The sequence below is a fragment of the Carassius auratus genome, chromosome 22 (assembly GCF_003368295.1).
Source record: "Carassius auratus strain Wakin chromosome 22, ASM336829v1, whole genome shotgun sequence".
In the NCBI taxonomy this organism is placed as follows: domain Eukaryota; kingdom Metazoa; phylum Chordata; class Actinopteri; order Cypriniformes; family Cyprinidae; genus Carassius; species Carassius auratus.
This window is the reverse complement of record NC_039264.1, coordinates 3,187,221-3,306,283: the sequence shown is the minus strand read 5'-3', so window position 1 is coordinate 3,306,283 and position 119,063 is coordinate 3,187,221. Positions and strand designations below refer to the sequence as shown.

General features: G+C 37.0%; 8 protein-coding genes and 1 long non-coding RNA gene across 14 annotated transcripts in view; 3 read left to right on the top strand and 6 right to left on the bottom strand.

The window, feature by feature from the left end:
• LOC113039397 (keratin, type II cytoskeletal 8-like) overlaps positions 1-2,563 on the top strand; it is a 4,418-nt gene extending 1,855 nt beyond the window's left edge. The window contains exons 3-9 of the mRNA XM_026197292.1: positions 1-42; positions 551-646; positions 865-1,029; positions 1,379-1,504; positions 1,585-1,805; positions 1,917-1,963; positions 2,429-2,563. The exon at positions 1-42 is cut by the window's left edge and continues 19 nt beyond it. Of these exons, the coding sequence (XP_026053077.1) occupies positions 1-42; positions 551-646; positions 865-1,029; positions 1,379-1,504; positions 1,585-1,805; positions 1,917-1,963; positions 2,429-2,532 (801 nt within the window). The 3' untranslated portion in view covers positions 2,533-2,563. The remainder of the gene's footprint in view (positions 43-550; positions 647-864; positions 1,030-1,378; positions 1,505-1,584; positions 1,806-1,916; positions 1,964-2,428) is intronic.
• Positions 2,564-3,023: 460 nt separating this feature from the next.
• LOC113039398 (uncharacterized) lies at positions 3,024-6,686 on the bottom strand. The gene is made up of 2 exons (XR_003274983.1): positions 5,879-6,686; positions 3,024-3,267 (listed from the first exon to the last, which is right to left on the bottom strand). It is a non-coding gene; the product is annotated as an uncharacterized LOC113039398 (long non-coding RNA).
• Positions 6,687-10,307: 3,621 nt separating this feature from the next.
• On the bottom strand, positions 10,308-15,024 carry LOC113039396 (uncharacterized). 5 transcript variants are annotated; one of them, XM_026197287.1, is made up of 12 exons: positions 14,869-15,023; positions 13,489-13,677; positions 12,700-13,011; positions 12,548-12,607; positions 12,401-12,451; positions 12,225-12,296; positions 12,044-12,121; positions 11,822-11,941; positions 11,655-11,738; positions 11,293-11,513; positions 10,966-11,125; positions 10,308-10,861 (listed from the first exon to the last, which is right to left on the bottom strand). In XM_026197287.1, exons 2-12 carry the CDS (start codon positions 13,580-13,582, stop codon positions 10,716-10,718), a joined length of 1,398 nt encoding a protein of 465 aa, XP_026053072.1. In that variant the 5' UTR covers positions 13,583-13,677; positions 14,869-15,023; the 3' UTR covers positions 10,308-10,715. The 5 variants fall into 5 exon arrangements, with proteins under 5 accessions (XP_026053072.1, XP_026053075.1, XP_026053073.1 ...); XM_026197290.1 differs by having other exon boundaries at positions 10,641-10,861; positions 12,700-13,008; positions 13,604-13,677; XM_026197288.1 differs by lacking the exon at positions 12,044-12,121 and having other exon boundaries at positions 10,641-10,861; positions 14,869-15,024.
• Positions 15,025-22,846: 7,822 nt separating this feature from the next.
• LOC113040629 (pre-miRNA 5'-monophosphate methyltransferase-like) lies at positions 22,847-25,726 on the bottom strand. Its single transcript, XM_026198919.1, has 2 exons — positions 25,460-25,726; positions 22,847-23,446 (listed from the first exon to the last, which is right to left on the bottom strand). The coding sequence occupies exons 1-2, from the start codon at positions 25,652-25,654 to the stop codon at positions 22,886-22,888; spliced, it is 756 nt and encodes a 251-aa protein (XP_026054704.1). The 5' UTR covers positions 25,655-25,726; the 3' UTR covers positions 22,847-22,885.
• LOC113040630 (cytochrome c oxidase assembly protein COX14 homolog) lies at positions 25,515-27,289 on the top strand. 2 transcript variants are annotated; one of them, XM_026198921.1, is made up of 2 exons: positions 25,515-25,642; positions 27,040-27,289. In XM_026198921.1, the coding sequence occupies exon 2, from the start codon at positions 27,047-27,049 to the stop codon at positions 27,221-27,223; it is 177 nt and encodes a 58-aa protein (XP_026054706.1). In that variant the 5' UTR covers positions 25,515-25,642; positions 27,040-27,046; the 3' UTR covers positions 27,224-27,289. The 2 variants fall into 2 exon arrangements, with proteins under 2 accessions (XP_026054706.1, XP_026054705.1); XM_026198920.1 differs by lacking the exon at positions 25,515-25,642 and adding an exon at positions 25,765-25,963.
• Positions 27,290-27,945: 656 nt separating this feature from the next.
• Positions 27,946-50,867, bottom strand: LOC113039395 (ceramide synthase 5-like). The gene is made up of 10 exons (XM_026197285.1): positions 50,565-50,867; positions 36,521-36,626; positions 34,939-35,069; positions 34,269-34,326; positions 34,120-34,170; positions 33,270-33,362; positions 32,669-32,797; positions 31,746-31,852; positions 29,821-29,977; positions 27,946-28,576 (listed from the first exon to the last, which is right to left on the bottom strand). The coding sequence occupies exons 1-10, from the start codon at positions 50,735-50,737 to the stop codon at positions 28,418-28,420; spliced, it is 1,164 nt and encodes a 387-aa protein (XP_026053070.1). The 5' UTR covers positions 50,738-50,867; the 3' UTR covers positions 27,946-28,417.
• Positions 50,868-52,424: 1,557 nt separating this feature from the next.
• Positions 52,425-57,020, bottom strand: LOC113040628 (uncharacterized). Its single transcript, XM_026198918.1, has 5 exons — positions 56,945-57,020; positions 54,831-55,160; positions 54,366-54,707; positions 54,010-54,117; positions 52,425-52,694 (listed from the first exon to the last, which is right to left on the bottom strand). The coding sequence occupies exons 1-5, from the start codon at positions 57,015-57,017 to the stop codon at positions 52,633-52,635; spliced, it is 915 nt and encodes a 304-aa protein (XP_026054703.1). The 5' UTR covers positions 57,018-57,020; the 3' UTR covers positions 52,425-52,632.
• Positions 57,021-65,124: 8,104 nt separating this feature from the next.
• LOC113040756 (SLAM family member 9-like) lies at positions 65,125-69,937 on the top strand. Its single transcript, XM_026199013.1, has 4 exons — positions 65,125-65,152; positions 68,861-69,193; positions 69,297-69,596; positions 69,797-69,937. Exons 1-4 carry the CDS (start codon positions 65,125-65,127, stop codon positions 69,934-69,936), a joined length of 801 nt encoding a protein of 266 aa, XP_026054798.1. The 3' UTR covers position 69,937.
• A 5,668-nt stretch (positions 69,938-75,605) lies between these two features.
• On the bottom strand, positions 75,606-79,669 carry LOC113040755 (uncharacterized). The gene is made up of 5 exons (XM_026199012.1): positions 79,588-79,669; positions 78,044-78,376; positions 76,870-77,199; positions 76,636-76,749; positions 75,606-76,507 (listed from the first exon to the last, which is right to left on the bottom strand). Exons 1-5 carry the CDS (start codon positions 79,667-79,669, stop codon positions 76,428-76,430), a joined length of 939 nt encoding a protein of 312 aa, XP_026054797.1. The 3' UTR covers positions 75,606-76,427.
• Positions 79,670-119,063: the final 39,394 nt, after the last annotated feature.

Here is a 119,063-nt window from a genome sequence, read left to right as displayed (position 1 = left end):
AAACGGAACAACCTGGAGAACGACTTTGTGATCCTGAAAAAGGTGGGATAGCTGGATGACTATGCGTCAGAGGTCAAAAATAGTGTTTTTACTCATTATGAAACACAAACCAATAGGTATGACCTCACTGTAATGTGGGGTTAGGACAGGCTACACAGTGAAAAGCTGGACTTTTTTCAGGACCAGGGAAAGTTAAACTTTCACAACACGTTGAATAAAAGCAGCCCAGGAGAGGGAACAATGAAATGTTTGGGATGGGTAAAGAGCTCTGAGCCTGAAGGGATCAGATCACCATTGACAAAAGCCAGGGTGGGGACGCGGCATTATTTATACACCAGAGGAGATCGGTTTTCAATGGCGTTCCTATCGGGAGCAGCAAGAAGTCAAAGCTGCATACTAAAGATCTACAAGAGATGTAGGTTTTGATATAGCAATAGAAGTCTTTTCTGGTGCATGGGGTGGGGGCTGTTGTTCAATGCCCAAGAAAGATACACAAGTTATTCAAAGTTGCAATTGAGAAGAGGAAAATGGAGTTCTGTGTGTCCCGCAGGATGTAGACTCTGCATACTTGGTGAAAGCTGATTTGGAGGACAAAGTTGGTGCCCTGACTGATGAGATCAACTTCCTGAGGACCATCTACGATGAGGTAATGCATATACGATAAACCAGCCATAAAACTATATCCAAACATAGGACACTGTTTGTCTTTAAATATTTACCTATGATTTGCCATCTAAGGAAACAGTGGTTGGACCAAAACAAACATTTCAACTAATATGACTTGCAAAAAAATATACAGTAGTGTATATAGTGGTTTCCATACAGCTGAACTACACATAAACTTGCTTCATCTCTATGGATCAGGAATTGCGTGAGCTGCAGGCCAGCATTAAAGACACGTCGGTCATTGTGCAAATGGACAACTCCCGAAACCTCAACATGGATCATATTGTGGCCGAAGTCAAGGCTCAATATGAGGAGATCGCAGCTAAGAGCCGCGAAGAGGCTGAATCCTGGTACAAGTCCAAGGTAGACACAAAACACACACTGTTTCCTTTTATAAATTGGTTGCCAAGTCAACATGAAACGCGATTTCCGAACTGTATTTCAAAGCACATTCAGTGACATAAAATCTAGGATGGGACCAATACATTGGGAATTCATTGGGTAGGGAAGCCATATCTTAACATTTTAATGAAATATTTTAAAGACATTTTTCCTTTGGAATGAGTAATCATTCACAATAAGACCCAGAAGACTGATTAAGAAAGTAAATAGGGTCAATTCTTTTCTTTAGAACTTCATAAACAGCTTTCATTTTAGAATAGACATCAAACAATCCAGTGAACTGTTCGTTTTTCCATCCCGTGCTGCTCAGTTCGATCAGATGTCCTCTCAAGCCATTCAGTACAACGACGAACTGCGAAACACTAAAGGAGAGATTGCAGAGATCAACCGCATGATCAGCCGTCTGCAGAGCGAGATCGAGGCCATTAAATCCCAGGTGAGAAATGTGCTGCATTAGCCTTTGCATTAACTTAAACCCATGATAGTCGCTAACTCTCAAACCTACGATCGATTTAGCGCGCTAACCTGGAGAACCAGATAGCGGAGGCCGAGGATCGTGGCGAGATGACTGTGAAGGAGGCCAAAGGTCGTATTAAGGACTTGGAGGAGGCGCTTCAGAGAGCCAAGCAGGACATGGCTCGCCAGCTCCGCGAGTACCAGGAGCTCATGAATGTCAAGTTGGCTCTGGACATAGAGATCGCCACCTACAGGAAGCTGCTGGAAGGCGAGGAGGACAGGTAATGTAATGAGTCCCGTTGAAGTGAAGTTTATTCTTCCTAAGAAGGGTGGAACTGAAATGTCAGCATTAAAAAATATTGACCGTCTTGATTTTTTCTTACCTCTTACAGGATTGGACAGCAGCCAGTTGTGAACATTCAGTCTGTTCCCAACTACAGTAAGTGTAAAATGGACTAATGGGACATTATTCATCACAACAATGACCACATAATACACACACTTCTATATGGCATTGCCCATGGCATTGTGCAGCTTGTAATGTAGTGTCTTTTTCCTCTAGAGATAAAAAAAAAAGCATTATTACCACTGGGATATGTTGAGATGCTCTTGAATTTTTTACATATCTTGGTCAAAAGGCCTCTTTAAAAAATATTTGCCGCTGGTCCATTCCTTTATGAAACAGGCACTTCCAAGCACTCGTCCATGTAGAAATTCAAACCTGTCTCACAATATGCCTGAAAGTGAAAGAGGACATTCAACATCACATTAAAAAAAAGTTAAATTGGTCCTAAATCCCATTTCATCTTGAGTTCATTACCAGCACACATTGTGACCATAATACAAAATCTGAAAACGTACCATTTCTTCTATTGTTTAACTGAATTATTGTTTTTCTTCACAGGTTCCAAAGGGATGAACGGGTTTCAGCAGAACAGCTCTCCATCACCTAAGATCCTGATCAAGACTACTGAAACCAGAAACAACACCAGATTCAGCACTCACTGATGTGTTAACCATTACCAGAAATGCTAAACTATACCTACACTGTTAATTATTTGACTGTAAATTTACAATAAATTGCAGGTTAATAATTGCATGACTTTCACAGTAAGTTACGGTAACATTTTTACAGTAAATTATTGTGAAATGACAGCTGTATACTGTGACTTCACAGTAATTCTGACATCGCATTACTGTGATTTAGCGGTAAGCTGCTGTAGAATTAATGTATTTAACTGTGAAATTACAGTTGGTGTCTATGTATTACTGTAATTTAACAGTAAGCAGCTGTAGAATTCATGTATTTAACTGTGAAATTAGTGTCTATTATTGTAATTTAGCAGCAAGCAGATGTAGAATTAATGTATTTAACTGTGAAATTAGTCTATCTATTACTGTAATTTAGCAGTAAGCAGCTGTAGAATTACTGTACATAACTGTGAATGTCTATCTATTACTGTGATTTAACATAAATGATGGACCAAACAAAACTGATAAAAACAGTGACATAACTTTTATTTTTTAGAAGTAAAATACAATTTAATTACATGAATAAAACACTGGGCAACAGGGATTGACACTGGGTAACAGGAATGTGTGTCAAAAGAGAAAGAAGGAGACAGAGAAGAGAGAGTGAGGGAGAGAGATGTAAGAAAAGACAAAAAGGTGGGAATAGAGAGGGTCGCAGGTGTCTCTCTCCTTCCCTCGCAGCTGGCACCTGCATAGTGTGGGTTCTATCCACTATATACAAAAGATAAGAAAGACAAAAAGTTTAAGTTACTCTGTGGTGGACTGACTCCCTGTAAGTATGGTGCTCGCATTGTAACACTAATCCTAAAATGTCTACAATTTAAGTAATTTCAACTATTAAAAAAAATGTGAATAGTACTCTCAATTAATATTAAATCAACAAACCAGGACTCTAATCACTCCTGTTACTTTTACCCAGTCCTATTATTTTTCACGTGAGTAACAGGACTGAAAGTAACATGATTGAGGTTAAAAGGTTAGTTCACCCAAAAATGAAAATTCTGTCAGTAATTACAGAGCACAAATTAAGATATTTTTGATGAAATCTGAGAGCTGGATCACTCCTCCATCGGCTTCTAAGGGTTTGAAACTTGCTGGCCCAGAAAAATGTATTAGAGACATCTTTAATATAGTCCAAGTGACTCCAGTAGCTCAATCTTAAGTTTATAAAGCGACGAGAATACTTTGTGCGTAAAAAAAAAAACAAAAAACAACTTTATTCCACAATTCATTTCCTTCTCTGTGGGCCTTGAGTTTTTTCATGTAGTAAAACAGCGTAGCGCTTCTGTGTTATACGTCACACGTAGGCTCACTATTGGCCGACGCTGGTCATGTGTGTGATGCATGTGACGTATAACACAGAAGCGCTACGCTGTTATACTACATGAATTCACCCGAGGCCCAGAGAGAAGGAAATGAATAGTGGAATAAAGTCATTATTTTTGGGGGGGTTTTGCGCACAAAAAGTATTCTCGTTGCTTGGTAAACGTAAGATTGAGCCACTGTAGTCACTTGGACTATATTAATGATGTTTTTAATACATTTTCTGGGCCAGCAAGTTTCAATCCCTTAGAAGCCTATGGAGGAGTGAGACAGCTCTCAGATTTAATCAAAAATATTTTAATTTGTGTTCCGAAGATGAGAGAAGGTCTTACGGGGTTGGAACAACATGAGGGTGAGTAATTACTGACAGAATTTTCATTTTTGGGTGAACTAACCCTTTAAGCAAAAATTGCATGCTAAATTGCATAGTAATTCAACACAGTAGCAAGTAATGTAAATTTACACTTAAAACTATTGTAAAGTACTGTAAATTTTACGTTTTTTAGACGTCAAGGCATGTTAAAATCAAATAAACGTAAAAACAATTAATTTTACACATTTATTTTGCAGTCTGTCTAAACTCTACATTGAATCAGGAGACACTATAGAACACATTAAAGGGATAGTTCACCCCAAAAATCTTTGGAACACAAATTAAGATATTTTAAGGAATCCGAGAGCTTTCTGTATCCTCCATGGACAGCAATTATTTTACTTTCAAGGCCCGGAAAGATTGTTAAAATAGTCCATATGTATACAGTGGTTAAACCTTAATGTTATGAAGCGACGAGAATACTTTTACTGCGCAGAAACAAAACAAAACAAAATAGAATACCGACTTTATTCAACATTTTTCCTTTCTGTGCCAGTATCCGATGCTGTTCACGTGATGTGTTCTTGATCATGCATGTGATTGCATTGGGCACAAAAAGTATTCTCGTCACATCATAACATTGAGGTTGAACCACTGTAGTCACATGGACTATTTTAACGATGGTTTTACTACCTTTCTCGGACTTGAAAATGGTTATAACATAGTAGTCTATAGGTGGGATCAGAAAGCTCTCATATTGCTTAAAATTTTCTTAATTTGAGTAGAACAAAATTCTTGTGTTTGGAACATCGTGAGGGGATGTAATTAATGACAGATTTTTAAATTTTGGGTGAACTAACCCTTTAATAGCTTCAGTAAACTTCTTACTGCATAACTACATCTAGCTTAAAGGAACACGCCGACTTTTTGGGACTTTAGCTTATTCACCGTATCCCCCAGAGTTAGATAAGTCCATACATACCCTTCTCATCTCCTTGAGTGCCTCTGTTTGACGCACCCACCGCTAGCCTAGCTTAGCACAAAGACTGGAGGTAAACAGCTCCAGCTAGCATACTGCTCTCAATAAGTGACAAAATAACGCCAACATTTTCCTATTTACATGTTGTGATTTGTATAGTCACAGTGTGTACAAATAACAAGGTCATATGAGACACAACCATCTTCTAACTGTATACATACTGGGAACTATATTCTCAGAAGGCGAAGCACTGCTACTTCTTTGGAGTGATTTACTCCAATTCTGAGCAAACTCTCTGCTCCTCACCACAGGGCTTCTCAGGTGCTGTGAGAAAATCACTCCCCAAGTAGCAGTGCTTCGCCTTCTGAGAATATAGTTCCCAGTATGTATACGGTTAGAAGATGGTTAGAGTCACTGTGACTATACAAATCACAACATGTAAATAGGAAAATGTTGGCGTTATTTTGTCACTTATTGGGAGCAGTATGCTAGCTGGAGCCGTTTACCTCCAGTCTTTGTGCTAAGCTAGGCTAGCGGTGGGTGCCTCAGACAGACTTACGGCAAGCACGGAGATGAGAAGGGTATGTATAGACTTATCTAACTCTGGGGGATACGGGGAATAAGATAAAGTCACAAAAAGTCAGCATGTTCCTTTAACACAGATACTGTGTTTCATTAGTCCGTTCTTAAATTGGAACACAGCTTACATTAGATTGACATCCATTCGAAGTCAATGAGCTTCCTGATAAGAGTGCAGACTTGCTGGTTCATGTGACCTCTCTGCCTCTTAGATTTTGTTCCCGTCTCTGGGTTGATGCCCAAGAAGCACCTACAAACAAAAAGACAGAAGAAACCTGTTAGTTTAATTCGTGTGATGAAAAAGGTGTCAGTTCCCAGTCACCAGCTTCAGTGGGTCACTGCTTTTGCAGTACAGAGTCAAACTAAAGTTAGCTCAGTTTAAACAAAGGTGTAATTCAGGTGTAAGTACTGTAATTCAGAAAAAAAAATGCATGGAACTGAACTGAAAAACATTTCCATCACAAACACAGTCAAGAATAGACCTTCACCAAAGTAGAGGTGTGTGATTTACCTAGGCAAAGCATTCGCACACAACAATTTACATAATTTACATGTTCCGTTTGCAGAGGATGGAGTAAGAGCCTGTTGCCTGTCCATCTCCCTATGGCTGTTTCTACTTGTACTCTTCCTCCTAGAATTATTACCCGTTCACAGATGATGTGATAAACATTTCATTTCTTATATCTTTTTCACAATAAAGCACCCAGTTTTCTAGTTGTTTCTGACGTTTTTAAGCTTTGTCTCTGGTCTAATCTGGTCTGGTCTCCAGCACAGACACACAAATTAAGGCCCCGTCCACACTACTGCGTTTTCGTTTAGAAACGGAGAATTAAAACGAATATCTCCGTCCACACCAGCGTTTTAGCTGCGTATAATGCTGTGTTCACACCAAACGCGAATAGAGCGTCTGGCGCGAATGATTTCAACGTTAAGTCAATGCAAAGGCGCGTTTACGCGCGTCTGGAGGTCTCGCGGCGCGAATGGGGCGTTAAGCGCGGCGCGGAAGACGCGAATTGACGCGCGAATAGAGGGCTTCGCGCGAAACGCGCGTTAAGCGCGAATGGTGCTTTTTGTGCATTTAGCGTTTGACGCGAATTCGCGTCTGCCGCCCGAGTTGAAAAATTTGAACTTTGGCGTCAATTCGCGCCGCGTTAACCAATCAGGAGCCTGCTAGGAGTCACTCATTCAACAGTATGTTCCTGCAGCCTCCGGTTGTGCAGGAATAACGTTACCCTTCTCCACTCATTCAACAAGGAGGAACGACAGATGTTGTCAGTGAGCAGTCAACCGGAGCTATATGACAAAAGTTCATATTTCTATAGAGACAGGGATAAAAATGACCTATATATATATATATATATATATATATATATATATATATATATATATATATATATATATATAAAACATATTAATAGATAAATTGAATATAGGCCAAAGATAAGAAACGTTTCATTTTACCCCAAACGAATTATATTTTATCTTGAACCACTAAAGACACATCAGAGCCAGCGGCAAATGTCAGAAGATCTAGCCGAGGTAAGGCTACTCTCGGCGGATACATGATGACGGAGCTCCCGCTGATCGCATGGAGCTCATCTCCGAGATCGGCGAAACACATTTTTTAAATAGACGCTGTCATTATAAATAAACCGCATATTTGAGTTTAAAACAACTACATTCTCGCCTGAAATACTTTTAAAACTACATTTCATGACACAATAACAGTAATATTTTGAAAATTATCCGAATAAAAATGGCGGTTGAAAATGCTGCGTGAACTCAGCTGGATGAAGCCCCCCATTCATTTTTCTGTTGACGAGAAAGACAACGGTTGCTCCGTTTCACACACACAGCAGGGAAGAAAATTATAAAGTTACTAATTTGAGATGAATTTAATCCACCTTTGCCCAAATCCACAAACACCATAATTTATCTAGTTGATAATAACTGTCATAATACCCACATTAAGGCCACATCTTACCTTATACCTTTATTTATCGTCGGTCAATGTAGAAAATCCTGTGATAAAAGAGAGAACGCTGTTAGAGTAACTAAGATAAGCTTTAAGTAAAGCTAAAGTTAAATGTTCGACGGTGTATCTAATCAGACATCTCACAGTTAACTTAATACGGTATAATTAACACTACAACCAACGTCTTTTCATTCAAATTTGGCGCTTAAACATCCATGCGAGTCTGCTCCAGCTAAGTTACAAAAACATGACAACAGAACCTACAACTAACGCTAATTTGGTTCATACTTTTAAATTACATGCACTATCATATAAAAAACATCAAATTGATAAAGTTTGACATTTAAACACTTACCGCTGTCTGAATCCACCGAATGAGACCACGTAGATCAGAGAGCTCTGATGACGCTCTGATGATGCTGCCGCAGTTGCCACTCAAAAAAGACGGCATTCACAGTAGTTTCTTGTAAAAGACCCGCGCCTGCATTATTTTCACAGTAAAAGTCTAAATACGGTATTATATTGTGAATTATCACAGTTAAAGCCTGTGAAGTGGTAATAATGTAATTAACTGTGAAATATTACAGTTATATCTTGTGAAATCCTGGAAAATTTTTACAGTGTATGACAGTTCACATGAAATATAGAAGTAGTTTTCTTTTGACTTTCTATGGATCAATGGGAAGAATCTGAAATTAATTTTCCGAAACAACAAGGACTTTTATTGAAATACTTTATATATTCAATATAAATACTCACAAATTAAATGACTATATAAAATGAAAATATAGAATGATTTATTCTAAAAATTATAAAGCCTGCACATGATTGCAATACTAACGCTTTAAAATGCATTTCTTTTTTTTTCTTCAGTCTGAATTTGATTAGATTATTGGATTTGCTTATTTACTAGAACACAATTTGTATGCAACAGCAGTATATCTTGTAAACCTGCAACATGAATCATGATACACCATTTCATCAAACAGATCTGATTTCAACAGTTGAAAAAATGACCTGAAGACTTATTGTAATGTGTGATGTGAACAAAGTAAGATTAGTCAATGTCTGTAAGAGCAGAAACCATGCAGAAGAAATAAACTCACCTTCTTCAACAAGACAGAAATGAGAAGGCCTGAAAAATAACACCAAAATGAACATATTCTCAATGGTGCATTTTGAGTATTTCTTCCTGTAAAACCTGTTCAAATATGGATACAGGCAAATACACATAGGACAGTGAGTTATGCCTCTGTGACAGTAAAACATGATATGATGACATTCTTCATATTGTCCTTGTTCTCAATAGCTTGAAGCTTCATAACTCACAAAAACACCAACAACAGCCTTGGGAATAGTTTCTGTTTAAGCAATATTTCAACAGAAACGGTTTCAGCTCTATTGTTATCCCATCTATGAGAATTAAAGTAATTCTTGAGGAAGACGGGATCCGTTTACTATGTCTGAAGGGGATTTATACAGCGCATCGCGATTAGTGAGGGTATAACATTACCTTGAATCAGACAAAGCCCAAATTTAATCAAAATTACATCCTGAAGACCTTTAAGTGATGAAAAGCATAATGGTGGAGACACAATGTCCACGATGACGACCAGAATACACCTACTTTCATTAAATAAATTGCTCCAAATTACGTAACGTTCACAAACGCGATTAAGCTTAACTATGATAATAAAAGGATATTATTTCTTACCACAAATTTGGACGAGCTCTCCTCGTCCAAGACATCTTCGTTTCATGTTTTGTGGTACTTTCACTTTATTTGTTAAAATGGAAGTGCCCAAAACGTTATATGAAAATAATCACACATAAGAAAGCGAACAGCCGCCAAGTTCGACCGTTAATGTTTGAATTCTGACGGAGAGCGCGGGAAGAGTTCTGTGACATCCCAGATAGCAATGAGTCGGCGGACCGCCGGCGGCGCTCCGGCGGCAGTAGAAGCGTCAGAATAGCGTAATCGCAAACACGTTTGACGGTGCACCGCCGGCGGCAGCCGCTTTTTAGAAGCGGCAGCCGCCTTCCTACCGCCTTCGTTCCGCGGCCGGCCCGCGGGCCAACCGCCGTCCCGCCGCCGTTATATCAAAGGCGACCCTTCCGCGGCCCGTCGGAGGCAAACGCTATTTTCGAGCGATCGGTCGCCGCTTGCTTATTTATTTATTTATATATATATTATATATTATATATATAATGCAGTTTATCAAGAATAATGATTGATCAAACCAGACAAATTTCCATTTGACGTTTTAATTCCACATTTCAAAGTACAGTAACTGTCATTGAAACATGATGTCAGATCCCTGAAATATAAATAACAGAAAAAAAGAGAAAAAAATAAAATAAATACACACACACACACACACACACACACACACACATGCAGGTTTCCAATTAAATTGTAAAAAAAAAAAAAAAACAGCCTTAGCTTACAAGCAAATTATAACACTTACAATAATTGTTAATAATATAAAGAGGTCAGCTCTGGCATGAAAAGAATTACCAGAAAACATAAGTAATGAGTATATCTGGTACCAAAGAATGTGCAGGACACCAAAAAAAATTCAGGTATAACATCACATTTACAAGCCATTTCTAACAATAAGATAAGTGGTAATAATTTAGAATAAAGCTCTGGAGTAGAATAGACCATTATAATGGCATTGCTGACCTGGGGTACAAGATGTCTCTTGTATCTGTGATAAACATCTTCAAATATATATAAAAAATACTGAGGTAAAAAAAGTAGTAGAACAGATATAACTGCAATGCTGACCTGTGGCACAAGGATTTACAAGCTATATTTAACAATATAATAAGTTAAGCACTATGATAATATCCACAGTGAACAGTGTGGATTGGGGAGTGCAGTCTGACACTTCTGGCTTCTTTAGGGGTCTTGATGTTACTGACTGCAGGATAAAGAAAGGGTTCCAGTTGTCAGTGATGCTGGGATGTCAGTAGTCAGCCTAGGTTTAAGGGGTCGGCTGTGGGTCCCTCTCAGCTGTGCGGCGCCTTTTTCCGCCTTCACGGTCAGATGCTCCTTTCAGGTAACGCGTAACGTTAACCTGGATGGCTTCATCAGTGGCATCCTGTGTTGCCGGGTTCTTCCGGATGGCTCCTGTAGAAAATACAGATCTGTCATTCCATTTGAATGGCATAATGCCATACACATCTACTAAACATATTTTTTTTTTTTTTTTTTTTTTTTTACATCCAACTTACTTTGAACAATGGTCTTCAGGAACATGTCTCTAAAACATGCTTTATCCCCAACTCCAGTCCAGGTTGTATTGATGGAAAGGTGATTAGAGAAGATACTTTGAAGCATCCGCCAGACGGTTGTCTTTAGGTCCCTCCCACATTTGATTGCCAAAAACCGAAGCTGAAAATCCAAAAAAAGTGTTACAAATTACATTTCTCTGAAGCTTATCATACATAAATATAAAATGTGACAGGCTATGGATTCAGACTGTAGAATATGCAGTGTACAATCTTAATTCTACTTTTTAGATTACCCTATGGAGTTATAAACGAAATCAGCACACTTACAAATCGTTCCTGGAGCTCTTTATCCTGCCTCAAACTGTTGTCAAGCAACACCAAATCTTCCTGGGTGTCTAGGGGGAGTAACAGATCCCCTGGCAGGGATAACTCTCCAACAGACACATTGGCACTGAAATGTTGCAGCATAGTGTCCATTTTGTTGTCCATGCTACGCACAACATCGCCAAACTCTCCAAGACGTCGCAGCATTAAGGTCTGATCTGCACCTACAGGGGTTAAATAAAATAATAGTCAGTCCTGGTCCCTCAACTACTAAACTATGACATTTATATCTAGGTCTACTACATGTATAGGTGGCCCCAGTGGGAATTAAACCAACAACCACAGGTGTTGTTTGCAAGTTGTACCTGATTGCCCAGTGCGAGCAAACGTCTTCAACATTGTCCCAACTTGCTTCACCTGCTCTTGAAGTGAGCCGCTGTCATCCGAAGCTACAAAATGAAAGGCATATGGTAATTTTGTACATACATCACATACTCTTTCCTAAGTTTGACTTTTTTGTGCATGTTCTTACCTGCTCGTGCAGTGCTTTCCCTCAGAGCTTGGTTCTCCTCCCTCAGAGCTTGGTTCTCCTCCCTAAGGGCTTGGTTCTCCTCCATCACGGCTTGTTTTTCATTCTGGAGTCTCTGGAAATCTACATTAAAAAACAAAACAACAACAAAAAAAAAAACACCTAAAGGCACTATTTTCAATACTTTTAAAACACTGGACACTAAGACATGGGCCTAAAATATACCTTCATAGCTGAAAACTTCATGCTGTACACGAGATGCCAGGGGAGTCCAAGGGCCAATTACAGAGCGATGACTTTCTCCTATTGATAATCATTGACGTAAAAATATGTTTGAAGTTATTGCATACATTTAATGAATTGGACTTAAAATGGAACACTTAGTTTAGCGCAACATATTACATACCTCCAGCGTTTTCACCCATATGCTGCCAGGGTAAATTTGCTGCTGGGGGTGTAAAGCTTAGTACTTGACGAGCTGGAAGAGCAAACATAACAGCTTTAACTTCAGTGCAGAGTATTGCATATTCAGTAATGAAACTATAATTGAACTGTGCAATGCTAATGGAATGTACAACACACCTCGACACCTTTCATCCAGAAACTGCTGCGGCGAGTAACCAGTCAAGTGTCCTAATGAAAAACAGATTATGTTTAAAGGATTCGTTATCTTAAATAGAAGCAATAGTTTCCAAGACAAAAAAAAACGTCACAAATAACATCACTTACTTGTACTCAAACTCTTGGCTCTGTGAAGTGGAGTCTGAATTTCTGGGGAGAAACCTGGTTCTGAGAAAGAGGAAACAGAAATTTGAAAATCTAACAAAGGGTATAGTTTAGTGGCAGGATCACAAATCAAGCATCACAGCAATTTTACATACCACCTCTGAAGTCTACAGATGGCACAACATTTTCCTGGTTTTCTGGAATCGATGCAACTTCTGGAGCATCGGGCAGCACTGAAACCTTGTTACCAGGAACAATGTTTTCAAAGCTCAAAAGAGGTTGCCCAAACGACAGCACTGCTGGTGCATCTGGAAGACTAGACTCCTCTTCATCAGAAGAGGCCTGGGGTCTGTACTTGGAATTTGAGATTCTCTTTCTCTTTCTCTTCTTGTCATCGTCCGTCGTTTCAACGCTAGAACCTGTTTGGAAGCGCACCAAATATCTCATCGCCTCTTGCCAACATTCTAGAGCAGGGAATAATGAATGAAAGTCAGTTATCCACCATAAACAGACAAAGAAAATACACAGATGAAATGCAGGAAAATCAAATGCATAAGTCAGAACCATTTACCTGCTCCCTTCATAAACTTAAAATGATGTTTCTCCCAGGTGCTGTGTGGAGGCGTGCAGCGGATGGCTAAATTGTTGCCTTTGTCTTTTTTGCGGAGGTTAAATGGGGGCCAATAACAAAATGGTTAAAAGCTTACCCAGTGCCACATGGGGGATCATGTTGTCAATAGCCCACCCTGCCAATTGTGTCCTTAGGCAATCCTCTTCCTCCTCACTATCTTCTGTGCTTGAGGAAAAAATTTCACTAGGTTCATACACCTCATCAACAGTTATTTCCTGTGCTTCAGGGGTTACAGTTTGTCCATGGCTTGTTGAAGCCATTCCATGTTGATGTTCATTAACAGGAGGATTTACTTGGTCAAAGTCAGGAATAACAGCAAGTAGAGCATCGTTTGCAGCTGCAATTTCCTGTTTGTCCCTCTCAACTCCTTTCAATATTCGTCTCCTTTTGGCCCAGTAACTAGACATTGTAACTAACAATGCATTTACCTTTAAAGCCAAAACGATTGTCCAACAGTAGGTCTCTTGTGTGAAGTTAACCAGTTATGCTCCGGTCAAGGTATCTGCAAGAAAATGTGAACAAAACCACATTGTTAACGTTAGGAATATACAGTAGCTATGCTGTAGAAAAAAAAAAAAAAAAAAAGATCAGCCAAACGTGGAACAGTGAAATTGTTAAAAAATAAAATGTACTCATTCAGTGTAGTGATTCAAGTGAACAGCACTGTCCTCAAACATAAAAAGTACAGCACTTCAGATAAATAACTCATCATAATCCCCTTAAATCCTAGAAGTACAGTAGCAACAGCACGTGCTAGCTAACACTTGCTAGTCACTGTAGCTACATTGTGAACTGAACTAGCAGCATACTTTGATCTGACAAACAAAATAATTTAAACAACCATCATTCTGCTTTGTTAGAAAACACCAAATAATTTAAGTTATACTGAAGTCTTTCTAGATGTAAAGCTTTGGATACCTACTGTAGCTAGTTACATTTCTACATGTAATGTAACTAGCAACATTGCTTAACCTCAGTGTGTAAGTTACTGTAACAAAGGCACAACAGCATGTGTTAGCTAACATTTGCTAGCCACTCTAGCTACTGGACTAGCAGCTACTTGTTCAGACAAACAAAATCATTTAAACAACCTATATACAACGTTAGTTTTGTAAGAAAACACTAGATGTAAAGCTTTTGCTACGTACTGAAGCTATACACATTTCAACATGCTTGAACAGTGTAAAAAAGGCGAAACAGCATGTGTTAGCTAACACTCTGAACTAGACTAGCAGCGTGCGTGTCGGAACAAACAAATGAAAACAACCTAACGTTACTGGTATCATCATTCGGTTTAGTTAGAAAACAACACAAGTTATACTGATCAGTCTTGTCGTAGATTTTGCTACCTACTGCTGGAACCACATTACCACATGGGCGGCGGCATAATTGTCCATACAAGTAACTGTAGTTAATTCGACTGACCAAAACTAACTTAAAACACATACGTACTCACACTCGTATAAACATACGTATCTTAGAAGAAAAGAAAAACTCAACGCCTGGAAGAAACAAAGTAGCTATTACAGAAAGTTAATTGTAACATGGCGGCAACTTTGTAAACAAGGCTAACTTACTTTAGCCTTACTTTAGCTTGACTAGTAAGGCATGAACAAAGATGACTACAGATTTTACAAAGATAAACTAAAAACAATGTAAACATAATATTGCGTTTAAGGAAACATGTACTTACTTAAACGATGGTAGTCCACAGAAACTCGCGATTGAACGGCGAACTGACGCGAATGTGTGCTCTAGTTATGTTGTTTGGGGAGGGGCCAGGAGCTCAGTGGCTCCAGTGCGTCATCGAGCCACCGTTTTAGCTCCGCCCAAAAAAAAATCCTGAACACAGCAATGGTGAAAACGTCTCCGGTTACTATCGTAACCTCGGTTCCCTGAGAGGCGGGAACGAGACATTACGTCAGCTAAGACGTATATGGGAACTCTTCCCTTCTCCACTTTCACTGAAATCTTATTGGCTAACGCCAGCTGGGGACAGCTGGCCAATTGACGCGAAGCATGCAAATACTGGCGGGTAAGCGTGCAGTATAAAATGCATGGGCGCGAAAATTACGTCAGAATCACGACTGAACGCTAGCACAGCTGATCAAACAGCGACCACGGCGGCTAACGTAATGTCTCGTTCCCGCCTCTCAGGGAACCGAGGTTACGATAGTAACCGGAGACGTTCCCTCTCGAGGCGGTAACTCAACATTACGTCAGCTAAGACGTATATGGGAACTGTATAAAATCCCGCCGTGAGAGCAGTGAAGATAAGCCCTGAACGGAGTCAATCACCCTCACACAAGCAGTACAGTTCTAGCCAATGGCCGTGTCGCTAAGAGTGCTTGCATCTGATAGGCGGAACTAGGCCAATGAGACATCTGCTCCGACCCTAACAAAATATGCATAACTTCAAGCAATATATCGAAATCTGCACTAACCAGGGCAGACACAAAGCAATAAGCACTAAGCATGAGAGTTAAACAGAGTCGACGGCGTTTGCGGTGACTGCTGCATAAACCATTTAAACCATAACACAGAGTTAGCAGCCATGGTAACTACTGTATAGCTGGTTATAACAGCTTTAATGAATAAAACTTAACTCACCGAAAAACATGTGACGCTACAGAGGGTACATCCAGCTTGTAAAACCTGGCGATTGTGTTCTGGGAAGACCAGCCAGCAGCAAAACATAAATACTGGACAGACATACCTCTAGACCAGGCCCATCAGGAAGCATTTATAATGTCCTCGCAGAATGAGCTCTGATGTTGAGGGGGTAATCCTTCCCCTGGCATTTGATAGCGTCCACGATCCAGTGAGAAAGTCTCTGTTTAGAAACAGCACGTCCCTTATTACTTCCACCAAGCACACGAACAGCTGGTCCGACTGACGAAAGGCGGCCGAGCAATTCATATACATCCGTAAAACCCTAACAGGGTCCCGGCGCTCTGAGTATCAGCGTCGCGCGAGGCTGACGGCTCAACAGATAAGGCGGGCAGGGAAACAAAACGGTGTATTGAGTGACTAAGAAACGAAACTCGGTCTCGGCCGGAGAGTGACATTACAGTCGCCAGGCCCGAAACCAATGCAATATCGTTCACCAAACACTCTCGAAATTCTCCAAGGCACTTCGCTGAGGCGAGAGCAAGAGGCAAGGCAGTCTTCAGGGAAGCTCCTTAACCGCAATCGAAGCGAATGGCTCGAACGGTAATAAGAGATAGAGCCCTCAAAACTAGAGCGAAATCCCACGGCGGCACGGAGGGCGGCCATGAAGTACACAATCTACTTGCTCCCCTGAGAAAACTGAATACCAGAGCGTGCTTACCGATCGTTTACCCGTAACCGGGGAACGAAAGCGGCAATAGCGGTCACATACACCTTCAGCGTGGATGGTTTCAAACTCCCGCTATCCAACTGTGCTGTAGAAAGCGCAAAACATCCGACACGGAACAGGTCCCCGGGTCAATATAAATGTTCTCGCACCATTTTGTGAAAACTCACCACTTCTGCGCGTAGCAGCGAATGTTTGATGATGCTCGCGTCTCAGTAAGTGTGTTTAGCACTCGTCAGTGCAGAGTGTCCCGCTCATTAGGGTCCCCGCAGCGGCCACACATGAAGGTTCCACAGCTCGGGGCTGGGGTGCTATATTGTGCCATTCGCCTGAGACAGCAGGTCCTGCTTGAGGGGGATTCGCCATGGGGGAGCCATCAGTAACTCTCTCAGGTCCGCGAACCAGGGCTGATTCGGCCAGTTCGGGGCCACGAGTATAACTGATGCTTTCTCCTCCCTGATTTTGCACAACACAGGCAGAATCTTCACAGGAGGGAACGTGTAAGCCTGGCTTCCGGCCAGCGCGATGTCAGAGCATCTCCCAGCAGGGGGGAGTGAGATAGCAAACGTGTTCTCGCTCGTGGCAAACAATCCACTTCCTCCCTCCCAAATCATTAGATCTGATCTTGGGTGAAGCCAACATCTCCTTAAGGAATCCCGTTCCTCAAAAGCATGCTCACTCCACGGTTCAAAGTACCGGGGATGTGCGACGCTCCTATGGAGATTAAGTGTCGGTCCGCCCACAACAGGAAACTCGCTGCCTGTTTGAATAGAGCTCTGGAGCGCACGCCGCCCTGGCGATTTATGTACGAGACCACAGACGTGTTGTCGGTTTGAATCAGTACATGTTTCCGCTCCAATTTCGACCAGAAGGCTTGCAGGGATATTAGGACACCGCTTCCATTATTCCAAACGGTTTTGTGTCACCTTCTCTGTGACTCCGACCACAGGCCCAGACGGACTGCTCCCCGGCCTAGATCGCGTTCGTTGAGAAAAGAACTCCTGGGCTGAACATAACCGGGCTGTTCCACGGTCTCAGAGTGCTGACGCAACTGTGAATGACCGTAAGTGCTTGTGGACCGAAGACCACGCCCTCGGCGGAACTCGAGTTACAGCCAAAACTGTAGCGGCCGCAATGTAGCAGACCCAGATGGCACACTGAAGAAGCCGCCGCCATCATTCCCAGAAGCCTCTGAAATTCCCTCAGTGCAAACGACCTGCCCAGTCAGAAACAGCGCAGAGTCGATGAAATGCTCTAGAGAGAGATGGGCTCGCATCGCCATCGAGTCCAAACATATTCCCAGATATGTTACAGTCCGACTCGTAAAAACACGCTCTTCTGCATATTCACACGCAGTCCCAGCGTATCCAAACGGCGAAACATTGTTTCCACGTGACTGATAGCACATCTCTTGAGTGGGCTAAAATCAGCCAATCGTCCAGATAATTCAACATGCGCATTCCGCTCGATCTGAGGGGAAATTTCGCTCTATCGCTCTCTCTCGAGCAGACTGAGAACTTCCTGTCGCAGAACAGGACGGTTTTGGGGCAAAGTCAGTGACGGGACCACGCCATTGAAGCGGGGAGGTCTGCGTTTGAATTGGAGAGAATATCCGTCGTGAATTATTCCCAGTATCCACGGTGAAACGCCCGGGATAGCCCTCTTACCGTCCATGAGATGACACGGCCGACGCGTTAGGTCTACAGCCACTGACGGCTTATATTAATTAGGGCCCCGCCCCCGCGAGGCTGGAAGCACTGGCGGGAGGGCGGGCGCGTCGCTAAATGGTGTGACACTCTTGCGCCATCATGAGGCCATTATAATCATGGACTGTGGCTCTGCGCTGTTAGAGACAGGGCGAGTGACACAACGTTGGGTGCAAGAATTTGTATATATGTTTCTTAAGTACAATTTATACTCACAAAAACATCAATTAAACACATATAGCAATCGTCACCCATAGTGATGTGGGGGACATGATGCATGTGTCTTTGTGGTGTTGGCACTCTCGCTCCTTCGCGAGGCCATTATAATAATAGGTTGTGGCTCTGCACTGTTCTGAGACAGGGCGAGTGACACAGAGATGAGTGTAAGAGGAAGTAAAGCTCTTTAGTTGATTGTAACATGCCATTATTGTGGAACTCACACAAACAGCATTCAAACATAGCAATCGTCGCCCGAAGAAACATGGGGGACATGATGCATCTGAACATTGAGGGTGACACCGTGTTCATGTGGTGTTGGCACTCTCGCGAGGCCAGTATAATCATGGGTTGTGGCTCTGCACTGTTCTGAGACAGGGCGAGTGACACAGTGATGAGTGTAAGAGGCAGTAAAGTTCTTTCGCTGATTGTATACCTGCTTTTATTGTGGAACTCACACAAACAGCATTCAAACAGACATAGCAATCGTCGCCCGAAGAAACATGGGGGACATGATGCATCTGAACATTGAGGGTGACACCGTGTTTATGTGGTGTTGGCACTCTCGCGAGGCCAGTATAATCATGGGTTGTGGCTCTGCACTGATCTGAGACAGGGCGAGTGACACAGAGATGAGTGTAAGAGGCAGTAAAGCTCTTTCGCTGATTGTATACCTGCTTTTATTGTGGAACTCACACAAACAGCATTCAAACAGACATAGCAATCGTCGCCCGAAGGAAATGGGGGACATGATGCATATGAACATGGCGCTTGGGGGCGGGGCCTCCCGCTCACTCACTCTTTCACCGTCAGGGAGACGGCTCGTATGGCGCGCTGGCTCTCTCGCGGCGCGGGGTCCTCAACTGACCCTGACGTTACCTTCCAGGCTCTTACCACTGCTGGTTTCGGCAGAAACGAGCGTCCGGTTCAGAGCGGGGTGCCACTGCGGGTTATTTTAGCTGGTTTCAGAGCCTGGCCCGGTGCATAAGAATCTCGCTGAAGAAGACTGGGGTGAGCGACGGGGTATCACATGGCTCATACTTTGGCGCGCTTTCTGCGTCTCTGAGAATAGCTCCATGACGTCACCAAAGAGGCCAGAGGGAGCAACTGGAACGTTTAGGAGCGCCCTACGGTCCGCGTCTTTCAGGACAGCTAGGGAAGCCATAGGTGCCTGTAAAGATGACCATGAGCTCCGTGAAACAGCTGAGCAGAGCGCTTAATAGCAATCAGCGCGAGATCAGTTGCCGCGATCCTGATGACGTCAGCGCTACTGTGCCGCCGTTTGCCCGAAACACCTTGAGTATTGCCCTGGCAAAGAGCAGAAGCTGCACTCGCTCTTTCTAGACTGTGGTCCGGACCAAAAGCAGAGGGAGACGAGCACAGGTGTGTGGTAACAGTCTCCTAGACGGGGGGGGAGGGTTTCCGTCCCGTCCACGTGCGTGATATGGCCTTCGTAGCAGAGTGGGTGCGCGCCGATTGGGGTGCAGCCCACGATTTCACCACGAGCTCTTGCATGCCTAAATGCCATCTGGTAGCAGCTCGACTGGAGGAGCCACGAGTCTAGTTACCTATCACAGGCTCGTCATGTGCGTTGCAAGCGAGACTCAGCTCCGAGACGACCTTTCCGAAGACCCTGACGAGCTTCTCCTGGAGGTCTCAGGGCCCTCTTGGTCGGGGCGGTCCCACTGAGAGGCCCAAACCTTTTTCGACGTCGAAGCGACATGGAGTCGTTTTCTTCGCCAGCACCGAAGAGGACGAAGTTCGCGGAAGCTATAGTCCACCACGCCGACGTCAAACTAGTCTTCGGGCGGGGGAGGGCCCACCAGCGGCTCGCTGGCGGCAGTGGGCCTCATTCCCGCCGTCCTCCGAGCCACTCTGGCTCTGAGGGCGCGCACTGGCAGTCTCGGTACAGTGGGCGCAAGTGTTGTCCGTGTGAGAATCCCAAGCAGGTCACACAGAACTGTTGAAGGTCCGAATCTAGCATTAGCAGCCATCGGATGCGGAGAGGAAAAACAGGGTGAGTAGTCCTCTATTGCAACTTCCACGATGACTTAGATAAGACTTCTAGCGTGAAGAAAGAGATTCTGACGTAATTTTCGCGCCCATGCATTTTATACTGCACGCTTACCCGCCAGTATTTGCATGCTTCGCGTCAATTGGCCAGCTGTCCCCAGCTGGCGTTAGCCAATAAGATTTCAGTGAAAGTGGAGAAGGGAAGAGTTCCCATATACGTCTTAGCTGACGTAATGTTGAGTTACCGCCTCGAGAGGGAACCTATACTTTCTAACATTTATAATGTGTTTACATTTTTTTAAGTGTTTTACTGTCTTAAACATTTGTACAGGTCGCAATTGCAAATTAATCCCTTATACATGTAAAAAGTAAAAAAAAAAAAAAAAAAAAAAAAATCGAGGTTGGAAAAAAATGAAAGACATAAAATGACATTTCCTGGAATGGCAGAAAGACGAAATATTTCTAAATATTTCATAAATCTGCCAGTGCAGCTGTGAAACCAGAGGAGCTTTTAGATTTTAGTTTATCCTTCTGATCAGGTCAAAACAGAGATTTTCCTGTTTATGATAGGCTATTACCATGGTTGCAAATTAATAAAAAATTATAAAGTATAGACCTACCCAAGATTTTGGCCATGTTGCAGATGTCTTTCACTGTTCACTGATGTAGCCAGGCATTAGTGAAAAGTCTAACTTCATCAATTTATTCAGCTAAATTGTTCATACCATGAATTAAATATCTATTTTAAAACCTAATCAGAATCAGAAAGATATTTATTGCCAAGTAAGTTTTACAAAAGGAATTATTTTTGGTTTATGCATGTCTCAATTGTGCATAAATCAAAGAAATGTAAACAATTTTCACCTAAGTGCATAAAATAATTTTACATATAGCCTATTAGGCTACTCTATCGCTTCAGAGTTTCAAAGTAATTTAAATGTAATTTCCTAAACCGTACCTTATCATGGAATCAAGAGTCAAGAATAAACCCTAATGGCTTAAAAAAAAATAAAAAAAAAAATAATAATAATAATAATATGGGATTTAATTCACATATAGGCTATTATGATTTTATAATCGCTTCAGATGTGAAAAGTAGTTAAAATGCTGTCAGTTCCACTTCCATTCTAACTCCCAACATGCTAAACATAGCCTTGGCTGCTGGTCGATTTTAGTAGAAATCCTTGTATTTCAAAGCGGCTTGCCGCCAGCCGGCCGCTGTCCATTAGACGGAGGCAACCGCCAAAGAAAATGAAGCAGTCGGCCCGCCGGCTTTTCGCCGGCGGCATCTCGCAAGAAATGGGAGTGACGTATTCGGCGGCAAACGTTTCATCCCCGCCAGCGGGACGCACCTATAGCCGACAGCTTTGGGCCGGCGGCAAAAAGAAGCCGTGCGGATATTTTTTGCTAGCTGGGATTTAATCTGGAAATGCGCCAGATTTTACTATTTTGTACACATATACATACGGGGTTAGATGCTTGAAATTGATCAAAAGTGATGACATATACATTTATAATGTTTCAAAAGATTTATATTTCAGATAAATGCTATTCTTCTGAACTTTCTATACAAAAAATAAAATAAAAAAAATAAAAAAATAAAACTGAACAAATTTTAGGCTGCTCAGCTGTTTTCAATAATAATAATAATATTTTCTTTGAAAAACCAGAATATTAGAATGATTTCTGAATTATCACGTGACTAGAGTGATGATGCAAGAAATTCAGCTTTGAAATCACTGCAATAAATTACATTACATTATACATATATTATTTTAAAATATATTCAAAGAGAAAAGTTATTTTAAAGTAATTAAATAATTTTGTATTCTTGTCTCCTTCGGATCAAATAAATGTAGACTTGACTTCTCAAAAACATTAAAAAAAAACTTTTGACTGTCAGTGTATTTACAATATTTTCATTTATCGCTCATTTGCAAAATGAGCAGTTAAAATACGGTGTATATATATATATATATATATAAAAATATTCTCTTTATATACACTGCTCTCAAAAATAAAAAAACACTAAATACAATAGACATTAGAAACATTATAGTGGAGTATAGCGTTTATTAAAGTGAAACGTTTACAGCATGTGCTTAAAAAAAAAAAAAGACTATATCCATCAGTTTGCAATAGTTAATTAAGAAAGATAAAAAATAATCCAGATGACAAACATATTCTTCTATTTTTTTATAATAACAACAACGATAAACTAAAAATGTCTTCTTTGTATCTGTCAATTAGATATTCTGTTACTTAAAAACATGCAAAAAAATATATATATAATAATAATAATTAATGGCAAAGTATACATCACTAGGTCCCCCTTGTGGTTTATAGAAATAGCTACAGTGTACCACACTAGGGTTACAGTTCATTGTCAATCCCTAATCATGACTGATTAAACTTCTGTCCCAGTGTTTTGCTCCTAATCATCGTCTTTTGAAGAGCAGAAGACTTCTGTCCCATGAGGTATTCCCGAAACTCTGCACCATATCCATGCTGCACTGCTTTTCCAAGTGCTCTCTAGCATGTGCCGCCATGTCCCCTCGAATCTCAAGGGTCTTGAAGTGGTCAAAGTCACTGCGGCCCAGTTTGCGTAACCGGCGCGCAGCAGAGCGATAACACTTCCACGGCTGCGCCTCCAGCAGCAGAAACTCACAGAGAGACGCCAGTCTGGAGAGGAGAGACAGAAACGCCTCGTCTCCGTGATTCAGATGCACCCACATAGTCACCGCAAAACAGGTGCACAGGTGGAAACGGGGGCAGCCAAACCTGCCCAGGTGCGACTCTAGCACTGCCTGGCTCTTTGCACCATCTGTGATATCCAGGGGGATAAACTGGATATTTTGGGGAAGGGGGTTGGAGTTTTGCGCCCGAAGGATTAAATCCTGGTCCAGGTCAAATCCGAGTAGATAGACTTCTCTTTTAGAAAAGTCACTTACAGAGGCTTCCTCATGCAATAAATGTTTGTAGAGGGCAACAGACAAGTCCTGACAAACAGAGGGAATAATAAACAACATTTCAGTGATTAAAAACCCATTTTTTATGAGTTAAATATACATGAAACCAATCAAATGACATAGCATATATCCTATATGGCAAAATTGTGTAAATCTAAATAATTTACTGCGGAGCATAACTAAAAAAAATCCCATTTGACTTCCATAACCTGTTATTGCATAAATGATGACTGAAGTAATTTATATCAGTTTTATACTGGTTTCAAGCTTAATACTTAAAAATGGAACATATGAGTGGTTTGATTCATTAATATCATTCTAAAAATAGCTTATGAAGTGCTTTAAGTACGCACCGGTACTCAGTACCGCCACTTCCAAATATAGCTCTTGAGCATACCACCACCTCTCCGTGCGCCCAGAACGTGCTTTTAGCGTACCAGTACGTTCATTTGGACATCTGTTTATTAGAGGGTTTTAATCCTTTGCCTGCACTGCCCCTTCACAATTCACGCTTCCTAATTCTTCCTAGTTCGGAGTATGGAGCGTGAATCATTTGAACCAGTTTGGGAGTTCGGAGCAGGATCGCGAATTTGAGTCAGTTTCGGGAGTTCGGAGCGGCTTCACGGATCATTTGAATCAGTTCGAGAAATCGGAGCGGGTTCGTAAATCATTTGAGTCAGTTCGGGAGTTTGGAGCGGGATCGCGAATCATTGAGTCAGTTTGGGGATCGCAAATGATTTGAATCAATTCGGGAGTTCGGAGCGGCTTCGCGGATCATTTGAATCAATTCGAGAGTTCATAGCGGGTTCACGAATCATTTGAATCAGTTCGGGAGTTCGTAGCGGGTTCGCGAATCATTTGAGTCAGTTCGGGAGTTCAAAGCGGGTTCGCGAATCATTTGAGTCAGTTTGGGGATCGCGAATCATTTGAATCAGTTGGGGAGTTCGTAGCGGGCTCGCGAATCATTTGAGTCAGTTCGGGAGTTCAAAGCGGGTTCGCGAATCATTTGAGTCAGTTTGGGGATCGCGAACTATTTGAATCAGTTCGGGAGTTCGAGCGTGATTCATTTGAGTCAGCTCGGGAGTTCGGAGCTGGTTCGCGAATCATTTGAGTCAGTTTGGATGTTTGAACGCAGTGGGTATTTTTTTCAAAATCCTTTTGCACATTTTATTTATGTTCAGTAGTTCTTTCTAGCTCAAGCAATTCCACAAAATAATACAAGGATTTATTATTAAGGTTGCCTGTTGACTGCTGTATAAAAAAGCCCTTCAAATTGCCTCAGGGGGTGAGGGGAGTCATCAAAAAAAAAAAAAAAACAGAAAATATATATATATTTTTTTGGCTAGAGAGCCGGTGTAGCAGTCGATTCTGTTCCCCTCGGAATGTCTGTTTCCCATCGGGTTGCCAGGTCCGTTCAATAAACCCAACCAAATAGTTAATCAAACATTTTCCCAAAGTAGCCTAAATTCCGCGGATTTGGCCACATTCCCGCATGCAAATACACCAAACACACCTGGATGTAAGGAAAGCAAAAAGGGACAAATTTCTTGCTACACTGCAGCAGTAAAATGATTCTCACACTCCCGTTTATGTTCTTTTTTTTATTATTATTCATCTTGCAGTTTTTCCGTTATTTTTGTCTTATGTTTTTAGATTTCAAGTTGAAAAACCTCTCGTCTTAAATTTATTTTCAAGTTTAAGATTTAGGACGGTATTTTGAACTATTTGACTTGCCGTACATCCAGTCACGCTTCTTGCGCACGCTAGTTCTGATCGTACGTATAGTAACTAGGCAACTACGCAAGAATTGTAGTATGTTTGCGTAAAGGGGAACAGACATTCCGAGGGGAACAGAATGGACTGCTACACCGGCACCTCTTTTGGGCCACTTAAAGCACTGAGCTTAAGGGAAAACATTACGGCAAGTTTGTGCTTACAGATAACCACAGCATACAAAAATTTAAAGAAAATGATTTTAACAAGCTTAATATCTAATAATGAAAGTATAACATGATTATTTAAATATTAAATCTGTCATTTTACCCCTGAATTACATCCCACGTCCAGGATTAACACGCGTTCAGAGTCGAGGCCGATGTTTTGCAGCAGTGTTTGTGGTATTAAACTCAGGCGGTTCTCTGGCGGGTTGAAGCTGTAATAATTGATGAAGTTTCCATAAGGAGCAGCTCCAGGATCTTCGCTGTCCTCTTCATTCACATGGGAAACGTGAGTCTCCATGTCTGTCCAACGACAAAACAAGTCCTGACGGCGCGCGTTACCATACAAAAACTAGTTCCTCAATTCGGATCGATTGTACATCGAAGGCAGGCGCTATAAAGTTAAAAGTCAGCCATTCAAAACGGATATTCAACCCAATGGTGTAAAATATTACCTTTAAAATGAAAACTACGAGAAAAACGTTTACACTACATTTCTCTTCTGCTTCGCCATAGCGTTACGAAAGTAACTGCGCATGCGCACAAACCATTTCCCTGACAACAGAACTGCATTTCCTCATAACGTTACTTTGGATTGTAATTTAAACAGGTGAGACTGCACGTTTGGCATATTTTATCTAAAGGCAGTAATATTAAACAACTCTAAACTGTCTTTTCGTAGAATAAAGCTGACTAAAGCTTGTTTTCTGACTATTTTTAGTGGATAACAAACGAATTGTGGTTTAGATTAGAGAGCTGAGAAGCAAACACGTGCCGATGTGTTGTAAAACCGAAGAGAAATAAAACTATTAGTGCTGTCAAATTATTTATCGCGATAAATCGGATTCGAAATAAGTTTTTCTTAACATAATATGTGTACTATGTATATTTATTATGTATAAATACAAACACATGCATGTATATATTTAAGAAATATGTTCATTTTTTAAATATATTTATATGTAATATAAATATATACATGTATATACATGTAAATATTTCCCAAATATATACCGTATGTGTGTTTATTTCTATATACATAATAAATAAACACAGCACACATACAAATATTACATAAACAAAAACTTTTATTTTGGATGCGATTAATCGTTTGACAGCACTAAAAATTAGTATGCACGAATAAAAAATATGATCTTAATGAATATGGTGACATGTACCATGGTAATACCGTAGTATTCCTTGACGTATTTGTAAATCTTGATTTTAAATCTAGAGCCACAAATCTAACACAATTACACTTTCTTCAGTAATACTGTGGCACGTCCTTTGATATTTTTTGTGATATTTCAGATATTTTCACATTTTAAAGCCTTGTGTATCATGCTAACATTTTAGTTTAATTTGGCTCCCAGAATGTTCTGCGAACATTAGTTTAGGTTTCCAAGACATAGTTTTGAAGGTTTGTTTTTGGTTAGCCAGTCTATGCAGGAATAACATATTCTTTTTAGGTTTACAGAATGTTCCTCAAAATAAATAAATAATAATTTTCTTAGATGCTACCCAGATGGTACACATACATCTGCAAGATATCTGTTAAAGATCACTTTATCTAGAAAGCATCTACTGTGCACAAATATCTGACAGTTTTACATTATAGATCCTAAACCGATGTTAATGCAGACTTCAGATAGACATCTCTATAATGTATATGTGCTATCTTCACAGATCTGTCATGCTCAGCGGGAAGCGCATCGCTGATGTGGGTTATAAGCTCTTCTCGGGCTCCATGATGTTGCTGACGTTGTACGGTGGATACCTGTGTGTCCTGAGGGCTCAAAGATTCATGCAGAGACAGAAACAGCTGGAGGCACAGAATGAGAGCACGGCTTCAGAAACCATTAAAGACTGAAGACACAGGCTGTAAATAATCACTTAACCGGACACCGATCATGTCACACAGGTGGGAAAGTGTGTAGACCAGCAGAACCCCACCTGCGTTCATGACCCCTGAAGGGTTTATTTGCCTTCTTGAGGACTTCAGTGAGATCTTGTGTGTTGCTATATTAAATGCTCCTTGTTAAATCTGCTGTCATGAGTGTTTGTGCATGTCCTGTGGATCTGCAGAGTTGTGTAAATGCTTGTAAAGATTACGAAACATTTTAGAGCTGAATAGAAATTTAAAAGATTATATGCCAGTGTTTTCATTGTTAACCCTAAAAATAAATATGTTTATTGAAATAAAGCTGAAATAAAATGCTAAATTAGATGAAAAACTTGAAATAAAAAAATAAGTTTAGGTTAAAGTTCTAAAATAATAGTACTAAATCTGAAATAAATGTAAATATAAAAGCTCATAATTTATAATAATTATATATTACCCAAAATTAAAATAAAACTTAAAATAAAAGCCAATTTAAAATATTAATAAATACTAAAATATCTGTTTTATTCACCATACCAACTGGCTTTATTTAGGACCTAGATATTGTGTTTTCAATGTTCTTCAAGATCAGAAAATACCCATTTTATTGCATTATAAAAATTAACTTTGAAAGCTTGTTTAATTTTTTCTTTAATTTAACCCTTATTTTCAGCTTCCTATTAATCAGAAAGTGTCTTATTACAGAAGGCCCAGCTTTCATTTTAATAATTAAAAAACGGAATGAAAAACAGCACAGGAAACAAATTACAAACACATCAAACAAACAATGAAAACGAGAAGAGAAGCAACTGTATGGAAACTCATGTACATCTGACCATTAAAATCCGCAGAGAATCTTCTTTCCTAAACTTCAGTAAAATGTGAAGTGCGGAGAAGAAGCGTCTTCTCGGCTCCCGAGACAAGGAAACGAGGGAATGCAAATATCACTAATTTAATCGTTTTCTCTTTCACAAGCTTCTCCTAGTGGCCATATTGTCATTACTGTCCCATCGTCACTGGAATGACGCCCCAAACTCCGTCACTGAGTCTCAAAAGTCCCACAACAGGGTGATTTCATTGGTGTTTGGTCATTTCTGCTGTTGGTACAGGGACGAGGAGTAGTGCCATCGCGATATTTCTGGGACATGAGTTCTGTGTGTGCAAGGCCACACGGAGGGAGCGTCACCAGTTGTTGTGGTTCTGGCTCCAAGGTTTAGAGCCAAAATGGCCGTTGGTGCCATTCTCTCCTCGGGATTGAGCCGTCTTGAGTCGCTCTTTGAGTGTCGTTTCGGTTTCTTCCTCCGAGCTGCTTTCGATGTCGCTGCGTTCATCTTTGCCCACCTGGAACAACATTTGGGGTATTAGTCGTAGTACTTCAAATGGTTTGGATATAGTATGTTAAAAAATAATTTGTTTAATCTTTTTATCAACTTAAATTTGTTTAACAGTTTTAAAAGCAGACCAAATTCAATGGTCACTTTATTTTTAAGGGCTGTTTTGGTTTAATAATATGGCTAGAAAATGTTGGCGCCTTCCTCAAGATGGCGCTTGGGTGCTTTAAAAGCAAAATCCTCCACTCAAAGATCTATATGGGTTTGTTTCTTCATCAGATTTGGAGAAATGTAGCATTGTATCATTTTCTCACCAGTGGCTCCTTTGTAGTGAATGGGTGCCGTCAGAATACGAGTCCAAACAGCTGATGAAAACATCACAATTAACCCACACCAGTCCATCAGTTAACATCTTGAGATGACAAAAGCTTCGTGTTTGTAAGAAACAAATCCATTATTTGGAGGTCTGATCTTCAAATTGTTACTTTTGGCATCAACATGACTCCATAATCCATAATAATGCTTCATCTAATGGAAAAATCAAAACGTCAAAATCCTCTCAAAAGTTCAAAGGCTGTAAACAGTGTTTGATCTGTGCAGATTTCGCTCCTGATTCAGACGAGACAACCTTTTCACTCAATGAAGTATTATCATGGATTATGGAGTCATATTTTAGCCAAAAGAGACAGTTATAAATTAAAAACATATTGTTTCTTACAAACATTCGGCTTTTCACAAGACATTAACTGATGGTCCGAATTACCTGTGGATTATTATAATGTGTTTTTACGAACTTTTGATACTCATTCTGACGGCACCCATTCACTGCAGAGCATCCATTGGAGACCCAAGTGACTCAATGCTACATTTTTCCAAATCTGCTAAAGAAACAAACTCATCTAAATCTTGAATGGCTTGAATGGAAAAGAGTAAACTAGTCTTTCGAAACACATTCAGCTCAAATCACATTTCAGGCTGTTTTACGATGAACCAGGAAATCAAGTAAAGAAAGCAGACTTACAGCCGAAGACACTGAGAGAGAGAGAAAGCCTAAAGCGAGGGAGTTTAGCAGAAAGAGCGCAAGGTTTCTATCAGGACTGAAAGAAGCTGGAAGACGGGAACAGCCTTCCAGCAGCTAGAGAGGGGAAAGACAAACCAGCTCTGCAGGAGAGAAAGATACACAGAGAGGACACGCGTGTGACTACATGACCGTGGAGCTGCCGAACATGTGGCTGAGAGCGGGTCTGTGCGCACCTTTCCTCTCATGATGGCTTTGAAGGCGATGCGGGCGATGAGGTAGGACCAGATGACGTGCAGCAGCTGCAGCACCAGCAGCAGAGAGTTGAAGAGCCACCAGGACGGGTACGGCCCGATGATCTCCCAGCTCTCGAACAGCGTCGTGTTCAGAATCCTGCAACAACAACAACAACACACTTCATCTGAGCATGCGCTTTTACCAGTCATTTCACCATTATTTCACATTACCAGTAAACTAGATGATGCTTTTCTATGGATTATGGAGTCATATTGTGGCCAGAAGCAACAGTTTGAAGTTAAAACATCCCAATGATTGATTTGGATTGTTTTTTTTGTTTTTTTTTTGTACAAACACGCAGCTTTTGGCTTCACAAGAGATTTATTGATAGACTGGAGAGGTGTGGATTACTTGTGGATTATTGTGATGTTTTTATCAGATGTTTGGACTCTCATTCTGACGGCACCCATTCACTGCAGATGATCCATTGGTGAGCAAGTGATGCAATGCTACATTTCTCCAAATCTGATGAATAAAACAAACCCATCTATGTCTGCTTTAATATTTTGTATACGTCGTATAACATTCGTCGTCATATATTCAGATTTTGAAACAGTTTTAAAAGAGATAATATTTACGTCCAAAGTTGCGAATTCAACTTGAAATATCACGGAAACATTTGTGAATAAACACTATTTCTATCTCATGGATTCAAGATAACAAAACAGCCACTTCCTGGGAAACTGGCACAAAGTATCAGTAATTAAAAATATTAGATATGTAATTAATAAAATAATAAACCTCATTTGATAACACGATATCACATAAGCATTCAAATAATCAATGTTTACTTTAACAGGTTGTTGTTTTGATAAAAAAGAAGTAACAGGAAATTAAAAAAAAATAATGTTTAAAGTATTAATGGTTTTAAAACTATGGCTGCAGAGAGGTTTTCATGATCTGTTGGCATTAAAACTATTATGTTTATTAAATGAGAACGTAATAATGAAATTATATATATAGCCATTAATGTTTTGATATTTTACTTTTAACATTTTTATTACATTAATCTTTGATAAATCATCATTAAAATAAAACAAACAAGGTAAAAACCATTTAGGATATTTATTTTTTTCTGCAATGTGAAATTTGTGTCATGACATAAGCATTCTTCACTGCGTTTCTTATTAAAGTTATAAAAACTTTTATTTAATTACTATTATACATCAATGCAATGCAATAATCTACTACTGAATACATTTTCTATATTGTATTTAATTTCCATTTAATTTCTAAAATGCATGAGACTTTCAACATTTAACACTTATTTTAGTATTAATAATATAAATAATAAATTGATGCTATTAATATGCATTTAGTATTAGTATGCAATATTTAGTAAAACAACAAAGTGATAAGTAAGCGATGAGAGGCTGAATAAGTCCCAGCTGAAGGCTGTTGTTAGACACGAGTTAGTGCATCCCCTTCACTCATTATTCATTACAGAAATAATAAACAGTTCACTTTGCTGAACGAACTGTTCTGACACTACATTATTGAATGTTTATGTAGCTAAGGGTGTCGCTCAGAACCGGATGAGACTGTCATAGCTGCTCTTAATCGTGAATAAAACAGCTTCTGGCCAATCAGAATCAAGACGGTTGTGTAAAACAGTTTAGAGGATCTTTAAGACATAGTGATTTCTCTACGGGATGTCCTGCTGTATCTGCAGTGGAGCTCAGTGGATCTGTCATCGTGACACTAAACCCGAGACACTGAATCCTGACGCTCGGGTTTCACTCTGCAGGAGACCAGCAGCAGCGGCTCTCAAACACAGTTAATTGGACTATTAAATGATCACCCGAGCACACACACACACACACACACACACACACACACACACACACACGGATGGGATACTGACCAGAAGGGGAAAATGATCAATCTCGTCCCGAAGAAGATCATACTGAACACCACGAACAAGATGTCACATAAACGCTGGGATTTGGCGTAGTTTGCTAGCTTTGCGGCCTATAAGAAGAAATAAAAATAAATTAATTGATGAATGCAAAAATAAAATGTAAAAAAATACATTAAAAAATATTGCATTTGGAAAAACAAGAAAAACAGTGGGATAGAATTTTATACATCAGTACTTGATTAAATGCAGTTTATATATATATATATATATATATATATATATATATATATATATATATACACTTTTTAAAATTTATTATTATTTATTTATTTATTTTATTAAGTAAGAAAATGTAATTATTGTAAAGTAAAACAAAAATAATTATTAAATCTGAAAAAAAAAAATGTTGAACAAAATACAAACGTGTTTCTTGGATTACATTTTTTTAGGGAAGCTGTTGAGGTGACATTAAAAAATGTAAATTAATAACTAAATAGACATAAAACAGAACTAATAAAAATGACAATAACACTAACTCAAATTTAAATGACTATGAAAGTGTGAAAATTCTATTAGAATATTAATGATTCTAAAAAGTGCATCAACTGTCACTTAAATGCTCATTTCTAAATAGTGCTATAATAATACATGAACTATAATATTTGGTTTCTATCTATCTATAACAATAAAAACAAAATGAAAAACTGTTTTAATGTAATATTAGATATATATTATGTTACATTTAATGTTATGTATAATATATATATGCAACATACAGGTATTTTTGAATATGTCTGTTTTATAAAGGCTGCTCATGTAGCACTGAATAAAATATGAAAATACTAGTAACTCTAGGCCCAGTTTCACTTCAAAATCTTATATTATCCAGAATAATGTGAGAGTAAAGCATTGGTGTGTGTTCTCACCTCCAGCAGGAAGTCCGATGTGTCGTGAACACACATGACCAGACTCCCCACACGCAACATGTTATTCACATACGAGAAACTGATCAGGCTGATGGTCGCCAGATGATGAATGAACATGATGAGGAAGTCCTGCAGAAACACACCCGAAATAATGTGTGTAAAACATGAAAACATGATGCTAATTCCACACGAGCGCACAAAAACAGCTCAGATTTGTAACTTTTCCCTTAAGCTTCAAACAGTAGACGAATTCTCCAGACACGTCTAGAAATAAAGAGGAACAACATCGTCTATGTTATGATGGAGTCAAAACTCTGGGCTCAGAATGGCCACGGCAGGTCGCATCTTAAACAGACAGACGAGCCACACACCGAAGACGCCGGGCGAGAAACACAGAAACAGAGAAACAAGAGCAGCCATGTGCGTCTGACAGCTGCACAAGAGATCATTTCGTTTCATTCTCTAACACAGATCTGGAGTAGATTTAATCCAGGTCACATGACAGAGCTGCTGACGCGAGGCAGTGGAGAACTAAGTGAATTAAACACTGGATTAAATAGAGTAGAAATGAATCGCTGGTGTTTGTTTCAGGAACGCTCACCTTTCTTTTGATGTCTGTGAACTGAGAGAACATGAGCGACCAGTAGAAGGCCAGTTCTGTGATATAATAATAATACAGGCCTGAGCTCAGCACCTACAGGACACACACACACACACACACATATTACAGAGTAGAAAATAAGTCTGAGGAAACTGGTAAAATTCCAGGTGATAAAAAAAGCATATTTTTTTGTTTATAATGTGAAATCATATTTGTGATGCATTATGCATTTACTCCCTAAATCCTAATTTTATCATAAATAAAATAAGCAAACAAACAAATAAATGGTTAAATGTACCAAAAAAAATAAATAAATACGTACATAAAATTAAAATGTGAAATCAACTGTAGGATCATTGAGATTTTTTATGTTGTTTCATTATACACATCCTTATAAAATAAAATAATTGAATTAAAATTAAAATGCATGTAATGGATGATGTGTCAAACATTTTAAAGATTTTTTTTTTTTGCAATGAAATTTTTTTTTTCTTTCAAGACAACCAAGCAAATTTATTATCTAAATCCTTACTAATATTAATAACACATTTTGAGAACAAAACAATACTTATTTATTTATAATGCACTTTTCTAATACCCAAAGTGCTGTACAGTACTATATATAAAAATATTTTTGCATTCCCCATTTGCAATCATTTATATACTTAAGATTTTTTATTTATTTACTATTATTTAAATTTGCATCAATTCAACAACATGTCCTTTGCAGTTTTCCTTTACATGCTCTTATAAATTTGTGGATTGTTTGCACAATTGAAACATGACGGGAAAAAGATCACCGTTACGATTCATGAACCCACATCAGAAAATGGCAACATTTAAGTGTTACCTGATAGGGGTAATTGTACCAGCAGTGTCTCGTATCCCACATCCAGGGAGACTACAACACAAACACACACAGATTAAAAAAAGAAATCACATAAGCTGCCGAGACGGTGATATCTGTCTGTAACTCCACATCTTTCAGCCGTAACTCACCTGCCACAGGAAACGGATCCCATACGTAAATATACACAGATAGAATGTAAACCTCCACCTGCAGAGAAAACAAACACACGGCTGCAAATGAGAGGAACCACAGAGCACAGCGATCAGAAAGGAAAAGCTGAACACAATCCCATGTGTTGAGAAACATGGCAGCCAGAGGCCTGCTTTCACTGCTGAATCATTGAGAATGAGTTTGACAACAGAAGCATCTGATACGAATCAATCAGGAAAGACCCACAGGGCTCCGTTTCCAAAATATCTGATGGTAGATGTGTAATAGCTTCCCATGTGAAGCACAACAACTGCTCCTCCAACATCAACATGCATTTGTATTTTCACGGTCAATCTAGAGCACTTCAAGTGAAACTGTGATTGACAGGAAATCTGACCAATGGAGGAAGAGACTCCGCCCACTCTTTCACCGCCAATGGACCCAACTAGTATTTTTCAATCTGTAAAAGGTTTCTAATGAACCAAACTAACAATCTCTAAGATGAATTATTATTAGAATGTGTACCAATACTGGACAAATGGTATAGTCAAAATATCAATCACTCTCCATAAAAGTGTGTATAAAATAAAAAATCTGAGATTCTAATTTCTTTAAGCTAATGCACTAGCATGCATTCATGCACGCTAGCAGAAGAGCATTAAAACGTACATGCTCTCACAAAACTTGGTTCTGTTGCTGGGTTTGTCCTGGTTCCGCCGTTGTCGAAACCATCTCTGGATCTTCCTGACGTCCCAGTCCAGCTGCTTTGACAGACCCTCTAAGTGCTTCGAGTCTGGGGACTGGAAACAAAAATAAACAAGAAAAAGTGTTCGATATCATGGCTCAAAACATCCTTCTCTGTATTGTGCAATTATTAAGATGTGAATAAATTCTTGCTAGCATTTTATTTATTTGTCCTCTACACACACACACATAATTAATATATATATATATATATATAATAATAATAATTATTATTATTATTATATATAATAATTGTCAAATTATGCAAAAAAAAAATTATAAAAATATATATATATATATATATATATATATATATATATATATATATATATATATATATATATATATATATATATATATATAATTTTTTTTTTGCATAATTTGACAATTTAAGCTTAACTGGAAACGAAATTTATTTATTTTTATTCACTTAAATTTTTTTTATTTTTGAGAAAAAGGGGCGGGATTGTGAAAGGTCAGAAGGTCAAAGGTCAAAAGTCAGGATTCGAACTGGGGACGCCCGTGGCGCAACTGCGTTTATGTCATCACACTACACACAAGGCTATCAGCGCCGAAAATAACTCAAAATTGACATCTTAATTTTATTCAGTTCTTCATGTCTCGTATCTCAAGACCTTCTCAATGTTCCAGACAAAAATTGTGAAACTATGTATTTAAATCAAGCACTGACACTGAAATAGCCACATTTAACTTTTTTTCTTTTAAATATAATTACATATTTCTAAGAGAGTTTTACATTGTAAGCTTTAAAGTCTGTGTCCAGGACAAAAGTAAAAACATTTTAGTTTTCATAAAAAAAAAAAAAAAAAACATAAATATACATAATCATATATACATACATATATATATATATATATATATATATATATATATATATATATATAAATAAAAAGTTAAATAAAAACAATACTTGGACCATAAATGGAACATAAGGTATATATACATTCTACTTTCCATAAAAAAAATGTAAAAATATGGAACATAAACCACCTTAAGTTGATACAAAAACTGAAAAAAATAAAAGCCTACAGAATAACCGTCAGAAATGAGAGCACATGACTGACAGCTCTCTCCTGAAAGTTTTCAGTTCAGATCTCCACCCAATCTTCAGCTTCAGAGCTGATAAAGACGTTTTACAGCATTCTACCAGTCGGCTCTTTGAAGACACTGGTGATTGTAAAGAGAAAATGTCACAACTCTATCCATCTGTCAGCTAATGTTAAACCTGCCTGAGGTGTATTTACGGTCGGTTTCTAGACTAAAGTTGAAGATATCGCTCTGATGGCCTCATAAAACACACAGTGACAGCAGAGGAACAAAAGGTTCATAAAAGAGAAAATCCAGCACTGAATAATGTCTAAAAAAGGGGCTGGGAAATGTTTTGATAGTATTTTAATCTTATTTTTACCAGTTTACGTTGGTCAATGACTCTCTCTCTCTCATGGCTTATCATGGTTTTATTTTCCATTACACTGTTTCAGCATACCTTTGTGATGGATGTAAACACTTTATCCAAAACGGCGTTGGGCTGAGCTCTCCGACTCAACTCTGTCTGGATCTGAAGCATGGAGGCACATGGACCCGCGATACACCTGAAGGAGGAACGCAGAGATAAATCACAATCTTATCCTGTGCTATCAAGACCAGATTCAAGTGATTTGCATGCCGGACGTACTAATCTAGATCTGAAGTGTTTTACAATAAACCGATTTTATGATTTTGACTTCTGAGACTATATTTTAAATAGTAGTTTTCAGGATACTATTTAAAATACTGATAGTGCGTGCACACCAAAAGCGAAGTGAATACTTGCATCGCGTAACCTCGCTCTTAATTGGTCGCAACAAGTTTTTTATGATTCTCGCGTGAATAAACAAAATTTAATAAATAGAAACCATTTTTTTTTTTAAGATACTATCGGATGCATCAATAAGCTCTTCTCTGATTGGCTTGCGCGACAACACGTCAGGTAAATTTCCGGCATGCGCAAAAAAAAGATGTGTTTGCGCACACCATAACGATGTGTTAAAACATGTTAGACATTGCAAAAAATTGGTTAAATTCATGCTAACAACATGCTAAGAAGATAGCCAATCATGTTTGCGAAAACTGTGGAATTAGAACATGCTAGCAACGTTAAACTATGCTAGAAATGTGCTAAAACTTGCTCGTGTTCATGCTTTGTACAGCATTCTTTGTTCTTCATTTTGTGTGTTAAACATTTTGGGTGGGAAAAAAATCCTGAAAACATGCTACAATTGTGCTAAATCCTGCTAGCAACACGCTAAGAAGATACTCAATCATGTTAGCGATAAGATGTGGAATTAGAAAATGCTAGCTAAAACATGTTAGCAACATGCTAAACATACTAGCAATGTGCTAAGACATTCAAGCAAAATGTTTAAACATGGTAACCAGTTGCAAATTCATGTTAACAATGTGCTAAAATCATGCTAGCAATATGTTAAAATGTTAACAATGAGTTTCAAATCATGCTAGGAGCTTGTAAAACGTTCATAATATGTTAAAACATGCCAACAGAGTGATCAAACATGGTAGCAACATGATAATCCAATTTAACGAAATGCTAAATCATGCTGGTTATGTGCTAAAACATGTTAACAGCAGCATGCTAGCTACTTGCTTAAACATTTTAACAATGTAGTAAAACATATTAATAATATTTTACTGACTTCAAGCATTTCAAACCCTGACACAAGGCTTTGTCAAGCTAACATCAGTGTTTGTTTACAGACTTTACTCATCTAGATTTAATCCACTACTCAAACACAAATCTTGATTTAATGACTATTAACATGATCAAACATCATTTCACTATGTACATTTTGAAATCCAGTTTTACTAGCAGGTGCACAATAACAGATATACAACACCTAATAGTAGGTGCTAATAAAGGACAACAAATATATCCCAAAACTTATTGTTAAAAGGCACCGAGCTCTCAGTGATTTAAGTGCTAATGTAGGAGCTAGTTTACCTAGTAAGCTCTTAAATATCAGCTTTTCAGACACATTATAAAAAGCACAGAAAGCTGATTTGACTCATGCAAAATCCAGCTACATGCCTAAAACTCCAGTGAGTGCCAAACAAATCAGTCTGACTCCAGGATTAATGGACGCCAGAAGGTGCTGACGAATCTTAAGGATGTGAACATTATGAGTGAGACACTTCGGTTCCATTAAATCTATAAACAAAGTAACAAACAAGCACTGGTGGTGTGTGATGGAAATCTATTTGCATGTGCTGATCCCAAACATCTCACATCGTCAAGTCTGGTGTATCTCATACCACGAAGAAATCAAATAAGAAACAAATACATCCAGTTCTGGAAATGCATCCTGGTCACAGAAATAAATAAATGGAAACCTAGGCCTTCACGTCATTATGTAACAAAGTCAGGACTTGGTTTTCTAAGAAACCTAGCTAAAAAAAGAAGTCAGTGAAGTAACTAAGATCATGTGCGTTTTAACCATTTCTTTGAAAGCTTTGAATACACTGCATTGTTTTCAACAATGATTCAACCAGTGATGTGTGTAATGGGTGCAAAATATATCCAAGCAATGACCGTTGCCAAAAAAATTTTTTTTTTTTTTTGCCAAATTTGGAAAACACACAAAGTCGCACAAACAAAATTGTAAAAACATGTAGGAAATATTATATTTATTGTTAATTTGTTGAAATAAAATAATTGTAGAATAATCCATGTAAAAACACTGTGGAAAACATGCATTATTATTTTATTTTACATTGCATATGTTGAATCAAAGAATATTTGAATATTTGATCAGAAAGATGCATTTGGAAAATAAATACAGAAAAAGGAAAAATACAATGTAAATAACACATAATAACACCTAACATAATAGGTCTATATTAAAATTAATAAAAAAATACAAACTCTTTCAAACACTAACAGAAGCTGAATGGAATTTCTGAACGGCATTTACATTATATATCCAAGAAACTGTTAATATGCTATACGATTAATAAAGTAAATAAAATAATAAATGTATAAAATGAAATTATGAATTATTAGCATTATCTATGATCAATTTAGAAAATTATTACACATTACACAACGCAAGTTTACGCAAGTTTACGCAAGTTTCTGTAGTTCTGTTTTTTTATTTTATTTTATGAAACTGTTTCATTATATGATTTCCTAAACACTTGTTCATTTATCCTCACTTAAAATGTTCCCTCAAATGTAAGTTTTGGTACATTGAGTCCTAGTAATATTTATGATTAGGAAAACATCGGTTTACTGCATTTTTTTTTTCTATGTTAATTTGAAAAACGAAATGACTTAATATTGTTGTGTTCATCATTGGTCATTAATATCTCTTAATATCTCTTTTTGATGTTTTACATTTTACATTGGGCATTTTTAATGCATTTCGTAACAATGGCTTTTAGGTCAAAAAGAACGTTCCTACAACAAAAACAAGGTAAAAGACAAAACACACAAGCTTTTTCAAACACATGACTCGTTCATCATGCTAAATAGTCTTCATAAGAACAAAAACGCCAGTTAATTGTGGTCAAAGTTCTTAATATAAAACTCACGCCACGTCTCCCAAACAATAAAACCGGCCCAGTGAGCAGCTTACTGAACACACCGCTCTGTAATGACCCTGCATGCTCAATGGCCGTTGTAGCAATGTGTTGACAATGTTGTTTTGAGCAGTTCATTAACCCAGAATTGGCACACATGGGTGAACTATGTCTCCAGGCCCGTTAAACTGTGCCGCCTGTCCACAAATACTACATGCTGCACTGTGGAATCTGACGCTCCCATGAAATGCAAGCAATTTGTTTTAAATTAAAACAGGACGGAAAGACATTTTTAGTGTCTAGGGATGAAGTGAAGTGTCTTAACAGTGCACCAGAAGGCTAAGACACAAAGGGAGTTGTGTAAACGGTGACATTTTGAGATTGACACATTCACAGTATTCAGTTTACGATGACAGGGTCAAAGTGATAGTTGGGTCCCAACTAAACATTAGCCCGCTGATTAGAGATGACACTAAAAATCTGAGCTAGTTCATCAGTAAACAGATGTTTGGAACAATACAATCTCACTTAATCTGCGAATGCCAGTCTCAGCAAAAAGTAAAAAGAAAACCTCAATCATTAAAGCTGCCCCAGCCGGACTTCGCCTGTGTCGTCACATGACCATCTGTGTTTGGTTTCAGAGCTGTACTGGTGGGACGTCTGAAGACACAAACCGTGACTCCACGTGGGACGGGGGCTTTTCCTACTCTGAGACAATAGAAGGCCTTGTCACCGCACACACATGAGCTTTTGTTGGGTATCAAATGTAAATACTGGTCAAAATGGACATAATGACATAATTTTGAATATAATTCTCCATTTATGCGACGCTAGAGAGTACTCGCTTTGTTTGTGTGTATACTTCAGTGTCTGTGCTCAGAAAACCAGAGCGAATTTAGTTCTCTCTCGAGTCCTTAAATTTATCCATATGGGACCCTGGAGCACAAAAGCAGTCTTAAGTCGCTGGGGTATATTTTTAGCAACTGCTGAAAAAACAATGTATGGGTACAAAATGATAGATTTTCCTTTTACACCGAAAATCATTAGGATATTAAGTAATGATCATGTTCCATGAAGATATTTAGTAAATTTCCTACCATAGATATATCAAAACGTAATTTTGGATTCGTAATATGGATTGCTAACAATTTATCTGGACAACATCAAAGGCGATTTTCTCAGTATTTAGAATTTTTCGCACCCTCAAGATTCCAAATGTTCAAATAGTTCTATCTCAGTCAAATATTGTTTGATACTAACAAACAATACATCAAAGGAAAAGTTATGTATTCAGCTTTGTGATATATAAATCTCAATTTTGAAATATTTACACTTAAGACTGGTTTTGTGGTCCTGGGTCACTCCCACATATTGATATTTTTAAATATTGTTTGTGAGACGTTCAGCAAGTGTGTGTTAGCTTCATATATACGCATCTAAACTCCTAACTATGCAGCAGATTCGTTCTGAATTAATATCTTCGAAAATCGTCCCTCCTTACATTTTCGTCTCGTTTTTATTCATTGGGTTAAGGTCAGATTTTTTTGTCATTCAAAAAGAGTTTGAGTCTCGTTGTCGTCGGTGAACAAAAATGTTGACGAAAATTATCCGTCAACAAAATTTTCCACAATTTCACCCAATTTTCATTAATTTATTTTTATTTTATTTTATAGCAAAGAAGACAATGCCAGGTCATTTTGTGTCTCAATTAAAATGTCCCTTCATTTACATATATTTGTACTGGAAAACAAAGCAATACTGAGGAAGGACCTCACTTCTTTATATGAGCTATGAAAGGGAAGTAGAGTATTTCCAGGCCGGTTTGAACGAAATCACGAGGTTTTGAAGAGCTTGTGAAACAAATAATGACGGCCTAAAACTGACTGGTGACAGGCAACCGCACTGGACTTCTGATTCAATGTTAAACAGGATGAAGTGTGGCAACATCTCAGGGTCAAATGCTGAAAGCTTGATTCATGCAGATTACATCACCGACATCACACGCATCATTTCTGGCACTGATTTAGCTGATGTCATTAAAGCAGGGATTCTGAATGGTTCATGGTTTGGCTGTTTGTGTACGAGGCTCGTGTTCAGTGCTGTAACCTCGTCATGCCAGAACAGCCAGCTAACAGCATTTGCCATTTTCTCACTAATTTGATTTGAGGCACTGATAAGTGAAACATGACCTGAGCTTGTCCTATCTTGGTGGAAACTCGTTCTCGTTGTTTTTCTATGTCTTTCCAGGATGTAAAAGTTGAATTTTTTGGCAGATCAACATGACCTCAACAAAAGACTACAGATAACCAATTGAACTATTTGTCAGCTGAAGGTTAAAGGGATCATTGATCCAGAAATGACCATTCTGACATAATTTACTCACACTCAAGTTTCTTTCTTTTGTCGAACACTAAAAATATTTTGAAGAATGTCGATACCCAAACAGTTGATGGTAGCCATTGAGTTCATTAGCATTATTTTCGGTATTATGAAAGTGAATGGCTGCCATTAACTGAGGTTAAGTACATTTTTACAGAATTTTCATTGTTAGGTTAACTTTTCCTTTAACTTCAAATAAAACTAAAAGACAAATCAACACAATTTTGATAAATCACATCCATGATAAGTTTTCAATATTAAATTCTTAGAATTCTTAGAATAATTGATGGGTGTAAATATAGACTGACAATAATTAGATAAAATACAAACTTTAATTTAAATTACAATTCCACATTCAAGTTTTTCCACTAAATTATGTGACGCATAATGGAATTTGACTTTAAAGTATGCTTCAGTTCAAGAATCAAGATTTGGGAGATTCTTTTAGAAAAATATGAAGTTATATCTGATCATTCGAATTCAACTGAAATTCATTTGCATTGCATCAGAAAAAATATAAATAAACTGAAATTGTCACGATTGGATTAAAATGCAATTTTTTACTAAATGGACATGTCTACATTTGATTATATTAATTCAACCAGTTACCAAGTTTTACACACACACACACACACACACATATAACATCATTAAAACCAAGTACGACCAAGATTTTAGATTAGAATTTCTGATGGTTTCGAAATTGTCTGAAAGCACTGACTTCATGTTTTTTTTCCTACATTGAAATGTAACGCTCAAGAAAAATGTGTGAAAATGCTTTTAAACTCAAGTTTGTAAAGTTCTGAATTTTTAGTTTCGAACTGAACTTAAGAAACTTTAAAATATAAATATCTTTTAAATTCAAAGGATGTTGCAGATGCTTAATATGTTCCAAAAATAAGTCATGTATCCAATGTAAACATAAAATGCAATGAAATATCTGAATTGTTAATTAAACGCAAAGATGCAATCAAACATCTTAACAAATATTAATGACAATGCATGCAAGCTACAACTAAAGGCAACGTTTGACTCAGGAAAAACCCAGAAGACCCGCAGTACTAGAGCTGTCTAGAGCATTAACTATTCAGTGACAGACTGAACTCTAGAGGGAGGGATCCTGGAAACGGGTGATGACACATTTCCAAAACCTAAACCTCTTGAGCAACAGCCGTGAATGCCAGTGTCACTCCTGTGGAGTCATTATGAGTCTATGTTATCGGCACGACAGTTGAACACAGTCCTTTGAGAGAAGGAGCCAAAACAAGTGCGGCATGAATAAGACCTTGGGCATGTGTGTGTGTGTGTGTGTGTGTGTGACAGAGAGAGAGTAATTACACTGTGTGAATGAAGGTTGAGGGAATGTTTTGAGTCCTCAGGGAATAAAGAAACAAAAACAGCGTACGTAATTCATGTCAAGAGCACAGTGACACACTTCAATTGAATGTCATCTTTTTTTTGCCAATAAGAAAAATTGGTGTGTAATCTGGGGATTAATGAAATAAATGAATGCCTTATATAATAAGTTAAAATAAGTTAGTGTATATTCGTTAGGCTTGGGCGGTATCCAAATTTTGATACCGTCAAACCTCCTCCCTATTTTACCTCGGTATACGGTATTACCGTGAATAATTAAAAAAAATATGACGTAAGGCTGAGACAGCATCACCAAACTGTTGGCTTGTGCCTAAACCATTCAGAAACTGAATACCAAACACTAATACAGAAACAATAACAAAATGACATGCACAACAATATTAACAACTTTTATTAGCAACAAATAGCAATAGTCAAAAATAATTAAATTAACATAAACATACAGAACAGTTTTTGCGCAGAGATGCGCACACAAATCAATAAAATCACTAGGGGTTTGCACAGATATTATATTATAATATTCGTTTGGCTCTAATTATTCGATAAATAAAAATGATATTCGAATTTCGACACAATTTTGCTTGACACAAAGAAAAGAAAAAAGGGAAAAAGGTCCACAATAAAACCTAATTCGGTCACTTTCTGTGATTCTCCACGGCATATTTGAAGATGTATGAAAGCAAAAAATAATTAATGAATGAATAAGAACTGCGGTCTTCTACAGTACTTCAAATATGCCGTGGAGAATCACAGAAAGTGACCGCATTCAAGAACATTGTTCCGGCGTCTCTCAAGCAACGAATAAACACCGCTAACTTCTAGAATGCAGTGAAAACTCCTCTTCTCGCATCTGCCCTAGACCCTCGGGCTAAAGATCTCAGGTTTCTCGATGAAAAACTTTTTTGAACATTATCAGAACATTTTCCTTGATGCGAGACGAGTGGTGCGTCACCAACGATGAAGAGGATGCAATGCACACTCGACGGAAAAGATCTTCTTCTTCTCCAGTTCTTCAGCGATGATTACAGAGAGTCCAGCCAAGACGAGTGGGAACAGTTCTTGCTGGAGCCATGTATTCCACCAGATGAGGATCCCATTCAGTGGTGAAACGAAAACACGAAGCGCTTCACAAAACTTAGTCTCTTAGCACACCGTTATTTGTGAGTCCCGCCAACGTCTGTGCCGTCAGAGCGCGTTTACTCCGCTGCCGGCTTTATTGTTAACAGACTAAGGAGCCGACTTTCCCCCGATCATGTTTACATGCCCGTGTTTCTTAACAAGAACATGTAAAACAATAGGAAAAAAAAGCAAAAAAGATTTGCAGACGGTTTCAAAGTGAAGTGTAAGCTACATTCTGTACAATGGCATAATTGCTGCAGGCTGCTTACGTTTTTTCTTTGTTCATTTTTTATTTATTTATTTTTATTTATTTATTTTTTGCTTTTAATCTGTAGGCTACTTTTGTTTGTTTGCGTTGTTAAAGTTTTTCAGCTACAAAACACGATGTGTAATGTTAAAGCTTATTGTGTGTAAGCTTGGTCCAAAATGACAGAAACAATAAATGTTGCTGAAAAATAACGTCTGTCTCATTAAACTTAATTTAAATAAACGAATATTCGAATATTCGTTTTTTGTGAGCTCAAAATTATTCGAATGTGATATTTGCGGAAAAACGCCCATCCATAAAAATCACAACTTTTAATAACAAAGAGCAGCTTATAAAAAAAGAGCGAATAGACCCACAACACTCAACCAGAGTTGAGTTAAAAAAAAAAAAAAAAAAAAAAAATATATATATATATATATATATATATATATAATAAAAATTATTGAAAAGCAATATGTTTAAATAAAAACAACTTCTTTCCAGTCTTCTTTCCAAAATAGTTTTTAATGAAAACCAAATAAAAATACCCGAATCCATTAAATAAATAAAAAATAAACAGTGCCAATAGGAACGAATGGCAAGTGGCATACAATCTAGTCAAGATTTTTCGCTAGGGCACGTTATGGACCGACAACTTTACCTGCGGTGCTGAAAACCTGCTTCGCTGGTGTGCTTGTGGCACAGACGCACAGGTACTTTCGTGCCACTCGCGACATCTGGGGAAAACACCAGTCAGCATTTTTCCATGAATGAAGTGGGTTCTCGTATCCTTGAGTAACTGGCTCTAAACAGTAGGCTGTTATTTCAGCTCCGACTCGGTCATCTACTTTGCCGATGCCGACAGGACCTGCCATTATCAGCTTTTTTTTTTTTTTTTTTTTTTTTTTTTTGCAGCATATTCCCAGAGTCATCTTTTTTCGTGAGGGCACAATTTGCAAATAGCCTCGTCCTTATTTACCACCTCTCCCTTCTCGTTCGGTCGAAATCCGAAATACTGGCAAACTGCAGAATTTATGTTCTTTTTTTTTTGAGACCAGGTCACTCGGTGCGCAACTCGCCATCTTTTCCCCTCCTCTCTCTTTCTCCTCGTCTCGTTGTCACGCGATGACAACCACACATACACATTTTTAGGCATTAAATAAATTGTATTCAATATTTAATCCTTGTCTCCTATATAAGTGCATTGTTTTTTGTTGTTTTTTTTATTAACGGTATGACGGTATTGGAACTGATACCGTTGCTATTTTTAGATCCCGCGGTATACCATATTACCGTATTACCGCCCAAGCCTAATATTCGTACAATAAGCTTAAAATATTTAAATAAATTAAACTATACATTAAAGGCAAATACTCTTTTGGATATTTTTGGGATTTAACATCAAAACGCAACATTAGGGCTGCACGAGGTGTCGTTAAAGCATCGATATCGCGATGTACGAATCCACGATAGTCACATCGCAGGATGTGCGATGTAGGTTGTCGTAGTTGATCCGTTATTCATTAACTGTACGGGCCAGCTTCTCCCCGGCCCTTGAGGAATGTGATTCACGGATTAATTGCACAGCTTAACCATCATAGAGTGAGGGAGAGAGAGAGAGAGACTTCAAACAACACGAGCGCTGTCTTGCTCTCTCTCCCTCGCGCATATTAATCAATTGACACGATGGTGTGGATGTTTAAATAATTTAAAATGAGAATGTAAGTGTGCTCACCCCATTTTTGTTTGTAAGAAAAAATTTGATTATATTTCATATCGCAATATATATCGCAGAAAAATTAAATATCGCAATGTCATTTTTTCCCAATATTGTGCAGCCCTACGCAACATCTAATGTTAAAATCTATGTTTTAATGTAATTTTCTCCCTTTAAATACTTTGGGCAGTTCAAGAACAATTCATGCAATTTTATATTATTTATTTGAAAGAATTAAAAGAGCAGTTTCATGTCCATTCTTGTGTTGTTCAACTGGACTGAAATGGGATTTAGTAAGTAACTAGTAACAAGCAACGCAATCGTTTTCGAGAGAATCAAGAGAAATTCGTACAGCAATCCAATAACACTGTTGAGTAATCAATGTCTATTTTAGAGTAACTCACCCAACACTATATATAATTAACCTAACATTTTATTCTTAATAACATTTTTCTCTTTCTTTCTGGCTTTGAGAGTATTTTCTGATTTATGGAGCGATAAAAAGAGAGATCCAAAATCCCCTCTGTAAAATCCTTGAACTCTAATACACCAACAAAATGAAACGAGAACTTTGAACCTGAAATCTGTTCGGTTTCATAACAAATTAATTGCAAGGGCATCAAAAATTCCCATAGTCCCCCCCCCCCCCAAAAAAAGTCTCTGGTTTAGATGTTTAAACCCCCATCAAGTGTGTAACTCATCCTGGCTAAAGCACATCAACACTATCTATGGTCCACAGTCACCACTGATGAATAAATCAAGAGAGAGACGGCTGACGTCATTCTGAAACCAGACCAACCCCCTCCGGGCTAACTAGACTAATTAACCTCCTCAGACCCAAGACACAGTCAAACAAGTAGGCCAGCACAACAAGACAGAACCAAATCACCCCGAGTCCATGTAATGTGTTCATGCAGGACACAAAACGCCTGCTATCTGCTTCATAAATGTGATTGTGTCTCAAGAGATGCACTGAACATTTACAAGTTCCTCTGCAAGAATGAGGATTGATGGGATTCCCAAGATTGTGTATCCAGAAGCTTTAGGTAAATAAATTCTACTAAACTTATTTTTTCCATCTACTTGCCAAGGAAACATTTGTTATTTCCATTTAGTTTAACTCAATGCTCTAAAGCTCCATAGACATGTTAATAAAATGGTAAAAACCCATTGAAATTACTAGTATCTCACTTAATACCGTCTTGTATGTAATCTGCATGCAATTTAGTATTTAATCAGAAGAAAAAATACTGGACTGAATCTTAATAATTTACTTTAGATGCCTCAATCTAGTCTTCTGACGTTAAAAACACTATTTATAACTTTAAGGACACGTCAGTGTTTCACATTTGGTGATGCCATGTGTCTAAGTTAGTCCTGTGGATTGGTTTCACTTGTGGTTAAAGTGAAGTGCTGGAAACCACGCAAGTAAAACTAGTCATACGTACATTTTAAACCGTTTCAACGGAACTGGTGCAACCAGACTCAAAACCACAAATACTTTTACCTCAACTTGATCAGTAAGAAGTTGTTGTTTCTCCCAACAGGTTCCTCAAGATGTTTATCATACTCCACATCAACGAACTAGAAAGCAGCCAAACTAACAAATAAAGGTTGTTTTGGTCGTAACAGTTTGGGGTTTCATTCAGACACCATTATACGTGAATATAGCCATTATTCAGTAGCATGCTAGCTATCAAAGAAACACAGTTCTGCTTGTAACCACAATAGACCCCATTTTTCTCATGAACACCGAGGTTGAGACGTCAACCGAGATCCCACCCACAAAACATTCAGCTTTCAAAGCTCTGGAATGTTTCTGCAATCTATTATTAGTCCTAAATCTAAAATATTAGCTTGTTGCATGCTCTTCCTTTGGAAAGCCGACAGCAGATAGAGCAGAATCTTGTTGTAACAGACAGTGACTTTGCAGAGTACTTTGCCTTTTTTAAATGTTTTGCACATTAACGGAATGTTTTGCACCAAAATTATGATTTTGGCATAATTTACTTGCACTCAAACTGGTAAAAGACATCCATAAAAACCATAAGACACATTTTAAGTCGTTCAATATTACAGTTTAAAGAGGTGGTAACATGAGAAAACAAAATTTTTGATTTGATTCAAATTTGGTCTTTGTATCATTAAAACTTCCTGCACGTTGCCTACACTTTAAAAAAAAAAACTGTAAAATAACTGGTAAAAAAATGACAGCTGTGGTTACCAGAATTATACCGTAAAAAATACGGTAACACCGGTTTAGGTTTAACAGCTTTATCTTCAATTTACAGTTTAATACTGTAATTTAACTGGTATAAATATTAATATATCCATTTATTGAAGTAATGGAATCTGTTTGTACCTTTTTAATGCACTGGTAACCACCAAAAGCAGATGGTGATGAGAAAGTCACGTGATAATAAGATACACAGTAAAAACACCACCATGGTGAGACTCATTAAAATGAAATATGCAATAAACATTCATTTAACAACATTATATGTAACATAAAACCCTAATAAACATAACAGATAAGAAAAAAAATAAGAAGAAACAGTTATTCCAAAGAAGAAACATCAAATTCAAACTAAATTTGAAAATGTAACGCAGAGAATTCTGTGAACGTTTCCCTGTAAATTTTACGGGAAATTACCGTTAACCATTTAACAGTTTTGTACAGTAGCATTTTCCCAGTTTTTTTTTTTTTACAGTTTGACTTAAAACGTCTTCCTCTTTATGAAAAAAGCATTTATTTTATCAAGCTAAAAAAAAGGGCTCGTTTTGGACCCAAAAGGGCAAGGTGACATCACCCGTGCATGGTAATTTGCATAAACTCCGCCTAGGGAGCACACATCACCATAGGCCCTGCCCACTTGCATTCACATTCAGTCGCTGAAGCATGTTTGGTTTAAAGTGTTTGGTTTAAACAGCTCTTTCGCATTTTTGAAGGATCCCAGTGTAAGAAACAAGTGGATAGTTTATTTTTAATGGCATCCCGGATCATGTCAGAGGATTATTTGGAGTATTTAGTTTGTAAACGAGCCACAGTGTCATGGAGAGTTCACAAAGAAACATTTGTTGAAATATGAAGTGGGACTAGATATTACTGCAGCTGCATCACAAACCATAAGTTAATTATTTAATAATGCTTTGTGAGGAAACGACAGTTTTATTTTGATTATGTTGTCAAAACACTCAAAAGCAATAGTTAGGGGGTGTTGATACTGTTTCGTATGCAATGACGTCAGCCAATCATAACAGTATCAGATTACAAATTCAACTTTGCACTTTTTTTTCAGACCTTGAACCAGAACTGGTACCCATTCGCTTTCATTGTATGGAAAAGTGCAGCGTGAACATTGCACCAAACATCTCTCATCGTTTCCCCAAAAAAAAAAAAAAAAAAAAAAAAGAAGTCTTCAACAAACATTAAAAGGTGAGGGCGTGTAACTGGTGACAGATAACAGTAGTGCATTTTTGAGTGCGCTGTGCCTTTAAAACCAAGCTTTCCCACACTGAGAAACACACAAGTTACCACTCAAGCTCTCTTGAATTCAAAGCATAGTTGAGACATGACACTGCATGTGTTTATACAGCACATGCATCACAGGCTCTCCTAAAGGTGTGGTGTCCGGATATTATAGTCAAAATCAACATCAGGTAACTCTATATCATCACACATATCCCTGCACTTCTGCTCAACAAGAAAGTTTGACTAAAAAGCATGCTTTCTTTAATTAAACGAGAGTGCAGTTGTAAAGTGGGAAAACAGACACACAAAAAAAGCAAAGGAAAAGCAAAGCAATCCTCTTTTCTGAGTCTAGGCCTTAAGCTGGTCAGCTGACAGATGCCTCAGGCTGAAAGTTCATAACCTGGAGGCTTGAAATTCCTCTTAAGTTCATCCAGCCCAGATGGACTTCAGGATGGCTCGTTTTAAACGAGGCGTGCATGCACAGCCTTAACTTTCAGTATCAAGACACAGGAAAGCATGTGATGGGAGTTTAAAAGATTGATGTGTATATACACACACACATCAGTTGAGTCCACACAACGTTTTGGCTGTCCAAATAAATGCCAGAGGGACAAAAAGGGCGCCCAATCACACGCAAAGCATACCTCTCGAAGACGACCCGCACCGCGAAGATCCCCAAGGCCAGCGGCAGCGCGGAGAGCAAGTGACCGGCTTTAGGGTACTCCACCCCGGGCGCGGGGTCGGCCAGATCCGCCCAAGTGACATTGTGTGGGAGCCAGAAGCGCTCGTTCCAGAACCAGGCTGAGAGCGCTGCCATGTTAGGAGGGAAAACAGAGATTCAGAGAGAGAAGAGGACGTTAAAAGAAAGAAAATATGCGGGTGGCAAACGATTCGCCGCCCCCTTTCTCTCCCTCTTTCTCTCTCTCTCTCTCTTCCTCTCGCGTGTGTGGATGAGTGTGGACGTGTTGAAGGTGTTTCCACACGATGATGAGGAAGTGTGCGCATTACGTAGACCTCACAACACGTTACGACACAGAATGCTCGTTAATAAAACATATTACAGATGGGAGATTCATTTATTGCTCTGGTGTGGAGTTTCAGAACACTGATGTTCGTGTATGTTTTTGGCTTAAACTAATAAGCGTAGATTCAGATCTTTGGAATTGATTATTTTTCGTTATTTGAGAAAAATGATTATGAAACACTAGAAACTTTTAAGTTTAGCATATAACCATTAAGCTGTTTTGATCGAAAACGTAGATATATCAGCAATTCTTAAGGAAGTGATTCATTCAAATAAATCAGTTCTTTGAATCGATTCTTTTCGAACGATGCGTTTCGCGCGAATGAATCATACGTGCTGTCATCGCGGTCATGAATTCACTGCTAAATATATGTCGCCCCCTTGTGGATAAACTACGAAGAACAACGGAAACAAGATTAGATTAGATTCAACTTTATTGTCATTATGCAGAATACAAATACAGAGCTAACTAAATGCAGTTAGCATCTAACCAGAAGTGCAAGAAAATAGTGTTTTATATACATAAAAGTGCAGAGTAAGTAAAGTTATGGTATACAGAATGTACAGTGGAGTTGCTATATAAAATATTGAACAGAGCATGTACAGAATATAAATAGGAGTGCAATGTAGTGATTGTATGTGCATTTTGAACACAGCAAGATAAGAACACTGGTAATCAATACAGTTGGATGAGTGTGCAAAAGTATTGTTAAACAATGTATTCTATGCAAAATAACAGTATAGTGCAATGGTAGTTTGCCTCAGTCAAACGCTTAAATCTGTCAATATTTACCACTTGGAAATTATTGAATAAAATTGTTTTTTTTTTTTTTTTTTTTTGCTACAGAGAATTTTCAGTGAATTAAAAAAAAAAAGAAAAACAATCTGCATGCCACTGCATCAGTGGCATCACGTCACCAGTGAATTCACCTGCACTGAAACAATAACCAGTGATCAAAACAGAAAATCATCATATAAACTTAAGGATGTCCAGGTTCTATCATGGTAAAAACTATTTAAAACATTTTAATAAAATAGTTGCATAATAAACCTTGTTTTATTATTATTGTATGATTCTAGACATTTAAAAGATAAGTGACATAAAATTGCTAAAACTCTGACAAAACAGTAAAACAGGAAATAAAACAGTGAGAAAATTAATAACTGTAATTGAAAATTAATAACTGTCAGTGTGTTAATGATACTAAAATAACACTGGCAAATGATTACCAAAATATAATGCTTACATTTCTAGCATTTAGAGTATATTTGGTATATTTAAATATAAAGTGACTTAACAATGGAAGCAATGAAAATCAATAAGTGCTTTAACAAGTCTAAACTTAATGCAGTACACATTACAAGAATTTTTATATCCAGGGACTGCGAATGAAAATCAGCCCGAATCAATAAGTTTGGCAAGCACTGATCTAAAGCAAAACAATTATTTGAAGATAAATAGCACCACCTAGTGGTTACATTATGGTTATATAAGTTAATAGTCAAACACATTGAACTTCATCGAGAGCTGCTTAAATATGAAACCGCTAAAGGAAAGCCTTCACCACAAGCCATTAACTAACCCACAAAAACTAAATAAATGCACTTTTTTTTTTACTCAAACTGTAACTATCCAATCATTAAATGGGAAAGGGGTGCCATCAGCAATCGTGTGCAGCTGCTGATGCTCAAACAAGCATGCAAACGGTCATTGCAAATGATCCTCTCCGATCATGAGGGGTTCCTTCATCTGTACAAAAAAAAAAAAAAAAATAAAAAAAAATGGGTAACACTTTCTATGAGGCCTGTATTTATAATACATTATAAGGGTATTATTAAGACATTATAATGAATGCATAATGCATTATAAAATCACTTATAATATGTTATATCATGAATAATACATAACAATTATGATACATCATGTGAGATTAATACTCCAACTTAAAAAAAACTGCAATATTTATATGGTTACATTTTATTTTGATATGCCCCCTTAATCAATCAACTATAAGTGACTTTGCCACTACACCATTAGAGTATCAGTATGCTCAAGAATGGTAGAATCTAATAAGTTGATGTACTTGCAAATACAGTTATAGTCAGTTTATCTGTTGGTTGACCATCAAAATAAAGTGTTCGTATATATTTACAGTAGCAGACATAGTGATACTCCAACGACCGCAAGTCACAGTAGTGTAGTTGCAGAGTTACTTATCAACAGCCGTCTAAAGGGTACTATCAAAATAATCAAACTGATATTACAATAAAAATAGTTCAAAGCAATTGTGTCATATTACACATTCTTCTGATCTGATATCTGACATATAAGTGGACTTTGAACACTTTAAGTAAAGTAGCATCAGAAAAATGGCAAGATATGAGACTTATAATGCATTATAATTAAGTGGATGCAACGTGTTAATTGTGTTGTAAATCATCATACTCTTAAAAGCTATAATCACAAATAAGTAAATATTATATTTAAACTGTTCTTATAATTATTCATGAGTTCACTGTAAAAAACGACAAGTAAACTTAACTTAAACTCTTGTGTTTCTCTTTTCTTCAGTGATTCTGTTTGTTAACAGCAGCTGTTCATCACTAATTCTCAATTATCACTCAGTTAATCACTTAATCACCTAATTGCAATGTATATCTTCTTTCAGTGAACTCAACTGAATTAAGTTCAGAGTACTCATAACTGTTAGTTTTTTCAACTTAAATGGTTTAAGGCAATCAGTTTCCTCAAACGGTTTGAGTTAACATAACTTGTCAGGTTTGAGTGAGGCTGTGTCTGAAGTCAGCTGTTGTTCCTTTCTCTCTTTTCTTCAGTAATTATGTTTGTTAACAGCAGGTGTTCATCACTAAAGCTCAATTAATCACTTAATCACTTAATTGCAATGTATATCTTCTTTCAGTGAACTCAACTGAATTAAGTTCAGAGTACTTATAACTGTTAGTTTTTTCAACTTAAACGGTTTAAGGCAATCGGTTTCCTCAAACGGTTTGAGTTAAGTTAACTTGTCGGGTTTTACAGTGATACTATCTGCAAGTATACTTACCCTTTCTGGTTTTCCTGCGGCAATAGTAAATCACAGCAGCAGCAGGTACAACGACACCAACACCAATTCCTGCTACAACAGCTGAAGACAGACCTGAACCTGAAACAACTAAAGACACACAGACATTAGTGTGTGCAAATCTGTCAGACTGACCTATAACCAATATTACAAGATATCAACAGGTCTGAGAGAGCACATGTGAATCTGATTCAGTTTAAAGAATAAAGTTTCATACACTGACATCAAAAGCACCGATGCTTTGATACCAAGACATACTACAATAAAAAGAGGCAACAACATTTTCCTTTATGTTCTCCTGTAAGAGTTGTTTCCCTTTGGCCAAAAATGATACTCACCAGTCACAGAAAGAGTGAAGCTGTTAGTGTTGGTGGTACTGTAGTGGATTGTGTTGGATTTGATCTTCACTTCATAAAGTCCAGAGTCTGTGGTTCTGGTGTTTGTGATGGTCAGAGATCCAGTCTGATTGTCCAGCTTCAGTCTGTCTCTGAATCTCTCATCACACTGAACATCTTCACAGATGTGAGTCAGATCTCCAGTGATTTCAGCGATGAGAGAGTCATTAAAACACCACGTTATCACATCATTTGGTTGTTTTATTACTCCAGGATCTAGAGTAACAGATTCTCCCTCCTTCACTGACTTTCTCTTCATCGTATCTCGTTCAGCTGCAGAAACACCTGAAACACAAACCAACAGCCGCTTGAGGATCTGTTTGATTAGAAAACTCTATAACAGGAACAAACCATCAAAATTATTGTGCAAATGAGTTTCCCTGCTTTAAGCATTCATTAATCACTCACCATGGACAGACACATTGAAGGTCTCTGTATCGCTGCTGGTCTTGATCGTCAGTGTATAAAGTCCAGAGTCTGTGGTTGTGATGTTCCTGATGGTCAGAGATCCAGTCTGATGATCCAGCTTCAGTCTGTCTCTGAATCTCTCAGTGCCATCATTACACTGAACATCTGTGCAGGTCTTACTGGGATCTCCACTGATGTAAGCGATGCGAGTGTCATCAAAATACCATCTAAATCTGTCTTCTTGGTTTGTTTTAATACCGGTGAGAAGAGTAACTGAATCTCCCTCTGACATGGACACTGAGACGATTTCTGCATTAACGCTGAGTAAACCTGAAGAAGAAATGAACAGCAAATTATAAAAACACTTCTCAGAGAGTACAAAAAAACAACAACAGGAAAATGCTGTACATTGTTTTTTTCCCCCCTACAAATCGTGAAGATTGTTAATAAAGAAATATTTCTGAATGCATAATGTAACATGATATTAACAGCATTAAAACAAACCAAAGAATAACATAATTGATTTACACATTCATTCACTAAACAGATGAGAACATGGCATAGATGTCTTGAATACTTTTATATTAATTTATTGTGTTTGCATCATACAACAAACTGATGTTGTCAAAACAACATAAAAATGTCTTGCAATTAATAATAGCTGAAGTATCATTATAACAAGTAATACTGTGGTACCTTGCAGTACTTGTTAAAATAATTAATAATTCAAAACTACAGAATGAACCACATTTTAATTTTATATATATGCAAATGTTTGATTAAATCCCTAAAATAAGGTCTGTGGTTTACACAAGCTCAAGATACTTTCATGTTCTACAACAACCCACTCGTGATTTATTTTAAAACTGTTATGTTTCTTAAAAAATACGTTTGCTAACAAGTTGCTAAATGGGACTACAAACGCTGTCAGAGACATTAAACATCACCACGCCGAACAGTTTTCATTGTATAGTATTTTCCAGTTATAGTAGCTCTGCACAATTAATCGAAATTAAATCGCAAAAGCAATAAATCGCGATCAGTCAGAAGCTTTGATTGTCATGTACGTGTGTATCTTTAGTGAAGTAAATCTCCATCTGAAGATTTACTTCACTTCGCTCTCTCTCGGAAAATAAATAGCCTACGCTTTCCAGAAGAAATCCAGGAAATGTCTATCGCTGCAGCTGAATAAATAGAGGATTTAACTGCTTAATCGATACAACGTGACTAATAAACACACGACTACAGCAATATGTTTTATCTTTATTTTTATAATTTTCATCATTATAAAGTATATCTATAATGAAATGCTAATCGACATAGCCTTTATTACTGCTTAGAATCCAAGGCGATCAGATGGCTAGTGTTCAATCTGCTCCACAGCCAATCACGGGCCCCCCTCCTGAGGTATCATGGTGTAAAAACACCTTGATCTCGTAACTCCCATTACTTTCCTGCAGAGACCTATACTTGCCCCTCCTTGCTCGGCCCTGAGCTTTTTTCCCCCCTCCCCCATAATCTCACTCTAAGCTGAACTCAAAAGTTGGCAGCCCTGAGTAACGTAAAAGTGAAAGTGAAAGTGACATTCAGCCAGGTATGATGACCGATACTCAGAATTCGTGCTCTGCATTGTGCACTCGCACGCGCACACAAGGAGCAGTGGGCAGCCATTTATGCTGCGGCACCCGGGGAGCAGTGTCTTGCTCAAGGGCACCTAAGTCGTGGTATTGAAGGTGGAGAGAGAACTGTATATGCACTCCCCCCACCCACAATTCCTGCCGACTCAAGACTCGAACTCACAACCTTTCGATTGTGAGTCCGACTCTCTAACCATTAGGCCAAGATAATTTCCCAACACTAAAATAACAAACTTTATCTTTAAGTAACATTCTTAGATTTTAGCAAAAACTGCAGTGCAATAATTTCCCAAAATGTAATTTGTGTGAAAATATTACGAAGCTAGTAATCGGTCGTTAACAGGCCAGATACGCTGAAGACGGACGCAAACAGCCAGACGGAGCAGCTCACCGCTCTGTAGAAAATGTGTCTAAAATGACTAAATCATTGATTTTCAACTTGACGGAAAAATGAATTGTAGCAAATAAGCTACTTACCTTGCGCAAGCCATGAAGCCACTGCCACACTAACTAAAAACTCCGTCAATCCTCCAGCAACCGGCGCCGCCATCGCACCCAGTAGACTGGCTACGCAAAGGTGTTGAGGAACAGGGAAATAATGTCATAAAGGAGTGTGCGGCTATGGCAAGTCGTTTTAACATTTAATCTATAAACCGCATTAGTATCTAATTTAACGTTACCAGAACATATTTTTTTAGGATCTTTTCCAGTAAGTAATAATACTTACTCATTAACTACCTGTGCTTAGGTATAATGTCTTTTGTAAAGTTACTCGCACTTATTCATTAGATACTAGTGCTTATTTATTAAGTGCTATTACTTATTCATTAGAAAATAGTACTTATTTATTAGGTACTAGTACTTATTCATTAGTACTTTATTAGATACCAGTACTTATTTTGCATCTGCTAAATGAATAAATGTATATATATATATATATTAGTGGTGGGCCGTTATCGACGTTAACGTGCTGCGTTAAAGCAAGACTCTTATCGGGCGATAAAAAAAAAATCGCCGTTAATCTATTCTGAAAGTTGGGTTGGGAGCTGGGTCTATACTAAGCAAGCTATGATGACTTTCACCTTGATATTTTATATAACTGACTCGCTGAGGCCAGCCTTAAAAGATGCTCAGGACAGTTGACGGGCCACTGCTGCGCATCGTCACGAAAGCTTATCTTTCTCACGTGTTATTAAGCCGTACCGCTTGTCGATTTAAACATTAAAGCATCCAAAAACTAGACGCGGAAAAGCTGAACAGAGTAGCTGGTTACTGGTGTTCGGTGCGCACGAGAGAGAGAGAGAGAGAGAGAGAGAGAGAGAGAGAGCCGCGCATCACGGACAGCGACACTGAACCGAGAACCGAGAAAGGCATCTCAAAACACTTGAGCATCGAATTTGCTTATTTTTGCTCTTGTGCCGACAAATACATACAAAATATGTCAAAATATCCACCTTGGAAATTATGCTCGAAAAAACTGTGTGAAAGTGAAAGTAAACAGTTGAGGAAAAAATGGGATGTGTATTATATTGGATGCGTTCATCGTCTCTTAAAGTGACTGCGGCTAATTTAGCTACTGGCTGCTGTAATGTTAATACAAGAAAATGAAAGAAAATCTCTCACTGCTATTGACTACTTTGTAGTTTTAACAGTCAAACCAAAAATTATTCAGACACCAGGTATCATTTTTGATATATAGCAAAACTGTAATAATGTGAGAAATGTTGAAGGTGTCTGAATAAATGTAGGTTTGATTGTATATTTCATTTTTACATTGAAGACTATCCAGTGCTATTTTACATTTAATTATTTGGTTTCTGTACCTTGAAACCTACAAACTTGAAAAAAACTTAAACATTGGTGTGAAACAGGCGTAAGGTTGTTTGCACCTTGTGCAATGTGGAATTAGTTTACAGCTTTTTCAAGCACTTTGGGATGTATTTTGGAAACAGGAGATGAGCCCCTTTTCTAATGCACCACCTAGCTTGATAAACCCCTTCTCAAAGACTTACTGTTTGTCAGTTTTATTTGGGTAACACACATATTCTGAATGCCTTCGGCAGAATTCGAATGAGCCATTTTAATCTAGATTAATTTCAAGATCACAGTGAGATTAATCTAGATTAAATTTTTTTATCTATGCCCACCACTAATATATATATATATATATATATATATATATATATATATTATATATATATATATATATATATATATATATATATATATATATATTTGACCTTTTTTTCCGATAAAGTAAATGTTTGTCTAAAAAAACCAAAAGGTTTGGTTATTTTTGTGCCATGTACAGTAGAGACCATGAACAGAACATGTACAGAGCCTTAATGTAAAAACATTTAGTGTCTGTAACACAAGTGCTATATGCAAAAAAAGAAAAAAAAAAGTTTCACATACAGCTCTGGTATGATATTTATTTTTTACTGAAGTAAAAATAGGAAATAACAGATAATAAAACTGGTGTTTTATTTCCATCCTGCCACCGGAGGTCACTAAATGACCAAAAAACACATTGTTTATGAAATTACATTGTTTACAAACGGACAAAATACATTTTCTATGTGCTTGTGTACAAATAATTGTTTTCTTTTTTACATGGTTTCCTCAGAAAAGTACATCCATCTCCTTATTCCTGTTTCAACGTATTGCTACCATACTGGGCAGAAATAAAAAATTTAGTAGGTATCCATTAAAGGCTTAGTTCATCGAAAAATCTAAATTATGTCATTAATAACTCACCCTCATGTCGTTCCAAACCCTTAAGACCTCCGTTTATCTTCAGAACACTGTTTAAGATATTTTCAAATTGAACTGAATCGTTTTAAATGGTTTGCGTCTCCAATACGCATTAATCCACAAATGACTTAAGCTGTTAACTTTTTTAATGTGGCTGACACTCCCTCTGAGTTCAAACAAACCAATATCCCGGAGTAATTCATTTACTCAAACAGTACACTGACTGAACTGCTGTGAAGAGAGAACTGAAGATGAACACTGAGTTGAGCCAGATAATGAACAATAGACTGACTCATTCACGAGTGAAGAACCGTTTTCTGTCAGACGTGTCCGATTCGTGAACCGAGGAGCTGATGATACTGCGCATGTGTGATTCAGCGTGAAACAGACCGACACAGAGCGTCTGAACTGAACTGATTCTTTTGGTGATTGATTCTGAACTGATTCTGTGCTAGTGTTGTGAGCGCAGGTAAACCGAAGGCTTGAATCAAGGGCAATCATCGCAAATGACGCCATTACGTCGAGCGCAAAAGAACTGGTGAACCGTTTCCTTCAACCGGTTTATTGAATCGAACTGTCCGAAAGAACTACTGGTGATCCGAAAACCGGTGCAACCAGTTCTTCACTCGTGAACGAGTCAGTCTGTTGTTCATTATCTGGCTCGGCTCGGTGTTCATCTTCACAGCAGTTCAGTCAATGTACTGTTTGAGTGCATGCATTACTCCGGGATATTGGTTTGTTTTAACTCTGAGGGAGTGTCAGCAACATTAAAAAAAGATGAAAATACCATGAAAATAGATACTAGTATGGCTTATAGATTAAATGTTAAATTGGCTTTCCATAGTGTGGATGCTGTGCGCTTTGGGTGTGCGAGGTTGGTGCATGGCATTTTATCTTTAGGAGTGGCTCTTCTCCAATAAGTACCTACCACATCAAATAGGACAGAACAAGTTTGGTTCCATAGCAACCAAAAGCACACTATCTGATAACACTAGGAATGTGGCTAAGCAACTCTTAACTCAAGTCTCTCAAAAACAGAAATATAATTCACATAAAAAGGGATTCTTCTTTAATTAATTCATAGAAAAACCTTTCTTTGAATTAATTTGCATATACTTTAGGGCATTGTGCATGCTGTTACTGTTCTTGTATATTGTGTTTTGTGTATTGTATGTTTTATACATGCTTATGATGGATCACTAGTTAATATAACCTCATCTATATGATGTTTGGTATATATTTTCCACTGAAAAAACAATAAGTAAATTTACTTAATTTTTATTTCGCAAGTTTTTGCACAAGCATTTTTCAAGTAAATTTACACATTTGGAAATGATAACTAAGTTAAATAAAAATAAAACAACGAATAAGTACATGTATCTTGACCTGTTAAATTTTATTGAGTAAATTTAAATGAAATTAATGCATTTAGCAGACACCTTTATCCAAAGCGACTTACAGTGCATTCAGGCTGACAATTTTCACCTATCATGTGTTCCCAGGGAATCAAACCCACAACATTGGGCTTGTTAAAGCAATGCTCTACCACTTGAGCTACAGGAACACTTCAAGATTTTGTGACAAAAATAAGTGCAAATTTCACTTACAAATCTGATATAATTAAGTAAAATCATTTGTTCTTGTAAATATGTTTTACTTGTTTTATGCATTGCTGGTAATTAATTTAAACTTAAGATCACTTTAAAATAGTTTAAACAGCTTAAGCAATAGTAAACATCCATGGCATATTAAACACATTACAACTCCAACATTAGCAGTTCTGTGAATAGATATGACAGCTTCTTAATCTCATTATCAAAACATGACTAATAGACTGTAGTTACAAATAAAAACCTGAAACAAAGATTCTAGAAATTTCTAAATGTAAATTTTTTTTTTTCAAAACAGTTTTATCAAATGAGGGTAAATAAGTCTCACACTTCTGTCCCTTTTAACCAGTTTACAGCAAAGACAACATGAAGGAGTGGATGCACGTGATAAATATTCTGCAATTAAGAGAGTGTATATTATATATTGATGCCTATGCGACACATTAGTTTAATAAGAATCTTAAAGATTCCAGGAATTCCAGGAGTAGATGCTGAGCTAAGAGCCCTCAAAACCATGTTAAGCTTTTGCCAGGCTTCGGCCTTGACTATTCATTCATCAAGATCCTCTGATTCAAACTGGTCTTTCTCATAAACTCACTTTAGCAGAGACCAACTGGAGCCCCAAAGTTCATCAGGACTCTTTATCAAACAGGCGAAACTTGCATGTATCAAACTTAGTCTTATTAATTGATCAATTAAGTATCATATGCAGCTTTTACAAATGTGTGTTTGAACTAGGAAACAGATGTTTCCTTCAGATATCAAATTGTACCATAGCTTTATGTCTTTATTTCACTTATCTTTACTGCTTAAGCTTTAACCCCTCTTTCTATGCCAAATGTATGCTTGTGTGTGTGTGTGTGTGTGTGTGTGTGTGTGTATGTTAGACTACATAAACACTAAGTGTTTAGTACCATTTAGCACAGTGAATAACACGCTATGAAGGGCAGGGCGCACAAATAGTATGGTCTAAGCATGGGAGCTGAACATGCAGCAGCTGTGACCAACCATTTCACCAGCTTACCACACCTGGCAAAATTAATTGTATAACCTAGCTCCACATTCTGTTTGATCTTGCATTAATCTTGCATAATAACGTGCTATTTTGATTTGTGAATGAGTTGCATGTGACATCATGACTGAGCCCACCTCATCTGATCACATGTTAGTTTCCTATGCATGCTGACAGTGCAGAAAAATCGTTGCTCTGCTTGGGCTGTGATGTGAGTTTGCAGTGGTCTCCTAGCAACATGTGACCCATGAAGTGGTCACTTCACTTACCTACTTATTTGTATTTTTTAGTATTTTTTATTCTTTTATTGTGTTTTTTGTTCTAAAGCTGTCATTCTGTTGCACTGCGGAGCTTCTGACACGAAAACAAATTCCTCGTATGTGTGAACATACCTGGCAATAAAGCTCATTCATTCATTCATTCATTCATTCATTAAAGTGTGAGCAGACTCTTCTGGGTTAATCTAAAATCAGCACTCGCTCCACAGACTTTTGTGTAATCAAAGAACTGCGTGTACCCAAAGTTAACTCTTTCAGCAGCCATACAGGCTAATCCCTTTGCTGCTAGCTGTCAGCATCTGACTGACACTTAAACAGGTGTGCGTGTAAAGTGTAACTTTCAAGCCACTCCTCTCTCTCTCTCTCTCTTTCTCTCCCTCTCATTCCTGGTTTCACTTCCTGTTTGTGCTAACAATTGTTTAGACTCAGGTTTCCCCTTCCTCACATTTGTTGGTTCAATTTGTGTTATTTTTACTTTGACTTTATTCTACCTCTCTGTGATTCCATTTCCTTTATTTAGTTTTTAGCCTGAAGGTACAGATTCAGCTAAGTTTATTCTAATTAAATATGAGATTTAATTAAATCAAATTTTTTATTTTTTATCAATCCTTTTAGTTTCCTAAAGCTATTAGGACATTGTCATTTAACATTTCAGCTATTTGACCATCACCATCTTCCCTGTTACTATAGATTAGAGCAGTTCTAACAACTGTTGTCCCCTTAATGAATTGTACAGGTTTTAGTAGCCTAATTCCTGTCTCTTCTATTATCTCTTGTGTTCCCACAAGTGTGCCAGTATGCCGCAGACATTCCACAGACATCCAGCCCTGCCAGCTCAACAGGACCACCTGCAAACCCAGCAGAGAACTGTGATGGACATCCTTCAGCCCAAAGCAGCCAATGACCTGCATGGCAGAGAAAGGAACAGCGAGACTGTGACACAAGTGGACACCTGACACCTAGCCTGAACCACCAGGTTCTGACCAGCATCATCCTCTCCTTGGCCCACAGCCTCACGGAGCTCAGACAGGAGGTAAATAAACTGAACTCGCAAGCCACAGAGTTCTACAGGGAACTGACACCTTCTCAATGAGAGAAAGCACAGAACGGATGTAAAGAACCTTACAGAATGCCGCAACAGAAGGAAATCACCAGTCTACAGGAGGCTCTAACAGCTGCTACACACCAAGTGATGCTGGAAAAAGCCATCAGACAGGGCTTGGAAAGAGAACTTTTTCACACAAAGTCACTGTTAAAAACAACGTATGTGGAACTTAATGAGATAGACACCAGAGCTGAGGTGTGAGAAAGCCATCTGCATGGAGCCAGAGCTGAAATCCAAGTCCTTGCTCAGAAACAGAGACCATGAGGACATCAAAGGAACTGACCCTGAGAGTGGCCTCACCAGCAGCTTAAACAAGCGATCATAAAGGAATTCTCAGACCCAGAGTCTGAACATGGACGGACTGCTGCCCTAGACACCAAAAAGGGCCGGCATGAAAATCCCCATGCTTACCTCCACAGACTTTGATGAGCTTACTTCGGAGCTCGCAATTACCCTGGCATGGAGGAGGACACCAGCTTCAAGAGCCTTTTCCTCCAAAACCTCCATCCTGACACAGAAGGCTTTTAACAAGAACAAGGCCTCCACTAAAGGTGTTTGTAAGACCACTCTGATTCTGAACTACACATCCCAGAATCCAAAGCAGGCACCAGATGGGACCCAGCATTGCCATGATGCAAGACTCTTCTGCAGAAAGCCTCTAGCCAGTGGAGGGCAGAACATCACAATGACAAAAGACTTAAGTTCCAGACCAACCACTGGGAGAAGCAATGGAAAAGGGCATCCTCATCCTGCAAATACTATGGTATGTCCAACAGCAGCCAACCACAACATCCTCCTCCACACCCTTCACACAGGTGCCAAACGGTGACTACACAAGGATAGGTGGACATGCCTGCTTCTGGGTTACAGGAGCTGCTGTCACTAGCAAAAGAGCTCTTTGAACAAAACTCGACTGAGGAGTACTGAGAAGGACAAACTTCTGACTCCTTGCCTGATGCAACATAGCATCAGAACCCTCCAAGAGAGGAGTATTCCTTAAACCCCAGAAGCAATCAGACAATGTTGCATGGATCAATAGGCCCACATGCCAATAAGCGAAACCTCTACCAACACAACTCAGGCAAGCTCAAGTTGATGCCACCACAAGAGCCAAGCGACACCGCAAACACCCGATTTCCAGAGGCGTTCAAGCAAAACAGAGGGCTAATAACCACCTGTTTCTCTCCTGACATCATCACTAGGTCAGTCTGAAATTCTCTGCACACTAGAGAATCTCAATAGCAATTCTCTGTCTTCCTGACTGTTCAACATTGCAGGTACCATGGATAGCCTACTGGCTAACAACATTGACAAACTACCATCTTACCAAGACCAACTCACTTCAGGATGACAGGTGACACCTGCTGCTTAGGCTCTAGGACCCACACCTTGCCACAGCCTATATCACCACAGCGCACCACAACCACTCCTGGAGGCACCAACAGCCAGAGAGCCACCACTGTCTCCCAGCCGTGAGTGGAAGATGCGTGTCCAATTGCTCTACACATTTGACGTCGATCGCTGATCTATTGGACGGACAACAATGGTCGAAAGGGGGAATTATGTAGAATTTGGATCAATCAGACACACAACTATTTGTTACATTTAACAAATAATATCTAACGCCTCCTCATCTAACCAAAGGGTCTATGGACCCTTCCCCCAAAAGGAAGCTATCACCTCAAATAAGACAGAACAAGCCTCTGATTCCATATCAACCATAGGAACACTAACACTAGGTTTACAACACCCCAGGAATGTGGCTAAGCAACTCTTAATTCAAGTCTCTCAAAAACAGACACATAATGCACATAAAAAGGGACTTTTCTATTATGAATTCATACAAAAAACTTTCTTTAAATTAATTCCAGATCATCCACTGGGAGAAGCCATGGAAAATGGCATCCTCATCCTGCAAACACCACGGTATGTGGTATGAACCCCACAATCTAATTTCATATGCAAGACACAATTCTAGAAACAAAGAGTTTGTAAAACTTCCCTCCGAAAGGTACCATTCCTCATTGGATAACTCAGATCCTGAGAGTGTGACATCATCTCCCTATATAGATCACTGATCACCAGAACAGGTGGTTCTTTTAAATTCAGGAATTCCAGGAGAAGATGCTGAGCTAAGAGCTCTCAAAACCACACTAAGCTGATGTGAGGCCTCCAGCCTTGACTATTCATTCATCAAGATCCTTTGATTCGAATTGGTCTTTCCTCATAAAACCACTTCAGCAGATACCAACTGGAGCCCCAAAGTGCATCAGGACTCTTTTACAAAAAGACAATTAGTTATTAATTATTAATTGATACATTTAAGTATCATATGCACCTGTTTTCAAAGGAGTTTGAACTAGGAAACTGATATTTCCTTCAGGCTGTAGATTTGCTGAATATCTTCCATTTATGTCAAAAATTTTAGAAAAAGTTATGTCAGCTCAATTGAGCTCCTTCCTGCAAAAAAATGATCTGTATGAAGAATTTCAGTCAGATTTCAGGCCCCACCATAGCATAGAAACTGCACTTGTTAAAATTACAAATGACCTGCTCCTTATTTCAGATCAAGGCTGCATCTCATTTCTAGTCTTACTTGATCTTAGTGCTGCGTTCGACACCATAGATCATGACATACTCATAGATCGATTACAAAACTATACAGGTATTCAAGGGCAGGCTCTAAGATGGTTTAGATCCTACCTGTCCAATCGCTACCATTTTGTTTATTTAAATGGGGAGTCATCTCATTTATCACCAGTAAAATATGGAGTGCCACAAGGATCTGTACTAGGTCCCCTTCTATTTTCAATATACATACAAGACCAGATGAAACTTCTCAATTATCTAAGCTAACAGAGTGTGTTAAAAATGTTAAAAAATTTTCTCCTATTAAATTCAGGTAAAACAGAGATATTAATTATTGGACCAAAAAACACTACACAGAATCTTGTAGATTACAATTTGCAACTAGACGGATGTACTGTTACTTTCTCTACAGTCAGAAATCTGGGTGTTATATTAGACAGCAATTTGTCTTTTGAAAATCATATTTCCAATGTTACAAAAACTGCATTCTTCCATCTTAGAAACATTTCCAAGCTACGAAACATGTTATCTGTTTCTGATGCAGAAAAGCTAGTTCATGCATTCATGACCTCTAGACTGGACTATTGTAATGCACTTCTAGGTGGTTGTCCTGCTTCGTCAATAAACAAGCTACAGGTAGTCCAAAATGCAGCAGCTAGAGTCCTTACCAGGTCAAGAAAATATGATCATATTACCCCAATTTTACAGTCTCTGCACTGGCTACCTATTAAGTTCTGTTACAAATTATCATTACTTACCTATAAGGCCCTAAATGGTTTAGCTCCAGCGTACCTAACTAGCCTTCTACCACGTTACAACCCATCACGCACCCTAAGGTCACAAAACACTGGACTTTTGGTAGTTCCTAGGATAACAAAGTCCACTAAAGGAGGTAGAGCTTTCTCACATTTGGCTCCCAAACTCTGGAATTGCCTTCCTGATAATGTTCGGGGTTCAGACACACTCTCTCTGTTTAAATCTAGATTGAAAACACATCTCTTTCCCCAAGCATTCGAATAATGCATCTCTTAAATTGTGACTGCAGTTGCATCCAATCAAATGCGCATTCTTATTCTTTAGCTTGGTTTAAACTAATTAATTTTAGTTTGTTGGATCAGCAGCTATGCTAATGATATCTCTATTTGTTTCTATGTTTTGTGGTAACTAGGATTTACACAAGCTCCAGTCTGGATCCAGAACACCTGAGAAGAGATGATGCTGACCCTCAGAGGACCTCAGATGATGCTAACCTTGAAACAACAACAGAACTAACAAATATTGCTACAAGTGTGACTGCATCATATAATAATTACTGTTAATAATGTTCATCGTCTGGATGACTATGTCTTGTATTAATTCTGAAAAATTAATTCTTAATCTGAAAAATCCTGTCAAACGTGCACAGACTGACAGTCACCACTACTACTAAATATTGTAGAAACGTAATTTTCTGTAAAGTTGCTTTGTAATGATTTGTATTGTAAAAATAGCTATACAAATGAACTTGAACTGAATATCAAACTGTACCATATCCATCTCTTTATTTCTTTTCTCTTTTAAGCTTTAACCCTTTTTACTATGCCAACTGTATGCATATGTGTGTGTGTGTGTGTGTGTGTATGTTAGACTATTTTAAGTGTTCATGTAGTAAGTAAAGTCTTATTTGTATCGCACTTGATCTTGTTCATTGTTTGCTCTTAACAGAAGACCCTAATCATGCAGATTTTAGCTACATGCTCTAAATTTTATTGTACAGTAAGAAAGTTATTTTCCTTGAACAGGAAAGTAGCGTTCTGAGACTTGACAGATAGTTGACACTGAGAGGTCAAGTAAATACTAACAGTGGATCTAAATATTTTTAATATATCATAATAACTAGTTATGATTGATTATTCATATTTCCCCCTTGAGCTGATTCGCAATATCTTTGTCAAACACAGTTTCTCATCATGGTGCCTGCAGATTAAATAATAAATGGTAGGTTCAGTGTTGAGGTTCAGTGTTGAGCGATGATCTGCTGTCAGTATTATTCATGGTAAAGTCAGACTGTGAAGTTCATAAAAATAGGACAGGAAGATTCTCTTCACCTACAAACCAAACACACATCAAACAAATGGGCACTTTCCTGTAAAAGCTGTGTGTCCACAAAGCAGTTCACACACAAGAAAACTAACCACAGCAGGTTTCAGTTTGACTTGAAGATGCTAGAGTTACATTTCAATGAGACTAACAATGAGAGATGGCAAATGGTTTTAACCTGGTTTTTTTTTTCTTTTCTTTCAAAACAACTGAGAGTTGACTACAACAATTTGAAATTCAGAAATCTCTATTTTACAGTGATGATCAATTTGATAAATTGATAAAAATAATGTTTTCTCCCATTAAGAACAGTTAAAGATCCAATAATAACTAGAAGAATATTAATAACTATCCTCATTGTGTCTCTCTCTCTCTCTCTGTGTGTGTGTGTGTGTGTGTGTGTGAACTAGGAGGATCAAAAATTGTGGGAGGATTCACGCTCCAGTTTAATACTGCTGTGTTTGGTTACATCAGTTTGATTGTTTTAGCAGATAGTGTTATTAGCTCAGACTTTCTCTGAACTATTAAAGAAAATGTCTCAAGTGTTAGTTTTGTTCTGTTTGTATTGGTGTCATCTGATTGGTAAGTTATGCATGTATTTTTATGGCTTACTGTCATAGTGTCACACATCAGGTCTGTGCTTATAAACTTTATTTAGGTGCACAGGATCTCACAGTGAATAAAAAGACAATCAGTGAATTTAAATTTTTGTGGGGGGGCGGGGGGGCAATGTCTGCATTTTAGAGGTTGTTACATTGTAAACATTTATTTAGTGGACGTTACATGAGATAAACATTTTAATTAAAAAAGAAAAATACAGAAATTGTCGGAATTCATGACTTACTACAGAAGTCATGGGAATCTTTTCTAATGGATGTTGTTCTGTTTGCATATAAACATTACAATTTACAACTGACTTTAGACTTTGCGTCTTAATTTCTGACTAAACCTGTTCACGTTCAGCAGGTGTGTCTGGTGCTGAGACAAACAAAATACAATCAGTTTCAAGAATGGAGGGAGATTCTGTCACTCTAAACACTGATGTTACTGACGTACATGAAGATGACGACATACTGTGGAATTTTGGAGCCAAAAAGATTGCTGAAATCAATATAGCTACTGGAATCTTCATCACAAATGATGATGTTCTTGACGGGAGATTCAGAGACAGACTGAAGCTGGACGATCAAACTGGATCTCTGACTATCACAAACATCACAACTCAACACACTGGAGTCTATAAACTAGAGATAAGAGGACAAAAACTTTCTTTAAAAACATTCAGTGTTTCTGTCTATGGTGAATAAGAGGTTATTTATAACATAGGCTACTTTATATGATAGAACATTTAAAAAGTTGACAAACTTAATTGTTATTATCCATATTTCTCTGATGTTTTCAGCTCGTCTGCCTGTTCCTGTCATCAGCAGTAACACTTCACAATGTTCATCATCATCTTCTTCATCTCAGCAGAATTGTTCATTGTTGTGTTCAGTGGTGAATGTGGGTCATGTGACTCTCTCCTGGTACAAAGGAAACAGTTTATTGTCCAGCATCAGTGTGTCTGATCTCAGCATCAGTCTCTCTCTACCTCTGGAGGTGGAATATCAGGAGAAAAACAGCTACAGCTGTGTGATCAACAATCCCATCACAAACCAGACCACACATCTGGACATCAACAAACTCTGTCAACCATGTTCAGGTACAGCAGAGCTGCAGTTAGTTGGTTGTTTATTTATCTATAGAGAACACTTTTCTTCAATAGCAGAAGTGGGATTTTGCTAAATTGTCATAATGAGACTAAAGTCAGTTTATTGAAAATCACAATTCCGTTTCATTATTGGTTATTTGCCCTCTCTCTCTCTGTCTCTGTCTGTCTCTCTCTCTCTCTCTCTCTCTCAGAATGCCAGGGTCAATGTTGTGCTACTTCGGAAGCTGTGATCCGATTGGTCCTCTCTGCCTTGGTGGGCGTGGCTACTGTGTTTTTTCTGGTTTATGACATCACATCTACAAGTGGAGGAGACAAAAAACGGATATCATAAAAAAAGTGAGATTTCGGATCTTTAGTCTGTAAATATAAAAATACATAGTCTTACAATCTAAATTTAAATTCCAGTTGAAATAAAATTATCAAAAAAAAAAAAAAAAAAAATCAATAAGTGACATTCCAGATTATCATTTGTTGCATATTGCACTGTTTAATAGTAACATTCACATCATAGACTCATTTATGGGTTACAATTTTATATAAGTTGCATTCAGATGTAGACTGAATAAATCTGTAATGTTTTGCTGACAGTTTAAGGAACTGTAGATAAATCGTTATCAACAATAATTATTAATAATTTGCAAGAATTTAATGCAGAAATGAAATATTTTATGTCACTTGATCATAATGTGAAAATATCGATTTCTTTCTTTTTTCATTTCACTTGTCAAAAAAATAAACAAATCTAGTATAAATCAGAAAATGTCTATGTTTAAATAAAGGTGTTGTTCTAGACCATAAACACAAAGTTGAACAAACTTTCCATCTCATACACACACATAAACACACAAATATAAATACAAAAAAAAAAAAAATAAATACAGATCTCGATTGCATTTAGGAATGTTTAAATACATATTCACAAATGATGTATCATAAAGTAGTTGAAGCATCAAGAAAAATGAAGTGAAAATGAAACGAGTCCCTATTGACCTCTACTGGATATATGAGGTCATTGCACTTTCGTTTTTCCACAAACCTGTAGATGACAGCATTCTATCCCTAACACATAGAACAAAGTCCAAATAAAATGTAGATTTAATTAAGATTTTTTTTTTTTCAAAATTCATAAACTATGGGAGTACTTTTCAAGTTAGTTTTCTCCATAAGGATTTCAAATTTTGAACTCAAGTTCAAATGAACCAAACTCTCCAGCTCTGAGCTGGATCACAGTAATACAAAGCTCGCTTTGAAGCAAAACAAGGTGGATGAATTATTATACATTTTGTACATTATGGTGAATACAGTACCTTGACAAATGAATGAAAGACATCGCCATTTTTCATATTGCCTTGCCATTATGCACATTACATTTCAAAATGATTTTTGCTATGTGCAAGTGAAAGCCAAGACATTTTCCAGTACTGTAACCCATAATTGGAATTGGTGCTGTGCATTTAACCCATTCAAGTGCACACACACAGCAGTGAGAAGTGAAAACACAGTGAACACACACACACCGAGACTCAACCCAGCAACCTTCTGGTAACTAGTCCAAGTCTCTAACCATTAGGCCACAGCTGCCCCCTGTACCCTGGCGCCTTTGGTGTCCTCAGATTCCAGATTTTCAAATAGTTGTATCTTGACCAAATATTGCCTATATTATTATTAATTACATATATATATATATTTTTAAATGTACTCTTATGACTGGTTTTGTGGTCCTGGTTCAAATGTTTTCATAGATAAACAGCTCCTTCATTGCAGTTTGTATCTATTATTGGATGTGTGTCTGAAAACTTACTTATTCTTACTAACGAATGATATGAAAATCTTCATTATGGAGGAACATACCTTTACCATACCTTCATTACAGACCCCCCCCCCCAGACTTTATTTTGTTTCCTTATGTTTTATTTTCTTTTCCTTCACCTATTGCTATGGGTGTTTAAAAAATAGCAGGCTGTGTTGATTTTTTACATATTCCATGTATATGTTATTTAAGAATCTGCATAATAATAATAATAAAAAAGGAAAATAAATATTTATTTTTTTATTTAAGAAATTAGAGTTAAAAGAGCAGTATGGTGGCAAACTTTAACTACTGAGATTTAGATGACTACTTTTAAACGAAAATAACTGCAATCCACCTTATTTACATAAGCTTACTTATAATGACATAAGCCGTTTTCTGTGAATGTGCGAGACTTCCGGTTCATTAGCCGCTGTAGGGAAATGGGAAAACCAGTATGTTCATAATAAAGATAACATTGATATAATACGGTAAGACAACACCAGTTTGAAAGTTTAAGCAAAAAAGAAAATAAAAAAAAAAGTTGTGGAAGTAGATGAGACCGGAAGCCAGATATTAAACTAATAATGGCCACGCCCACTCTAACGGCAAACTTAATGTGAAAACATTCTAAAAGCGGAGTCAATGGGTAAAAAGTAAATACAGTTGCTAAGGTAAATAATTTGACAACTTCACACTTGTTATATGACGCCGCATTGTGGACAAACTATGAACAGAGTCATTCTACGAAACGGGTGCCATTTCCATGTTGCAGTTTTCCAAATTTTCATGAAGAACAAACTTTTTTTTTCTTTTTCTTACAACTTTACAGATATGTTAATCCTCCAAAAAACATATTTTCCCACCTCAGGCACAAAATCCTTAATAATATTATGCTTTTTATTCAGGCGAGGGAGTCTTTCTTGTACCACCCCATCACGGACAATATGTATGCCAGTAGAGTAGCAAAACAAGAAATTTATTTTTTAAATCTAATGTTTTCCTAATAGTAAAATGTCCCTTTTTTGGAAGCCATCAATAGAAAGTCTGTAAGTTAATCATTTTTTTTTATTCTTAGTTTTTTTATCTTGAAAAATGAATTTGACATTTCAATGGCCTCATTGTTTGTACTAAAAAAACGAATACACTTAAAAAATACCAATAAAGTTACATTTATTTGATTAGTTCAAACAACAACAACATCATTCAACATTAATTTTTGTAAAATTTCACTTATTTTACATACAATTGTAACAAAATGACCCTGTGACGGGGTGGTAACTGATGTCACGGAGTGGTTCCCTGTGACAGGGTGGTATGAACAATGCGTTTATCTATATGATATGCTTGTTTTAAACTTTATACAACTGGGGAGGGAAACATTAAACTTAGAGATTTAATGGAAAACATTGGTGATGCTCTGAAAAAAAAAAGAGCATCATATCAGTGACAGGGAGAGTCGCATCCACACATCCCTCTGTATTTCCATGTGGCAGGATGTCACAGGCTGTGGTGTTTGAATGATTTCAAGCACATCATCGAAGAGATACCAGAGGAAGTCATCTCTTGGAGGCCAGAAGAACCTATTGGCTCCAACACGGTGCATACACTTTACAAGGGCATGTGTTTCATCTGTTTCCATGATGATCCCAGGATAAAGATCATTATCATATTTAAGCAAGCACCACTTCCCAATGAGATCTTCACTATCCCAAGCAATTGCTTCTGTTGGAACCTTTTGGAGTGTTTTGTTAAAAGAGAAATGCTGTGTGGTGAAGCACTGACATCTTAGCTGGTTTTGCGTGGAGCACATGCAACTAACTTCCCGGTCAGTGTTGGGTATAGTTACTTTGGAAAGTAGTTAGTTAGGTTACAACGTTACCATCAATTAAAAGTAATCAGTTATGATACAGCGTTACTATTCATAAAAGTAACGCGTTAGAGTACTCATGCGTTACCAAAAATTAAAAGCCGTTTGCAGCGGCTCACACATGACAGACACAGCCCCCGGCCCCTTTAAATGCACCTAGAAGTCGTGACTCCCGACAATGAATAACGTCAGTCATCCGACTAAATTAACACTGCAGGATAACAATAACAGGAAAGACAGTCAACAATCGGCTATTCCACATTGCGTTTTATTTATTTATTATAACAGAACATATTATTAATCAAAATTCGCACCTAACGTTACCCAGTCCGGGTAGCCTAGGCTACTGTATATTATGAGCACCACAAGATAACTCCTGATTTTTCATCAACTTTAAATAATGCAGTTATCAAAGTACAAGTATGCTTACTTGTAAACACAACCTTAAACAGGCTTGCAGATTTAAATCCATTTAGAAAAGATGAACCATTAGCCAGCCAATGATCTAACAGAAATTAACATCTGCCTGTCAAACAAAAATGTTATCAAACCGGATTAAATCCTTCACTGCCACACAGGCAAATGACAAATCGCTTAATAGCCGAACTAATTATTATTAAAGTGTCACTCACAGAGTGTGCATTTTACCGTTATGTTCTTTTCTTTTTCGTTGACAAATTGAAAATAATGTGCGTACTTCCATAAACCAAACGCTGTCCTCTCTGCTATCTTGCCGGGAGTTCGAAAAAAAAACCACACACACACACACACACAGGGTCAGGCGCAGGGCACAGACGTATCACAGCCATTGACTTTACGATCACAGAGCTTCGGCTCCGCTGATACATCCGCAGGTGGCATAGACCTAGGCCTACTGTCTGACAAAAAGCAGGCTGCAGTCGGGATTTTCCTTTCCTTAAAATAACGGATTACTTTTTAAAAAAAATAACGAAGTTACTGATTACTTACGCACGAAACTAACGCGTTAAGTTACACATTTCAGGAAAAAAGTAATTAGAGTACTCTAACGCGTTACTTTGTAACGCGTTACCCACAACACTGTTCCCGGTAAAGGATTTTTTTGAGTGAGTGATAGGGATAGTGATTGAGTGACAGTGAGTGAGTTAAATAGATTGAGTGAGTGTAAGACATAGTGAGTAATAAGTGTTTGAGTGATATAGTGAGTGAGTGAATGAACAAAACAGGGTTAAGTTAACAGAAGAAAAAAAAAATGATTAGCCTATATTAGAATCCTTGATTTCCACACATTCAAATGGGAAGCAGAACCAACCCGTCACATCCCCTACCACCACGTCACAATAAAACATGTGACGGGGTGGTATGTGACGGGGTGGTAAATTTCAGCCCAAAATGGCCGCAGATCTCCCATGTGGTCAAGTTCCTCACCTAGCATACATGCATTCTATCTGAAATATATATATTTTTGCATTAACAATGTAAAATAAAAAATAAAAATCAGTTTTCCCTTTCTATTTTGCGTGACGGGGTGGTTGGTTTAAGCTTGACGGAACCTTCCTAACATGAAAAATCAACAAATAAAGACTGCAGAGGAATGTCAGTACTTGCCTGCTTTTGTTCTTGGCGGCAAAGAAGGCTACAATGATGTCACTTCCGCCCTCTGATGTCATTTAAAGCAACAGTACATTATTTATGGATAAAACAAGTTAGTGTGACGGGGTGGTAAGTCAAACTGAGGGACGCACACAAATAACAAAATATTTACAAAAAATAAGGTTTATTTTGAATAAAATATATCTTATGTGAAAAGGGACATGCACAAAATCCTGAAAATAATAAATGTTTAAAAAAAATACATAACTTATTTGGTGATATTTTAGATGAAAATGTCATGTTGGTCAACACGGACATGTGAACTTGGCTATGAACTAAAACAAAATGATTAAAATAGTATGTTATTCTTTAAAAAATATATTTTTATCATATATCATGTTAACAAGAACACTTGAATGAATACATTTAAGCTTTGTAAACACATTTTGGGACATGTTTGTGCCTTATGCATCTCATCAAATGTTGCGGACCCAAAGGGCTCCCGTTTCGTAGAATGACTCACCAACAACAGTAACAAAATTAATTAATTGATTGGAATCAGTCAAAATATTAAATATTTCGACATTTTCCACCGATTAAAACAAATTAAAACGGAAAATAAAATGTATAAAAAATATTATAGACAACTAATAGTGTATTAAAGATACTAAAACAACACTGGTACATGCTTACCAACAAAGATCCTTTCACTTAAAATATAATTTGTTTAAATAAAGAACATTTCTAACATTTAAACAGATTATTCACATTCAGCACACAGTGCTACATTTATTCACAGTTTTAATAAATACATCAATATATAATAACTTATAAATCAAACATACAAATATGAAAAAGTGACATCTTCACCTATAGCAAGGTGCAGTAAACCATAAAGCTCATCATTTGTAGTAGTATTATTGCCATAACCAGAAACAAAAGGCTACAATGACACAAATATCTATTCCTAAGCAGACACAAACATAAATTAATTTAAAAAATAAATAATACAATATAACATAAAAATACATGCATCATAAATAATCTAAGTGCATTTTTACAGTTTGCAAAGCATTTAAATAATAAAAAAAAAAAGTCATTTTAAAATATGAAACGTTCCCATGTATATTAATAATAGTAGCAGATATGTGTAGCTGTAAACATTTAGCGGTAAAGCAATTTCCTTTTCTTTTTTCTTAATTAAACGTTCCACATCGGTCTAGAATATGTGCAATGGGAAAATAGCATATATAGAAAGCATATCTCACCTTTACAGACATTTCAGGAGTAATAAATATCATTCCAGCACATTTTTTTTTTTATCCGTAACAACTGCAAACATCTTGGGTTTAACTGGTATTTAACATTTTTTCTTTAGAAATTCTCTCAAGTTAATAAAATCTCTAGCACTGTTTACGAGCCGACTAATTTATAAGATATCGTTTTACAGCCACTGTGTGTACATATATATATGACATTCAGATGATTACATTATTAAAATGATCTATGCCTCCCGTCACAGGTGATTTAACATTTCCAAACCAGGTAACAGTAAGTGCACTGTGATAAATAAGAACCTGTTTTTGTCACTTCACTGAAATGGGAATAAGGCATCGGTGTCTTCACACTGATCCGGTTGGGATCCTCTCCGATCTTGAAGGCTCTTTTCATCTGTGTGACAACAACAAGTGACAGAAGATAAAGAAAGACAAATGTGTAGTGTCAGTGACAGCTACAGAGACGAATGCAATCACACACGGAGTTAAATGCTAAGGTGTTTTTCTTCAAGTAATACTTGCCCTTCATGGAGCTCCTGAAGAAATAGAAAATGACTCCAACAACAACAGCTGCAGCTATCAGCAGAACTACAGCCAGATATATCACTGCTTTAACAGCTGAAGACACACCTGAATCTGGAACCAATAGAGAATTTTTCACAGGTTTGAGGCAGTCAACACAGTTTCACGCAGTGATGTCAAAAAAGTAATGATATTGATCTTCATATTGCCCTGTAAAGCCACAGTGACACTCACCAGTCACAGACACAGTGAAGCTCTTAAAGCTGGTGACGGTGTAATGGTTTCTGCTTGATCTGATCTTTAGTTGATAATCTCCAGAGTCTGTGGATCTGGTGTCTGTGATGGTCAGAGATCCAGTCTGATGATCCAGCTCCAGTCTGTCTCTGAATCTCTCTTCACACTGGACATCTGTACAGATGTGAATCTGATCTCCAGTGGTTTCAGCGATGAGAGAGTCATTAAAGCACCACGTGATCACATCATCTGGGTTTTTTACTCCAGGAGTGTCTAGAGAGAGAGATTCTCCCTCCTTCACTGACTTTCTCTTCACTTCAGCAGAAACACCTGAAACACAAACCAACAGCCGCTGAAGAAGAACCTCTAGAAGAGAAACAAACCATGAAAACGTTCTCTCTTTACTCCTACAGGCGTAGAAACGTCAACTCTGCTGGATTAAAAGATGTATAGAGCGGTGTCATATGGTAAAAGAAAATATCACCTTACATTTTTCATATCAGTTGATATTATTATCATGACACATTTCACATCTTTTATTTCTGTCAAGTTTAAAGGCAGATTTTTGTTCCTAATTGAAGTTAATTGTGCTTTTAGACTACTCTGTATGGTCACAATGACAAGACTTTTGAATTCTTTACACTTTTCCCGTATTTATTTTCTTTTAAAAAGGGTCAGTTCGAAGTAATTATTTTTAAAGTGTTGTTTTGTAATTGATTTTTTTTTTCTTTGAAAACCAAGACAAAAAAATACAAACAAACATTTTGGCTATTTAATTTATGCAATGTTGAAAAAACAAAACAAAGGCAAAATAAATGGGGTTGAAAAAACGTGAAAAAAAACAAACTTTAATCTCGGTGCATCCCAACAATATTTATCAACATTTTTATGCTTATAAACACAATTTATGTGCTTATTTTACAACAAATCCTCCGCATTTTGGAATCCAGTGAACTAAAAAGGAGTATGAAATAACAGAGCAATTTAAACTGTGTAGTCAGAAATGTGATGTTGAGAACTAAATTGAAAACTAATGGCTCCCCAGTGGACACAGATTAGTTTCTAGCACAATAAACGTCTGAAAACAACTCTGAATGTCCATATTATACTAAACATATTCATTATGTGATTTGAACACATATAACCTGCTTTTAAACATCCATTAGTGACTCACCATTAACATCAACATTGAAAGTGTTTCCAGTGTGTCTGCTTCTGAAGGTCTGTAGTCGATACACTCCAGTATCTGAAGTGCTGATGTTTGCGATCATAAGATCACCAGATTGATGATCCAGCTTCAGTCTGTCTCTGAATCTCTCGTCTTCTCTATTACACTGAACATCTGTGCAGATATAACGGAGATCTTCATTGATTTGAGCGATGAGATCGTCAATGAAATACCATTTAAATCTTTCTCGACGGTTCATGGTGATATTAGTGTGAAGAGTGACGGAGTCTCCCTTCATCACAAACACTGACACGAGTTCTGTGGCCACATCAGATGCACCTGGAGAAGAAATACACAGATTATTATCAATCTCTTAAAAGAATAGAAAGACAAATGTGACCCTGGACCCACATCAGCAGTCAAGTAGCACGGATATATTAGTAGCAATAGCCAAAACCATACAGTATCCGTTTATATTTTATGCCAAATATCATTAAGGCATTAAAGATCATGTTCCATGAAGATTTTTTGTAAATGTCCTACCGTATACACGACAAAACCTAATGTTTGTCTAGTAATACGCATTGCTGAGAACTTCATTTGGACAACTTTAAAAGCGATTTTCTTAATATTTGGATTTTTTTGCACCCCCTCAGATTCCAAATTTTCAGATATTTGTATCTCAACCAAATACTGTGTGATCCTAATAAACAATACATCAGTGGAAATATTATTTATTCAGCTTTCAGAGGATGTATTAATCTTAATTTCATAAAAACTTTCAAATTTATTTAAGTATAGAAACTATTCTGCCTTATTATGTGATAAAAAAAAGTGTTTGTAGTATATAAACTTTAAGAAATCATTCTTATTGATTATTGTCCAGCAGTTATTTGATTTGTAAACCAGTTAAAAGATAGAAATTGAAATAGAAATAAAGTAAAACATACGTCTCCATCATCACTTTTAATGAATTTAAAGCATCATTGCTAAATAATTTTTTTTTCAATTTCTAGCATTTCTTTTCTAAAATATATATATATATATATACACTGACTCCAAGCTTCTTTATGGTATAGTGTATAATCTCACAAAAGCTTTTTTATTGCTCATAAATGCTGATCTTTGGATCCTTCTATTCATCAAATAATACTGAATAAAAAATAATTCTTAAGTAGCAATACAATTTCATGTTTTTATTCAAAATATTGCTTTCATATAGCCTACCATTCAGATTTTGCCGGTATTTGTATAAGGAGCGTGTTCCATTAAGTTCGCGAGGCGTGATTTTAAATGGTATTTATTTACAGAGTTATATGATATCACACTTCTCTAATATGTTTGGTCCGTGTGTGAAGACGCTGAAGTAAGTGGCGTGACGCAATTCTATGAATGAATATGTCCAAGTGAAGTAAACAGCTTTTTGTTTGTTTGTTTGTTTCGTTTTGACGCTAGATAATATCCATCAGATAATAAATACGTCTAAAACTATTCATTTGTATTTTTTCATCGTTGACTTCAAGACGAACTGTAAAAAGTAAATGTCTTACCGTTCAGAAGTAAAGCAAATACTGTAAACAAGGTAAAAGTAAACTTTGTTTTCAGCATGTATTCTCCAAACAGAGCCGCCATTGTCCCTTTTCACAGTTTCACGATCTCAAGGAAGAGGAAGTCGTCATTTCTTTTGTCCTTGACAGAACTTTTTTTCTCTCTCAAGTTCTTTCACACAAATAGTAACTTATATATGCTACAGAAAGAGAAAACAAAGAGGTCCTCTGATGGTCAGCATCATCTCCTCTCAGGTGTTCTGGATCAGCTTGTGTAAAGCCCGTGGCAAAACATAGAAACAAAGTAGAGACATCATTAGCATAGCTGCTCATCCAACAAACTAAAATTAGTTTAACCCAAGCTAATGAATAAAAATGCACATTTGATCAGATGCAGCTACACTCACAATTTAAGGGATACATTATTATTTTTGTTTATTTTGGTGACGTATAAATAAAGTCTTCCCATCTGCCTGCACTTGAGTCTTCGCCTCTTGCGATCTGTGACACTACGTCCTTAATAACAATGGATGAAAAGTTTAGAGCCCTACTGATGATTAAGTCTAGAGTGTGTCCACCTTTGTGTGTGGGTCCATGTACATGCTGAATCGACAGGTAAAAAAAAATGTTCATTTATCACCAATTAACTGTTTGACAAACACTTCCTGCTTCGATGTCCAGATCTGAATTGAAAATAATCTCAAACATGCTCCAAAGTCCCGATCTGAATCAACCGAGTCGCGAACAGGCTCCGAAGTGCCGATCTGAATCAACCGAGTCGCGAACATGCTCCGAGGTGCCGATCTGAATCAACCGAGTCGCGAACAGGCTCCGAAGTGCCGATCTGAATCAACCGAGTCGCGAACAGGCTCCGAAGTGCCGATATGAATCAACCGAGTCGCGAACAGGCTCCGAAGTGCCGATCTGAATCAAGCGAGTCGCGAACAGGTTTCGAAGTGCCGATCTGAGTCAACCGAGTCGCGAACAGGCTCCGAAGTGCCGATCTGAATCAACCGAGTCGCGAACAGGCTCCGAAGTGCCGATCTGAGTCAACCGAGTCGCGAACAGGCTCCGAAGTCCCGATCTGAGTCAACCGAGTCGCGAACAGGCTCCGAAGTCCCGATCTGAGTCAACCGAGTCGCGAACAGGCTCCGAAGTGCCGATCTGAGTCAACCGAGTCGCGAACAGGCTCCGAAGTGCCGATCTGAATCAACCGAGTCGCGAACAGGCTCCGAAGTCCCGATCTGAATCAACAGAGTCGCGAACAGGCTCCGAATTGCGATCTGAAAACTTCTACCAAAGAATGTAAAAAATAACTCTATTTCTCTAACTCTAATAACTCTAAAACTCTATGAAAGACTCAGATCACGTATCTAAAAATAAATCGCTATAGTAAAAGAGAAATAATAAGAGGAGTGAAGTTTCCTTCCGTTCTTCTGTGTTTGGTCCTCACGCGCGTCTGACGCTCCACGGCGCATCTCCGCCCCTCACACGCGCGTTTACAGCGCTAAATTAATCATCTTTGCTAATTATTATACATTTACTTCATTGTCAGCTTCAGGTACTTCATTTATTATTGTTCAATGAACTGTTTGAAACAAAAAAAGGTTGTATTTCAGTAATAATTCTAAATTATCAAAATAAAATATATAAAATAATGGTTTCTATTTTAATATCCTTTAAAATATAATCTATTTCTGTGATGTGCAGCTGTATTTTCAGCATCATTCCTCCAGTCTTCAGTGTCACATGATCTTTAGAAATCATGAAAATATGATGATTTATTATTAGAACTATTAATAGTTATAATAGTTATAGTAATTATTTTGGAATCTGTGATACTTTTTTCAGGATTCTTTGATGAATAAAAAGTTAAAATTAAATAAATAATCTTGAGTAAAAGTACAGATACGTATAATTAAATATTACTCCAGTAAAAGTAAAAGTACTCCTTTTTCAATTTTACTCAAGTGAAAGTACAAAAGTTTTTATGTACTTAAGTAAAAAAGTACTGAAAGAAAGTTGTTTGCAATTTTATATAGGCTAATTAATTATTATGATTTTTTTTATAATCCTACTGCTCAAAATACCTGGTCAAGATATATTTTTGTTGTTGATATGGACTACGTTGACGAGAGTAATGTTCACTGTGAAGCTTACACTGTGATGTACCTGAGAGAAAGCAGAGATGACCATCTGATTTTCACCAGTAAGAACAAAGTATTTTAAAGTTTGTGGCTTTACAGAAACTTATATATGACAACTTATATATGAGTTATATATGACATGATAATAAGGCCTGAAGTTAGGATAATTACTGTATTTACCATGTTCTGAACATCACATCCTTTTTTTTGCTCCCCAGATGTAATCTATATATATATATATATATATATATATATATATATATATATATATATATATATATATATATATATATATATATAGGTGGTTGAATACAAATATTTGGACATTATTTATAAAAATTACCCCAAGCACCAGCAAGCTTGTTAGCTAGACATTTAGCATCAGATACAATATTTAGTTATTTTCAGTACGGTTATGAATAAACATTCATGTCTGTCTAACGTTACTCGTCTAGTTAATCCAAACAATATTACGTTACTGTTGATAAACAATATAAAAAGAGACGTCATGGTAGCATTTTAATAAAACTGTTAATATTACGGTAGCGGGGAATTTGGACATGCATGAGTTATTTTATTTAATCTGTGTTAGTTTAAGGTTATTTTATTTTATTTTTTAACCTAAAACACAGAGACGCTGATTGATGTGTCTGCATCGTTTGCACTGGAGCATTTCTGTGGGCTTAAACAGATCATTCTTTACAGCGGATTTAGTTCCCAAACAACTGACAATTTTGACCTATATATGATTTTCAGTTACAATAATTAATCCTAAATTTCGACATTAATAACTTACATCAGACGCACGCGCGCTCACAAGATCTCCCGGTTCTTACTGACTCGCACTAAACGGTTCATTTGAATCAGTGAGTGGTCGACTCCAGAACAGCTGCAATCGGATCATTCTAATTCGTAAACGAATCGTTTGGTGCGATTCGCGATCCGATTAAAGTTTATTTTGAAAAGACTCAGTTCGTTCATGATGAATCAGACACCGCTTCGTGTCGGAGCAAGTGATATATTATAGGGAGTAACGATATGTTTTATGAAATGTAGTGAAGTTAAAAGTACGATCTTATGCTTTGGAATGTAGTGAAGTAAAAGTAAAAGTTACTCAAAATAAAACTACTCCAGTAAAGTACAGATACTTGAAAAATGTACTTAAGTACAGTAACGAAGTAAAGCTACTCCGTTACTGTCCACCACTGATTTCAGGTGAACACCTCTTGAAGCTCATCAAGAGAATGCCAAGAGTGTGCAAAGCAGTAAAGAAAACTAAAGGTGACTACTTTGAAGAACCTAGAATATGACATATTTTCAGTTGTTTCTCACTTTTTTATGTATATAATTCCATATATAATTCCACATGTGTTAATTCATAGTTTTGATGCCTTCAGTGTGAATCTACAATTTTCATAGTCATGAAAATAAAGAAATGACCCCCAAAATAGTGAAAAAAAGTGGAGTGTGTGGAAAAGTGAAGTTCAAGCTTGACTTCGACTAGTTGCTAGTCCTATAGAAGTCGCAACAGGATACTAAACCTTTGAATGACTTCCACATTAAGCTCCATTTCCAAACAGTTAAAATGACAAATAAATATCCACGACACGTGTGATTATGTTACTGGATGCTCAAACTGAACAGCAACAAACAACCTACCCTTAGCATCTTTACCTAAAAACTTAAGGGTGTAAAGTTTAGTAGGGAGCGAGGGACATGTCTCTACCAATATCCAGCCACTACCAAATTGGCCCTAGTAATTTTGATCAAGCAAATTAAATGTCTGTTGTCTGCTGTTATGACCTAACCAATGCTAAAATAATATGCACTGAACGTCCTTGTGTTAAAATGAACAATCTTACTTATAACAATATATGTTCTTTTCAGACCAGTCTTTGTGTATCAGATCTGTTGTTAAGCAGTGTTTTCAGACTGAGAGGTTCATTACAGCAGAACAGGAAGCTCTGAAGACACATGCACTGAATGGTCACTCACACCTACAAGCTTCTCATCCAGCAGATCAAACACAGCTCTGAGGAAACAGACCGCAGCAGGTTTCACTTCGACTCAGATGAGCTTTGTTTGTGAGATCAGACACTGTTTGAACTTGCTGTTTTTGTTTGTTTTTCAATTCTCCACATTTTTGAGAATTACATTTTTTCAGCTATTTCAAACTATTAAAAATCTTAGGTAGATCTACATAACGTCCTGTATATTTAGCTTATATCCAGTAATGTCTTTCAAACATTATCAGTGTTAAATTATAAAATAGCCTGCATGTGTGTGTGTGTGTGTGTGTGTGTGTGTGAACTAGGAGGGTCCAACTTTGTCTGAAGGAGTTTCTTTTAAGCGGATGGTCTTATTAGAACAGACTTTCCCCGAACGGCTGATTAAAATGTTTGACATGGTTGTTTTGTTCTGTTTGTGGCATCCGATTGGTAAGTCATACATATATTTTTATGGTTTAATGTCATAGGATCATTTACTTTACAGCTCTTTACAGATAAATCAAATCTACTTCCGTTTCGATTCTTTGCTTGTTACATGTGTTTCTAGACTTGGAAAATATTCTAAAGCACTGTAGCGATTTTCAGCTTCTCACTTTATTTTATTTTTTTCAATTTAATTTATTTCAATCAGGGACAATGCACATTTATAATGCATAAATATGTAAAATGCACCAGATACTGGCTAAACATATTACATGAAACGCACATGGAAATCCTCTGCAGAACTTTGCAATAAATTGCAGTAAAAAGGACAACTACAAAAGTCATGGAAGGCTTTGTAAAGCAACAACAGTCTTGATCTGTGTCAAATCTGGCTCTGTTTGTTCATCAGGTGTGTTTGGTGAGTTAGTGTCAGTGATGGAGGGAGATTCTGTTCATCTACACACTTATGTTACTAAAATACATGAAAACGATGACATACTGTGGACATTTGGAGCTGATCAATCACTTTTAGCTGAAATCAATAAAGCTGCAGGAATCTTCTCCACGTCTGATGATCCTGATGAGAGATTCAGAGACAGACTGAAGCTGGACAGACAGACTGGATCTCTGATCATCACAAACATCACAACTCAACACGCTGGACTCTATAAAGTAGAGATTAGTGGAGTTAAACTGTCATCAAAGAAGTTCAGTGTTTCTGTCTACGGTGAGTAGAGATCATAATTTAATTGCATTACAAAAATATGATTAATCAAATAACATTGTTATTGTTTTCAGCTCGTCTGTCTGTTCCTATCATCACCAGAAACTCTTCTCAGTGTCGTCCATCACCATCTTCTTCATCACAGCAGAAATGTTCATTGTTGTGTTCAGTGGTGAATGTGAGTCATGTGACTCTCTCCTGGTACAAAGGAAACAGTTTATTGTCCAGCATCAGTGTGTCTGATCTCAGCATCAGTCTCTCTCTACCTCTGGAGGTGGAATATCAGGAGAAAAACAGCTACAGCTGTGTGATCAACAATCCCATCACAAACCAGACCACACATCTGGACATCACTCAACTCTGTCACACATGTGAAGGTACAGCAGAGCTGAGACGGTTATTTCTTCACACAAAACTAATTAAGTCACCCACATACTTTTTCAGTTTCACAAAAGAGGGCTCATTTTTCTAGCATTACAGTATGTTTTAAAGTTTGAGCTCCTCACAGGGACTAAAGTAAACCACAGATCTGTTTTTCCCCAGAAGTCCACATCTATTGCTGCGGTTTTACTGAAGCTGTGATCCGATTGGTCGTCTCTGCTCTGGTGGGCGTGGCTACTGTGGCTGTTCTGGTTTATGACATCAGATCCGGAAGAGGAGGAGACAAGAAGCAGATAACATAGGTTCTATGAAGATTAAGATAAAAAAAAGATTACATTTCATTTTTTGGATAGTTCGGGCCAGTTTCACAGGAAGTTATGATTTTGTTCTCATGGATGGAAATGGTGCTTTTTCCACATACTTTATAGTTGTATTTAGATCTGAGTAGATTAAATATTATAGAGCAATGTGGTATGATGCTGTTAGAGCTTCATGAGGAAAAGCTATGCAAGAACCAAAAAGAAAGTCTAATAACCTGACAAAAAGAGAAATATCTAAGATCAAAATACAGACAGACAGTGATATTATGGACACAGTATGTTATGATTTTTAGAATATCTCAGGTAAGTAGAATATATATATTTGCATTCATTTAATGCAGAAATTAAATAGGCCTAAGTTGATGTTTTGTATTTCGCATGACTATTAAGGAGATCAGAGACCCGTGATCCTGTGAATATGTGGTTTATTTAGGGAAACTAACTTAAAATCCCAGAGCAACTCCGATAGTACGGCTAGTGTGGAGGTGTTGAAGGGGTTTACTGAAATAAAACAAGAAGCTTATTTTATCAGTTATTGCCAAGGTCAAATTTGTGTTGTAAGTACTAAAACTTAAAATGTATAAAACTATAGATATTTAAATAAATTCAAAAATCTAAATGACTAGATGTATTCAAATTAAAATATGAAAACTATTCAAAACTAATAAAAATTTGAATGGCAATGGTACTAATGTTTTAACAAACACTTTTTTTGGGGTGAACTAACCCTTTAAATGTTCATTTATAACCCCCTTCCTCAAATCTTACCCTGGAGGTCCAATGCACTGCAGCAGGGCCGTGCACAGGGGGGTCACTGCCCCTCTGCCCTCATCGACTGAGGTGCCCCTCTTCCCCACCGCTCCGCTCAAAGCATTCCGTTGATTCCGCGAATCCGCTCCAGGTTTTCCCGCTCGCTCCGCACTCCGCAGCATCACTCACAGTATGTGTCTGCGGCGCTTGTGAACACGACAGTTCACGAAAGCTGTCGCATTAACAGGTAGGCTATGCAAGACAGTGGTTGAATCTGCGAAATTAGTAAATTTTTTTTGTATTTATGTCGGTAATGTTTTGTGCTCTTGGTCTTCTACTAGTGCTAACAACTTGTACAACATATCCACGTTCTAAGAAGCTGCTTGTCTAATCAAATTATAATTGTGCTCTCGATCAGATCAGATCAGATCTAATACAAATAACTACATTTTCTGTTGTTGGCACACTTTGTAGACAAGACAACCATAAAAAAAAACAAAAAAAACAATGCCTTCACAAAAAAGAAGACAGAGACAGAGAGTGAAAGAGAGAAGGGAGGCTGCTAAAGGCAGTTCAACATTGCAAACATGGATTCAAAGCTCCAGCAAGCCAGCAGGTAAATCATCATATAGAACAGTTAGCAGACAGTTTGTCTGTTTAATTATTGTAAGTATATCTCCCATTATAATCACTTGTCTTAGTTGAGACTAACACATCATATAGGCTCTAAATGAGTTGTATATATAGATTTAGGCTGTATGCCAATATGAAATTAAATGTCTATTACTTATTACTCCATTGAAGATGAGGCAGAGGCAGGCTCAGAGAGTGAGGGAGAGCCCATTCAGCATCAGCCAAATCAGACACTTACAGGTAAGTGTTGTTAAACTGGCTGACAATAAAGGATTCTGAATATGCTAGAGTTTTATAACAAGATAGATAGACATTGAATTATTCGAATGGAAGAGTAATTATATTACAGCAGCCACTGTTGAACGCTCATTCTCGAAGTTGAAGCTGGTGAAAACGAAACTTCGTAATGCGTGTGGACAAGAACGACTCTCTGATCTTCTGCTTCTGGCCATTGAAAAAGACATCCCAATCATAAAAGATGAGGTTATTAAGATCTTTCAGGACATGGTACCAAATAGAAAGGTTTTGCTGTAAAAGGAAAAGGTAAATACCAAAATGTAAAATGGACGGTAAATAGTTTAATCATCACCAATGTGTAATTATGAATCATAAAACATTTAGTTAACAAGATCTTTCAGGACATAGTACCAAAAAAAGTGTTGCTGTAAATGGAACAAGTAAATATAAAAAAGTATCAGTAATGTGTAAATGTGATGTTCTATCAAAACTTCTACAATAAAGTCTGAAATGTATTTGAGCGTGTACGGTCTTGTTTTTTAATTGTACATTTTGTAATAACTGGATAATTTGTGTTAACAAGCAACCACCCCCTTAGTGCCCCCTTTTTTTGGTTTAGGCCACTGCCCCTCAAAATGTCTGTGCACTGCCCTGCACTGCAGAGTTTAGCTCTAACCCTGATTAAAGTCACCCGTCTGCCATTTTCGAATGATCCCAAAGACATTGATTGACACTGATTAGCATGCTCAGGTGTGTTTGATTAGGGTTAGCGCTAAACTCTGCAGGAAAGTGGATCTCGAGGTCCAGATTTGAGGATCCCTGATTTATAACCTTCAAAATGTTTCTTTAAAACATTTTAACATTCTGTTATTAAGAGCAACAGTAAAAATTATATACTTACAACACAAACATGCAAGTTGAGGAAGAACATTTGCATGTAGTCTACAGATCAGCGAATAAAGAGAAAACAGTTGCAAAACATGCAGTTTATTGAAAACAGAGTCAAAGATTATGCCTGCATTTTTTATTATCGGTTTCAATTACATTTTTATTCAAATTATATTACACATTCATTTTAATTGGCACAGAGGTAAATTCCATACATGCTAAATGTAAACCTATTCCAGATGAATAAACTGTGTCTACCAGATGTTCTCCATAACTAGTAACAAGTGCGTGCTTTATGATTGAATGTGGCCTAAAAAATTCAAGTTAAAGCTCAACAACAGAAGCTAAAGTGCAGAGACACAATCCAGTTCTGATCCTGTTAGGTCTGGTGATGGTTACCTGCCTGCAAGGAAACAAGGATTCACAGATTACAGAGAGAGGAATAAACAGTGGTTACAATTATAGTGTTTCAAAGTTCATTTATGTTTGAGGTCAACGTCATTCAGTGGAAAGATTAGCGGATGTATAATAATGTTCCCCTTTGTTTTTCATCAGAAGAGCAGAAATGATAAGAGTTTCTGATTTAACGATGATTCTTTGCATGATATCTGAATAAATGACATGAAGCCACATAACACACACACACACACACACAGTGAAATCAAACACAATCTCATTACACTAGCAGGTGCAGTACTTTACCTCATCCTAGGACTTTCAACTTTTAATCTCGTCTCCTTTGAAAAGTAAAAAAAAACAAAAAAACAATTAAGCACTAATTTTGCAAAATACTGTAATTTCCTCCACTATAATAGACGTTTGTAATACTTGCCCTTTATAAAGCTTCTTCCCGAAACCACGTGTGCTGACTAAGCCAGGTGTTACTGAAGGCGGACCTGAATCTTTAGAGTCAATCCCCTTTGGATTGGGAAGTTGCACTGCACTCCCTAGAGAACAGTAGAGCATTACTATTGATTCCAGGACAAAATACTTCAAGAAGTGTGCTCCTATGCAGAATGACTTGGGGTGCCTGCGACCAATCACAACAGACTGGGCCATCTGACCAATCAGAGAAGAGCAGGCTCACAGAAAGGAGGGGTTCAGAGAGACTGAATCTTTGAAAATGGCTGGAAATCATTTTGGAGACATATTTTGAGAAAACAAGCGTATTTGACCTTGCATGGAGGTAAACCTATTGTAGGAGACTCAAAGCAATATTAAGGAACCTTAAAAATGGCATAATGACGATACCATCTCCACAACCACCACTGCAATGGCTTCTTAACATAGGAGGACAATGAACACAGTAACATAAAATAAATAAAGATGATCCCTGCTTTGGGAGGCAAACAGTGGTTGTCGGGAGATAATAAAAGTTTTCTAATTAGCAGAGGGGTGCTACTATCCATAACCGAAGCTGGAAATATACTTCTTCCCAAGGGACAGTGGTCTGGGTGGTAAGACTTGCTCCCTCACCAATGATTTATTATTACACACTTGCTTACCAACTTGTTACTTTGATAATGTTGTGAAGGAGATTCCTCAGAGGAAATCAAGAAAGACATCCCTCAGCTAAATGCTTTGGTGTTATGATTATGTTCCGAAATTGAAATAGGATTAAATCCAGCAGTGGACAGTAACGGAGTAGGGGAGAGCAGGGGCGAAAGTACCATTTTTCAGAAAAACTTCATTTTAAAAGAAAATTTTGTAGACTGAGATATATTTCTGCTGTTGTCAGTAACTCAGAAGTGTGGTCTAACAATACCAGGTGGTATTTTGTAGAAATGTAGAAAGACTTCAGTATAATTTCACTTTGAACATAAGTTGAACATTGTTACTTTCGACCCCATCGGTTGGGACGAAAGTAACACACAGGTGGGTCAAAAGTAACAACAATATAAGCTAGATTTTTGTTTTTTTCTGTTAGTCTTATTATTTTTATTATTATTATTTTTTTTTAAGTATACCTGATTGTGACCTTGCTAATAAGTAACTGCAAACATATTTTGTCCTTTATCTTTGCAAAAAAATTATTAAATTACATTTTCATGTTTTCATTTTAAATTTAAGTTTAAGCTTCATCAGATGTATTTACAGTCAGAACCTGACTGTATTTTTTTTTGTAAATTTCAATGTATTTTTATATAATGTATGTAAAATGTAAATGTAAAAATGTAATCACATTAACATAATAAAAAACAACTCTAAACATAATGTAACAGAAGGCCTATTTATGTTTCCATCCAGTTGTTTTTATGCATGAATTGAAAACGTGCATCAAAACATCTGGAAACACAGCAAATTCACAGGTGGAGGTGTAAAGGCTAAGATATGGCTAAAACCTAAATATAAATGTGACGTAGCAGCTGCCCAGAGAGAGATGTTCCTCTATGTCCAGAAACACCCTCTCAAAAACATCTGGATAAAACCAGACCTCTGTCTGTCTTTCTGACCCTCACTCAGACATGTTATTTTTGTATAATATGACATTAACATTTGTAAGAAATGATGCAAGACACAGAAATTCACAATATAGCTTGCACTGGAACAAAATAAATACTTTTTGTGACTGTAGCGGGACAAAAGTAACAACTGTTACTTTCGTCCCGACAGGAACTCCTGACATTTAAACTCGATTTAATTTTATATTAAAAAAAATTTAAAATGCAAACTTTAGGATGTGTTAAAGCACTAAATAACCTGTAGATTGATCATTAGTGTGACACATGAAACAAGAAAAACAACACTACTAATAAAACCAAATTACCGCTTCAATAATTTATTTTTTCTACTCGAAAACAGTTTTACGGACCTAACTTCCGGAAACGATGAGGAAATCACATGATATTTCTCAGCTCCGTCAAGGATTGCATACTGAATATGCTGTCATAGCTGGGAATGCAAATGCAGAAAGAGGCTCGGAGAAAATCGATTTGTTACTTTCATCCACCTTCGACCCTGCTCTCCCCTAGCTTTACTTCGTTACTGTACTTAAGAACATTTTTCAAGTATCTGTACTTTACTGGAGTAGTTTTATTTTGAGTAACTTTTATTTCACTACATTCCAAAGCATAAGATCGTACTTTTAACTTCACTATAACTATCGTACTATCGTACTTTTTAACTTCACGTTACTCCCTATAATACATCACGTGCTCCGACACGCAGCGGTGTGTGATTCATCTCATCACGAACGAACTGAGTGTTTTCAAAATAAACTTTAATCGGATCGCGAATCGCACCAAACGATTCTTTTACGAATTAGAATGATCCGATTGCAGCTGTTCTGGAGTCGACCACTCACTGATTCAAATAAGAACCGGGAGATCTTGTGAGCGCGCGTGCGTCTGATGTTGCTAAAAGCAAGTTATTAATGTCGAAATTTAGGATTAATTATTGTAACTGAAAATCATATTAAGGTCAAAATTGTCAGTTGTTTAGGAACTAAATCCGCTGTAAAGAGTGATCTGTTTAAGCTCACTGAAATGCTCCAGTGCAAACGTTGCAGACACATCCTTCAGCGTCTCTGTGTTTTAGGTTAAAAACATAATATAAAATAACCTTAAACTAACACAGATTAAATAAAATAACTTCTGCATGTCCAAATTCCCCGCTACCGTAATATTATCCGTTTTATTAAAACGCTACCATGACATCTGTTTTTATATTGTTTATCAACAGTAACGTTATATTGTTTGGATTAACTAGACGAGTAACGTTAGACAGACATGAATGTTTATTCATAACCGTACTGAAAATAAGTAAATATTGTATCTGATGCTAAATGTCTAGCTAACAAGCTTGCTGGTGCTAACTTGAGGTAATTTTTACAAATAATGTCCAAATATTTTTATTCAACCACATATACACATATATATATATATATATATATCTGGGGAGAAAAAAAAGGATGTGATGTTCAGAACATGGTAACTACAGTAATTATCAAAGAGGGGAAGAGATGCACCCCGTTTGGCCAGGGGTGTTTTTACACCACAGACAAGGTTGAGAAGGAAAAAATCATTATGAAAATATTATTATATTTTCCGTAAAATGTTCTTCCTAACTTCAGGCCTTATCATCATGTCATATATAACTGTGATGTTCTGTAAAGCCACAAACTTTAAAATAATTTGTTCTTACTGGTGAAGATCAGATGGTCATCTCTGTTTTCTCTCAGGTACATCACAGTGTAAGCTTCACAGTGAACATTACTCTCGTCAACGTAGTCCATATCAACAACAAAAATATATCTTGACTCCATATAGTGGTTATTTAAAAAAGAAAAGAAAAAGAAAAATCCCAGGTATTTTGAGCAGTAGGATTATAAAAAAAAAGGGCCAATATAAAATTTTATTAGCCTATATAAAATTGCAAACATCTATCTTTCAGTACTTTTTTAACCTAAGTACATAAAATTGAGTACTTTTGTACTTTCACTTGACTAAAATTGAAAATACTTTTACTGGAGTAATATTTTACTATACGTATCTGTACTTTTACTCAAGTTTATTTAATTGTAACTTTTTATTCAAAGAATCCTGAAAAAAGTGTCACAGATTCCAAAATAATATTTGGTAGCACAACCATTAACAGTTCTAATAATAAATCAACATATTTTCATGATTTCTAAAGATCATGTGACACTGAAGACTGGAGGAATGATGCTGAAAATACAGCTGCACATCACAGAAATAGATTCTATTTTAAAGGATATTAAAATAGAAACCATTATTTTATATATTTAATTTTGATAATTTAGAATTATTACTGAAATACAACATTTTTTTGTTTCAAACAGTTCATTGAACAATAATAAATGAAGTACCTGAAGCTGACAATGAAGTAAACGTATAATAATTAGCAAAGATGGTTTATTTAGCGCTGTAAACGCGCGCGTGAGGGGCGGAGACGCGCCACGGAGTGTCAGACGCGCGTGAGGACCAAACACAGGAGAACGGTAGGAAACTTCACTCCTCTTATTATTTCTCTTTTACTATAGCGATTTATTTTTAGATACGTGATCTGAGTCTTTCATAGAGTTGTAGAGTTATTAGATAAATAGAGTTATTTTTTTACATTCTTTGGTCGAAGTTTTCAGATCGGCAATTCTGAACATGTTCGCGACTCCGTTGATTCAGATCGGCACTTCGGAGCCTGTTCGCGACTCGGTTGATTCAGATCGGCACTTCGGAGCCTGTTCGCGAATCGGTTGATTCAGATCGGCACTTCGGAGCCTGTTCGCGACTCGGTTGATTCAGATCGGCACTTCGGAGCCTGTTCGCGAATCGGTTGATTCAGATCGGCACTTCGGAGCCTGTTCGCGACTCGGTTGATTCAGATCGGCACTTCGGAGCCTGTTCGCGACTCGGTTGATTCAGATCGGGACTTCGGAGCATGTTTGAGATTTTTTTAAATTCAGATCGGGACATCTATAAAATATAGATATAAAATCGCAAACATCTATCTTTCAGTACTTTTTACTTGAGTACATAAAAAATTGAGTACTTTTGTACTTTCACTATAGTGAAATTGAAAAAGGAGTACTTTTACTGGAGTAATATTTTATTACACGTATCTGTAGCCTACTTTTACTCAAGTACTTGATTTGTGTACTTCGTCCACCACTGACTAAATCAATACTCACCAGTGACCGTGAGACCGAAGCTCCTGAATCTGCTGCTGTTGATCTGTAAATGATAAAGTCCAGAGTCTGTGTTCGTGGTGTTCCTGATGGTCAGAGATCCGGTCTGATTCACCTCCAGTCGGTCTCTGAATCTCTCAGTGCCATTATTACACTGAACATCAGTACAGGAATAACTGAGATCTCCATTGATTGCAGCGATGAGAGCCTCATTAAAATACCAATTCATCTTTTCTTGTTCGTTTCTTTTAACCTCAGTGTTTAAAGTGACTGAATCTCCCTCCATCACTGACACTGAGACTCTGTCTGAACCAGACGCACCTAGAAAATAAATTAACACATAATGCTGGGAAAGTGCGACAACAATATATAATAAAAACAGGAACGTGCTCTGAAAATGATTTTCTCCAGTTCAAAAAGCATTAAAGCAATATTCATTTACGCCTTCACTTATCAGACAAACAGTTTGTCTTTTTTTTATTTTTTTTATAATTGTACTCATCCGGTTCTCTTCGTGTATAAAAAAAAGTAGTCTTGTTGCTTCATAACGTATCGGTTGCATCACTGATGGCAGATGAACTATTCTGAAGATGTCTTTTATACTCTCCTGGACCTTGACACTGTCATTTATTTGGCAATCAATGGGACAGTCTCAAGCCTCCCAAATTATCAAATATCTTAAATTGTGTTCCAAAGACAAAGAGCTTCTAGGGGTTTCAAAAGAGGAGGTGGTAAGTGATTAAAAACAACATTTTTATGTTGGGGTGAAGTATCCCTTTAAGATAAAAGTTCTGCACAATTATCTGCAATATCATTATGTAGTTATTAAATGTCCTAGCTATGTAACAATCCTTAGTCGCCACAAATTAATTTGATTACATGTTTATGTTTAGAGATTATTAATGGCTACTTTTTGGTTTTATCAGTTTTTGGTTCAATTTCTTTTGTGGATGCTTTTTGAAGCGTCCATTTAAACTTAAGTAATCAGAATGCAGCAACTTATTCGTTTGTTACTCATTGATTCGTTATCTTACTCTTTAAATTACAAAAGCACTGATAAAGTGCTTTAATCTAATGGTGCTGATGAGCAACTGACAGCGCTCTGACCGAGTGTCATACAGGAATCGTCACATTGACTGTACTCTAGCCCAGTGATGTTGGGGCAACTGTTGGGGGCAGAATCATATTTTAGGGTGACCGTGCCACTCTTTACTTTAGTGCCCCCTTCCTCAAATCTTACTCTGGAGGTCCAATGCACTGCAGAGTTTAGCTCCAACCCTGATTAAAGTCACCCGTCTGCCATTTTCGAATGTTCCCAAAGACATTGATTGACACTGATTAGCATGCTCAGGTGTGTTTGATTAGGGTTAGCGCTAAACTCTGCAGGAAAGTGGATCTCGAGGTCCAGATTTGAGGATCCCTGCTTTAGTGCATGTGCTCATTGGAGCCCAATCCTGCTGGTGGCACCCTAAGCATCTGCCTATCTTGCCTGTGCCAAGAGTGCAAAAGGTTCAAACTAAAAACAGATATTCTGCCGACTGTAACATTTTCTCGGTTCTCTCATTATCATTTGACATGTAAATATAGCTGAAAGCAAAACACACCCATGTCTTTGACTTGTGTAAGATGACTTTCTCAGATGAGGTCTTGATTATAAATCTGCAGACAACCTCACTTGGTTTCACTTTATCACAGAAACAGGGAAGGAACACATTAAAAGAGTAGTTCACTCTCAGTCGGTCATATTTCCTCACCCTCATGCTGCTCCAAACCTGTACTAGTTTCTTATGTTGAACGAAGATATTTTGAAGAATGCTGGTAATCAAACAGTTGATGGTCTCCACTGACATGGTTTCTCTTATATAGAAGTCAATGGGGGATAGACATAGCACCCATCTGGTGGACTGATTCATTCAAGAATGGTTTTATGAAAAATAAAAACAGCAATTGCGATTTTTAAAGATCATACCCAACCCCTTCACCACACTGAAATGCTTTCCAGGACAAATCCCTCGGACCAAAAAGCAAAATGTCCCAGTGGCAGTGATTTTAAATCTTTTTATTTTTTAAGTAAATACAGGAGAATTGTTGTTATTACAGTTTCTAGGTAATGGTTTCATTTTTCTTTGCGTGTGTGTTAATGTGTAATGCTTTTAAACATTAATGTGGATGTATTCCAACGACGAAAACATAAAACTGATGTGCATCTTTTTTTTTTTTTTTTTTTGATGTGAAAAAAAGTTTTAGTTCTCTTGTTTTTCTTTGTTCATTAAAAGTAAACATTAAAATTGTTTGAATTAGCATATAATATACTGCCTGATTCTTGGACTGGCAGATCTTTGTCTGGATCTGGGTCTTCATTAAACCATAAAACCTTCATTAAGCTTTGAAACTACTACTCGTTCTTTTTATCGTTGACCCGAAGACAATTAAATAAAAAAATGTCATACCGTGCCAAAAAAATGCAGAAACTGCAAACAATCCAACGAAAAGCATCGCTGTCCCCATGTTTCCTCTAAACGTGTTTGATCAGGTAGGCTGCTTTCAATTAATGAAGCAGCACTGACGTGTCTGGAGATGAATCAAGACGAGAAGCACCCGGCTGCAGCCTGCAGATCGAGGCGAGGCTACACCTGGGGCGGGGTTTCATGTGCAGCCCCGCCCCACACCTAATCTGATTGGTTCAATCGTCCAATTCTCCGTCCTACACCAACTTCGCACACATATCCTATCATGTAAGTCTATGAAAGACGATTGAACCAATCAGAGTAGGTGTGGGGTGGGGCTGCACATGAAACCCCGCCCCAGGTGCAGCCCCGCCTCGATCTGCACGCTGCAGCCGGGGGTACTTGGATGACCACGCCCACTATCACGGAAAAGATTAAGGTAGGTGAATACATTCTAAAAGCTGAGTAAATGGGTAATAAAGTATATACAATTGCTAAGGTGTATAATTCAGTTACATGACTAATCACTTAACAGTATTGATATTACTTTTCTGTCATTTTAGAGTGGTTTTAAAAAATTCTCTCTCGGTTAATAAATGTCCAGCACTGTTAAAGAGCTGAATAACTTATAAGATATCGTTTAACAGCCACTGTTTATATAACTCCTTTCACAGTTCCTCTATCTCAGGAAGTGGAAGTCGTCATTGTTTAGAACTTCCGAGAACTTCTTTTCTCCAAAGTTCTAGAGGTGGAAATTTTGATTCTTTCACGAGATTCGTTCTTTTTCAGTTCGTTCACCAAAATGATTAATTCACTGATTCGTTCACTGATTCATTCATTGACCATTTCTGCATATTACTACACAAATACGCCAGCAATACATACATAAAGGGTTGCATTCGTCATTAAATTATGCACATATCCAAAAAGGAATTTATGATATCTTAAGTAACAATTTTTACTAGTCAAAATTAGTTTCTAATTAAAATAAATTTTAACGTATGAATTAAGTTACAGGTATCAAGGAGTATGTGTATTACTAGTTGTAATTTCATTTTTTATATGATAAACATTTCTGCAAGTGATGTCATTTTTGATCAAGAATTCGTGTTGTTACTAGTAGAAATCAAATTCCTGATATCAAGAATAAATATTTTAACTATTGAAAATTGAATTGATATCCAGAATTCATATCCTGAGAATTAATAAAAGTCAACATGTCTATTAACTTTTTTCTGTGAAGTTCTCAAGTTCTTTCACACAAGCTGTTTGAGCTTCATGAGGAAAAGCTATACGAGAACCAGAAAGTCAGTCTAATAACATGACAAAAAGAGAAATAATGCATTTCAAACATCTGAGATCAAACTACAGACAGACAGTGATATAATGAAGCGTGTTAAGACTGAAAAAACCTTAAGTAGAATAACTTTAAATTTACCATAATTTCTTGCAGAAATTAAATGGGCCTAGTTGATGTTTTGCATGTCACATGACTAAAAGGACATCTGAGACCCGTGATCAAGGTGTGGGTGATTAAGTGAAACTAATTTAATCTCAGAGCAACTTTAAAATATTTACAAATGTTAATAAAACTGAAAAAAAAGGAAAATAAATTATGGACAAGTAATAACAATTGCAAAATCAAAGTGACTAGATGAATTAAAATTAAAATTTGATTGACAAAAGGTAGGCTACTAATATTGCAACAACTAAAACACATTTTGCCTAAATGGTCATTTATAATATTCAAAACAAAAAAATTAAAAACAGCAGACGGCCACATTTTTCACATTCTGTTATTAAAACTAATATTTACGATACAAACATGCAAATTAAGTGCACCGTAAATGCAAACATGCTATTTAATTAAAAATATTAATTTGACTTTAATCAGTTTTTATCAACCTGCTATTTACACTTACTTTTAGTAAGTTACTTGTACTTTGAGGTTGAAAAATCTTACCAGCTCAGTTTACTTGAGTTAGATTAATTTAGAAAAAGTAAGTTTATGGACTGTGGTCATGCGCAGATCAGTCCTCTCTACGCTAGACGGCGATATTTGTTCACCACTATGGCCCCGCCCTTCAATAGCTGCTATTGGCCAGACGTCCATGCTTACGCAAGTCAACGTAACCTGATTTGTACAGGTCATATCCCCTGACCAACCTTAACCAATCCAGGTGAGATGCTTAACCCCAACCAATCAAACTGCTGCGTAGGGCGGGTCTTGGCGTGGCGGGATTCGTAATTTTGCAGACATGTCACATCGTACCTGCAACTGACCAGGTGGAGCTGGACCTAAACATCGCTTCAACTGCGCTTTTGTTTATCTTCATCATAACAGCGATTATTGTGCTCGGCACACTCATTTGGTGAGTACATATTTTAACCTTGTGCAGACCGTTTTGTTTATGTACGTTAAATCAGCGCCAGTGTGTGCTTTCTAGTAATGATGTGTGTGTAGTAATGTCGGTTAAAGCTAGCTAACTAACATGGACATAACGTGGCTATATTTTGATGAAACTTAGTCAATACTTAATTATTTCTTCAATCCAAAACTTCCTCGGTGTCGAAAATAGGTAACTTTAAAAACTAGTCACGTTCAAATTGAGGATAAACTTTAGTGTAACGGTCGCGGGCGTGCTCGTCATGCGAACGTGCCCGCGCCCATCTGCCATGCCAGTAACTTTTGTCGAGTAACGTAACGTTACTGACTAGCATGATGACAAACTGATCCCGGCGGTTTGTGAGTTTACTGAGGTTTATAACTGTTGTTTATAAACTCAGGCAGAACATCAGAACAAGTCTGGATGTATCATTTTATTTTAAGATAGGCTGTAAAGTTAATAACACTCTTGTCTTTATCAAAGACAGGATTACCACTGTGTTTCGACATATGATTGGGGATATCACCTCAGTCAACTACGTTAACTTAATGTTATTTTATTTAACACTCCGTTCTTAACACCAGTCGATATTCGTAGCTGTGCCGTTTCCATAGTTACCATGTGTAGTACCTAGATCAGACTCGGTACAGAAGAGTAGAGTGTCTCCCTGTCTGAAAATATCTTTACACTCCGTTTATCATAGCCTGTTATGAATGTATTTGCTGGCATACTCAGTGGCTTACATTATTCTTTATCTTGTACATATGTACATTTTAATACTGAGAACTGTCTTTGTGGGTTATAGGCTTATGTTATAGTTTTCACATGTACTTGTATGTGAGTTGTGGTGAGCTATGGTTGTGTTAAAATGTTTTTTTTTTTTATTGTCCCCTTCCAGGCTCAAGCAGATGGTGATCACTCCACACATAGGTAGTCCCAGAGGTAAAAGGTATTTTAAAATAATAACTGTATTATTATTGCTTGCTAAAGTAAAATGTATGCTTACATCAGAGCAGTTGGATTACAACAAAAGAAAATCAAATTAAATCTTTCTCGTGTGTTAAATTAATTCATCATTATAGTATATTTCATCATACAGAATATTTTGTGCATATTTGAATTTCAAATATTTGATGTAATTAGTATTTCTGGACTGTCTCTATAGATACTGTGGGTTCGACTTATAGCCCATCAAAATGATGACTTCAGCAGTGTTGCACAAGCACTGATCAGAAAATACCCCTGCCTCGCTGATCCTGGACCACACAAATGGTATGGCTGGAAAAACAGCCTTAAATTTAAGATGGCCAATTATCGCACAAAGCTTCGAAAAGCTGGATGTGAGGATGTAGCAATCCTGGTTGAAAATGGTTGAACGATGGCTAGCACTCTTCACAGAGAGACAGGTAAGCTATTTTGATTCTCAACCAATAAAATAATGCAAATCAAAAATAAATTCAAGGTGTGTGGCTAGAAATCCAAACACTTGTTGGAATGTTAATACCTCTGCCACCTCTCCATCCCTACCCACCCCTCGGTCTACTTCAGGGGCTTGTGGAGTTTAATAGAAATCGCCAGTAAGTATCTTGAGGGAGACTTTTTTTGAGGCTCTGGACCAGTACGCGGCACGTTTCATCGAATTCTTCAAGACAAAGAAGGGAACTGTTAGCCAGAAACTCAGGGAGCTGATGCAGCACATGAGCTGGATGGTAAGTAGGTTCATTTTGCTTTTGATCTGTATGATAGTTCATCAAATGAGCCGATCCAGACCAACCTATTTTATTTCCTGTCTGCTTGTGTCTTGCAAATTACTCTGTTAACTGGTCTATTCTCTCTCTGTGTATCATTAGACTCCAGACGTGACAGTACTTCGCTCTGTTGTCCTCAAAGGAATTCCCATTTTACTCCGTGATGAATCCATTGAATTCTACAAAACCTGCTCTGTAAGTACTTGCACCTAAGAAAAAGTTTGTCTGCATGAATATAAAACTATACCTGTGTTGACATAGAATATGTAATTCTATCTGCTCGATATACAATACTCATTTTGTACTGTGACTGATGTATTCTGTATAGCAATACCTCTACAACTAATCTGAGAGATATGTAAACAGCCAGTAAATAAAAATACAATTTTCCACATAAACGTTATACACATTCATTCATTTCAAATCTAAGGAGTAGGAGTCTAGGTTGAAAAGTCAGTGTCACTGTTCAAGAATGTATAGACCTTGTTGTATCTCCACAGCTTTAGTTTAATCATACCAAATATATTTTGTTTGCTTTATTGTAACAATCCAGTGTGAAAACATATATTTAAAGCCATATTCTCTGATAACATTACAACACTAAAAATAAATGTTTTAGAATAGCATAAATTGCAATGCTGAAAAACGTGTTTCTTTGCAGGATACAACGAGAGACGAGGCCCTAGAATGCATCACTGTTTGTGTGCTGACAGTTGTCAGTGAAGATAGTCCTCATGAGGGTCAAAGCTCAGTGGACCTCCAGCCCATCTCCACTACCATCATTCTGGAGGGAGGTATTGTCATGGATCATATTAAAAACTTGCCTCAGGCAGTTTGTCTGTTGTTTGGGCTTACAAATGCATTGCATTTGGATTACCCAAAATGCATGGCAAATACACTCAACTTCATTCAGACTGTGATGCTTGGACTGGGAAAGAAAAAAGTCCCATCAAAACTGTTTACTCTGAAGAACAGTCTTCTGGGTTAGAACAGTAAAGAGCCGTCAGCTGTCAGATAGCACTTTGTAAGCTTTGCAACCATTAATGTTCTCATGTTATCAGAGAAAGTTTGATGATTTCATGCAACTGTTCACGCTAATTTACGATCTCATTTTAAAAAAGAAAAGAAAAATTCCATTGAAGTCTGTACCATGTTATGCAGGTATGCTAATGGTGGAAATAGAGCTGTTTGCAAAGTGTTGTTAGTTGTTATTAGATGATAATGTCAGAAAATAATCTAGCAAGGTTGTCCTGTTTACATTTTGTTTTTTGGGAAAACTTTTAATAGTTTTAATGTAGTACAAATACAAACCCCAAGGAGTGATGTTTTTGATCTTTGGACTGTTCAATTTGGGAAACAAAAGCATTTGTTGTACTTACAGCTTTGATCAGAAATGCACTGATTTTTCCATGCACTGAAGTCCTGTAGTTATCAGGTTTTTACCTGTTTAATATTGGGAGACTCTTAATAGCTCACAGAAATGTGGTTTTATTTTTAATTTTTTCCTTTATTTTCTACAGTTAAATCAAACAACAACTTTGTTGTTTAGCTGCTGTTTGTACTTGAATGTGCATTGAATAAATGTTGTAATGGAGCTGAATCAACCCAGTGAGTGTTCTTTTAAAGTATATGTTTGTGGTGTGTTTGCCTTTATCAGATAGTAACAGCAAAAATAGATAAGAAATGGGGGAGAGAAAAAAGGCCAAAGGTTGGACCCAAACCTGGGCAGCTGCAACAAGGACACATTCAAGGAAATTGGTTTATTTAATTTAAGTGAACTTGGAAAATGAGTGCACAGAACTAAAAATGTTAAGTTGTAGGCATTTAGTAATTCTAAGTGGGGTTAAATTCATATCAAGCAATCCACACAAATTGAAAAAATTAAGTTAACACAAATCATGTCTATTAAGTTACATGAACATAAAAAAACGTATTAGTGGTACTACTTGATTTAGTACTGCACACTTAAAATAAACAAGCTTTTCTAACTCGCTAATCTTAAGCTTACTTTGCTTAATTTTTTTGAGGCAACGAGTTTGCATACTTTTTTTAAGTAAGGTCAACTAATTACATTTTACAGTGTGCTAGTGTCAACCGGATTCATACTATGCAAGTTATTTTTCCAATTAATTTCCTCCATAAGCATTTTTAATTCTGAGTATTAGTGAACCACACAAACCAGCTCTGCACTGGATCAGTCATACAGAGCTTAAGAAGCAAAAACATGAATTATACACTTTGCACTTTTAGGAGTATGGAAATACAGTATTGGTGCAGTGTGCGCATGACAAAAAAATAAAATAAAAAACACACATCTTCACATAGAATCTGTAAATGAAAATGCTGACTGTCTTGAATTCATGGTGTGTTTTAAAGCCTTACACTTATATCAGTGTAAATTCATGGTTAAATGCCGAATTGAGCGTTTCCATCTTATAGTATTGATTTATCAAGATAAACGAATACTAAAAAAGGTTACCGTCGAAATTAAGATTTTGTATTTACGTTTAAAATGTAACATTAAAAAAAAAAAAAAAAAAGTCAAAAACTAAGTTGGCTTGAGAAAGCATCACCTGAAAGTTTGAAAAGCAAGTGGCTAGCATGTCGCTTACAAGTATAAACTTAGTATGTTTGTAACCTCATTAGCAGATAGAAATAGAGTTTGAATGAGTTTAAATTTATTAGAAATAGTTCAGAGAAGCAAAGCATGATTGAGTCTAATGTGATTTAGAGCTTGGTTCATCTGAACATCCGGTCAATGAAAGTCTACGGGATTTTTAATATTCATTTTTATGAAAACCATAAGTCCAATCAGTTAGAAGAGATTTAGCACACCCGGCGGGTGTAGTCTGGAGAGCTGGGCTGAGTTTGAAGAGTAAGAGTCAGAAATGTTAGTTTCACAAAAATAATGTTAATAATGATTTCAGTAAGTTGGCTTTCTTAAGCGCCACCTACTGGTCAACTTTAGAAGCACAAGTGAAAACTCTGGAAGCGCATTTGTAAGTACAGATCAGCGAATGAAAGGAGAAAACGCTTGAAAAACAGTCAAAGATTATGCCTGCATTTTTTTTCCAGTTTCAATTGCCTTTTATTCAATTTATATTTTCATACATCACTTGAAAAACACTTAATTGGCTCAGAGGTAAATTCCATACATGCTAAATGTAAACCTATTCCAGATGAATAAACTGTGTCTACCAGATGTTCTCCATAACTAGTAACAAGTGCGTGCTTTATGATTGAGTGTGGCCTAAAAAATTCAAGTTAAAGCTCAACAACAGAAGCTAAAGTGCAGAGACACAATCCAGTTCTGATCCTGTTAGGTCTGGTGATGGTTACCTGCCTGCAAGGAAACAAGGATTCACAGATTACAGAGAGAGGAATAAACAGTGGTTACAATTATAGTGTTTGAAAGTTCATTTCTTATGTTTGATGTCAACGCCATTCAGTGGAAAGATTAGCGGATGGAAAAAAAAAAAAAAAAAAAAAAAAAAAAAAAAAGGCAAATTATTCTGAAGAGCAGAAATGCTATAGTATTTCTGATTTAATGGTGATTTTGTATGATATATGAATAAATGACATGAAGCCACATCTCACAAACAGTGAAAACACAATGCCATACTAGCAGGCTGCAGTACTCTACCTCATCCATGGACTTTCAAACGAGGATGGGGTGTCTTCTTCTACCTTGTGTCCTTTGAAAAGTAAAAAAAAAAAAAAAAAAAAGACAATTTAGCATTAATTTTGCAAAATACAGACAGTCATTTCCTCTCACTATAATGCTTGTAATACTTGCCCTAAAAGCCTCTTCCTCAAATTATGCCTCTTGAAGAAGCCAGGAAGTTGCACTGCACTCCCTAGAGAACAGTAGAGCATTACTATTGATTCCAGGACAAAATACTTCAAGAAGTGTGCTCCCATGCAGAATAACTTATGCACCCTACGACCAATCACAACAGACTGGGCCATCTGACCAATCAGAGAAGAGCAGGCACAAAGAAAGGAGGGGTTCAGAGAGACTCAATATTTGAACAGCTTCAACCGAATCATTTGAGAACTGCTGGAAATCATTTCGGATGCATAGATTGAGAAAACGTATGTATTTGACCTTGCATGCAAGTAAACCTATTGTAGGAGATTCACAGAGGAATATTAAAGGAACCTTAAAAATAGCATAATAGGGCCTTTTTAAATTCTTTCTCAGTCTTCAGTCACAGACTCAAGTGAGCTGCCTGATCAGGATGTGTTATCTCTAGAATAAACTAGATCTTATATAATAATTGTAATAGGACTAAGTCAATACTCACCAGTGACCGTGAGACCGAAGCTCCTGATGACGCTGAATCTGCTGCTGTTGATCTGTAGATGATACACTCCAGAGTCTGTGTTCGTGGTGTTCCTGATGGTCAGAGATCCGGTCTGATTCACCTCCAGTCGGTCTCTGAATCTCTCATTACTACTATGACCCTGTTCATCGGTCCAGATCTTACACTGGTCAGCAGTGATTTCAACGATGAGAGTGTCATTGTAATACCACTTCATCGGATCAATTGGTTTTTTTATAACACCGGGACCCAACGTAACATTTTCTCCTTCCTTCACACTTATTTCACCTCGTTCAGCTGCAGAAACACCTGAAACAAAGCAACAGCTGCTGGAGGATCTTCAGGGGGCGAAAAATAACTGAAAACAATTACAATTTCCTGAAGATTCAGTAGAAACCATATTAACTGCAAAATATCAAGTTAATTGTGGAAATGTCTTTATTCATACAGATTTAGTTCAATGATGTGCCGAGTTTAATAAACACTATGTGATTTAACCCTGCTTTTAAAAATCATGACTCACCTTGAAGAGTTACATTGAAGATGGTTTCATTATCACTGTTGTTGCTGCCGAAGATGATTAATTTGTAAAGTCCCGAGTCTGTGATTGTGGTGTTCATGATGGTCAGAGATCCGGTCTGATTGTTCAGATTCAGTCTGTCTCTGAATCTCTCAGTGCCATTATTACACTGAACATCAGTACAGGAATAACTGAGATCTCCACTGAGTCGAGCGATGAGAACATCATTAAAATACCAGTTAATCTTTTCTTCTTGGTTTATTTTAACATCGGTGTTTAAAGTGACTGAATCTCCCTCCATCACTGACACTGAGACTCCATCTGAACCAGACGCACCTAGAAAGGAAATGAACACAAATAATACTTAGTTGATTGTTCCACTGACATCGTCTCTTTAATATGAAGTCAATGGGGGATAGAAACAGCACCCATCTGGTTTATTGACTCATTCAAGTAATGGTTTTATGAAAAAATTAAAATGGCAATTGTGATTTTTAAAGATCATACCCACCCCCTTCACTACATTTTTTAAATGATTTCAACAGGACAAATCCCTCGGACCAAAAAGGAACAAGGATAAGTAAAAATTTCCCAGTTATTAAAAATTAATAAATAAATAAAGTAAGTAAATGCAGGAGAATGGTTGGTATTAAAGTTTCTAATTAATTGTTTCAATTTTTTTTTTGGTTTTGTGTGTATTAGCTTACATTTGTTGAATTCTTTGTTTTCGTTGTTAATGTGTAATGCTTTTTAAACATTCATTTAGATGTATTCCAGTGTCAAAAATACATTTGCAAAGACAAAAAGATGTGAAAAAAAGTTTAAGTCGTCTTGGATTTCTTTGTTCATTAAGTAGGTACACAAAATTAAAATTGGTTAAATGTATTGCATATAACATACTGCATGATTCTTGGACTGGGAGATCTTTGTCTGGATCTGGGTCTTCAATAAACTTCTGCTTTGAGCAGGGAACTATAAACTACTACTCGTTCTTTTTAATCGTTGAACCGATGATAATAAAATAAATAAATGTCCTACCGTGCCAAAGAAATGCAGAAACTGCAAACAATCCAACAAAAAGCATCGCTGTCCCCATGTTTCCTCTCAAACGTGTTTGATCAGGTAGGCTGCTTTCAATTAATGGAGCAGAACTGCTGGACAGAGCTGTGACGTGCCTGGAGATGAATCAAGACTGCCAGCTACACACCTGATTCAGATCAGCAGCTCGTTAGAAACTGTGTTCACATTGACATGCTCCCTACACAGTGTTCACTGCTCCATACTCCCTGAGCAGGGGCAATCTGACGAGGTTTACTTCACTTCGGAACATGCATTCATGGATTTGCGCTGCGCAACGTCTTCATATCTCTCTCTAAATAAATACAATTTACATTCACGTTTCGCACACTTCATTGCACTTTGAATGGAACATATACTACGTTCACTTCGAACTGGAATCATGGCGGAACATCCTGTGATGCCCACTTCGCAGGGCACTTACGTTCGAATAGAACAAACGTCTGAAGCCATAAGAGAAACATAAAAAAGTCAGTGGTGGACAGTAACGGAGTAGCTTTACTTCGTTACTGTACTTAAGTACATTTTTCAAGTATCTGTACTTTACTGGAGTAGTTTTATTTTGAGTAACTTTTACTTTTACTTCACTACATTCCAAAGCATAAGATCGTACTTTTAACTTCACTACATTTCAGGGCCGTGCACAGACCTTTTGAGTGGCATGTGCTGAAACTGAAAAAGGGCTCCCCCTCCCTTTTTTTATATCAATTATATATAGTTTTATAAGCTAATTTGTAGTATTTGGTTAACATGATTACGAATGACATTGAGAAGAGGGGAAGGTGAGCAATGAGTCAAGTATTTTTGACAAACTTTTTTGAAATATAATTTAAGTAATTATGTCCAACTCAATTCCAGATCATAAGAAACTATAGCCATACCGTTACTATAACATATCCAACATGTATCCGCCTACCTGGCAAAAATTTGATACTGTGGTGGACCAGGGATGTTGGTCTCTTGAAGATCTCTTATTCACTACACTTTCCCTAAAATAAGCCAGCAATGAATAAATAAATAAAAATAGTGTGAAAAGTACAGTTGCAGTGAAAAGCATTTCTGAAGAATCACGTGACAATGAAGAGTACTGAACTGGAGTAATGATGCTGAAAATTCAGCTTTGATCACAAAAATAAATTAAATTTTAAAATATATTCAAATAGAAAACAGTTATTTAAAATTGTACAGATATTACACAATATTACTGTTTTTGCTGTATTTTGGATCAAATAAATGAAGCCTTGGAATGAATAATGAATTACATTCTGCATGATAAAATATAAAGATTTCACAGTGATCTTCTGTAATTTTTTTTTTTTTAGTTACTACTACATTACTGTAGTAAAACCATGTTTTACTGCATTTTATACATGTGAGGACGAGCGGAGAGTATACCATAACATGATTAGCCTAAATGTTAATAAATTAAGTGTATCAGCAATCATAAATCAAAGAAGAAATTTCTTAGAAATATATGTTGTCTAGGTGACGAGGATCACTCGTCGCTTTGTGTAAGTTCCAGTACGAAACAGCGGGGGCGCACCTGTTATGATTTCCCGATGGTAAAAACAAATTATATGTTGTTGTATTGCTTATCAATATATAGTTTTTGACCAGCGAATGTGTGCAAATGTGAATTTTTTTTTGTCCGTCATTAAAACGGCGACGGCGCCTGCCGCTGTCAGGACACCTGTTATCACATTACATTTTCAGCTATATAGACAGAGCGCTCAGTTTTTCCTGTGGTAAAATGCATTTGGCCAAAATCGCATTTTATAAAAGATGAAATGCTACTATATGCACAGGCTATTTAAGTGTTGGCTATGTATTGGCTATGACTAGATGGCAAATGCAGGCGACGTCCCACATGTCTCAGTCAGTGAGTCAGTCAGACATCAAATAAATAAAATATGAGCCTTTATAGACATAGTGTTTAGTAGTACTTATTCAAACAACAAGATATTTATTTACCCTTCGCAAAACTTTGTTCAGCTCAGCTGTTGTCTACTGTGCGGCTGCTGAGGAACTTCAGTTGATTTAATTAATATAGAGGGGGCGGAGTTAACAGCTGACTGACAGCTTGAGGACCGAATAAGATTTACACAAGCTCGTTTTAAGAACTTTCATTTGCTAAATATTTGTAAAACAGACAGATAGACGTAAAGGCTGACCAATAGCATTGATAAAAAATAAAATAAAATAAAAAAAACACAACCAAAAAAAGGGCACTTCGGAGTGTAAGGGCAAAAAGGGCATGTGCTCTGCACAGGTTGAGCCCTACCTGTGCACGTGCCTGCTACATTTCATAAAACATATCGTTACTCCCTATAATATATCACGTGCTCCGACACGCAGAAGCGGTGTCTGATTCATCATGAACGAACTGAGTGTTTTCAAAATAATCTTTAATCGGATCGCGAATTGCATGAAACGATTCGTTTACGAATTAGAATGATCCGATTGCAGCTGTTCTGGAGTCGACCACTCACTGATTCAAATGAACCGTTTAGTGCGAGTCAGTAAGAACCGGGAGATCTTGTGAGCGCGCGTGCGTCTGATGTTGCTAAAAGTAAGTTATTAATGTCGAAATTTAGGATTAATTATTGTAACTGAAAATCATATTTAGGTCAAAATTGTCAGTTGTTTGGGAACTAAATCCGCTGTAAAGAGTGATCTGTTTAAGCCCACTGAAATGGGTAAGCTCACTGAAATAGATGGGGAGAAAAGAAAGGATGTGATGTTCAGAACATGGTAAATACAGTAATTATCAAAGAGGGGAAGAGATGCACCCCGTTTGGCCAGGGGTGTTTTTACACCCCAGACAAGGTTTGAGAAGGAAAAAAAATCATTATCAAAATATTATATTTTCCTTAAAATGTTCTTCCTAACTTCAGGCCTTATTATCATGTCATATATAACTGTGATGTTCTGTAAAACCACAAACTTTAAAATACTTTGTTCTTACTGGTGAAAATCAGATGGTCATCTCTGTTTTCTCTCAGGTATATCACAGTGTAAGCTTCACAGTGAACATTACTCTCATCAACGTAGTCCATATACACAACAAAAATATATCTTGACTCCATATAGTGGTTATTTTGGAAAAAAATCCCAGGTATTTTGAGCAGTAGGATTATAAAAAAAAGTGCTAATATAAAATTAAATTAGCCTATATAAAATTGCAAACATCTATCTTTCAGTACTTTTTTACTTAAGTACATAAAAAATTTAGTACTTTTGTACTTAGTAAAATTGAAAAAGGAGTACTTTTACTTTTACTGGAGTAATATTTTATTATACGTATCAGTACTTTTACTCAAGTTTATTTATTTAATTTAAACTTTTTATTCATCAAAGAATCCTGAAAAAAGTATCACAGATTCCAAAATAAAATTAAGCAGCAAAACTGTTGATAATTCTAATAATAAAAATTAAATTAAATTATACATCGAAGAATCCTGAAAAAAAGTATAGCAGATTCCAAAATAATATTTGGTAGCACAACTATTAATAGTTCTAATAATAAATCATCATATTTTCATGATTTCTAAAGATCATGTGACACTGAAGACTGGAGGAATTATGCTGAAAATACAGCTGCACATCACAGAAATAAATTATATTTTAAAGGATATTAAAATAGAAACCATTATTTTATATATTTTATTTTGATATTTTAGAATTATTACTGAAATACAACCTTTTTTTGTTTCAAACAGTTCATTGAACAATAATAAATTAAGTACCTGAAGCTGACAATTAAGTAAATGTATAATAATTAGCAAAGATGATTAATTTAGCGCTGTAAACGCGCGTGTGAGGGGCGGAGACGCGCCGCGGAGCATCAGACGCGCGTGAGGACCAAACACAGAAGAACGGTAGGAAACTTCACTCCTCTTATTATTTCTCTTTTACTATAGCTATTTATTTTTAGATACGTGATCTGAGTCTATTATAGAGTTGTAGAGTTATTAGAGTTATTAGAGAAATAGAGTTATTTTTTACATTCTTTGGTCGAAGTTTTCAGATCGGCAATTCGGAGCATGTTCGCGACTCTGTTGATTCAGATCGGGACTTCGGAGCATGTTCGCGACTCTGTTGATTCAGATCGGGACTTCGGAGCCTGTTCGCGACTCTGTTGATTCAGATCGGGACTTCGGAGCATGTTCGCGACTCGGTTGATTCAGATCGGCACTTCGGAGCCTGTTCGCGACTCGGTTGATTCAGATCGGGACTTTGGAGCCTGTTCGCGACTCGGTTGATTCAGATCGGCACTTCGGAGCCTGTTCGCGACTCGGTTGATTCAGATCGGGACTTCGGAGCCTGTTCGCGACTCGGTTGATTCAGATCGGGACTTCGGAGTCTGTTCGCGACTCGGTTGATTCAGATCGGCACTTCGGAGCCTGTTCGCGACTCGGTTGATTCAGATCGGGACTTTGGAGCATGTTTGAGATTTTTTTAAATTCATATCTGGACATCGAAGCAGGAAGTGTTTGTCAAACAGTTAATTGGTGATAAATGAATATTTGGACTTGAGGCTTTTTTTTTTACCTGTCGATTCAGCATGTACATGGACCCACACACAAAGGTGGACACACTGTAGACTTAATCATCAGTAGGGCTCTAAACTTTTCATCCATTGTTATTAAGGACCAGTGGTGGACGAAGTACACAAATCAAGTACTTGAGTAAAAGTACAGATACGTATAGTAAAATATTACTCCAGTAAAAGTAAAAGTACTCCTTTTTCAATTTTACTCAAGTGAAAGTACAAAAGTACTAATTTTTTTTATGTACTTAAGTAAAAAAGTACTGAAAGATAAGTGTTTGCAATTTTATATAGGCTACTTAATTTAATTTTATATTAGCACATATTTTTTATAATCCTACTGCTCAAAATACCTGGGATTTTTTTCCCAAATTAACCACTATATGGAGTCAAGATATATTTTTGTTGTGTATATGGACTACGTTGATGAGAGTAATGTTCACTGTGAAGATTATACTGTGATGTACCTGAGAGAAAACAGAGATGACCATCTGATTTTCACCAGTAAGAACAAAGTATTTTAAAGTTTGTTGTTTTACAGAACATCACAGTTATATATGACATGATAATAAGGCCTGAAGTTAGGAAGAACATTTTAAGGAAAATATAATTATATAATGATTTTTTCCTTCTCAAATCTTGTCTGTGGTGTAAAAACACCCCTGGCCAAACGGGGTGCATCTCTTCCCCTCTTTGATAATTACTGTATTTACCATGTTCTGAACATCACATCCTTACTTTTGTCCCTAGATGTACAGTGGGGCTCGAAAGTTTGGGCACCCCTTGCAGAATCTGTGAAAATATGAGTAATTTTCAAAAAATAAGAGAGATCATACTAAATGCATGTAATTTTTTATTTATTACTGTCCTGAGTAAGATATTGTACATAAAAGATATTAACATTTAGTCCACAAGACAAAAATTTTTTTTTTTTTGTTTTGTGATGGTTGTGCATGAGTCCCTTGTTTCAGGGACTCATGCACAACCATCACAAAACAGAAAGACAGTCGAGGATCATCAGGTGACCACACACAGTATTAAGAACCAAGGGTTCCCAAACTTTTGAGGGGGTTATTTTAATAATTTCAGCAATTTTTTTGTCTTGTGGACTAAATGTTAACATCTTTTATGTACAATATCTTACTCAGGACAGTACTAAATAAAATATAACATGCATTTAGTATGATCTCTCTTATTTTTTGAAAATTACTCGCATTTTCACAGATTCTGCAAGGGGTGCCCAAACTTTCGAGCCCCACTGTATATATATATATATATATATATATATATATATATATATATATATATATATATATATATATATATATATATATATACACATAGGTGGTTGAAGAAAAATATTTGGACATTATTTATAAAAATTAATTCAAGTTAGCACCAGCAAGCTTATTAGCTAGACAGTTAGCATCAGCTAACAATATTTACTTATTTTCAGTACGGTTATGAATAGACATTCATGTCTGTCTACTAGTCTAGTTAATCCAAACAATATAACGTTACTGTTGATAAACAATATAAAACAGAGGTCACATAGGACATGGTAGCATTTTAATAAAACTGTTAATTTTATATTATAATATTATTGTATATAATCTGTGTTAGTTTAAGTTTTTTTTTTTACCTAAAACACAGAGACGCTGATTGCTGTATCTGCATCGTCTGCACTCGAGCATATCAGTGGGCTTAAACAGATCACTCTTTACAGCGGATTTAGTTCCCAAACAACTGACAATTTTGACCTAAATATGATTTTCAGTTACAATAATTAATCCTAAATTTCGACATTAATAACTTACTTTAGCAACATCAGACGCACGCGCGCTCACAAGATCTCCCGGTTCTTACTGACTCGCACTAAACGGTTCATTTGAATCAGTGAGTGGTCGACTCCAGAACAGCTGCAATCGGATCATTCTAATTCGTAAACGAATCGTTTGGTACGATTTGCCATCCGATTTAAAGATTTATTTTTAAAAGACTCAGTTCGTTCATGATGAATCAGACACCACTTCTGCGTGACGGAGCACGTGATATTATAGGGAGTAACGATATGTTTTATGAAATGTAGTGAAGTTGCAAGTACGATTTTTTGCTTTGGAATGTAGGCTAGTTGTGCTACCAAATATTATTTTGGAATCTGCGATACTTTTTTCAGGATTCTTCGATGTATAACTTAATTAAATTTGTATTATTAGAATTATCAACAGTTTTGCTGCTAAATACTATTTTGGAATCTGTGATACTTTTTTCAGGATTCTTTGATGAATAAAAAAGTTAAAATTAAATAAATAAACTTGAGTAAAAGTACAGATACATATAATAAAATATTACTCCAGTAAAAGTAAAAGTACTCCTTTTTCAATTTTACTCAAGTGAAAGTACAAAAGTACTCACACTGTGATGTACCTGAGAGAAAACAGAGATGACCATCTGATTTTCACCAGTAAGAACAAAGTATTTTAAAGTTTGTGGTTTTACAGAACTTCACAGTTATATATGACATGATAATAAGGCCTGAAGTTAGGAAGAACATTTAAAGGAAAATATAATAATATTTTATAATTATGTTTCCTTCTCAAATCTTGTCTGTGGTGTAAAAACACCCCTGGACAAACGGGGTGCATCACTTCCCCTCTTTGATAATTACTGTATTTACCATGTTCTGAACATCACATCCTTTCTTTTCTCCCCAGATGTAATCTATGTATATATATATATATATATATATATATGGTTGATAATATTAATACAAATATTTGGACATTATTTATAAAAATTACCTCAAGTTAGCTAGTTAGCTAGACATTTAGCATCAGATACAATATTTACTTATTTTCAGTACGGTTATGAATAAACATTCATGTCTGTCTACTCGTCTAGTTAATCCAAACAATAACGTTACTGTTGATAAACAATATAAAAACAGACGTCACGAGCATTTTAATACAACTGTTAATATTACGGTAGCGGGGAATTTGGACATGCATGAGTTATTTTATTTAATCTGTGTTAGTTTAAGGTTATTTTATTTAATTTTTTTAACCTAAAACACAGAGACGCTGATTGATGTGTCTGCATCGTCTGCACTGGAGCATTTCAGTGGGCTTAAACAGATCATTCTTTACAGCGGATTTAGTTCCCAAACAACTGACAATTTTGACCTAAATACACTGTAAACCCTAATGTTGCCTTGACTTAAAAAATCAAGTAATATTGACTAAACATTACTTAAAATTTTGCATTTTGGCCCTGTCACTTAGAAATATGAGTTAATTTAACTAATTTACCTTAAAAATGCATAAACTTAAGATTTCAAGTGTTGTGAGCTCAAAATCATGAGTAATACTTTTCGAAAAACTCAACGTCACTCTGTTCTTCCTTTAATGTGATTGGCCATGGTAGAAATTCTGCCTAGCAACAAGAGAACAAAAGCACTGATTGGTGGGTTACAAAATTCGTCCCTTTGGTCTGTTTGGTTGCTGAACTACAATTCAAGAGGAAGTTTTTCTTTGTGTACTATGTTCGGTGACTAAAATTATGTAGATATAAAGTTGTTTTGCATGATTTCTACTGGTGAAATATGTTAATTTAAATCCTTGTGGTACGTGATTTTGAGATGATTATTGAAACGACAACTTAAGTATTTGATTAAGTGGCCCAATCGTTTTCCTTTGAGCGAAAGAACATGGCAGCTAAAGTTACTGCTTAACTCGTTAGATCGAAAACCCTAAAAGTTGAATGAACTAAATTGATTGAGTAAACGCATTGCCTCAATTTAATTGAGTAATGGAGTCCCTCAAAACTTACATATTTAAGTTTATTTAACTTGACGGATTTGTAGACTGTACACTGAAAACCCTAATAAGTTGAATGAACTAAATTGATTGAGTAAACTCGTTGCCTCAATTTAATTGAGTAATGGAGTCTCCCAAAACTTACATATTTAAGTTTATTTAACATGACGGTTTTGTAGATTGTACTTAAATCACTCAGTTCACCAAACTTGATGCTTATTTAATGTACTTAAACAATTATGTTCACTTAACTTGGTACTAATTTCAAGTGTACTTATATATTTAAGTTAACTCAACATGTAAATTTAACTGAAAATAATGTTCTTATTTTTGACAGCACACTGAAGTAAAACAAATAACAGCATATTTAAACTTTGACCTTTTGACAAACTGTCACAATATTTATGAAAATACAGTAAACCCTATACTGCACTGTAAAAAAAAAAAGAAAAGTATTTTTATGTCTTTGCAGACATTGAAAAGACATCCACTGAGGAGAGAATGTTTTTATGACGTCTTTTTTAAATGTTTTTTATGTCTTCTGTACATCCGATATAGACGTTCACATATCCTCCTTACAAGGTTCTGTGACTTTATTTCTGTCAGACATCTAGAGAAGCTCTTATTGAGAATTAACAGAGGTTTAAATGTGCATACTTGATTCATTTGAAGTCACCATTGTGGTGGAAAATGTTTGGTTTAGTTGGGATCTTGGTCCAGATACTTCTTATGTTCGCTTGTCTCTTGCTGCTATAACAGTATATTTTAAAATACTGTTTTTGTGGCGAAGAAAGATGAAGTTTAAAAGAGCTCAGGTGTTATCAGCTCTTTGTTGGTGTAAGCTTGTCTCTTGCTGCTGTAACTTGTGTGTTGTAAAACACTGTTACTGAGGCAAAGAGAGTTGAGATGTAACATACACATATCTCGCTTGTAATGGTGACTAATTATAGTAAAATAAAATGTATTGCTGCAACTATGGATATACTTTTATGGATATAAACTTTGTAGATAAAACAATGTACTTACTTTTAGAAAACCGATCATGTCGTCACAAACAGACATCAAGATTTTGGATATGCATCACATCAATGGTGACAATCAAACAAAAAAGGCTGGAAAATAAGGAAGAGTTTGTGCTATGGAGCTCTTTTGTTTTGTCACCATTATTGTGATGCATATGCTACATCTAGAAGTCTGTGTGTGTGAGTACTTGATTGATTCTTTTACTCAAATTATTTCAAACACATTCATTTCGTCCATCTTTAAAATAAGTATTTTACTCCTGGTGCCTGTTAAAAATATCAAACAAAACCTATTTTATGATCTCAATTACGTATTATGTGATGACTTTCTCATCAAAAAAATAACATCAAATAACACCTGAGCTCATTTAAATTAGTCTTTTTTCACCACAAAAACAGCGTTTCAAAATACACCAATACAGCAGCAAGAGACAAATTAACACAAGAAGTAACTGGACCAAGATCCCAACTAAACCAAACACTTTCCACCACAATGGTGACTTCAAATGAATCATGTATCAACATTTAAACCTCTGAGGGATTTAGGTAGTCTACAAAACCGTCAAGTTAAATGAACTTAAATATGTAAGTTTTGGGAGACTCCATTACTCAATTAAATTGAGGCAAAAAGTTTACTCAATAAATTTAGTTCATTCAACTTATTAGGGTTTTCAGTGTATGATTTTCAGTTACAATAATTAATACTAAATTTCTACATTAATAACTTACTTTTAGCAACATCAGACGCACGCGCGCTCACAAGATCTCCCGGTTCTTACTGACACGCACTAAACGGTTCATTTGAATCAGTGAGTGGTCGACTCCAGAACAGCTGCAATCGGATCATTCTAATTCGTAAACGAATCGTTTGGTGCGATTCGCGATCCGGTTAAAGTTTATTTTGAAAAGACTCAGTTCATTCATGATGAATCAGACACCGCTTCTGCGTGTCGGAGCACGTGATATATTATAGGGAGTAACGATATGTTTTATGAAATATAGTGAAGTTAAAAGTACGATCTTATGCTTTGGAATGTAGTGAAGTAAAAGTTACTCAAAATAAAACTACTCCAGTAAAGTACAGATACTTGAAAAATGTACTTAAGTACTGTAATGAAGTAAAGCTACTCCGTTACTGTCCACCACTGATCCTCAATGACACCTGTCAGGATAGTAGTACACAGTGACAATAAACAGAGATAACAATGTGCCGAACGATGATCAAGTGTAGGATTGCATATACAAAACAAAACAAAAATCTCCAAAATGAAGCAAAGTTGTGATACTCGAGCCATATAAACACAAACAAGTGGTTAGATGATCTTACAGCATCTTTTTGACCCAGGAAAGGATGGATGCGATCTACCTGTCCCGTTCCAGCATTACAACACCCTCACACACATGATAACAGAGACTCAAGCAGCTGCAATTGATGCTCAGACAAGACTGCAACATCAATCATCTGTCTGGTACACCTCAAGAGCAGGAGGAATAACAGCTTCCAATATGCATGCCGTTGTGTCTGCTAGTGTTGAGAAACCAGCTACATCTACCCCCCGAAAAACAGCAATCCTCAGCTGTGCTGTGGATCAGGCCTTACCGAATACAGACTACTGGACAAGACATCTAAAGAAAACACAGGAGTTCTTCCACAAAGCTTTACTACCTGAGCTTATGTCTTGTTATTATACTCGACAAGTCTCCACAAAAAAGGCAGGAACACGGGCACATAAAAAGAACATAAAAAGACTCTGATGCATCTGCATATGGCTGAAGATCTGGATGACATAGTGACTTGTGACATGGCTTTGTACTGTACCTCTTGTACTCACTGACACATTGAAGCAAAAATGTCTATCTCTTTAATACTTGCAATATATATATATATATATATATATATATATATATATTGCATTGTTATCTAAAGGTACATACACTGTTATATTCTACACCTGCTGTTTCTGCACAACAGTTGCACTGCACTTTTAACTTAACTGTTTTTCTATTTAACGTTTTACTTGTTGCATTACTATATCTTTTCTTGGTTACACTGTTGTAGTATTTGCACTACAGCTGTGATGGACTTTTATCTTCAGTATAGGGTTTTCTTTTTTTTGTCTTTTATTTAACTTATTGCCTTGCCCGTGGTCTTGATACTTGTTTACTGCATTAACTTTTTATGGGTTAAAGCTACACTGTCCCTTTATCTATTTTATATGTGTTACTGTACACACTGACAAATGCACAAATAAAGAGATAAAAATCTGATAATTTTAGTCATTTATTATTGTAATAGATTGTATGTAATATGAATAACCCTTATTAGGCAGGATATGCTGTTCATGGATAGGTAACAGTAAGATTATATCATGATCTCTATCAGATATTTTTGTGAGTTCTGCAATCCCTCCTCCCTTCTCACTCCTTCTGTCTCATGATATTTAACAGTAACAGCTTTAATGTAAGGCTTTCAAATTGATTAACCACATCCAAAATAAAAACTATTATTATAAAATTGTTATATATAATTATACATGCATGTATAAAGAAGAAATATTTACACATTTATATATACACATGTACATATTTCTTATATATACCAGTTTCTTTGACAGCCCTAATTTTTGGTTTAATCAACGCTGGGACACATATTAGTCAAGGCAAAGCATATGGAGTTATGTATAGAAATGATAGTTGCTTATATAAGTGTAATCTAAGCCTCAAACGTCATGCCCATGGACTTTTGGCTAAACGTCTGATGCATATGGGACACAAAAGTGGAAACACTTTTGGCCAGTGAAAGATGCTCTAGATTCCAGACCTTTAGCCATCAGTCTGAAGGTCTGGCAATGTGAGACTAACATAAGTCCTTTCATTATCACAGTTGGGATTATCAATATGTGTTATTTTGTGCTAATGTACAAGCTGTTCTGTTCTTGGTTGGTTAGTTTGGCTTGCGTCAGACTGGCTGGCGCTAGGAGCTAGTAAACCTCACTAGCCTGATCTCAAGAGACACACTAGCGACTGATGCTAGTGGAGCAGTCTTTAGTCTCCTTGTTAGTGCGTCTGCCTCCCATGCTGGAGACCTGTGTTTGAAACCCACTCAGAACAAGAATGAATTGTGAGGACCCAGGAGACAGGGGTTATATTGGTGCCATGACCCGGATAGGAGTGAGGTTTAGGGGGGGTGATTGAAATAGAGGCCAGGACGTAGGGGCTGTTGCAGGTAAACCTCACCGACCTGATCTCTAGCTGTGATTTCCACTTTCAATCACTAAACATTTAATATCGCTCTGGATTTGATTTAAATGTCCTCCTTTCCCCTCTCTATCCCAGAAAATTACATCAGCTCTATCCTTGTACTTAGAACATAACTTACGTGGCAGCGCTTCCTGAACATTATAGATAAACAATTTCATAAAAAGGGAAAAAA

Bases quoted from the DNA above. Each gene is read 5' to 3' on its own strand.
- LOC113039396 (XM_026197287.1), bottom strand. From the start codon at position 13,582: ATGTCTAGTTACTGGGCCAAAAGGAGACGAATATTGAAAGGAGTTGAG. The intron at 12,452-12,547 runs GTAAGTGATGTT...GTTTTTCATTAG, and splicing joins AGCCAAGAGTTTGAGTACAA to GACACTTGACTGGTTACTCG. The intron at 10,862-10,965 runs GTAAGTTGGATG...TATTTTCTACAG, and splicing joins CCTGAAGACCATTGTTCAAA to GAGCCATCCGGAAGAACCCG.
- LOC113040629 (XM_026198919.1), bottom strand. From the start codon at position 25,654: ATGGAGACTCACGTTTCCCATGTGAATGAAGAGGACAGCGAAGATCCT. The intron at 23,447-25,459 runs GTAAAATGACAG...TCTGTTTGTCAG, and splicing joins ACGTGGGATGTAATTCAGGG to GACTTGTCTGTTGCCCTCTA.
- LOC113040630 (XM_026198920.1), top strand. From the start codon at position 25,890: ATGCGCACAAACCATTTCCCTGACAACAGAACTGCATTTCCTCATAAC. The intron at 25,964-27,039 runs GTGAGACTGCAC...CTATCTTCACAG, and splicing joins TTGGATTGTAATTTAAACAG to ATCTGTCATGCTCAGCGGGA.
- LOC113039395 (XM_026197285.1), bottom strand. From the start codon at position 50,737: ATGGCAGCGCTCTCAGCCTGGTTCTGGAACGAGCGCTTCTGGCTCCCA. The intron at 36,627-50,564 runs GTATGCTTTGCG...TTCCTCCTTCAG, and splicing joins GTGCGGGTCGTCTTCGAGAG to GTGTATCGCGGGTCCATGTG. The intron at 35,070-36,520 runs GTATGCTGAAAC...TTTTGTTTCCAG, and splicing joins TGTTTACATCCATCACAAAG to TCCCCAGACTCGAAGCACTT.
- LOC113040628 (XM_026198918.1), bottom strand. From the start codon at position 57,017: ATGGCGGCGCCGGTTGCTGGAGGATTGACGGAGTTTTTAGTTAGTGTG. The intron at 54,708-54,830 runs GTGAGTGATTAA...TTTGTGTTTCAG, and splicing joins CTTCAATGTGTCTGTCCATG to GTGTTTCTGCAGCTGAACGA. The intron at 52,695-54,009 runs GTAAGTATACTT...TTTTTTGTACAG, and splicing joins CCGCAGGAAAACCAGAAAGG to ATGAAGGAACCCCTCATGAT.
- LOC113040756 (XM_026199013.1), top strand. From the start codon at position 65,125: ATGGCATCCTCATCCTGCAAACACCACG. The intron at 65,153-68,860 runs GTATGTGGTATG...CACGTTCAGCAG, and splicing joins CTCATCCTGCAAACACCACG to GTGTGTCTGGTGCTGAGACA. The intron at 69,597-69,796 runs GTACAGCAGAGC...TCTCTCTCTCAG, and splicing joins ACTCTGTCAACCATGTTCAG to AATGCCAGGGTCAATGTTGT.
- LOC113040755 (XM_026199012.1), bottom strand. From the start codon at position 79,669: ATGGCGGCTCTGTTTGGAGAATACATGCTGAAAACAAAGTTTACTTTT. The intron at 77,200-78,043 runs GTGAGTCACTAA...TTTGTGTTTCAG, and splicing joins TTTCAATGTTGATGTTAATG to GTGTTTCTGCTGAAGTGAAG. The intron at 76,508-76,635 runs GCAAGTATTACT...GTTGTCACACAG, and splicing joins CTTCAGGAGCTCCATGAAGG to ATGAAAAGAGCCTTCAAGAT.